A 121,896-nucleotide genomic window follows, 5' to 3' on the forward strand; every position below is an offset into this window, starting at 1 on the left:
CAGTGCATTAACAGTCTTTTTAACAATAAAAATACTATAAACATGCCTCCAAACGATTTTTCCATTCTGAAGGTTGTGCTAATGCATCTAAGAACCAGTTCTGTTGACCTATAAGCACTTCATTTGCTGTTTATAGCAACAGAACATATAAAGGACTGGGTGATATTACTACAAAGACCAGTATCATGGGGAATCTTCTGTTATAAAGTCTTCAGTAAGATTTAAAAATCACAGCTCTCAGATGGAGACGCCATGTTTGTTAGGCATGCTCTTAGACCATTTGTCACAAGGTGGGAGTGAGAAGTTCTACTTCACAATGACAATGGTGGCTGTCATTCAATGACACAGAATGAGGTTTCTGAACTTTGGTGTTTCATGGTATACCTGATATAGTACCTCTCATGTGCAAGAGGCTCATGTGCACCTCCTCTTCCCAACTCTACTTCAATGATGTCATTTTATTAGCTTGCAACTGGCCATGGTGGTGGTATTTACATCACAGAAATCGGCAAATGCTACAAATCAGACACCTGCTTACCACCCTCCACTTCCACTCCTCCACCCCCAACAACACACAGCCCTTGCCTGGAACACCAGATATTAAAACATTTACCAGCAAACCACCGCATTGAACCAAATCTTCTTGAACATATTATTCTTACAGTGAATCTATGATTTTACAGATACAAGAGAATGTGGCTTTTAACAGGCTGTTTGAATGAAGTTGAAAAATTCCAATCTAAAATGCTATCGATATCTTCCTGTATCTATACCAGCATAAACAGACAGTTCAATCTCAGTCAGACATCCTAGTTCTCAGAATTCTAGTTCCCCAGGATCCAAGCCCACAGTGTAATATACCGGGCATTCATCTAATACCCTAGCGTTCTCAGAGCCTTTAAGACAGCCTGAATCTTCTGGAAGTCAAACTCTGTACTATGAAAAACACTGACAGTGTGTAAAAAATATTCCACTGATGCCAAATGTTTGTTTGAAAATTTGTCCAGGAAACGGCTGTTCCAGAAACTGTATACCAATGAGAATCGGACTCAATTCAAAACTATGTCAACTGACAATGCTACAGATGAAGACTTCTTTGCTTTCCAAAAGCAGAACATTTCCAGAGAGTTTAATTAGCTAAATGCTGTCATTATGTTGATCTATACATGTGTCTCTCAGAGTTTTTTTTAATTTAAAAAAGTTTTTAAAAAATATTTTATTTATTTATTTGACAGAGAGCGCGAGCGAGAGTGCATAAGCAGGGGAAGTGGCAGGCAGAGGGAGAGGGAGAAGCATGCTCCCTACTGAGCAGAGAGCCCAATGGGGGACTTGATCCCAGGACCCTGGGATTGTGACTTGAGCCGAAGGCACTTGCTTAACCAACTGAGCCACCCAGGTACCCTCTCTCTCTCATTTTTGTGGTTCTATATTTCCACGCTTCTTTCTTGTGTTATTGGGTGTTTGGGCTAATTACTCCCCAACTCAAAGACCTTCTAATTCTTGTGTAATTATTCACATCTCTTATTGCAGGGCTACCTATGTAAGTCACAGACAGACTCAAGTGTCTTGAGTGATAGTAATGACTTCCTAAAAGACATCCATAGAATAAAATTCACTCAGTAATGCACTTCAATCCACAATATTCTTTCTCATTCTTTGTCCAAATCCTTCACACTAAAGAGTATGCCCATTTCTTATTGTTTGGAACTCAGGGGAGAAAGAGAACAGCTGGTCCTCATCTTCCATATAATGACCCTTAATTTTCAGGTGGAGCATACATTCAAGACAGAAGCTTAGGGCCTGGTATTAGACTGGCTGAATAGGTTCTATTCTTAAAAAATGTTAAAACTGCTATTATCCAGCCTACTGCTTTAATTTTTAAATGAGTTTATAAATTAAGATATCTTCCCCCTATACTAGCTTCAGCAGTTTTGCAGGTTGGCAGGTCCACTTGACTGGACATCTGACAATCTCAGCATTACGATGCTCTCTTGCAGTCTTCATTCATTTCACTACCCTACATCATAGTGACTCCATTATCAAGTCTCCATAATAATTCAAGTTAATTCTTGAAACTTGAGAAAATGTTATCAATGCTATAAGCCCTAAAGTAGTCCAGGTTAACCAGGCTTTCCCAAGAATTTCGTATCATTTCTTACCTTATTAGTCAGTGACATGCTCCATTTTTACTTTTTTAAAATTTTCTTTCTTTATTTTAGGGGGGCAGGAAGAGAGGGAGAGAGAATCCTGAGCAGACTCCATGCTGAGCCTGGAGCCTGACATGGGCTTGATCCCATGATCCTGAGATCACAACCTGAGCAACCCAGAGTCAGCTGCTTAACTGACTGCACCACCCAGGCACCTTTTACTCTACTTTCTCATTAACAGTTCACATGAAATTTAGCATTAGCATTTATGAATATTTCTTCCATCTTGTATCATTTTAAACTTTTAAAAAAGTTTTTATTTAAATTCCAGTTAATTGGGGCACCTGGGTGCTTCAGTTGGTTAAGCGTCTGCCTTTGACTTGGGTCATGATCCCGGGGTCCTGGGATCGAGCCCCAAGTCAGGCTTCCTGCTCAGCGGGGAGCCTGCTTCTTCCTCTCCCTCTGCCCCTCCCCCTGTTCATGCTCTCTCTTGCTATCTCTCTCTCTCAAATAAATAAAATCTTTAAAAAAATAAATTCTAGTTAATTACTATACAGTGTAGTATTAGTTTCAGGTGTACAATATAGGGATTCAACACTTCCATACTTGTTCTTCTCATTTATAAAGAGACTATTTCCTTCCTCTTTGAGTTTTCTGTGTCTAAAGAATGATATTTCCGTTTCCTTTTACTTCTATTAATTGCGGCTCAGTTCTTGCCTAAGGTTTTCCAACAAAGCATTATAGTTTTATATAACTTGAAGAAAAATGGTTATTTTAAATTTTATCCCTATTTCCACAAACTTCTTTAGCATTTATCTTTATCAGATTACCACAGACCATCAAAATTCTTCAGTATTAACTTGGGGTGCTTTTCAAACAGAGAAGAGGCTACAAAATAGTATCCTTCCCTCCTAAAAGCCAATAAAATATTTAACACTCTGAGGAATGCCAAAAATGTACTAAAAGGAAAAACACTTTCCATTTAGGCACATCATACTGTTCCTTCTGAAGTGTAAAATAATTCTTAAGTACTACAGAGTAAAAGAAGCCGAGCAGCCTCTATCTTAGAGATAGGAAATACTGGATATGATTGTCTTTACCCTGGAACATGCCTGAAATCACAGTTCAAGGTATAAACTAAAAAATCAGAACCTCAGAAATGTCTCTTGAGTACAGCTCATCTGGCACACTGCCCTGAAGGTTGTAACAGAGAACAGAAACTCTGATTTCTGGAACTCTGCTCAAACTCTTCTGTTTGGAAGGTCAGACTGTCTAGTCACAAACAGTTTAGTTCTTTTTTACTTCTATATTTTAACCACATAAAGAATGAATTTTTAAATTTAAAGCACATCTAATTCGCTTCTCAATTTAAGCTGAAATTTACATTATTTCTTGAAGTTGTGGTTGTGACAATGAAAACAAAACCAGTAAATGTTTATAGGCCTCCCCTGAAGACTGTTGTTTTAATAATTTCTACAACACAGTTTATAGAATATAAAATTAGGGTCATATTCAGCCTTTGTTATGAGAAGAGGATGTGCTCATGTTTAAGCAAATTTGGTGCATCCCACTGGGTTATGTGTCATTCAGTGAGATGTGCTCCCTGAGTCAGGGGCCAGATGGCGGATGCAGAAGTCTTTTGCTAGGATACATCTCTATAGAGGATGATGTCGCATTGGACTTGGTGACCAGGCTGACACTGAATGCAACTCAGTCACGGTATTTAAATCACATTAAGACACTCTTTTATTTATGGCTCTCCTTGTGATTTTGTCTGGCTTTATGTTTGATTGTTAGCCTCCATGTGGCAATATGATATGATATCAGTTCTGCCTTTTCTTTGCCAAAATGAACTGTACAACCTTCTCTAAGGTACAGAGGTTCTGGAAAAAAATTTGTTACATAAACCCATTTTAATTAAGCATAAACTTAATTATAAAAGGACACCTCATTCTATATACTGTTTTTCATATTCTTGATACTGTTCAGTCTATTTTATTAGTATGAGTACTGACACTTGCTGTTGTAATTACAGAATTTTAGAGGTAGAAGGACGAGAGATCATATAGTCCACTTCCTACTGATAAGGAAACTAAAGTCAATATGAATTCAGTCTTATGTTTGGCTGAAGTACGGAACAACCAAGACCTAAAAATCAAGTTACAATACTTGCTTTAGTATTCTTTCCATTACTCCCAACTTTCTTCCCCTAATAGCCACTAAACTTCAAAATGCTTTTATCATCAGCATCCTCATCCTTGTCCACCTCCTCCTCATCATTTCACCGTCATAACTGACCACAATGAGAAATACTACCCATTTCCTTTCTTCTTTTTTTTTAAAATATTTTATTTTTATTTATTCGACAGAGATAGAGACAGCCAGCGAGAGAGGGAACACAAGCAGGGGGAGTGGGAGAGGAAGAAGCAGGCTCCCAGCGGAGGAGCCTGATGTGGGGCTCGATCCCAGAACGCAGGGATCACGCCCTGAGCCGAAGGCAGATGCTTAACTGCTGTGCCACCCAGGCGCCCCTTCTTTTTTTAACCATAGAAAAAGGTCTTCTATCTGCAGAATTTTCTTCTTTCTTACGGTCAAGGAAAAAAAAGTTGTATTTATTCAATTAAAAAAAAAATCAACTGAAGTTGTATTTGTCTTTTGGGTATTTCTGACAGTTAGTACCAGAGAAAGAAGCTGTGTGAAAATCGGTGGCAAAGATGGAGAAAACAGAGGTACTCTTGAATCAGAAGTCCTCTTCCTTCCTGTATGAGTTTTAACACATTTTTTTCCTGGAACACCTCCCTAAGTCCATATAAAGAAACAAAGATTTTCATTTTTGTTTTTCTCCTGGTTGGCTCTTTAATAAGCATACCCACTGGGTTGAATCTGAAACAGCTCTAAACCAAAATCTGTTTCCTAATACTCTCTAGTGCTAGTTCTACTCTCTGATCTCTACTTTCAGAAATTAGACTCTCTGACCTGCTCAGCCTTGTCACACCTCTCATGTTCTCTACAGCTCCCGCTCAATACATAATCCCTTTGGAGTATTACATATTATAAATATGATTTTGTCCTCAGGCACACTATTGGCATTAACCTGAAGGACCTGATATAAGGACTAGTGTTTATATTGAACACACATAAAAGGTCTTTTCCAGCAGTAGGAAGTGGCAACATCCAACACAGGTACAACTGGATATATTGCAGTAAAACCTTGGGTTTTTAGATTGTTAAATTATATTCCTCGTCTTCACAATCCTTGATAATATTGCTTTTCTTTAAACCATTTATATGAAAATAGTTTATTTACTAAAAGTAATTAGACCAAATCCCTAAGGCAGATAGATGTCGAGTAAAAGCGATCAACTCACCCAAAAGCATATAGGATTTAAAACTCTTAAGCCCATGGAGCACTGCGTGTTATACACAAACAATGTAATCATGGAACACACTACATCAAAAACTAAGGATGTACTGTATGGTGACTAACATAATAAAAAATTTAAAAAAACCAAATAAAACTCAAGCCAAATCTCTATCAAGTTATATACATTTTTTAGAACTGAAGAGATAACTGGTTCAGATATTAGTCTTAAAGGGCCAATGGAGTTTGTTCATCAAGTTTAGGCTAGTTTGGCAAAATTATTCAGCTTTATGTTTTCTGAGAAATAAAACTTCCACAGTGAAAAGTTACATGAGAGAAAGAGTCTTTCGCTCATAATCACTTGGGAAATGTTTAGAACTTCATTTTGCCATGGTTGTTTATAGGTCAATTCTTTTTTATTCTCTTTTAGTGATTCCATATTAACATCAGTTCCTTTGAACAGATTAGATCATTCACTGTGAATAAAATTTTAGCATTTTTGCAAGCTAAATGTAACTAAAACATGTGGCTACAGGAAGGCAGAACTATATACTACATACATTACAATGGAGTAGAGAGGGTAGGTGTGAGGGGCAACAACATAGCTGGGAAAAGTTTGCCTGTTCTTTACAGTGAGAGATTTAAACTATTTCTGACATGAGGATAACTTTCAAAAGGGAACCAAAAAAACCAACCAAAGAAAAATGAAATAAGAAACATCACTCTTCTTTGGGATGGTGGTTGACTCAACAACCTCCTTCAACCAGAAAACGGAAAAGCCAATCACAGAAATTCCTTCTCTTTGCCAGCAATTGTTTAGGAAAGGGCACATGACCCCTGCCAATGAGAATGACATTAGGAGTTAGTCAGCTGATGTTTCCTTGTTCTTAAAACTTAAAAACTGATTTTGGGGATTTACTATTTGAAATTTTCTAAATCAGTAGTTATTTTAAAAATACACTAAATGTTCAAGTGAATTCCTCTCTTCCTAAAGATGATATAAAAAAGAAGTGACAAATTAATAATGGATTAATTCTTTGAGTAAGAAGTTCTCTAGGAATGTCGGATTGGGTTTAAAAAAAAAAAAAACTCCAATTGATGAGTTTAACATCATGTCATTAGATTTCTTCCTCCTCTTTGATAAATAGTGAAAAGTCCCTGATTTTTTTTTTCCATTTGCCATCTATTAACACCACAGATGCCAAAGTAGCAACTGCAGAGGGGGCAATGCAGACAAAGAAACTGTGTTTATTACTAATCTGATTCAGCTCAGGGATTTTTGTCTCTTAACTAGAGATCAGGATTAGAAAAGTCTTTCCATAACTCCTTTTCCCTGGCCCCAGTCTGGTTCCTGTTTGGCACACTATGAGCATGACCTTGTACCAAAGAGAGAGGCAGCCTTGAGACCCTTACCAAGAACTCACAGAAAAGGAGGCAAATGCAAAGCACAAGGAAGCCAAGAAAACTAACGTCAAAAGGTTAGATGAGAGAAAGAGTCTTTCGCTTATAAGAAATCACTTTTTTTAATTAAAGATTTTTATTTATTTGACAGAGAGAGAGCGCGCGCACAAGTAGGCAGAGCAGCAGGCAGAGGGAGAGGGAGAAGCAGACTCCCTGCTGAGCAGAGAGCCCGATGTGGAGCTCCACTCCAAGTGTCCTGGGATCATGACCTAAGCCGAAGGCAGACACTTAAGCGACTGAGCCACCTGGGTGCCCCAGAAGAAATCACTTTTAAGCTTCTGGTTACATGAAAAGCTCCACTTTACGATACCATGGCTTTGCAAACAGAACCTATTACACTACTGCTCATGAGGAATGAGGCTTGGGGTAGGGTATACTCACTTTTGGAAATTGGGAGTGTGCTGCTAAACTGAGACTTAGAACATTTTGCTTTGGGCTACTACAGGCTCTGACGACAGACTGCCTGGATTTTAATTCCAGCTTCACTATTTGCCAGTGAGTAGTTGGGAAAATAAGTTCTTCATGCCTTTTTCTCATTGTAAAAATTGGTATTTACTTCATTGGATTGCTATGAGAACAAAATAAGATTAATATATGTAAAATATTTGGAACTGTGCCTGGCACATAGGAAGTGCTTAATAAATATTTACTGTTATCATGATCATTATATATAGCTTTGATAGGAGTTTTTCTTTAAAAAGGAAAAAGCAATGGATCGTAGCTGGAGAGGATAGTGGAGGCCAAATATGGGAGGAAAAAAGCATAAGCATGGACAGCTGGTTTAGCTGGAGTTGAGATTTTGTCAAGAGAGTACACAAAGTGGGAGAGGGACAAGGGATGAGTGATTACAACAGTGTGATCTTGATGAAGGACCAATGGATATAATTTTCATAAGAGAGCAAGGGAGAAAGGAGGCTTGGAGAGGCTAAGATAATAAAAAATGATATAAGGTCACTGGATTGTAGGCCCTGGTGGGGTTGAAGAATTACTGAAATCAGGGTATAAAAGAGAATAAAACTGGAATACCAGAAATGTTAATTCTGAGTAGGAATACTAAAACTGAGAAAAAAGATGGAGCTGTAATTATGGATACACACAAGGTTTAGGACATGATTATCAGAGAACTAAAATAGAGTGAAGAATAAATTTGCTAGAAAAATCTTATCATTTTGTATGCCTTACAATGGCATAGAAGCCCAATATGATCCAGCTCTGTTATTTCTGACTTTTTCTCCTCCTTTGTTCCTGGCTTTTCTCCAGCCATAATGAAGGTCTTGCTGTTCCTTCAGCACACCAAGCATGCTCTTTCAGTCTCTGTACTTGTTCCCTCATTATACTTTCCTCCAAGATAATTACATAACTAGCCCCCTCACCTTCTTTGGCAATTTTCTCTAATGTTGCTTTCTCATGGACACTGAAATCTTCAAGATTTAGAACATGGGTAGTGTTGCAGAGACAGACCAGGAGCTAAAAATCTTCGAGGCTGTGGCATCCGGGGGAACTGTTAGATGGCTGCAATGAGCATGAGGAGTGAGTAGTCTAATAGTACGAGCTTCAAAGCTGAGGATTTTAGGGAGGACAGAGGGAGGAGTCTAGAAGAAGCAATGAAGAACAAATAGGATCAGACCTTTCTTTCCTTTGAAAAGTTAAGTAAAATATGGAATTTATTAAGGATACTGGTAGATCTTACATAAAGTTAGCCCTAACTGAATCTGTTTGCCGCTAACTGCACATACTACATTTTGGCATGTGTTTTTAGGCAATTCAGAGCATCGTCATGAAAATAAAATAAAATTTACTGTTGTGCCAGTATTACTGTTTAGAACCCTGTGATTTTAGCAGTAATTACATAAGGAATTAACTTCCTTTTAAACTGTGTGGGCCCAAAACCACATAGCAGACTACCTACTCTACTAGAGTTCCTAATCATCAATTCAAACAGCCATGTTAGCTTTAGATTTAAGGACATTTGCCTCCTGTATCAAAATAGGAAATACAGCAGTAGCAGATATCTAATAGAGAAAATGGACCTTTAAAGTTATATATAAGAGAACATACGTTTTTCTGTCTTCTCAGTGAATTGCCTTAAGTCCTTATTGTATTGGCCTTCTGGGTGAGAAGAGGTCTCATAAGCTATGATCTATAATATTTGGACCTCAAAGGGCTTAAATATACTATGTAAAATGATAGCAGGGGTTTTGGGAAACCACATTCACATAATATTTTTCACCTTTGGTAAATGTTTTGGTTCTGAAACGGCACCAAAATACACATTTCAAATTAGTAGCTCGGTCACTTTGAGGAAAGAAAAATGAGCAACAATAAATGTCATCTTCTAAAAACAAAAAATTAAAAAGCAGAATATAATATTTAAATCACAGGGTAATTTACTCGTTTTAATCATCTGTTGGGGTGCCTGGCTGGTTTAATGGTAGAGCATGCGACTCCTGATCTCAGGGGGTTGTGGGTTTGTGCCGCATGCTGGGCATAGAGATTACTTAAAAAAATAAAATCTTAAAAAAAACCTGTGTTTTAGACTAATTTCTAAAAAAATTTTTTTTCTTAACTTTTTCTATGCATCTTTATAAAATATAAATCTAGTGACTGCAGTGAATAGGAAGCACTGTTCTGATATTCTGAAAGGACTGACTTATAAGTTATATGCAGAAAAAAAAGATTTGAGGCAGCTAAAAAGAACACTGTTTTGAATATAACTACCATGTGCTATAACATGATTTCGTAAGGGTTTAAGAAAATAATATACCACCCCAATTATAGAACTTTTCTATTAGTCAAAAAAGGGCTTTCATGTTAAATATATGTCTTATAGACTGTGCAACACACTGAGGTTTACCAGTGACTAAGAAATCACTGGAGAAGTTATTTGGGTGAATTAGGAAGGTTATACATTTCACAATAATTTATGCATTAGTTTCTGAAGTTTGGATCAAGATCCCGAAAAACTGACACAAAGAAAAAATGTGAAAGTCTTTAACAGTGCTGGGAAAGAAGAGAGTGTATTTTGATTAATCAGAAACTATGAGTAATCCCTTCAGAAAACAGATGATAAATGGAATCTGCCTGAAAGAGAAAATCTTAACCCAACCACTGCACTTCAATACAAGTGTATTCTTCACATAGACTATAAAAAGATGTGTACTAAGGACAGAGATTTGGAGCACCTGAGTGGCTCAGTCATTTGAGTGTCTGACTCTTGGTTTCAGCTCAGGTCATGATCTCAAGGTTGTGAGATCAAGCCCTGCATCAAGCTCTGCACGCAGAGTGAAGTCTGCTTGAAATTCTCTCCCCCCCGCCCCTCCCCCACTGCTCACATACTCTCTAAATAAACAAAGAAATTCTTTTTTTAAAAAAAGTATAGAGATTTGATATAATTAATAAAATTTAATAAATATGGACGCCAAACTTCAGAAGATAAAGAAGATATAGACTGCTGAATAGGAGCGAAGTAAAGAACGCTAAGGTTCTTGTGGTGGAGGAAAAGACACAGATATTGATTATAGTAGATGCTAATTAAAAATTAATAATTGTTAAAAGTTTTAAGGGTGAGGAAATTATGGGAATAGGTGTAATTTTAACAGAATTTCCTTTTCCTCCACTCTCAACACTATTATTAACCTTTTAGTTTTTTCTAAGCCAGATGACTGCTAAGACTTACAGGTAACTGGTGTAAATGTGAGACATGAGGCTCTCTTGGGGTACTATCTGAGGGAAAAGGGAACTGATATAGGACTTTCTTCTCCATTTGTTGAAGCTCAAGGGTGAGGACTAGAAGATGGTGGATCCTAGGAAGAGCTTGGTGATCAGAGATATCTGTTCCCTATGTAAGCATATTATATCTTTTTCAAGCCCAAAAGGAACTGAATGGGTAGACTGAATCCTCCCTGCCCTGGAGATGGAGAGATTAGAGAGCACTGAAAGACATCAGGGATATCCCTCAGGTACCTCAGCAAGGGATTGCCACTTCACTTTTCACTACTTGGAGGACTATTAATATAAAGGATATCCCCATATCCCAACAAACAGATCTGAACCCACTGAGCTGGAAAAGAAAAACAACCCATTTAAGGCAACCCAGCAACCAGAGAGGAAATCAGCAAAATAATCAAAACATGTACTCAGGGGCGCCTGGGTGGCACAGCGGTTGAGCGTCTGCCTTCGGCTCAGGGCGTGATCCCGGCGTTATGGGATCGAGCCCCACATCAGGCTCCTCTGCTATGAGCCTGCTTCTTCCTCTCCCACTCCCCCTGCTTGTGTTCCCTCTTTCGCTGGCTGTCTCTATCTCTGTCGAATAAATAAATAAAATCCTTAAAAAAAAAAACAAAAAAACCATGTACTCAGTAAAACAGAAATACTAGAGAAGATGAAAACATAAATGAAAATAAATCACAGCCTTTAAGGAGAATCAAGTGCAGTGTGCACACACACATACGTGTACACGCACACACACGCACATTTCTGAAAGCTTAGTAACGTTATTTTTGAAACAAAATTTTATTTTGAAACAAAATTTTAAATGAATTTAAGAGGAGGTCTTTCACTGTAAGTGCAAGAAATATTTCAAAGTATGGCAAACATACATAAATGGAAATCATGAGGGTGAAGATTTGAAAAACAGGCCAAGGAAATACAAAATGCAGATAACAGGAATTCTGGAAAGAGAACAAAAAAACAAATGGAAAAGATAAAACTATTCAACAGATAATAGAAAATTTTAAGTTCCAGCTTACACTGATGAGAAAAGCACACATTTAGGTATGCTTGGCAAAGTTCTAGAACTCTAAGGATAAAAAGACAATCTTATAAACATCCAGGTAGAAAGAGCAAGTTACTTAAAGGAAAAAACTCAGACTGGCAATGAGACAGCCCATCTATTCACCCTGAGACAAACAGCATCTACCCATCCTGAGAGAAGAGGACTGCCTCCGAGGAGTCTTTACTCAATAAATTTATTATTCACCTTTCAGAGCAAAAGTAAAAAACAAACTAAAAAGAGACCTCAAGATGGAATGAGAGAAATGGAAACATTAGTAGCCATGTGAAATCAGACTTCTCAGTGTTATGAAAATAGGGAATTAAAACTTTTGAAGCAGAAGAGAAAGGCAGTAAAATCACTCTAAATATCTCACTGTGAAGGAAGAGTAAAGAAGGTAAGTATATTCTAAGGAAGGACAGGGATTCTGCTCTGTCAGTTATCAGAATATGGCCTAAAAAAAACCCCTGTAATCAAATAAATATGGTGTTTGTTTAGTATAGACTTAGAAAAAAGACAAAAACAAAACAAAACAAAAAACCAGCTGAACAGAACAGAGATTCCAGATGCAGATCCTAGGTTATTTGAGATCTGATATGTGACAAAAGTAGTAGTTCAATTCTACTGGACAAAGAACAGTATAAAAAATTGGTGTTGGTATAGCTATCTATTCATTTTGGAAGAAGAGAGAAACAGACTCCTACACCACGCCATAAGCAAAAACAAATTTCAAATGGATTAAAGACTTAGTTTAATTTAGTCTTAGTCCATTCCGGTTGCTATAAAAAAAAAATACCACAGACTGGGTAGCTTATAAACAAACAAGGAACATTTATTGCTCATAGGTCTGGAGGCTAGAAATCCAAGATCAGGATGCCAGCATGGTCAGACTGTAGTGAGGGCCCTCTTACAAGTCACGGATATCTCATGTGGTGGAAGGGGCTGGAAATCTTTTTATAAAAGCACTAATCTTGTTCATGAGGGCTCTAACCTCATGACCTAATCAGCCCCAAAGGCCCTACCTACTCATAACATCACCTTTGGTGGTTAGGATTTCAACAGAAGAATTTGGCAGTGGGGGTGGGTGAGGTGGGGGAAATGAAACAAAATACAGACCATAGCAAAGACTTAATTTGAAAAATACAATATTCTAAGAAAATCTAGAAACTGTATTAAACGGAAGAGATATTTTTATACACATATACCTATATATATACACACACACACATATATATAATTAACAAAGAATACTCAAATTCAATAAAAGATAGGAAAGGAAAAGAAGCACTAAGAAAATACAATACATAGAAAGTATAAGTTAATATGGGCAGAATAAATATAAACCTATACATAAGCACAAAAATATGAATGGTTATATTCACCTATTCATCTCAAACTGGGTGAAATAATAAGAAAATCAAACTATATGTCATTGACAAAAGGCAAACCTAAAATAAAATGACACTAGGAAGGAGGGGGAAAAGCATAACAGGTAAATAATAAAAATTAAAAATAGGGCTTTTTTGGGTGCTTCTACTGTATTCAAGTAGATCCAATAGTCATACTCAAGAACAGCGATGGAAATATAGAAAGCAAAAGGTGAAGATGAGGAGAAATAGACACAGCAGCAATCATACTGGGATCCTAACATACCTTTCACAGAATCTGGCAGGTGAAGTACATGACAGAGGAGTACGATATAATTTAAATGGCATCATTAATCCTGAATATACATATATACATATATATACACACACACGTGTGTGTGTGTATATATATACACACATCCTGTGTACGTGTATATACATATAACATTTATGTACATAGCATGTTTTTAATATATGATTTGTATCACAAATATATCTGTATATTTACATAATTCCGTACCCCAAAACTCAGGAGTTTATACATTGTTTTCTCAGACAAGATATTGCCAACAAGTAACTATAATCTTAGGTCACATAGAAAATTTCAACGAAGGCTAAAAAGGAAATTGAAATTGAAACATAGGTAATAAACAAACAATGATGACAGCTCTATATATCTAAATTCATGGGATACGGTCAAATTTGATATGCGTGTGAAAACATATAGTCTTACGTATGGTTAACAGAAATCAGAAGGCTGAATGAAAATAAGCCTTGAGTTGTGGTAGGTAGAAAAACAGAGATGACGAAAAAAATACCAAGTAGAAGTTCTTGGAAAGACTAATTAACAAAAACAGATAAAACCTTCAGTAAGTTTAATTAAGGAAAAAAAGCTAAGCTTGAAGTAAACATTAGTAATGTGAGGAAACAATGACAGATATGGAGATTAAACAACTTGTAGAATACTGTGTATAAGTTATTCCAAAATTTTAGAAAATCTAGAAGAAATGGGTACTCTTCTAGGAAAATATAACTAAACTTGCCTCAGAGAGGGGAAAAAAAATCTAACCTATGATTATAAAAGAAATGGTAAAAGTAATCAAAAGATATCTCTCTCAAAGGTAAGTAACAGGCTCATGAGTTTATGGATGAGTACTATCAAATCTTGAAGAAAGCAAAATTGTCTATGTTAAGAAAATTCTTTCAGAGCATAGGCAAATTTAAACTTCCCGACTCATTTTATGAGGTTAGGATAACTTGGGTACCAAATCCAGACAACTACAGCAGAAGAAAAGTAAAGTCTAATATCACTAATAGATAGACATCAAAAAATTCTTTAATGAAATAGAAGCAAATTAAGTTCACAGATGAAGCAAAGCATCAAGACTAAGAAGACATATAAGGATGGTTCAATGTTTAAAAGTCTATTAATGTTTTTTTACTAACATCAACAGATTAAACAAGAAAAATCACAAGCAAATCTCAACAGAGGCTGAAGAAATGTGTTAACATTGACAGTCCATTTTTTAGTTAAAAGAAAATAAAAAAACCTTATCCAATAAGAAATAAACTCTTTTTAATCAATAAACTGTGTCTACAAGTAACTCACAGGAAATTATATTTAATGATGAAATAAAAGTATCTCCATTACATTCAGAAGCAAGATAGGAATGCAAGCTATCACCACTAATACTCAATACTGTACTGAAGATCCTTGATAATGTAAAAACCCAAGAAAAAGACTAAGGACAAATATTGGAAAGTAAGAGAAAATATCACATTTTGCAGATGATATGATTGGCTACAGAAATGTCAAAAAGATTAAGTGAAAAAATATTAGAATAAAAGAGTTCAGCAATGTGAAAGGATATAAATGACTGCCACACCTAGAATCAGTACTTTCTCTTTATATCAGCGATATTCAACTAAAAATTTTGAGAAAAATCCATTCACAATAGCAGCAAAAACTAAAATATATAGAAACAAACTTTAAATGTGCAATTCTTTATAAATAAAACTATAAGACTTCCCTGTAAGACATGAAGATAAATGGAAAAATATGCCATATTCCTAAAAATACCAAATTCCTAAAAAAAGAGCCATATTTCCCCATTTTCCACAAATTACTTCATAAATTCAGTACAGTTCTAAGCAAGATCTCAGAGTTCAAATGGAATTTGACAAACTAATTCTTTTTTTGACAAACTAATTCTAAAATATATCTGGAAGAGCAAAACACTTAATACTATATGACTTCACTCATATGTGGAATTTAAGAAACAAAACAAATGAGGAAAAGGAAAAAAAAGAAGTAAACCAAGAAACAGACTCGTAACTATAGAGAACAAACTGATGGTTATCAGAAGGGAGAGGAGTGGGTGGATGGATTACATAGGTGATGGGGATTAAGGAGGGCACTTGTGAAGAGTCCTGAATGTTGTATGGAAGTGCTAAATCACTGTATTGTACACCTGTAACTAATATAACACTGTATGTTAACTAACTGGAATTTAAATAAAAACTTAAAAAAATAACCAAAATTTATTTTTAAGAAGAAAAACAAGGGGAACGTATCCCATAAAGTATTTACATTTTCTTTAAAATAATACCTTATTCACTTAATCATTCAGTGAATATTGACTGGATGCACACTATATATCAGAATTCTTTTTTTAAAAGATTTTATTTGAGAGAGCGAGAAAGAGCGCTCACAAGCAGGGGGAGGAGCAGAGGGAGAGGGACAATCAGACTCCATGCTGAGCACAGAGCCCAACTCCAGGCTTGATCCCACAACCCTAAGGTCATGACCTGAGCCAAAACCGAGAGTTGGACACTTTAATCCACTGAGCCACCCAGGTGGCGTATAGGAAAACAGAATTTAAAAAACACACACAAAAATTCCCTCTCCCAGAAATTTATATAAGGGCTTCCGATTCTGATAATGGTAGACTACATAATCTTAATAATTTCTCTCAATGAGGTCAACTAAAAAGGTTGGATTAATAAAAATAAAAACATCATATAAGCAACAAAGAAATAACACCGAGAATAAAGAATTATTCAATCACCCTCTAAGAGAAGACAAGAAACCCTGTGGGACTACCCAGTAATAAAACCTTTTATTTTTGCCCAGAGGGCATATTCTATCTGGAAGAAATAGCTATGAAACTAAGTTGCAATTTTGATGGCTGCTTGGAGCTAGTAGAACAAACTATATTCACAGGGTAAAAGGTGAACCAGAGATATATGAACTTTCCCATGATCTAGCTCTTATAGATAGTCTGACTTTGGGTCATCTGGTAGGCCAGGAAAATACAAATCTTGAATTTGGGTTTAAGGTGTTCTAAAGTGGTAGAACCCCTACTCATCTGGCTGAAGTAAATGAAAATCCTATGGGAAAAGGTACTATCCTAGGCTTTAAAATAGATCTAGAATAGCTTCCAAATATAATGTCTAAAAATAATGTATTGTTAAACATTTAGGCACATAAGAAAACAAGATACCATAAAAAGAAGCAGGAAAAGCAATTATCAATAACCCCAGACCCACAATTATTTGGAATTATCAGTAGGAGAATATATAAATACCTATGCAGACCATATTTAAGGAGATAACAGCCACACAGGCTACTAGAAACAATAAAAAGCGCATCTGAAAAAGAACCAACAGAAATTCTAGATCTGAAAAATATTACAACCAAAATTAAGACTTCAGTAAATGGGGTTTAGCAGTAGCTGAGAAAATGAGTAAACTGGAAGATGGGTCAAAAGAAATTATCTGAAATGTAGTACCAACAGACAGAAAACTGAGAAGAAATGGTAAAAAACCTAGAGGACACAGTGAAAAGGATTTAACATACATTTAGTCCCAAAAGAAAGAGAGACAACGAGGCAGAAGAAATAGCTGGGAGACAATGACTAGGAAATTTCCAATGCCCAGCAGAGATCCCAAACTTGAGTATATAATAATAAAAAAAGAAATTCCCATCCATACAGTAAAACTTTAGAAAACTAGAGATAAAATTGAGTAAATATACTAAAAGTAATCAGGAAATACAGAACAGCTTATTTTAAAATGAGTAACAGCTGAACTTGCAAGAATAATGAGATTACTGGTGGCTGGGGGCCCTTAAATAGCTTCAGGATGGGGGCTGGTTACCCGAAAAACCAAGGCATGGTTAGAGAATTGCAACTTTCAGCACCCCTCCCCACCACCCCTACCTTGGCCCCACCAAGACCTCCAGGGAGGGGGAAAAGAGCTTGAGATTGAGTTAACCACCAATGTCCAATGATTTAATCAATCATGCCTATGTAACAAAACTTCCATAATAACTTCTAAGCAACGGAGTTCAAAGAGCTTCCAGGTTGGTAAACACACCAAGATGCTGGGAGGGTGGTGCACTCAGAGAGGGCAGGGAAGCTCCATGCCACCCTCTTCCCTGCATACCTTGCATCTCTCTCCATTTGTCTGTTCCTGAGTTATGTCTTTATTTATTTTAAAGATTTTATTTATTTATCCATTTGAGAGAGAAGCTGGGGGGCGGAGGGGAGGAGCAAAGGGAAAGAGCGACAAGCAGTCTGTGCTTAGCACAGAGCCTGGAGTGGGGCTCGATCACATGACCCTGAGATTATGACCTGAGCCAAAATCAAGAGTTGGACGTTCAACTGACTGAGCCATCCAGGCGCCCCCGAGTTACAGCCTTTATAGTGAATTGGCAAAGTCAAGTGTTTTCCTGAGTTCTGTAGGCTCTTCCAACAAATTACTGAATTTGAAAAGGGTGTTGTGGGAACCCCCAATTTATAGCCAGTTGGTCAGAAGTACAAGTGACCCAATACTTGTAACTGGCATCTGAAGTGTGGGGACTGAGCTCTTCAGCCCAAGGAGTCTGCTGCTGCTAACTCTAGGTAGTTAATGTCAGAATTGAATCCAATTCCTGGATACCTAGTTGGTACCTGGAGAATCAGAGAATTTGTTGTTGGTATTGGAAAATTTTTCAGATCTAGTATTCAAAGGTTAATCTATATAATGCACCACTCAAATTTAAAACTGGGAAAACAGTATACATTATAATATATACAATCACAAGTACATTGAAACAATAAAACGAGAAAGAAATATAACAGGCTGTTACAAGTAAATGTCTTTGAGGGATTATACCAAGGCAATGTCCCCCATTTTCTACTTTTTCATTTTCATAGTATTTCCAAAATGAGCATATATTCAACTTTCTTAGGAAATAAAAATCAAAGCTATCTTTAGACTCATAGGTTTTAATTGTACAGTTCTTGACAGGTTATATGTATGTCCATAAGAAAAGTCTATTAAATTACTACTGAAAAACTATCATCTCCTTAACCCAAATTAAATGTGAACTCCAAAACAGAGATATTAGCTATACCAAGGTTCTAATATATTCTAAAGAATCAGAGTAGAAAATATTACTTTTAGAGAAGTTAACTTTTTTGTTTTGATGCTGTTAAATAAATCAACACTTTTAACCAGATTTAAAAAAAAAAGAAAAAAGTTCTAATATTGAAGAAGCTCAAATATTTTAAGTAATGATTAAAAAAAAGAATTAGAAGAAAATTAGGCAATACTCAATATTGAATCATGCCATATTTTGATACCATGTAACCTGAGACAATATAATTTCTTTCCTAGTGGAAGCCAAATGAAAATAAGTCTTAACTCTCCAGTTGTCAAATAAAAGATCAACTTTGCTTCCAAAAGAATCTTTAAAATTTTGAAACCCAAATATCTTTACCATGAAAAATGTTTTTTGTTTAATTTACTTTCCAGGAATACCTCTAGTTTACTGTTTTTAATTTGAATTATTCTATTTAATTCTTCTCACATGAAGAAAAAGAAATTCTTGTTTTAAATAGCTTAACATAAAAAATTTAATCTAGATTTGCTTATAAAATCTGTGGTCAAACTACCTATTCTACTTGTATTCTTTTTTTTTTTCTTAAAGATTTTATTTATTTATTTGACAGAGAGAGAGACAGCCAGCGAGAGAGGGAACACAAGCAGGGGGAGTGGGAGAGGAAGAGGCAGGCTCCCAGCAGAGGAGCCTGATGTGGGGCTCGATCCCAGGACCCTGGGATCACGCCCTGAGCCGAAGGCAGACACTTAACGACTGAGCCACCCAGGCGCCCCTCTACTTGTATTCTTACATCTGGATAGTTTGCTTAATAAAATCACAGCATTATAAAAAATAAAGCTGAAAGGGGCTGTAGTGACTGCCAGTCTTTCCTCCCCAAAACTGTAATTTTTAAAAAATTCCTGACCTCTACTTGGTATGTAAGTAAGTCTTCCAATTTAAAAAAATATAAATTATCACTTATAACTATCAATGAAACATGCTCAGTAAGAGACAGCTAGTATATACAGACTTGGTATAATTTCAGTCGGAAGTAAAGAAATTTGAAATTTTAGTCTCATCTTTACAGAAAATAGTTTATATTAGGCATTTCAAAAAACAAAAATAACGTAGAAGTACTTTTCTCTTATCTAGTACCCCAGAGATCAGGAGACCCTTGGTTGAGAATGATCCATCTAATTCAGCTTCCTAATTTCATATAGAAGGTATATGAATAGAGTAACCTGCTAAGTATAAACAATTTAAATAAAATAAAACACAACCTCAAGTGGACTATTTCCACCAGTGATAGAAATAAGAAATGCTTCACAATATAGACATTATAATTTTCTTTAAGTCTTTTTTTATTTAGAGATTTTTCTGGTAAGGAGATATACCATAGGAAAGCAATTTCACTGGCAGTGAGGTATGTATATACTCTACCAAAATACTCCTTATTTTAACTGTTTTTAACTTTATTTACATACGAAGAAAGTTATCAATGCATATCCTTGTTTCAACTATAGTATTAGCCATACTACATGAAATAAAATGAAATGGTGCTTGCATACAAAAACTGTTATTTGTAAAGGAATCTGATTGCAAGTTAAAAGAAATAATTTGTTTTTGGAAAGAGTTTAAAAGAATCACAATTTATCATGACCAAGACATCTGCACCATATTTTCCATTCCTCACAGCACATTTATTTCAGTAATTCCGTTATGTCGGTTCTTAGCATGAGCATAGTGTTACACGATTTTCGTACATATAATCACATCCAAAACAAGTTCTAAAATTTAAATTGTAAACATTCTCATCATATGTAGAAATATTTCAATTGGTGTATTAAGTTTTGCTAACTGATCAAATTTGGAATATAAATGAGAAAGCCTATTCTAAGTTGTGTAGTGAGCGTTGTTTATTAATTACATTTCTACAATGTTAAATAAAGTAAGAGGCAAACCTGTCCTGTAAGCATGTCAAAATTTAGGTAAAACATTAAAAAGAAACAAATCTGTTAACAAAAGGATGTCTTGCAATAAAGATCATTAGATTTTTTAAATCTATTATGATACAAAAATGTCAAGGGTAAATAGCATCTTTGTTGACAAAGTAGGAGGTAGCATGGATGCACCACTTTATTGTCTGAGAAATGCAACTGGAGTAAAGAATATTTCCTTACCACAAATAATTTCCAGGACTATGTACATATTTCTTTTAGAAATACTTGTTTAAACAAATCTCCCTCCACTTTTTAGTATAAAAAAAACCGTTCCATGTGATTTTAAAAAAACACTTACACATCTAGATAGAATAGTACTCTGCCCTATTTGAGTGAACAGTCTCAAACTATGAAGTACATGATATTTAATGCCCTAAGTTGAGTAAATTTAGTTTAGCGGTTCCTGGTATTATACAAAACACTAAATACATACAAACAAAATATAATATCTTATTCTTCAATGCAAGTCTTGTGGGGAATAAACAGAACCTTGATTCCGGTAACACTGCAGAAAATGTAATTTTCCAATAGGTCTGTCTTTAAGTTATCCATGTGCAACAGTTAATTAATGACTGCTTACATGTACTGATCTTTCATTGAGTGAACACAGTTAACTGACAAAACTTAGTAAATCTTAAAAACACATCTTCCATCCTATATAAAATATATAGACTACTTACTGTTTGAAGTACTCAGTTTGCTCTGATGTCACTGTAATTCATTTTTCCCCATTTTCCTGCTTTAGTATTTATAAACGGATAATTTAACGTGGCTTTAAAAAAAAAAGACAAAGAATTTCAAATTTACATCCAATTTAAATCTGCTATTTAAAAGGTTTCCTTGTTCTATGAAGCTGCTTCTGCCATTAGTAGAGAAAATGAAGTTTCTGTAATGGAGGCAGGCTTTTTAAGTAGTGACGTGACTTCCACCATGCCAGCTCCAGTCCGTGGAAGATTAGCGTTTACAATGTGTCGTTGTAAGTGCTTAATCCAGTCTTCCTGAACAGACAACGGTCCACGAAAGACTAGGCCACAAAACCTATAGAAGAAGTTGATAACAGTTCTCTTAACATGACCAATTCCCTTTATTTAAAACCAATTCACATAAAATCCATAAACATAAGAAGCAGACTTTATTATATCTTGGAGATACTATCCTATACTGGAGTACTTGACAACAGTTTTTAAATACATATAAAGTCAAAATGATTTAATACAATATAAAACTGTCAATTCATATGCTCAACAGCTATATTACCTGTAGTAGTATTTGTAGAGGTGGAAACATTATTAAATTAAAATTAATTAATTAACCTCAATAACATTTAAATTAAATTTAATTAATCTCAATAACATTTAAAAACAAAACTATAATTCTAAAATGTACCATTCTTTTTGAAAGACCCTTCCCCAATTCAGAATTCCTTAAACTGCATGGGGATGAGTACAGAAGGAGGTGGGAATAAGTCTGTATAGCTATATTCAGAAGTATGAGTGGAAAGAAATGTATTCCTAAGAAGCAGAAACTTAAGACAAATAAAAAAACAATTCAAACCAAATCAAAGTAAACCAAACAAAGCAAATAAATAAAACACCACAACAAAAAAAGCTACTTTCATAAATCACAGTATCATTGAAGTTCTGAGATAATATAAAATCTTTATTCATCAGTTGTGAAATAGTGTATTATGAGCTAAGTTAAGATTTTAAGCCTATCTCCAAAAGTTCATTTATAACTTGATAGATGAGAATGAACCTTCTGCCACAAATTAAAAATCCCTAATATGTCTCAAAACAAAATCTGAAGAAACTGAGCAAATATGGCAAAATAAGCATATACCTGCATCGGAGAATGTAAACCTCGTCAGCACCATGAGGTAATGTTAGCATTTTCTTCTTGCTTCCAGATCTTGACCTTGATTTCTTTTGCTTACAATCTAAGGCTAAAAAAGGGATGAGAAAGACTTAACATTTTATATATATTCTGAAATATAAATACATACTTCTAGAGAGGTCAGACCATCTAAACCAAGTTAGAAAAAGTCTACATTCATTTGTAGTCCCTGACTACATGCATGCACTAACTTGCAGCTGGGTCTTTAACAACAGTAATATTATCTGTATACATTCTTCCTGTACTACTTTTCAAATAATGCTTTATCATATACCAAACTAGAACTGAGAGAATGTAACTAAACTTGAAATTACTAAAGTGGCCAATTATTACAATGGTAATCTTTCCTCTTACAATCACAGGTACATTATTTTCATATCTAGTTAATCTTCCTTATTTCCAGGAAATTATAACCTTTTATTTAAGATCATTAAATTAAGTTTCCATCTGATTACTATTCCATTAAGTAGGTCTCACATGCTTTGAAAACTTAGTAAAGAATCATCAACAACATAATAAAAAGTCAATGAGAAATCAATTTTATAGCAAATACATAATAAATAGCTCTTAAAATTATATGCTGGCCCTACATTTGGAAGGGCAAAAAAAGCTCAACTCTCATTTTTTAACTCAACCTGTATTGCATGTATAATAATGTTTTATTTTACTAAGAAATAAATGTAAATCCAGATTATCTCAAATAAGTTTACAATGGACCGGAAACGTAATGCTATTCTTTACATTTTTTAAAAAAATTTTTACATTTTCTCCTACAACTTATTTTTAAAATGTGATTAAAGAGGGAAAAGAGATTTTTATATTAAAAGTGGATCACAATTTTAGTGCTGTTCTTGACAATTTTCAATTTCTTGACTTCTTCAATCACTTATTCTAAAAAATCTAATTTAATAGAGGGAAAAAAGGTATTTTTTTATAGGTAGGAATGACAGGACATAACATTTTTTTTGGTCTTTGAATACAACTACACCATTCCTTCGGACAAAGGGATGACAATATTCCAGGGTGCTGCTGGTCAATTAGCAGGAAGAGAAGGTAAGAGTTTATCTCTAGGGATCCAAGGGGGAGGGAAACAAATGTAACAGAAGAGTTACACAAATGGCTTTTCTTCTGTTAACTTGTCATGTGAAATCCCCTGGAAAAATCTAGGTAAGAGAGAATAGGAACTGGTATTCAAGGATTCTTTGAAATGAGTTGTTCAAAGTCCAGATTCCAAAAAGAATAGATGCTATTACAAAATCAGTACACACAGCTCCTTACAGTAGTCAAGTGGCAATGCTAACAGAAATGTCATATAGAAAATTAAAAACCATGAGAAGCCTAGATAAATCTCATTCAAGCCACTGGTTTCTGCTTCTAGTCACCTGCCTCTTTAAAAGTAAAATCCTGCTTGGGCCCAGAGTATTCCTTTGCTTATGTTCAGAAGAAGAATCTAATAAGTAAAGAACTGCAGAAAATCAAGTTAAGAATGGCTAATTCAAAGCTAAACCACCAAAATCTGGAATAGAAAAATCTTATAAATTATTAGTTATCTCAGTCAAGAGCCTGGCACACAGTAGAAACTCAAAAACTTCTGGTGTAAAACACAAAGGAAAACCCAATAATTTAACCTTTGACATTTAGACAGCATATGAATGGAAATTTGTTCTATCACTATGCAATACAGGTAGCATTCCTGTAGAACACCTGTGCGTCATTTGTTCAAATGAGTATGTTGCTAACAGTCACACTGAAATTCTTCATTGATCAGTCTAGCTTAAATGTAGAAACTAAGTTCTTCACAACCAGTAGGAAGAGTGAGGTATCAAGTGCTTTCTAATTAGCACCTTCTTTTTCCTAGTTGCACTGATGAGCATCTGAATTTAAGTGGATTTTAAAGCATAAAGCAATTCATACACTAGAAGTAAAGTTTAGGGAACTCAAAGGGCTAAGTGCTACTAGATGGCAGCTATTCTTTCCCTATATAAAAGGTAAAACCACACACAATCCCTGTCTTTGTTATGTGGAACAGAGTAAGCATTTGGTTCATTATGAGATTATAGGGAGAATCTTACTTTGATGAACTTGCTGGTTGTCAAAATTGCCACACTGTATTCAAATTCCTTTTTAAATGTAAATAAATTACTGTAGGATACAAACAGAATGCATTATAACAGTTCTTTAAAAATTTGTTCACAGAATGCTAATGTTAAGTGTGTAAAGCAAATTGAGAGAGACGGGCAGAGGGTGATGGGCATGTATGCAATAGAATGTTTTTATCCGTTGTATTTGGATGCCATAATTCTTAAAAATGGAACTGGACATGTTTACTTTGAGATATAGAAATGTTTTCTATTTTAATACAGGAAAAAGATTTTTTCTGACTTTTGATGTTGTATGGACTCAAGAAACTGAGGTCTAAGCTGTTTTATGAATGATCAGATTTAAATTTTAAATGACAATGCCATAAACTTTTGTAGTAATTAATATTTGAAGGTATCATGACTTTGGAAAGTAGGACAACTTTCCCAGCGTATGATCGAGAATCTCTATTACCCAGGATTCTAAGTAAATTTATAGAACCACATGCATTGGGCATCCTTGGAAATGTGTCCATAAAGTAAGGATATTAAAAGCTTGGGATCTCTGGTAATTATACCTAAATACCTTTGTGTCTTAATATCTCCATGATCACTTTTAAATTTCTTATCCCCTGAAATGTCACTTATTTATTTTAGATGGTAAAACATGAATACATTTTACAGGAATAGTATTTTTCTAATACCAACAACCAAACTTCACCCCTTCATTATTGCCCAAACATTTTAGAAAAATCTGCAAAAAAAATGAGTATTTAATATATTATTAATACACACACAAAGGGGACATCCATATGGTATTCTCTACATGAAAAAGATGATTTACACAAAATGTTCCGCTGATTGAAAAAGATGATGTACAAACGTATCTATTACACAAATCTTCTCATTCAACAGTTTTTATTATATCTAAAGGGAAAAGCAGTTTTATTCTGGACTGTACCAGGAAGTCACTAGAACATTAAAAGCAGATCACTAACACATTCAGTTTTAGTATAATGGGGCTTATCAATATTTGCGATAAATAGCCAAAGGTTTAACAAAAGTTGTTTACATTAATAATCTGCCAAATACATAACTTTATACAAAGCCTTTCTTTGTTACAGGATTTTATTTGCACTTATTTGTTAGTGTCAAAAAATAAAAACACACACACTTTTTATCTCTTCCAAAGCATTGTAATCTAACACTGTTTCTATACTTAAAATTTACACTATATATTAGACTGGTTTTTAGAATCTTAATTTTCTTCTCCTTGAGTGTAACTACATTTTAGAAAGGAACAAACTCAGTCATTCAAACCTTCCTAAGGTACCTATTCAGAGGGGCAGAAAATGTCTAAGTGATCAATTTTAACCAGAAGACTGTTAAAAACATCTTTGCAGTTATCTGATTTATAAAGGATCTAATTTGCTACCGGGAGTATTTTACTTATAAGGAGAATAAATAACGCTGTAAGGTTTAGAATATACCTTTCCTTTCAGTAAAACAGCTGTTTGATCAAATAGCAATGAAAGAGAAATACAGTAGACTTATGAACCCTCAAAAAGAACACCATACTGCTATGCTACAAAATACAACAACAGCAGCAACAACAATAGCAACAACAACAAATGCATCTAAAGCACTAAACCAGATCAGTTAAAAGCAAATCAATGGGTAACACAAGAGATACAAATTCGAGTTTGCTTTCTGAGCCTTATTTAGTTTTACACCTAGAAGAAAAAGAATTTACTTTGGGCTCCAACATTATTAAATAAGTCCTTTTGACCTTTCCACCTTTCTGCCCATTACATATAACTGTTTCAATGAATGTCATTTTCTTTTTAGTTCACTACACAAATGACCTCCAAAAATGAGTGTTTACTTTTTAGAAACACCTGAACCTTCAGTGTGGTAAAGAAGCACATCATAACTAAATTAACATTCACCTTCAAAATATTTTTATTTGCAATCATTCTCCCCCACCCATTTAACCGAAAGTTCCATTTCATCTGTTTTGTTCCTAACTGGTTTTTGGCATCTCTGGAGTAAAGTGAAACTTAATACAATGGCCAAATTATACACATCCAAAATAAGAAGTATGGTATAGCTCTACTAGAGAGAAGAAAATTTCTTCTCCACCTAGTTAGCCTGTGGAAGATGGGTAGGCAGCAATAGCAGCTATGAACTCATTCAGGAAGACAGTAGGAATAAAAAAAGATGGAAACAGGTTAAGTCATCATTCCACCACCATTAACACACTGGTGGTGGAGGTAAGTAGTGGCAGTGGAGAGGTGGGAGGAGAATGCATATGTCCCAAGGGGTACACAAATGTAAGATGATAAACTCAATTCTAGTTGCTGTCATTAATCCTTCAAAGTTCGTAACTCCCAATCACATAAAAGACTGTGCAAAGAGCATTTTCTTTCCCTTAGCCCCAACTAAAAAGGGAACATCGCTTTTTGGCGGGGGGGTAGGAATGGGAGGAGAAACATGTTACCTTGTATAAAATAGGGATGGGGGATAGAGGAAGCCAAATTCTTATTTCTTCAGTGTACACTCTTCTCTTTGCATAAAGTGCCTACGAGACAGACTTCATGGGTATATGACTTGTGCAGTCACATAGGATCCCATACTTGGTTCAACACTGTTGTCGTACGCAGTCTTGAAATTCTTAATAGTTTTTTAACACAAGACGTTACATCTTCATTTTGCACTGGATCCTGCAAATTATGTAGCCAGTTCTGGGTCCTGAGTACCTACCACTCTAAATGAGAAAGGCAGCCCTCAGCTCTACCTCTTAATCTCTTGGCTCATAAAAAAAAAATAGCTATTAAGAGAAAAATCGTTAAATCCCACTCTCTATAGCCCATTAAAATGGAAAGGACTTCCCTACTCCCAATACCAATTTTTTGTGTCTAGGTATACTGCCATAATCAAACCAGTCATTATTCCCAAGATACACATAAAGCAGTTTAAGGGGTTTATTGTCATGAAAAGCAATGTTCCCCTTCCAATCAGAATTAAGCATATAGATACACAATTAGCAACCTCAGAAGTATATTTTCACCATTATTTTCTCTTGATATTTTCATTCCAAAATTAGATATTTTTTCAGTATCCTAAGTTACTTTCATCAATTTTTAGAGTTTTCATTCTCAGTGACTAAAAGTAATAACGAACCCAGAATCACAGAGCAATCATGGCAAAGTTAATTAGATCCTGCATGATTTAACACTTTACCTAGAAGAGGATGGAATGCAAAATACTTGAAAAGCAGATCTCCTTTGCTTTAAGTATGAGGTTTCCTGCTTAAAGTATTAGTCTAGAAGAGGCAGGTAGCTTGAGTTTGCCCTAGAAGTTAAGGATTATATTAAGGGTAGGAATAGCCTTCTATCCTTGGTTCAGAGAATGAGTCCAAGCCTTTATTTAAACTTAGGTCTAATTGGGAGAAAAAAAAGGTACATTCAATTTGTAGAAGTTTCTGCTTTTTCAAAGTAGAGGGGATATTTGTAAAAGAATATTCTGAGCAATATTACCCTAAGATGTGAAGAGAAAAGCTAAACGAAAGTATACTTTATCACAGATTTTTATAAACAAAGAAATTGGAAGCAGACCAGTTTTTCCAGCTTGTCAAAAGCTAAAAGCTGGCGCGCCTGGGTGGCACAGCGGTTAAGCGCCTGCCTTCGGCTCAGGGCGTGATCCCGGCGTTACGGGATCGAGCCCCACATCAGGCTCCTCCGCTGTGAGCCTGCTTCTTCCTCTCCCGCTCCTCCTGCTTGTGTTCCCTCTCCCGCTGGCTGTCTCTATCTCTGTCAAATAAATAAAATCTTAAAAAAAAAAAAAAAAAAAAAAGCTAAAAGCTAACAATACCCTGGCTACAAATTGTTTACTGATTAGTTAAGAGTTAATAAGGATAGCAAATGTATTATTTCTCTGTGGTAACAGGCTAGGAAAAAAACATTTAAAATTTCTTAAGATGGGTTGGCCCTGCATGCTGTTTTACTAAAGCAAAATATGCACTTACCAATATCAACCACTTTTCCAAAACTAAGACACACCGAAAACTGGAATAAACATTAAAATACATAACTAGTCTGCTACAAAACACTTTTGTTTATAATTATTTGCATACAATCACTCCCTGACCCCTAAAAAACCTCAGTATTTTCAAAATATCATTTCATATTTAGTAGGAGTAATTAAATGTTCCTGATTATAAAATTGCTTAGGTAAGGAAACCACCTTACTTTAATATTGCCATAAATTATCTTTAATATAGTCATGTTGAAGTTACATAGGGCGCACAATAATTATAATGGTATATCTAAAGGTCACAAATGCACAAATCCCCATTGATCTGATTTTTTTTTAATAATTTTGAAGTGCTTACACATTCCAGCCAAAATCCAAACTATAATCAAAATGGTGTTGACCACGTACCTTCTGCTCTGAGTTAACTACAAGCTAAGGCCACAATTAAATATATGTTCTAAACACTGCACAGCAAAAATTAACCTTATTCCTCAAATTCCAGAAACAACAAAGAAACAGTGAATACTATTTTTCCACTTCTTAGATACATGAGGGATCAACAGTCTCCATCAAGTCATACTCTCACCCTAACCTCTAAAAGAGAAAGTCTGTGTATTGTTTTATTATTTCCATAAAGTCATTTAATGCAGATTACTCACAAGTTAGCTCTGGCCAGAACATGCTTTGTTACTTGGAAGGTCTAACTATATCTTAATACAGATTATAAACAGCATTAAAAAATTCATGTTAGAATAGAAATCACAGCAAACACAAAACATTACAACAAAGGATATAAAGATTTTAGACATGTTACAAAGTCCAAACATAAAAAATCTAGGTTAATACAATTGTTAAAAAGATCAAACAAGATATAAAAAGCAAAACTCAGAAAATTAGTAACAGAACCAACAAGAATGGTAGGAGACTAGTTAAGATTTTTATGAAAAACAAGTGGCTGGTCAAAAAAGATTATCAACCAAATAGAACTCCTAAATTTTATAACTAATGACATCAAAAACAGGCAACATAAAACGTAAGTATTTTGTGCTACAATGGTACAAAACTCTTCGGGGGTTCCACTCTCAACACAAATTTACTGATCCAATAAATTTGCTTTGTTACAGTGAATAACTAGATGACAATGTCTTGCTGGATAAGTAATGAAGCCTACCCTTTGCTCAGGAACACCATGGTAGTAGATTCATTAACTATATTGACTGGTATAACCATCCTCCTGGTAACAAGATTTAAAACCTGAGTCATCTCTATCTCTGTCCTCTTATTCTTCTACCTCTAATTAATATGCCAAGTTCTACTTATTTTACTTCCTTAGTATTACCTGTACATCTATTATCTTTCCTTTATATTCATATTGTTATTGTCCTGGTTCAGTCCTCCTAAAATGTCTCACCTACAATTTCTCCACCTCCCCAGCAAATCCTTTAACTTTTCTCAAATTCTTAAAAAAACAAACAAAATTTCATTTGCTGCTCACTACGAAGTTAATTCTATCATCATAGATTAGCATTCCACATCCTTTACCTGTCCACCTCTACCTCCTACTTCCTTGTATTTTCAATAAACTTCCCACTGTCCCAAGTTGCTCCATCCTACAGATATGTTTCTTCCCTACCCCAGATACCTATTTCCACTTCAATTAGCTATCTTCAGGGTCCAAATCAAATGTTACTTCCAAAAGCCTTGCTGGGTCCTGGTCCAGCTGAAGCACCTTCCTCTTCCTCTGAACTTCCACAGTATTTCATGAGGAGAGGCGTACCTCTCCAATGGCACTTACAATTTGTCTGGTATTACAGTTATGTACTATATGCTTCTACTATAAGATCCAATTTATCTCTGTAGTACTTAGCACAATGCATAAACCAAGCAGGAACTGAAAAAAAAACTGCTTGTTGAATAGATCAGCCAATCAATTTTTAATATTGTGGGCAAACAGCCCATTTCTTGCTGACATAATAAAACACTTAGTATCCATAAAGGTGACTCTTAATTAACAAATGATTAAAGGGTGACTCTTATTTCACAAGGCAGAAATAAGAACAATATCTTAGAAACATTATCATCAAAATGGTTAGGATAAAATCGGGTGTGACACTAGTCTTCGATTACCTGGAAAATTTATTCAATTTGAACAATTTATTGTTGTGCTAATGCTGAATGATGATACATTATTGTGCAGATAAATACATACAGATATGCACTTTTAATGAAGAACAATACTACAGAGATAAGTTATAGCCAAGAAAATACAGAAAGACATCTTTCATTTTATCAGGAATAGCTTTTTAAAATACAAGTCTGACCACATTATTCCCTTATTTTAAAAAATTCTTCCATGATTTCCTAAATTTTTAAGCAAGCATTCAAAGCCTCAACCCCACCTTTCTGGCATTACTGTCTTCCCAAATACCTGCAATTCAATCTTCCAGTACCTCCTGAACTCAAAATTTCATCCTTTTGTGCCTAAACTATGTCCTTCTCTCTACCTAGAATGTTCTACTTCATCTCTTCTTCCTAAAACTACTCATCCTTCAGGTTTAGGGTTTAGCTTAAACTTTTCCATATTAACACACTTGTACTTATCCCACAGAATCATGAGTATGTTTATGCAGCGGAAGTGCAGGGTCTTTGTGGCCTCAGAGCTAGCACTGTCCTGGTACACGATAGAATAACTAAAACTTTTGTTGAATCAATGAAAATTTTGACTACCAGTTTTATTTTTCCCTCTTATTTTAAACATAATGACAAGAAACACAGGAACATGAACTACCCTTACTTTTCCTTTTTCCTTCTTTTTGAGGCTCTATTTAATAATGAGACAAATTGTAAGAGCAACAGGAAAAAAGAACCCAACTTAATTCCCAACTCCCCTCAAAAGGCCTAGACTAAAATAAACACACCTTTAGCTCCTACAACACTTATACTTTACTTCCATTTACTCGTATACTATCTTGCACAGTTCTCTAATTTTGATAGTATTATATGTGTTGCCAATAATGCTTTCCTAAGTTCTTTGATGACAGGGACATATTTCATACTTCTCATGCATCCTCCATATAGCCTAGTCTAGAGTAATTATCAAGGTATCTGCTTTAACTAAAAGCTAGTTTGCTCCTTTAAAGTTTAATCATAATAATAAGGTAAAAATGTTCTGTTTGTACTCTTTCAGGCTGAATGAATCACTATAAAAGCATACAATTTCCTCAAGATGCAATATTATAATAGTGTTTTAAAAGACACTGCAGAGACACTCATGAAAAGACAAATAATTTAATTCATCTTGAGAAGCTTTCACAATACTACTCTTTCTTTCCACCACAGGAGAAAAGTGCTCCTATAGCACTTTCCACAATGTAAGAATTACTTTTCTGGTGGCTTATCCACGCGCTCAGCACCTGGTACTGTGTTACGCATTCATTAGCGCTTGTTGTTGCAGGCCTCTATGGCCAATTATATCATTAAAGCTGAAAACAGGCAAAAGACCCTATTAAATAATAACACACAATCTACTATTCCATTTAAAATTAGATGGTATGAAAAATAAAACACTGACTTTCCTAAAAAAGGAAAGCAGATATATTGCACTGGTGGTATTGACTGAAAGACTCTCTAATACCAATTTTTAAGTTCTCTTTATCTCATTGGAAGTTATTTATTAATTATGATGGTGGTGAGTCTGCTGGTGTAGAATACCAATAATCCTGCTTTACTTCTAAGAAATGTTGTCATGGAAGTGTTCTGAAGGTAATGAAATGAAGCCCTTCCCCCAAATATATTTGCATATAAAAATGTTTTTGGGGGCACCTGGGTGGCTGAGTCAGTTAAGCTTCCCACTCTTGATTTCGGCTCTGGTCATGATCTCAGGTTTGTGAGATCAATCCCTGTGTTGGGCTCTACGCTTGTCGTGTGGAGTATGCTTCAGATTCTCTCTCTCCCTTTCCCTCTGCCCCACCCCTTCTTAAAAAAAAAAAAAAAAAGCTTTTCTTGCATTAATTTTAAGTAACTAGAAATCTCCAATTTATTTTAAATATTGGAGGCCAGCATTTTATTAAAAAAATATGATCTACAGATAAACATTTGAATACAATGAGTAAAGAAAATTTACTTGCTGCCAGAGAGGAAGTACTATGATTTCTGAAACATTACTATTGTTAATTCTGGTCAGTATTAGTCCTTAAGAGAAAAAGTCACTTAAGGGGAGTGTTTTCAATCTGTGGGTACTAACTTCTTAGTAGGTAGTAAATCGATTTACTGGGTTATGACTAACATTATTTTTAATGAAAAAGAATAAAATAGAAATATTAGAGTACATCACATTCAATTCAGGTGAGTAATGAGCAAACAAAAGTGAGTTTGTGTATTAATGTGAGTTTGTATACAGGTCAAGATGTAAAATGGAGCTCCAATAAAAATGCTGAACACCACTGCTACTCTTTCTTCTTTCCAAGAGAAAACATGGCTCTGTACCGCAGGGAAGCATAGTGCAAACATGCATTCATCTGACTGATGTATTTCCTTTCACAACAACCTACTCAGACCTTAATTATTTCCTTTTCTTTACCTGCTGGAATTCACTCTTATTTTGACCTCAGAATATTTTTCTTTTTCAGTTCCTTACTGCAGATTAAGTTAATAGAATATACTCTGCCTTAAATAATTTTAAATATTTTAGAAACTTTAATAACCAAGGTGACCATATAATTTATTGTCCAATACAGGACACTTATGAAAGAGGCACTTTTCTATTACTCGGTTGGGACAACAGGGCTACCCAGTGTGTACACTCTATTAATAACTTGGTAATGCTGTGTTTTTAATACTGCCAGTATAAAAAGGGTATCATATAATTTAAATATTAAACATAAAAAAGTCAATAGTAAAATTAAAAGTCCAAAAGCATTTAATATGAACTACATAAGATTTCTGATTTTTAATGAAAATTATATAATGTTCTCATTAGATTGTATAAAGAATTAATCAGGAAAAAATTTGTGTGAGCAGTTAATCTAAAGAGAACAAAACCTGAAAAAGAAGTCCACCAATAGTGTGGTCTATGTTAACTGTAATAAATTCCTATTTAGAAGTATGCCTTGAATTTACGATATATGATATAAAGTAAACCTTTGGCACTAGTCTCTTTAGAAAAAAAATGCATTTTTAAAAAAGGTAAAAAAACAAACAAAACACTTCATAAATTATTATCCACAACGGAAGGCACATGGAAATTATTAAACAATTATTTGAACCTGCCCAATGGATTATAAATTGGGTCAGTTCTGGGCAAAATGAAGTCTATTCTTTTTTGACAATTTAACTCTGTCCCAAGTATGGCTACCCTTCCAGGTTATTAATTCCAAGCTTTCCTACTTCATTATTCATCATGTCCTTTCACTAAAATAATGAAGCATATTAGATTTTAATTTATATTTGTGACCACATAAATTAGTTTTGATGTTACAAATTCTGGTATTTTAAGCATTTTCTAACTCTTACCAAAAAAAAAAAAAAAAAGATTTCTTAGGGCTCCTGATTCCTAGTTCTGTGTTCTTTCTACTTCATTTTTATTTTGTCATCTCCACTTTCTCAGCTTCCTGACAGAGGGAGAAGGGTCTATAGATGATAACCTTCAAGGGATATAAAACCTATATATAGAAAACTTTTTATCTGTGGATGAATAAGTGCATGTTTCTGGTATGGGGCCCACAGCTTTCATAAAATTCTCAAAGAGGTCAAAGACCCAAAAAAGACTGAGAACTATCACATTAGAATTATGTGAGTCATCAAGTAAATAGTTATTTAGGGAAGCAGAGAAGCATTCTTTTTGGTCTACTGAGGCTAGCTAGAATATTTACCTCCCTCAAAAGACTGTTAATTCCCACAGAAGAGGCCAGGAGCTGGTGTCTTCTAAGAGAAGGCTTGGGGGTTTATTCTATCCTAGGTAGCCATGCAGACTTTTAGCATTTACTCTAGGGATACCTAAGCTTCTTCTTCAAGAGGAGGCCACATAAATAAAATCCACATTAATGAAGACTACTTGAATTGGGTACCAGACATTCTTATGGAGGCTTTAGTCCTACCTATTTTCCCCTTATATTGTTCCAGTTTTGTGATCTACTTCAATTAAGATAAGGTTTTTTAAAAACGATTTTTTATTTCTTTCATCAAAACAGCATCTATATATTCTTGAAAAATAATTCTTGTTACTCATACACATTGATGACTCCCTTATAATAATCCAGTGGAACCCTCCAGAAACTACAGGTTGGGACCACTGACTTACACCACTGAAACTGATATGGGGGAAGAAAATAGGCAACTGGAGTTTATAAATATAATACAAAATGTTCCATTTGGAAAATGAAAAATATTAATAAAGCTGATAAAAAAAACCTTTATAGTTGGCATAAGTAAGCAGCAAAGACATCTTCTGTGTAGCTCTACTGGTCAAAAAGTTTCAAAAACCAGGGGAGAAGTTTCAGAATTTCTAAGAAAAAGGTGCATGAATTTTTTATTTTTCTTAAAAGTGGGTATGGGCTGTGGAAAACACCACCTTAGACTTTCTTCAGCTTTTCATTTCCCTTCTCTTTGCCTTAGGACTGCCAAACACACAACTTATATTTTCTAACACTTCTGACATTTCGGTTAGTATCGAAGGTATTTAAAAAGTAATACCCTCTTTTTTTTTTAATGCCGTAAGATATGTATCCCCATTCATCCTATATTACTTTTTTCTTTAATAATGACATTTTTTAGATAATAAAGTATTCATTAGAATGCACCCTTGGTCAGTGGAGGGTTACTAACGATCAGTTATTTTTAAATAATTAATCCTATGTTTTGAAAGATTTTCAGATGAAGCAAAACCATTTTTTAATGGCCTACAAAATCGGTACTGGAGAGATGTGCCTCATTGAGTATTTGCAATTATCTGTCTGATATGTCAGACTGAAATATTTTTTAAAGTCCTCTAAAATCTAATCCAGGCCTCTTTCTTGGGTCCCTGTTCTTTGTAAGACTCTTATTTATTCAGTCTTCACCAGAATGCTCCCCAACTTAAAGTGAACTTCATTTTAGGATTTCCAATTGCTTGTGTTCTGTATGTGGCAGAAAATAGTGATTACAAACATAGGTCTAGGATAAGACAGGCTTATTTTTCAACTTTGCTATTAATAACTACAGAAGTTTGGGTAACTTGATTAAGTTCTCTAAGCCCCAGTGTCCTGTGAAATTGAGAGATTTATTGTACCTATAACTTATACAGTGGTTGTGAAGTTAAATGATATGCACAGCACAGTGCCTGACACAGTGTTTAATAAAAGTTAGTGATTATGATAACAATGATGAATTTCTGTTTCTATATTCTTTTATTTTCACTGTCTCCCTGATTATAATGTCAGCAATCACCTTCCAAGCCTGAAGAAGGTAGGAATAACAACATAAAAACTAAACCTCGCAGTAAGAGGTTACTAATTCAGTAAAGTAAAACTCACTCTATTCTTTTAATACAGTCAACGGTCATCCCTGGTCATTTGTGTATCAAGTCAAAGGATAAAGCAAAGAAGCAGAAGAAAGAAAGACATTAGTATGAATACAAGTGTTTCTTTGGTAGCAAGAACATATTGGATGTAAGCCATAGGAAGACATGAGGAAGAACAAAAAAGTTGGGAAAACAACAACTAGAAGAAAGCAGAAGGCAGTGATCTAAAAGAGCAAGAGAAATAAAAAGATTGGAAGGAGAATTTTAGGCAAAAGGATTTATGTGGATAGATTTAGAAAAGAGGGTATACTTTAAGACGTGAGAGAAATGGGATTTGCTAAAGCAGGGTAGCTTGAAAGGCTACAAATGAAAAGAGCAAGGCATTTAGTAGGGGTAAGAAGCAGTATTACATGTGAGTAAACTAAAAAATTTTTCACAGGCTAGCAATATGAAGAGGTATCTGCAAGGCTGGGCTAACCAACCAAAAATAACACAGAAATGTGCATGCTAACATTTATGTGCTTGGCTGTATTTATTAATCCTAAACATAGTTTAGGAGCATTAAAAGAAAAATCTATTCAGTTGTCAACATGGGCCATTATTAAGGCTTGTCCCTTTAAAGATCTAATATATAAACTAATGAAAATTCCTTAGTTTTGCTTAGTTTTCTAATCAAGCTACATATTTAAAATTTCACAATAATTTCCTTTCCTAATAAAGCACTTCCTTAAGCTAGAACTACAATCTTTTTTTACCAAAGAGAGGTGCCTTACTGGAATCCACTAACAAAAATAAATTTAAGAATCAAAAATAGTATAATTTAAAAATCAATGGGAATTATGTAGACTCAAAAGTTCCACACCTCTATTGGTTTTTTTCCCCCAAATCAAGTCAGTAAGAGCCAAATGAAAAAGAATAACTTGCTTAAAATTATATCTAACAGTTTACAAGTTGCTGAAATTTAATGTATATTCAGTCTCAACTGTGCTTACCAAAGAAAGCTATAAATATCATCTGAACTAGCACCAGTCTGGTGAGAAAAAAAGTGTACTGTACCAAGCAGACTTGCTGTGTTATCTGTTCAAACATACCTGTACCAGTCAAAAGTCCAGCACTCTTCTTTCGTGCATAAGCGCGTAAGTGGTTGGACAGGCTAACAGCACTTGTAAACGTCGTATTGCAATGCACACATGTTCTAAGCTTCACAGGCATACCTATCATTCAAAAGAAAACTATAATCCAGTTCTCACTTCAAAAAGTGAAATTTTCTTAGCTAAAAGCGTGAAGAAAAGTACCACAATAAGGATGGTTTAAAAAACGTTCATTGAATTAGCTTAACTTAAAATAAGGAGGGGGAATTAAGTTAACTATTATTAGTTTGTTGTTAGTATTTAGAGCCAACCCATGCTCTTTGGAAATGTGGAAGACGAGTGCCTTGAACCTCTGAGCTCCTCTGGATTTAACACCTATTATCACTTTCTTGCAGATTTCTGTGTTACGCAGATCATTTCCTAAACCTAAAATACAATCCTGTGGTTTGAAGAGCACAGTTCAGTTGAGAAGTTTCAATGCTTACAACATTACCAATAAAAAGAATTAAAAAGTCTAGTTGACAAAGTGGTAATTAAAGTGTTTTACCCACAAAACCGTAAAAGTCTCAATACTAAATTAGGCTTTCTGATGAAGGCTGGGAGAAAGGTGGTAAAACACACCATTGAGCAGCTGTTAGACACAACATTTTATTTAGGGCATTTTATGTTCATTACTCTGAATGCGCAATCAATAATGAAAGTTAATTATTTGAAGTTTTTTGCTAAAATCTTTGTGCTAAATAAATGATCAACAAGCTAACATCTTAGTCATCACAGGAAAGAAAACACGATGGAACAATAAGAAACTCCTAACTTCCAAAAGACAATCCTCACTCCCCCAACTCCTTTCAGTTGGTCTCTTCAACTATGAAAATCAGCCACAAATACACTTTCCATCTCTCAAGTGTACTATACCTTAGTCAACACAGCTAACACACCTTTCTTATTACATTTTATCCTTCTCAAAAAGGTTGAAGATTTGACTTTGAAAGACTCTCTTAATACAAACAAAAGAACCCTATTAACCAGAAACCCATCAAGATAGTTTTTCAGACCATTTACAACACAAGGTAATCTTTCCTTAAGTCAGAACTGCATACAAATATCTCTGCTTTCCCAATGTCGACCAAAGTAAACAAATCAACATTACCGTAATTTCATTCATTATTAATCCACTGACCAGTTACTTTTACCTTAGACACATTCAACTCGGAGCTAAATTATGAGACCATCTAAGTTCATCTTCAACATTCTTAACCACCAAAAGAAACCTATGAAGACACTTAAAATTTCTAGTGTAAAAGTATAAGCCAGACTTAGCAATAACAAATATAGTTTGGCTATTTTATGTGCTATATCATTTGCTGGCACACACAAACTATTCTTTTGAAAAGGAAAAACTATTGGTGCAGAAGCACTAACCTAAACCATCTGTTCTGTTCCTTTAGACCACCATTATAAAATCTAAAACCCCAAACAAAGGTTTTATACTCACAACAGTTCTCCAAAACCAAACTATCCCACAATACAATGAGGAATTGGAGAGGGAGAAGTTTCTTTGGGTTAATCACAACACACAACAGACACCAATCCATTCAGTTTAAAGAGTCTATTTTTTGTTTGTTTGTTTATTCGTTTGACCTAAGCAGAAGGAAAACCAACAGCTGTATCTTGAAAACATCACCTTGGAGCACTGGCAAATATAGGACAGGTACGCCATTTCAGTAATGCTACGCTTTTGAACAATGTCAACCTCCCATCCATAGGACCATCCCCCAGCCATAGCATATTTTATTTTTACAGATCAGCTTTTTGTTTGTTTTTTTTCTCACCTTACATTCTGACCAAGAAATGAGGCACAGAGAATTCAGTGTTGATGAGCATCTACTGATGATTTATATAGAAATGACAGTATAACCAATCTCTGCTCTGCAAAAAAAGCAGCTTAAGTAAAAAGATTCTAAGAAATTATTTTCTACAAATATTCCATACAGGTAAGCATAATTAAATTGTGTTTAAATTTTATACGACAGTCATAGACATCCTCTTACCTGAGTGCATAGTCAGATCCATCCTTTGTGGTTGATACATCAACGGACTGTCTTCACTTAATGGAAGAACACATTTCTGAACAAATCTCTTCCTTGCAGTTTGATTATGAATTTTTTGAGGAGAAATAGGAGAATTTCGTTCTTCTCCCATCCTTTTATTTTTAAGCAGTTCTATCAGTGTAAGAGACTGATTCTTTTTTCCACTGGGCAGTTCTGGTTTTGTTTCATCATATTCATTTAAGAAACTCAGCCCTTCTTCTTCTGATGCAGACACTGATAAAGCTTCGGTCTTTAGGCCATTACGGTATGCTTCAAGAGGTATAACATTTTGAGATAGAAAGTCATCACTTGATGCAAGTTTTTGAGCTACAAATGGTCTGGGAATAATACGACGACTGTTCAATGCTTTCAAGATTTTTTCATATTTTTCTTCATTTTGCATCATCTCATTTAAAACACAGATTGGAGATTTGTGAGCATCCCATTTGGTCTTTCCAAGTCTTTTCAGATGGCCTCTAACATGATTCGATAATCCAATTTTAGTATCAAACCAACCACCACAGAGCTGACAAGTGTGTTCAGAAGTGGTTTCAGACTTCTCTATAGCTAAAAAAAATTTTTTAAGAGTAACATCAGAATTTTTTATAAAGTGATCTTAAAGCCAATTAACGCTGAAATACAAAATCATGTGTTTCTAATAAAGACCAAATTTGAGCAAAACCTTTGAATCCTTTGAGTTTGAATAGAGACATATTAACCCAAATTATCTACACGGAAACTTACCTTTTCTAACTCGCTTAACAGGTGTCCCTGTGCCAGTTCTTTTGAAATGTTGCATTTTGTCACTTGTGGCTATTTGTTCTGGTGATACAACATGACGGGCTTCATAGCTTAATCCAGCTCTGTGAAGATGTCCTCGGACATGATTTGACAACCCAACACCTGTTTCAAATGTTGCTGGGCAGTAAGGACATGATTTCTTCTCAAGAGATAAATCAGTCCAGTGAAAAACAGAACTATGCTTTGACAATGAAGTTTCTGCATTTTCTAAATGCTGAGGATCATGTATGTCATGCAAAAAGTTATTAGTTCCAGCATCTTCATAATATTCAAAATAAAAGCCATCGTTTTGATCATAACTGAGGGTAGCATTTTCTCCAGGCTCTTGACCTTCCACCTTGCTTTTAAACAGCGGAAATAAGTTTACATGTTCTTGATTAATATCATTATAGGTTTCATCTTCTATAGCCTGTGTAGTGTAGTCACCTAGCTCAACATTATCCCAGGAACTTTCATCTTCTGTTTCATAGCTATCTTTCTTTTCAGCGGAATTAAGCTTTTGTAAAACAACAACAGTCATTTTATGCAAGAAATCTGGATAGCTATCCAAGTCTTCTCCTCCAACAGAACTTTCCTTCTTAGATTCCTTAACTACTCTCTTTACAGCTACACGCCTGTGTTCTTTGAAGCTTTCTGGCCTTTTGGTGTCAGAGTTTTGAGGGTCTGAAATGAAACTATTGTTGTGGGAATTACTTGATGACGAAAACAGATGTAAAGAATTTAATGAACTGGCTGCTTCTTTTTTGAAATGTAGAGGATATGATTCACCTGATTTTTTGATCATCCTGTAGTTTTCATATTTGTGTCTATATAAATAGTTGCTATTTGCCTTGGCATTAGATTTTTCTTTTGCTGCTTGATGGAAATACTTAGGTTTTTGGTCAGTGCTGCTTTTAATCATAACAGTCTTGTGAGAATTGTTTTGATTGCACACATTTACACCTGACTGGGCAATGCTTTTCCGAGCTTTTTGTATTCTGTGTGGCCGCTTATGGAATTTAGAAAAATTACTTGATTGTGAAGATGATCCAAATGTTCGCTTTACATCTTGTTTTAAAGCAGAGTTCTTTGGAAATGTGGTTGACTGCTGTTTAATTAATGGTTTAGTGCTATCAATATCTATAGGTTCTTCGAGAATGTCACTTTTTCTTTTATCAAGTCCAAGAGGACTACCAAATGAATCGATGCATGATGATGAATGCAAGTACTCCATGTGTTTTTTTAAAATACTTCTGGCTGAAGTAGTAAAAGGACACATCTTACATATGTAGGTGGCTGATTTTTTGGATGATCCTATAACAGAATCTTTCATGAAAGTCTTTTTTTGCGTTTTTCTCTGGGCTACATCAGAACTGACGATAGGGCATTTTACCACTGCTCCATGGGCAATGCCTCGATGGCATTCTAATTCATTTTCTGTCACTGCCATGAAGTTACACTCCTCACAACAGTAGTACCTTTTATCTTTTTCATGGGTTTTAGCGTGTTGCACAAATGTTTTAGGGCAATTGGTACCAAACACACACTGAGGGCACTGCAATCGTGCACTTCTTCCTTCATCCTGAAGTTCTTTCAATTCACGAATTTCCTCCATCAACTTCTGTCTTCTTTCTTGGTGAATAATCATATGCTTTAGAAGTGAGTTACGATCTCGAAATGTCCGTCCACATTCTCTACAAGCATATGGCCTTGGGACATTAAGATGGCGAAAGTGGCTATTCCCATCTAAATGATACATCATATGCCTGTGGAGGTGCTTTTTCTCCCTAAAATTCACATTGCACTTTGTACAGGGGTAGAATGATGGTTCTTCGGTGCTGAAAGTAGCAGGTGACTCGGAATCACTTTCTTCACATTTCTTTTTTAAGGTATTTGAAAGAAAAGTGCTAGTATGAACGGGTGAGCTGTCTTCTCCACACTTATCTGGGTTATAAATTAGATGCTGAAAAGCATCCACAGATTCCAAGTCTTCATCAGTTGATTCAGGCTTCACTTTTGATAATGCATATTTCTGTGAGTCTATTGCTTGTAGTTCTTCATTCTGTTCCAGAAAGTCTACCTCTAGCATTTTTGACTTATTGGGTATACAATTAGAATCACTAAAGCAATCTTCAGTATAACGAGTAATCTTGCTTACATCCATTTTTCGCTTTCTCTTTTTCTCTAGACCTACTTTAGAGTGAACTGGGGCTTTATCCACTGTGTCTTCATTAGTCATAAGAAACTGAATGAACTCTTTTTGGGGATCCCAGTTTGTATCATTTTCTGACCTAAATTCATCTGTACCTGAGGAAATTCCTGTCAATGTATCAACACAATCATCTTTTACCAATAAATCATCACTATCCTCTCCCACCTCTACTTGATTTATTAAAGTGCTATCTGACTTTATACTACTCCCTACTGAATTCTGAATGTCACAACCAACAGAAGCAGAGGTAGGTAGTTTTTTAATGGAATGGGTTGGATTTTTAGCATGTGCTACATCTGATAATAAAAATAAAACTTGATGTTGACTTGCTTTCTGCGGTGTAGATAGTTGAAGATCAGGTGCCACCTTCAAAGTTGAACAAGATTCTGTTGTTGGCTGATCCACAGGTTGTCCAGTGGTTAATGAAACACTGCCTTTATTCATACTGGAAGTCTTAGCTAAGGAGGAGTGTAAAACTGGTCCATTAACAGCAGCTCCTTTAGGCAAGATGAAGTTTTCACTAGAAACAGTAGGAGCACCAGCATGTATAAATAGAGTAGACTGGCCTCCACTTAAGGCTTTTTCAGATTTGTCCTTTGACAGTTCTTCAGGCAGAGTGACCGTATTATTTTTCTGAAATGATGTTTGACAATCTTTTGGTTTATGAACTCCACTCTCTTTGTCTGAGATAAAACTGTTGTTATCTAGGAGTTCTTCTTTAGCACCAGTAATATCGGTGTTTATCTTCAAATCATCCATATTGTTGGCAAGCCCATTTAACACATTTAGTCTAGAAAATGGAAGAAAAAAAATTTAGATTTGCATGAAAGAAAAAATTCTATTAGAATGTATGGAGAGTTCAAAGCACACATTTTTGTTAGTGTAACTCCACTGTTTATACCAAGATCCTAATAATTTTCCAAGAAGGAAGAAACACTTTAAAAAATGTGAAAGACTTTAAAAGTATCTCGAAGGTTAATTTTTTTCTTTGTGCTAAGCAACAACAACTCCATATTGCATATCTACAAAACATCTAGGGAACAGCAACATTAGAAATGGCCACATTACACTGGGAATTGCCCGTCTCCTTGGAAGAATGTAAGCTCTTTGAGGGCAGGTACTGTACCTTGTCACTCTCTTATCTCTAGAACCTAACACAGTGCTTGGCATAGGTACTTAGGCAGTATTTGGTGAAGAAAGCACTAACATGTTGAATGAATAAAAACACAAGTGCAAAATCAAAGCCCAAGTATGTAAGAGGAAAAACAGTTTTTTTCTTATGAAACGTAGACACCCCATTCAAATAATGCAAATTCCATCATGGTTCTGACTTCTTGACTCAGCAGTTACAGCAAAGCCTTCAATACATTCAATAGTCCTCAAGTACAATTTAAAGAATCTGGTATTTGGCAACCCTAAGTATGAACTATCTGAAGTGCTGGCATAAAGTTCCATATTTCTTTTCCTTTTGTACATGGTAGCAAGTACAGTTTATTCATTCTCCAAATATTTACTGAGCCCTTACCATGTGCCAGGCACTGCTTTATTAGGAATACCAGCAGTAAACAAGATAGACTAGGTTCCTGCTCTCTACTAAAGAATAAAGTCTTCCATTTTTCCTTCATAGTATTTTTAATTTGTATAACAAGTAATGCTATTTTAGGACAGGAAGAACTTAATCTGATATTTAGAAATTAGAACATTTTCAATACAGTTCATTATTTCTAATATCTTTTATGGTACCAAATACATGCTCTGTGAAACATTTAGTTAAAGAATAAAAGAACTGTTTCTAATTACTTTATTTCACAATTTAGAACAAGCACTTGTAAGTATGAGCTTATTCTTTCCACAAGATGTGTTCTTTAATACAACAAATATTACAAATAAATACTACAAATATCTGTCTTTGGCATTATTATTTACACCAACAATTTTTCTGCCTCTTGTAGGCCTCAGAATTGTTTTGAGATTGACAAACTTCCACAGTAATAAAAATAGACATCCAATAAGATCATATTCAATGATATCACCCCAAAATGGTGCTAATGCAGCACCCAGCAGGAGTCTCTACATCACATACACAGAAGTTAAAAATGGGCAGCACATAAACATGTGTTAGGGAAGAGTGTGCAAATGTCAATGAAAAGAAAAGCAAACCTTGATGCTATACTATTCCCCATTCCTGACATTTCTCATTAAATTACATAGAAAAAGTAAAATGTCCAAATAGGAACAATCTCATAAATCTGAAATGGACAATAGAATTTTTAAAAAAACTAGCCTGAAAGACACTTACTTTGTGTTCCTATTTATTATAATCACAGAGGTAGACAAATATATGCTCAGTCAATTTGAAAGCCTATATTAGCTTTTCTCAACAGGAAGCAATGTTGCTAACGAAGTGGTAAATTCAGTGTTAATGAGTGGCTTCACTGTTACCACCTCAGAGGTAAAACCTTCTATGTTCCATGTTCCACCCATCTGTTCTGGTGTTAGAGGTTCAGAGATGGAACAGACGCTTCCCATTTAAAGCAACTTCATTGGTACCCCCTGAACAGCAGGGTGACAAACTATGAGAATATCATGTCTGCTTGGAGACTGCATTCTCATTACCAGAATGGCTTTATATGAGCCTTCCAAAAGTTCACATTCTAAAGATACCAAACTGTTTTGCTCAAAAACACATAAAGAATATATGTATATGACTTATCTTCTATGTAAATGACATACCTTCTATCTATAAAACACATCTAGCTGAAGGAAAAACACAAAATCAAATTAAACATTGTTAATATAAAATGAAGTCTTTAACAAAGTTTTCCTTCACACCTAAGGAAATATACCTTACTTGCCCTCAAATTAATGATTAACTCTACTCAAAAATAGAGGTTATTCCTTTTTAGAATATTTATTAGCACATTAATATTAAAAATGTACTCCATAAGCTAGTGTTTTAGCAACAATAAAATTTTTTTTCCTAGTTTAATTTTCAGAGTATATCTTAACAAAAAAATGTTAAAAATACATTTTTTTTTTCTTAACAGTATTCAAAACTGATAGCTGTTACACTGAGATACAATGCAGAACAATGAACCTTCAAAATTGGTTGCAGTGAATAGTGGATCTAAAACTTTAACATCAAAATTATTCCCCTACATTCATGGATGGTTATGTAGCATATAGGCAAGAAAGCATTTAACCCATAAGCTAATTTCACACTGTTTCAAATAGATTTTCCAACTATCTTTATGTAGTCAAATATATGTAACAGAGCCATCAACACCAGTTTATGTTAATATAACTAAGTAGGGGACATATTTGAAGGTAGACATTATTAAATTCAAAAAAGGGAAACTAAAAAATTAAAATAATAAAAAACTAATGCTATATTGCTTGGACTCCTTAAATTTCAGTGAATTTGCTATACCAATTAGGATATTTTAATAAAATGCTTAGATACTATTACTATGTCCTCCTCCATGTAATCATATAACCACAGAATTTTTCTTTTAAATGAATTTTAAAATGTTCTTTAAAAAAATTCACACACTTTATAAAAAGCTGCAAACAGAACTTTAAATCTACATAAAACATATTTCAGTTTCTTGAAAATCATAATGAGTTCTACAGCTATAACTGCCTGTAGTTATATACTGTGAGCATTAAAAAAAATAGTACAAAGGTCAGATCTGTCTTCAAGATGACAGATCATCACTTTAATGCCTCAAGCTAGACTTATTGTCTTAGAAATTTCAAACATCAGTATTTTTGCAAACTATCAGCACTTGCTATAACACCCTCACTACACTACATCTTGAGGTTACTACAGAAGAAATGAGGTGATAATTGCATATTAACATAATTATTCTGTAATCCCTCTGAGCAAGCTTCCTAGGTCACTCAGTAATTCAGATTAGATACAACCTTTCTGTCATCGAATCTGTGCTGTCCACTTTCTGTTCATGAATAATTTTTTTTTATAGAAAACTAGCTTAATTTCATTCTTTTATGTACATTATTAATTGTATTTATTGTGAGTAGGTTAATATTTTGTGGGCGCTTATTACATAATACCAACCTTTGTCATGTAGTATAATTTCATACAAAAATATAATACAATTTGCCCTCATTCCACATTAGCTCATTAATAGCTATATTACACAGCTATAAATAAATTATAATGTTGCCCACTAGCTGAGTTACAGTTAATATCTGTCAGATTTTCACAAACCCCATGTTCATTTAAATTATCCTTGAGAACACATGACAACTTCTGTTAGTAATATATGAGACTGGGTCAAGAAGAGAAAAACATTCACAACTGTCATTCTAATTGCAAAACAAATCTTAATTAACTGAAATACTACATCTACAATTACTGTGATATTTAAGTCTATATAAACTATACACAATGTACAAATATATACCCAAGACTCACCTAGTATATAAAGCAAGTGAAGACGGAGTATACTATATAACCATATCATTCAGGCAGTAACCTATTCTGGATATCATTGAGAGGAAATACTAAAAAAATACAGAAATTCATATGGGTATCCAGCATGCCACATGATGAAATAAAGAGAAAACTTAGTATGCTTACTTTAGCAATTAGCCAATACAGTTAACAATCTTCAAATGTTTGAAGGTGTGGCATATAAAAGAACATACGATCAATGTGTCTGAATTGTAATGATAGATTTCATCTCAAGATTAAATAAACTAAAAAGAGGAACCACTCAACATTGCAAAGGGCTGTCTTACACAACAGTGAACTGAATGGCTCAGCAGGTTGCACTACTGTCAGGAACACTGTAGAAGGTAATATGGTACTGGAGATTAGATAAGATGATTTCTAACATCTGTTCTGATATGTACTATATATGTTAAATTTTTGGTTATTACATTAGTAACATTTAACATTATTTGAAATAATGAGCTAAAAATGGAAGTGAAAATTATACTATTGGACTTTAAAATGACCCTGTAAATTCATAATTACTTGAAATAATTCTTTAGTTAAAATATAATATGTTGGTAAGCTGATTCTTGAACAATGATATGGCACTAAATGACTAACACACTGAGGCCACAGAACTATCTGCAATCATGAAAACTACATACGAAGAGGTTTTTCTCTAGTGGTAATACCGAAAAAAAAATGTTCAGTGAGTTTTCAAATAAATAGTTTTTTTGGTAATACTAAAAAAAAAATGGTCAATGAGTTTTCAAATAATGAACAGAAAAATAAAGCAAGAATACACTGGGCACATAATGCTTTCTTCCCAGCAGCATGCAGCACTGCCATTACAAACTAATGATCTTTATGTAATTTTACCACCTACCACCAAATTACACTGAACTTGTTGAATAGTTTTGTTCCTGATGCCATGAATTATCCTCATTATTTAATAGGAAAATGTTACAAATAGTAAGATACTAGATCATAAATACCTAATAACACAAAGTGATTCTTACTGCCAAGTATACTAAATACTTAACATAATCTGACACATCTCAAGAAGCAGGTAACTACAAGAAGGACAAAAGGTGGTAGGGAAGCTACAAAGGCCTAACTTTAGCAACCTGACAAAATTATACAATAATGAGAAGAGTAGTCGAAAAACAAACGGATATTCACTAATCAAAGGCTAATTTCCTAATGAAGAGCTTTGTAATTTTAAGAGGCCAGGCAATAAATTATAGTTGCAACCAAAGGAGAATGCTAAATCATATTCATCATGGAATGACAGCTTATCACATTGTTTATGCTTTCATAAAGTCAGAACAAGATAAGTGATCATCAGGGCACCTGGGTGGCTTAGTTAGTTAAGCATCTGACTTCAGCTCAGGTCATGATCTCAGGGTCCTGGGACCGAGCCTTGCGGTGGGCTCCCCAACTCAGCAGGTGGCCTGTTTCTCCCTCTGTGCTCCCCCTCGCCCCTCTCTCAAATAAATAAAAAATCTTAAAGAAAAAAAGGTAAATGATCATCATGGCTTTGATAGGGTAAATAATGTACATACGCACATGACTCCAACAAGAACAATTTACGTGGTTTAAAAAAAATGAGTGATAACCTCTTTATATGTTTTTCAAACAGAGCAAACTTTTGACCACAATTGTATAATTAACATGAATCATAAATATGTCAGTTTCACACTCCAGAGGTAGTGTGTCAACTCTGCCCTCCGCCAACAGAGTATTAACTGTCATTAATTGTTATTTTACTTTGGGTCTTCTAGTGTTCTCCAGTCTATGATGAGTTTGCTCTTTGTGCTTATTTTTGAGATATTTTATAAACATTAACCCATCGTGTCCAATAAATGCAAAAGAAATATAAGTGTTAAAGTCCTAGGAAGACCAAACATAATTATATTAGAAGTGAAAACAGAGATAATAAAAAACACCTAAAGTGGTAATATAAATATTATATATGCATATGGAATGAACTGCTTGAGAGATGAAAGAATTGTGAAGAACGGAGAGATGTCACCATTAAGAAATTACTGTGCCTATACATCTGACAATAATCAGCAAGAGAAAAGGAAATATGACAAAAGAGGTTTTTTTTTTTTTTAAAGATTTTATTTATTTATGTGACAGAGAGACAGCCAGCGAGAGAGGGAACATAGCAGGGGAGTGGAAGAGAAAGAAGCAGGCTCCCAGCGGAGAAGCCCAATGTGGGACTCGATCCCGGAACGCCAGGATCATGCCCTGAGCCGAAGGCAGACGCTTAACAACTGCGCTACCCAGGCGCCCCAAAAGAGGTTCTTAAGTACAAAATCAGCATCGGTGTTAGATGTCTATTTGCCTAATGGTTTTCAGGAAAGGCTAGGAACTTGTTTAAGAACTTAAAAGCTAATAATATTCAAAGTGCCGCAGATGAAACTTCTGCCCCAACCACGTCTTATTCCACAGGACCAAGGTCCATTACAGTATGCACATTGAAGTTAGTGACACTACTGCAAATGCAAACAACTGGGCTTTGAAGAAATTCCTTAAAACAGTGGCAGAGATAATCTGGCCTCAAAAGACTGCCTGAAACATAACAAATGTTCCCTTCTAATACTCAATAATTTTGCTCTTTCAAATTCGAAACCTCACATATTCAACTGTATGTACATTAAAAAAAAAAACTTTTGTAGATTTTATAGTTAAAGTAAAACTCTTATTATAAAAATTCCATTAATTCATTTAATAATCACATATTAGTCACATTTATGAAGTACAAAACTGTTTATGGTCTGAGAAGTAAACTTGAACACTATAAAGTCAAGAGAATAAATTCTTTCACTGAATTATAATTTAATTTTATTGAAAGGGGCTAAGATTGTAAAAAGAAAAATTCTGCAACTTGGTAATAATCTGTAATGAGTACTTAGCCTTTTTTCTGTATTATGTACTTTTAACTCAGGTAGGTAAATTCTAACTTATATACAGATGGGAAAGTTTGACACTCTCACTGAGAACTAGAAAAATGAAATACAACCAGAAGTTTTACTTTCTATAAAGTATTTTCATTAAATGTGAACTCTGTTACTGATACCATTTACTCAACTTACCTTTTTTCCTTTCTCTAAAATCAGCCACCCAAATACAATTATCTTCTAAGAAAAATATTCCAAAGTAATCATTATTCTATAATTATCTTCATTCAGGATGGTAAAAATTCAAATACAAGAAATCTGCTTTCCTTAAAACAAAATATGCAAGAAGATACACCTTTTTGCACCAATGTCTTTTAAAAAAAGAACATATTTTTGTGATGGCAAATCACAAACCAGCCATGACTTTTTTCTGATTTAACAAGTTTTCCTTATTACATGTTTGATTCGGGAGTTCATTTATAAAACCAAAGGCATTTATTTATTGTGAATATAAATCATTACAAAATTTCTCCAAAATGTTAAAGAAAACACTAATATTTAGAAAATGCAAGTACTTATTAATAATCAAATGTACATAGCTCTATTCAAACAAGTGTGATTTAAAAGAATTTCCTTCTAATTTATTCATACGAAGAGAGAAAGATGGCAAGGTCAAGAGTAGCAATTTTGAACCATAAGAAACTTACAGAACCCATGATTTCCAATTTATCCAAAATCCATAGCACCAAAATATCATGAATAGTATATTGTTTTATAAAAGGTGACTAAAGCATATTAAAATTGAGATTATTTCAGGGAAAATTTTAATTATTTTTAAGATTAATCAAATGGTATTGCTGGCAGTTTTTTTTTTTTTCTTACTGTATTGCTAACTAAGGAAGACTATATATAGGACACATATGTATAAAAAACTAGCAGTAAAAGGCAATAAATTATGTCCCCAGTGAGTAATATGGATTATACTCTCTATGGTTCAGAGGAAGTAGAAGGTCCTATAAAATACCACGGATAAAAAAAGCCTCAGAAAAATGAGGTTTTAGCTAAATTTTATATTGTACTGAGCCAAAAGAATCATTCTTCGGTGGCAGACATGCCTGAGTTTGAAAAATGGCTCCACAACTTCCACCCTGGGGCAAAGTTACTCCAACTTTTCTTAAATTTCAGTTGCTTCATCCATAAAGTATGAAACCTATAAGAGGACTGTGAGGATTAAATAAGACAATATAATACATGCAGCATAGGGCCTGGCATTTAGTAATTACTTATTAAATGTTAATTCCCTATGACCCTTGCCATTAACTTGTTTCATTTATGTTATGATGACACTGAATTTGTATACTGCTCCTACTGATGAAAGAGACCCTTATAAGCAGAAATTTATTCTAGGAGGAGAAACCTGGTACCTTAAAACCACTACTAAGGATAAATGGGCAGAAGCTCAGAAGAAACATCTTAGGAGTTGCTGGGGCTATAGGAATAACACTCTTGTAAGGATAAAGCAGGGCTTCAGTAAAAGAATATTCAATAAGCAATAAAGAGGGGAATTATGTGCTTGACCGAGTGCCCCAAGGAAAAAGGGCATGAAGTGGCCACTCAGGATTTAAGAGTTTCTGATTCCATAGGGTCGGTCTATCAGAACATGAATTTAATTTTTGTCTCTCATAAAATGCCAATGAAATGAAAGCAGATGAACCAGAACAGAGAGACATACCAAGGTGGATAAAACCGTCACCTAGAACAGTCATAGACGAGGACTACTGGAAAGAATGGAGATGGCAATTCCAAATAAAACAAACAAAAAAATTAAAAATGGGTTTTATACCAAAAAATATGAATCAGAAAAGCAACAGATTTTTCACTGTCGAGAGTGTTAAGTCAAAGGTGCAATAACATCAAAGTTTGGTGTTAAAATTATTTTATATAGAGACAGAATATATAATATTCAAGTGTCATGGCACAGGGTCTCTAAGTTCACCACTCACCTACCATCTCAGAAAAGTTTTTCCAAAAGGCGGAATGTGGGGGAGAGGTGTGTCCTGAAAATGGCTAAAATTATTGTGTTAAGTGTTTTTTTATTATTTCATACAAGTGACTGAAATATATAAATTTAAGTGTTTATCAAAATTATAAGGTCACTAGAAGAATAATAAGTAAATATACTTAAGATCCTCAAATTCTATAACCTACTGTGTTTTAAGAAAAGAAGTACAATATACTCTGAGCAAAGCGTGACAATTTTGAAATAAAAAATTACTACACAGCAACAATAATAACAACAAAACAACTCTCACTAGGTGAGGTGAAAAACAGAGTGAATATAGCTGATGAAATGAGGTACTCTTACAGAACAAAGACTTCTTAAAAAGGGAGTAAAAAAACCCCATAAAGTTAAATCCACAGATTATAGCAAGTAGGAATTACAGGGGGAAAAAAAAATCCAGGGGAATAAAGAAGAGGATACAATAGAAAAAATTCCAGAGCTCAAGAAATATAGAAGTCTTTAGATTAATAGAGCCCAATCAGTGCTCAGTGGCTAAAGAAAAAAACATGCCTCTTGACAAGTCCTGGGGAAATTTTGTAATTCTAAGAATAAAAGGTAGAATTCTACTCATTTCCAGAAAACAAAATAAAAATAAAAACTAGACTACCTAAAAAAAAAAAATACACAATTCTTCATCAGCAGTATCTCAGACTTTTGAGGAAAAATGATATTTTAAAATCAAATCTGTCTGAATAAATTATCTCATCTAAGTTTTCCACTCTCTCCCACTTCAGTTACCAATGTAATAATAGTCTGGTGTATCCTTCTACTCCTTTTTCTTATTCATACAAACATATGACATGTATGTGTTTTATGATTATCTTTATAGAAATAGGATTAGATAATATACATGCTATAATAAATAACCTTATATAGATAGCCATATAGTGTTATTTCAATGACACATTTTTCAAAGTTGCTTGTGTATTTTCGTTTAATACACATTTCCAAATCATTCCTCAAATTTCTAACAATATGCATATCTACCTTCAATGTGTAAGAATGCCTATTTTCCCACAGTATTACAATTTTTTGCCAGCATCATGGTGAAAAATGTGAAAATACTTTTCAACCCAGAATTCTATAACTAGCTAAAGTACCACTCAAGCATAACAACAAAATATAGACATTTTGGACAAGCAAGGATTCCAAAAGTTTATCATTCACTCATAGAGTAATTCTTCAGCACAGAGACAAGAATATACAAAAAGAAAGACATAAGAATCAATAAACAGGGGTGCCTGGGTGGCTCAGTCTGTTAAGTGACTGCCTCTGGCTGAGGTCATGATCCCAGGGTCCTGGGATCAAGCCCCGCTTCTGGCTCCCTACCCTGTGGGGAGCCTGCTTCCTCCTCTCCCTCTGCCGGCTGCTCCCTCTGCTTGTGCTCTCTCTGTCAAATAAATAAAATCTTAAAAAAAAGCATCAGTAAACATTAGTAAGCAATTAAACCACTGAAAAAGGCAACTAAACGTATTAACAATTGATAATTGTTAAAAAAGGATTATTATATTATTATATACCATTATATGGTATGTAATAATATGGAAACTAAAAGCCCAAAAGATTTCAACATGGGAAGTTAGACTAGTGGACACTGATTCAAAGAAAATCTCTTAAAAAATGTATTAAAATGTTAAGGATGACCAAATAAAATAGAGAAATAACATATAAATTTCAAACCTATAGAATTAAAAAGTAAAGAAAATTTGATTGATTAAATTAAAATAAAAAGTAACAGAAGACAGTAAAGAGAAAATAAGCAGAAAGAAGTCCAAACACATCAGTCTTCTCAATAAATATTAAAAGCTTATAAATTAAGAAAAAGGTATTCATTCTTGTTTTGAAATATACTATATGTTGTTTATAAAGGGAAAGGAAATGTTGAGGTTAAAAATAAGATGATAAAGATAAACTAAGCAAATGTTAGTATAATAATAACTACCATCAGAACAATCTAATGGAATTTAAGGCAAAAAGCACTACACCTGCTAAAAATGAATATTACATAAAATAAAGTATACAATTCACCAAGAAGATATAGTATTCATGAACCCCTCTGTACACAACAAAATGGCTACAAAATACATAAATTGTAAACAGCTACAAGTGTTAAGCAAAACTGACAGTCACAGTGGGAGGCTTTAAACATTTCTCCCCAAAAGTCTACAGATCAAGGACAATATTCCAGTTTTATCTCCTCTTTCAAGATCACTCTTCTCTCACTTTAAAAAGGATCCCAAACACAAATCTGCAACCTTCCCTTTCTCCATTAGTTGTTCAGCTCAATAACCTTGGAGCAATCTTCTTTATTCATTTATTCACACTTCATATCAAAGCCATCAAGAAATCCTATTGCCACCGTCTTTAAATTATATCCAGAATCCAATCACTTCTCGCTACTGCTACATCCAGATCCACTCTTATCTCTCCCCTGTACTATTTTAATAGCTTCCTAAATGGTCTTAGTGCATCTACCCTTACCAACCTACTGTCTATTCTCAACACTGCAACCACGTGACTGTTTTAAAACCTAAGAAAGATAATGTTCCTCAAAATCCTTCAACAGCTCTTGGTCTTATCCTCTTAGAGAAAAAAAATAACAACTTTATAATAACCTGTAATGTCCTACAAAGATCCTTTCCAGCAACATTTTGACCCCACTTCCTACTCCTCCCCCCAACTCACTTACTCAGTTCAAGTCACACCAGCTTTCTTACTATTCCTTGAACACATTCTTTACCATATTGAGGTCTTAGTATTATTGATTATTCCCAAGCTAGATCACTCTTGCTCCCAGATACTCATGGCAAATTCCTTCATTGCCTTTCATCAACCATTTTCTTTTGAATAATGCCTACCTGGACCACGTTGATTAAAATTATATCCCAAACTCCCTTACCTTCTCTACTTTGTGGGCATTCTCAAATAAACTTACACTGGTTTACCCTTTTTTTACCCCAGAACACTTATCACTTTTTAATATACTGTGTAATATTTATTATGGTTATTGTTTGTGTAACCCTCCTATAGAACTAAATTTCAAGGGCATAGATCTTTGTATTCGTTAACAGAATCTCTCAAGGGTCTAGAAAAGTGCCACCATTCAGAACCTTGGTATTGTGCACTGCTTTGATAATGCTCTATATAAAAACCTCTGGGTACCAAATAAAAGGAGGTTTGAGAAATACTTCCTTGCCATGGCAGCAAAGAAAACAATATGGAAAGGCTATATAGTTTTAGTTCACTGAAAAACTCAAGGCAAGATTCCAGTGTCTTGTCTCTCACTTTGCCTTCTATCCCTCCATACCTACTTTCCCTTCTTTCATACCCCCTCATTCCATTTCCCAGTTTTAGAATTAAAATTCAGAAATGAAAAGGTTGTCAACAGTGCCAGGTATGATCCTTGAATTTAGAAAGTAAAGCCACATATTTACTGACAAAGGGTTACTTTGATTTAGTAAGACTGGCTTTGTTAAGTATGTTACATGGCCAACATTTTCAGTGAGCTGAATGAATTAAATCTACAGTGCAAAGATTTTGAAAAAATTAGATTTACAGCATATACACAATATATAAACACTGATAATTATTTTCACTCATGATAAGAAATCCAAATGCCAACTTAAAGATGCCAGTTTTTCAAAATTCTCTTAGGAAATATACAAAGAAAAAAGTCTAAAAGCCATGACCAAATATATAGAGAGCACTATACAACAAGAAACTGACATTCTTACTTTAAATATAAATAGGTTTTCTTATTTCAAAACATAAATAGAACATTTATAAAATCTGACTATATATTGTAATAGCCACAGAGAAATTTCCAATAGAGACAGAAATCATGTAGACCACATTCTCTGGTCACCATGCAACAAAACTAAAAATTAGGTACAATTAAAGAGTTTATTAACATGTCAATTACATCTCAATAAAACTGGGGGGAAAGAGTATCTACTAAAACAAAACAAACAGAGTTAGTGAGCTAGAAGAAGGTCAGAATAAAGTGTCTAAGAATGAAGAAAGGAGACACAAAAAGAAAACAGAGAAAGGAATAGAGCCAAAAGATGATACAATAAAAAAGATCTACCATATACTTAATGGGAATCCCAGAAGTAAAGGAGAGAAAATTGGACACACACAATCCTTGAAAAGATAATGGCTGAGAATATTCTAAAACTTCGGGTGCCTGGGTGCCTCAGTCGTTAAGCATCTGCCTTCAGCTCAGGTCTTGATCCCAGCGTTCTGGGATCGAGCCCCGCATCAGGCTCCCTGCTCAGTGGGGAAGCTTGCTTCTCCCTTTCCCACTCCCCCTGCTTGTGTTCCCTTTCTCGCTGCCTCTGTCAAATAAATAAATAAAATCTTAAAAAAAAAAAAAAAAAAGAATTTTCTAAAACTTGACCAAACACATCAAGCCACAGCTTCTGGAAGCACCAGGAACTCTAAGATGGATATATAAAAGAAAAATATACCTAAATACATCACAGTAAAAGTGATAACATTGCAAAACAATGAGAAAATCTTAAAAGTTGCTGCAGAAAAAAACAACAACAACATATAAAGAGATAATAATTAGCCTGGGGTGGGGGGAGGGGGAAGCAGCTAGCTCCTAAAGTCTAAGCACTAATCTGATGCCTTCAGCTAAATCATACTGTTTTCCTGTTGAACATAAAATATCTCACAGAATAATCACTTCAGACAAGGTCACTGTGTAACACAAAGTACCAAACATGCTTTTCTCTCACTGAGCTAACTGCTACCTCCTTTACCAATTATAAGCTGGGATACCAGTTTCAGTCTACCCTCCCTATTAGTTAAAATTCATTTATTAAAATGGTAAACCTAAGATGAATGAAAACAAAACACAACATACCAAGACATGAATGTAGCAAAAGCAGTACGCAGAAGAAAATTTATAGCTATAAATGCCTACATTTAAAAAAGATTACAAGGGGTGGCTCAGTCAGTTAAGCATGTGACTCTTGATTTCAGCTCAAGTCATGATCTCAGGGTTGTGAAATCAAGCCCCGTGTTGGGCTCCACGCCCAGCATGGAGCCTGCTTAAGATTCTCTCTCTCTCTCTCTGCCCCTCATCCCATGTTCGTGTGCTCTCTCTAAAAAAAAAAAGAGATATTAAATCTATAACCTAATTTTATACCTTAAGGGACAAGAAAAAAAAAAAAAAACTAAACCCAAAACCAGAAGGAAGGAATTAATAAATATTAGGGGACAGGTAAAATATAAAAATAGAATAAAACAAATCAAAAGTTGGTTCTTTTAAAAGATCAACAAAACTGACAAAGAAATTAAGAAAAAAAAGAGAAGATGCAAATAATTAAAATCAGAAACAAAGGGAGGGACTGCTACAGACCTTAGAGAAATTAAAAGGACTGTAATGGAATACCATGAACAATTAGACACCAACAAATTAGATAATCTAGATGAAAAGGACAAATTCCTGGAAACACAAATCTGATTCAAGAATAAATAGAAAATTTGAACAGATCTATAACAGGTAAAGAGACTGAATCAGTAATCAAAAACCTCCCCAAAAGTTAAAGTCCAGGATCAGATTGTTTCACTAATAAATTCTATCATTTAGAGAATTAACACCATTCCTTCACAAACTTCTAAAAATGGAAGAGGAAACACAACACATTTTATAAAGCCAACATTACCCTAAAACCAAAGCCAGACAAAGATACTTTAAAGAAAATTACAGCCCCTTACGAACACAAATGTAAAAATCTCAACAAAATACTACCCAACTAAATCCAACATTAAAGGGGTTACCTATTATAGCCAAGTGGGATTTATTCCAGGAATGCAAAGATGGTTCAAAAGAAGAAAAGCAATCAATGTAATACATCATATTAATAGAACAAAGGGAAAAAAATACATGATCACTTCAGCAGACACAGAAAGAATACCTGATAATCCAACACTGTTTTCATGACAAAACACTGAGCAAACCGGGAAAAGAAGGGAATTTAAGTAAAAGGCATCCATGAAAAACCCAGAGCTAACATCCTCATCAATGGTTAAAACTTGGTTAAAAACCAAGCTTTCACACTCTAAGATCAGTAAAAGACTGCCTGCTTTTCACCACTGCTATTCAACACTGTAACTGGAAGTTCTAGCCACAGCAATTACACAAGAAAAATAAATAAAAAGCATCCAAATTAGAAAAGAAGAAATAGAACTATCTCGACATGATTTTATGTATTTTGAAAACATCATAGACTACACACACATACACACAAATCCTATAAAGATAATATACGAACTCAGCATAATTGCAAGTATAAGATCAAAACACAAAAATCAGTTGTGTTTCTCTATGCCAGCAATGAATGATCCAAAAGAAAATTAAGAAAATTTCATCTATAAAAGCATCCAAAATAAAATACCTAATAAAAATGTAACCAAGGAGGTAAAAGGCTTATACACTTAAAATGACAAAACACTGATGAAAGAAATTAAAGAAGGTATAAATAAATGGAAAAGACAACCCATGTTCATGGATTTGAAGATGAAATATTGTTAAGATGACAAAACTTCCCAAAGTGAAGTAATCTATAGTGTAATTTCTATGAAAATTCTAAGAACCTTTGTTTACAGAAACGGATAAGCTAATCCTCAAATTCATATGGAACTGCAAGGGCTCTGAAGAACAAAAGCAATATTGAAAAGAAATAAAGTAGGAATACTCACCCTGATTTAAAAACTTACTAGAAAGCTATAGTAATCAGGTGTGGTACTGGCATAATGGGAGACCTAGAGACCACTGGAAAAGATTTGGGACTCTTTGAGAAATTTATTGAGAAATATTGAGAAATAAACCCAAACATCTGTGGCCAAATGATTTTTAACAAAGGTGCCAAGACCATTCAATGGGGGAAAGAATAGTCTTTTCAACAAATGGTGCTATGACAAATGAACAACATAGGCAAAATAATGAAGCTGGACCCCTGCCTCATATCACATACAGAAACTAAATCAAAATGGATCAACACTATATATATATAATAGCTGAAACAGTAAAGCTCTTTGAAGAAGGCGTATGGATGAATCTTTACGATGTTGTATTTGGCAATAAGTTCTTAGATTTGACACCAAAAGCATGATGAACAAAAGAAAAAATAGATAATTTGGACTTATCAAAGTAAAAAAGTTTCTTCATCAAAGAGCATTATGGACATGTATCTGATAAGGGTTTAGTATCCAGAATGTATTAACAGTTGGACAACAAAAACATAACCCAATTTAAAAAATGGACAAAGGCTCAGCTGAGAACATGGAAGATGACAAAGGAGGACCCTAAGCTCCCCTTGTCCCATGGACACAACCAGATAATACCCACATCAGTGTAAATAACTCAGAAAATGACCCAAAGACTGGTAGAGCAGAATGTCCACAGCTAAATGTAGAGAAGAGGGTAGGAAGGGTGGAGACATAGTAGGGGCCAAAATGACCAATGGGACTGTCTGCAGGACAGAGGGATGCTGTAGGCACAAAGAAGGGAGATGAACAGACCGCCTGCCAGGCACCCCAGGCATAGGGGACCTGCACTGGGAAGATGAATCCCCATAACATTTGGCTTTGAAAACCAGAGGGACTGGAACTTTAAAAATCAGCAGGCTGGGTGAGAGGAAACTGAGTCCTTGCCCTTCAAGAGACAGCACTACAAACAGCCCTGATGAGATACAACATAGAAGCAGCAGTCTGAAAAACACCTGGGGTATATACAGGAGGGAGATTGGTTTACTAATCCCAGAGCATGCACTGGAGGGGTCAGGATCTTTGGAAGACTTCAACAACAGAAGAGCTAGCAGGTATCACTTCCCTCCCATACCCTCCAGCCTAGATACAAGGATACCTGTGGGAACCAGTACAGCACAAACACTCTCTATCTAGCTTTCTAACAGGGTTCCCCACCCCCACGCTCTTCTGCAGATTCGGTCCCCCCATCCCAGCCTGGACAAAAGTTTTCCTGGGCAGCTACAGGTCCCCTCTTGCAACAGACTGGCAGAGACCTTGCTGGCACCCTGTACCCTGTCCCCATGCTCTACTGCAGATCCAGAGGAGTCCATCCAAAGCAGTGCCACAAGGGTGGCAGTGTGCAAGCAGCCCTGACAAGGACAAGCACAACTCCAAAATGACTCATGCCCCAGGTAGAGGGAATAATTTACCACACACACCTGTCCAACTATGGCCCTAGTAGTGGGATGGGGCACACATTTGGTCTGACTGCAGGCCCTGCCCAGCAACAAAAGCTTCTCAGGGGCGACAAAGAGAAAGTGTCCTGCAGATCAGTGCTACCACAGCTCTGGCAAACACCTGATCTGACTCAACTCAAGCCCAAGGAGGCTCAGACTGGCCCACTAACACCACAGGGACCAAACCCCAGCCACAACAGGCAAAGAGCCATTGCAGATGACTGGACTGAAGGCAAATGTGGTTCAGCCACAACAGTAGGAAAAAAGCAACACACACACAAGACACTCCTGAAATGCCAAGTTCTGGTGAACTGGGGACATTGCACTGCAGGGCACTACAGGACCTCTTCTTCATAAGGCCACTATTTTTAAGAGCAGGAGAAATAGATGATTTTCCTAACACACAGAAACAGAGAGTTAGCCAAAATGAGAAGAAAGAGGACTATGTCCAAAATGAAAAAACAGGACAAAATCACAGCAAGAGAGCTAAATGAAATGGAGATAAGTAATAAGCATGATAGAGAATTTAAAGTAATGGTCATAAAGATACTCATTGGACTTGAGAAATGAGTGGAGGGCCTCAGTGAGATCCTCAACAAAAAGACAGAAAACACAAAACCAATCAGAGATGAAGAACTCAATAACTGAAATTAAAAACACACTAGAGGGAATAGTAGACTAAAAGAAGTGGAAGAATGGATCAGCAATCTGAAGGATGGAATAATGGAAAGTAATCAGGCTGAAAAGGAGAAAAAATAATAAAAAATTAAAAAAAATAAAAAATGAGAATAGATTGAGGGAACTCAGTAACACCAAGTGTAGTAATAGTCACATTATAGGGATCCCAGAAGGAGAAAGAGAGAAAAGGGGGCAGAAAAATATTTGAAGAAATATATTTCCCTGAATCTGGGGAAGGAAACAGAAATCCATATCCAGGAGGCACAGAAAGCCCCCAATAAAAGCAACTCAAGGAGGCGCACACAAAGGCACATAGTAATTAAAATGGCAAAAAGTGATAAAAGAGAATTTAAAAAATAGCAAGAGAAAGGAAAACAGTTATACACAAGGGAAACCACATAAAGCTATCAGTGGATTTTTCAGCAGAAACTTTGCAGGCCAGAAGGGAGTGCTCTATCTCAAATAAATAAAATCTTTTCTAAAAAATTTTTAAAAATGAAAATGAAAACAATGAGATACCACTTCACACCCATCAGAATAGTTTTAATTAAAAAAAAAAAAAGAAAAGCATGAAAAATAACAAGTGTTGATGAGAATATGGAGAAACAGAGACCCTCGTCCACTGCTGGTGAGAACGTAAAATGGTGCATCCACTGTGGAAAACCAGTTTGGTGTGTCTTAAAAATAGGTAACAGAAAATTACCTTTCGACCCAGCTACTCAACTCCTAGATACATATAAGGAGAAATGAAAACTTATGTACACACAGTAACTGGTACATGAATGTTTACAGAATCATTATTCATAATAGCCAAAAAAGGAAACAAAGTACATGCTACAACCTGGATGAACCTTGAAAACATTATGCTAAATGAAAGAAGTCAGACATGAAGGTCACATATTAACATGATTCCTTTTGTGTGAAATATCCAGATTAGACAAATCCAAAGAGACAAAAAGTAAAGTGTATCAGGTGATAGTGGAAGGAGGAAATAGGAAATAATTACATAGCTGTAAGAGTGTCAAAACAGTTTGAAACAAGAGAGCTGGTGGTTCCATAATATTATGAATATACTAAATAACAATGAGTTGTACATCTAAAATGATTAATTGTATGCTACATGAATTTTACCTCAATTAAACAAAAGATGGCAATATTAAAATGCTCCCATGTTCTGACAGCAACCAATTTGCAGCAAACTTCTACTTCCTTATATCCTCTAAAACTACTCGACCAAAGTCCAAATCCTGTAATAGGATTTTTCTAATACCCTCTTAAAAAAACACCTGAAGGGGGGCGCCTGGGTGGCTCAGTCGTTAAGCGTCTGCCTTCCGCTCAGGGCGTGATCCTGGTGTTCTGGGATCGAGCCCCACATCAGGCTCCTCTGCTGGGAGCCTGCTTCTTCCTCTCCTGCTCCCCCTGCTTGTGGTCCCTCTCTCGCTGGCTGTCTCTCTCTCTATGTCAAATAAATAAATAGAATCTTAAAAAAAAAAACAAAACAAAACACCTGAAGTTTCCGTATAAATACACGCAGACTCCCTCACTGCAACAAGTATAAAAAAAATTGTAAGTGTTCTTGCTGGTCTTTTTGGCTGGAAGGCATTGACAAAACTAACAACTAATCTCTCAAGAGAAATAACAGAAGCTAGGGGCACCTGGGTGGCTCAGTACATTAAGCGTCTGCCTTCAGCTCAGGTCACGATCCCGGGGTCCAAGATTGAGCCCTACATCAGGCTCCCGGCTCAGCAGGGAGTCTGCTTCTCCCTCTTCCCCCTGCTCATGTCTCTCTTTGTCTTTGTCTCTCTCTCAAATAAATAAAGTCTTAAAAAAAAAAAAGAAAAGAAAGAACAAGACGCCAGAAATTAAGGGAAAACATCATAGTTAGAAGAAAACAACTGCTTACCCAGAATTCTAACCAGTAAAAACTATCATTCAAAAATGAAGGTGAAATACAGAACATGATGAGACAACAAATATGGACAATTTCTCAGCACAGGTACTCTTCAAAAAAAGGAAGTGATCACAGATGGAGAACTGAAGATGCAAGAAAGAATAAAAAGTGATAAAATCTGAACTATATGGGGTGCCTGGGTGGCTTCAATTAGGCGTCCAACTCTTGATTTTGGCTCAGGTCATGACCTTAGGGTCCTGGGATCGAGGTCCAATGTTGGGATCCCCGCTCAGTGGGGAGTCTGCTTGTCTCCCTCTCTCTCTGCCCCTCCCCACACTCCTATTCTCTCTCTAAAATAAATAAATAAATATTTTTTTCTTTTAAAGGTAACTATGTGGGTAAATCTAAAATAATGAGATAAAACAATGATGATGTCTTATGGGGCTTAAAATACACATGGAGTTAAAAATAAGTGATGAGTATTACAGAAAATAGGGCAAAGGGGAGAGAATTAATGGAATTAAAAGTGTTTTAATTGTCTGGAAAATATAAAATAACTTAATTAGACTCTTATAGGTCAAAGATGCATGTTGTAATCTCTATGGCAGCAGTTCCCAAAAGTGTGATCTGCAGACCTCTGGGCTGGGGGGGGGGGGGGATCCCTGAGACCCTACCAGGGGATCTTTAGAATTGTAACTATTTTCATAATAACACAAAGACCTGATCTGCCTTTTTCACTCCCATTCTCTCAAAACTATACAATGGAGTTGTTCATAGTCTACGTGACTCATGATATTCCAACAGATTAAAGCAGAAGCAGGTTTAAGAATCCAGCTGTTTTCTACTAAGCTAGATATTACAGAGATCTGCAAAAATGTGAAACTACTCTTTCCACTAAGTTTTGTTTTAGAAAGTATATTCTTCACAAAATATTTATGTTAACATTTACTGGGAAACTCTTCCCACAAACAATAAATTATCTAACCCAAAATGTCAACTATCCAAGGATGAGAAACACTGATATAACCAAATAAACAAAGTTCTTTTTAAGAATTTAAATGGGTCTTGAGAATGCAGAAGTTGAGATTCCTGACCTAAATAAATGAAAGGTTAATATGACATTCATGGACTGGAAGACAATACCATAAAGATGTCAACTCTATCTCAAATTAATGAATAAATTCAATTTTTGTAAAACTGACAATGTGGCTACAAAATTTATATGGAAGTACAAAGAATCAAAAAGAACAAGGCAGGGGTGCCTGGGTGGCTCAGTCGTTAAACATCTGCCTTCGTCTCAGGGCGTGATCCCCGGGGTCCTGTGATCGAGCCACATCGGGCTCCCTGCTCCGCTGGGAGCCTGCTTCTTCCTCTCCCACTCCCCCTGCCTGTGTTCCCTCTCTCGCTGGCTGTGTCTCTCTCTGTCAAATAAATAAATAAAATCTTGAGAAAAAAAAAAAAGAACAAGGTAGAAAGTTTTGCCTTATTGAATGTAAAGAACTGCTATAATGACATATAAATTAAAACAGCATGGTTTAAAAAAAAAAAACCCAGCATGGTTTTGGTGTAAGGGTAGATAAAGTAAACCAATGGAAAAAAAACAGAGTCTAAAAGCAGACCCACGTATATATGGTCACTTGATTTATATGCAAAGGTGATCCTGTCGACCAGGGGGGAGACAATCTTTTCAATAAATGGTGCTTCATACCATACATATCCCTAAGGAACAAAAAAAAAAAAAAAAAAGAAAAAGAAAAAGAAAAAGTGACCACTACACTTTACATTAATACAGTTGACCCTTGAACAACATGGGTTTGAACTACTCAGGTCCACTTACACATGGATTTTTTTCAGTAAAACAGTACAGTACTATAAATATTATTTTTCTTATGTTCTTCTTAACATTTTTTCTCTAGCTTAATTTACCGTAAGAATACAGTATATAGTACATATAACATGGAAAATATGCGTTAATTGACTGTTTATGTTGTCAGTAAGGCTTCCAATCAACAGTAGACTATCAGTAGCTAAATTTTTGGGAGTCGAAAGTTATATATTGATTTTCGACTACGCAGGGGTCAGTGCCCCAACCCCCATGCTGTTCAAGGGTCAAGTGTATACACAATCAGTTCTAGGTAGAAAGTAAAACTAAACGAATAAACAATATGCAAAAATAATATAAATAATCAGTTCTAGGCAGAAAGTAAAAAGCAGAATAATAAAGTCTCTTGGACAGAGTCTTAAAACTCAGCACTAGTGACACTCTGGGTTAGGCAGCTGTTTTGTGCGTTATAGAATGTTTAGCATTCCGGGCACTGTAGGATGTTTACAAGAATCCCTAGCCAACCCACTAGATTCTGCCAGGAGTACTCCACTCACTTAGTTGTGAAAACTAAAAATGTCTCTGAACATTACCAAATTTCCTGCACAGGGATGGAAGGTGTGGGGTGAGGGAAGGGAGAACTGCCTCTAGGTAAGAACCATTGTTCTAGAAGATAACATAAGAGAGATATTCATCTCCTTGGAGCAGGGAAAGACCGCTTAAACAGGATACAAGCAGCATTGACTATAAAGGAAAACAATGATAAACTGAACCACATTAAAATTATGACCTTCATTTCATCAAAAATAGTAATAGTAGTGTAAAAATCAAGCCAAAGTGGGATATATTTTTATAACAAATTTAACTCAACAAAGGTTTTGTATCTTGCACATATAAAAACTCCTAAAAACAAAAAGCCATAAACACCAATAGGAAAAAAGGGGCTCATATCCATAAAGTATGTAACTCCTATAAATTAGGAATACAGAAAGTTCAATAATAATAATTAATAAAAGTGGGGGGAAAGAAGAGACTTCGCAAAAGAGGATATATGAACAGCTGAAGTATTTATGAAAAGGTACACTCTTATTTGGAATCAGGGAAATACATCTTCCAGAAGGACTAAAATAAAGAGGCTATTAATACCAAGTGCTGGTGAAAATACAGAGTAACACGAACCCTCATATTCTATTGATGGGATAGGTACAATCGTATTGAAAACAATTCTTGTATTATCTTCTAAATTTGAACACATATACACCAACGACCCAGCAATTCTACTCCTGGTATCTACACAACATAAATATTGTACATGTGCCTCGAGAAACACATACAAGAATGTTATGACAGTATTATTCAATCCAAATGTCCAAAAATAAAGACAGTGATAAAATACTACAAGTGAGCTACGACTACATCTGAAAACATCCATGAACCTCCCAAACCTAATGTTAAGCAAAATAAGCAGAGACAAAATAATGCTACTATATAATTCCATTTATATAAAAGTACAAAAGTAGGTCTTAAAAAACATATTCTTTGAAGTGGCCTCAATGGCTGCTCCAAGGAAATAAGAAAGAGAGAGTGACTGGGAAAGGAAACATAGGGGGTTTCTGGGTTGCTGACAGTATTCTATTTCTTGATCTGTGGTAGTCATGGGGTGTTTACTTTGTGGTGATTCACTGAGCTGTATACTTACACTTTGTGCACTTTCCTGTATGTATTACATCTGAATTTTAAAGACATGGATCGCGATCTTTTATATGCTGTACATGCAACCTAGAATACAATAATTACAAATGCTTTAGCTATTATGATATTAGATATCAACTTTTTAGGAGTAAAATTCATGTCTGGGACATAATAACTTCCCATATTTTACACTTCTGGATCCTTTCTCTATTTAAATGAAACAAATAAAATGTCTTAAAAAGGACTGCCTGAGTTTTCAGTATGCTGCAGAAAGACATAAACACATTTATATATTCTATTTTCCTATATGTTTAATTTGCCTTGATCACCCAAAAAGAAAAATCCAATTTCTTAGCTTTATATACACATCTTGGAAAATTGTAACATTAAAGAAAAGTTGAAGATGTTTGTTTCTAATATTAAAAATATTGTTTCTGACACTTAGAGACAAAGAAGATTAAGGCAGAATATAAATGATGCCTGAACTAAAAAGATATTTCTATCAAAAATTGGAATGCTTCCCTCCCTACCAAACTAAGCTTTGGTTTAATATTTTTATATTCCATATAGCATTTAATACAACTCAAGTTTACAACACCAATTATTATTTTGTTTACAAAATAAGAATCAAATATTTATAATACTAAATTGCTTAATATCAAATTGATCCCCTCTGAATTTAATCATTTATGTAGAACAGCAGTTAACAGCAGACAATCTGATTCATTTTTAAGCCAAGCAGTGCCACCAAGTGGTGGCAAATTTTTTCCTTAACACACCACTCTGAAGCAACAGAAAAAGTTTTACGGAAATATAATATTGAAATGGAATAAAAACCAATCTGACAATAAATTTTAAGTAGCTAAGTTTGTGAAATATTTGGTACAGAAGTTTAAAAACAAAACTAAACAAAAAGGTCAATCTTTTTGGAAAACATCTGTATTACCCTGAAGAACCTATAGTTTCAAAGTTAATCTTTCTTAGAAAGCAAACAACTATGAATATAATGCTGCAGTGTTTACTTTTTGTTGCTTGTCTTTTAATTTCAGGTTTTCTTAAAAGACTTAAATTGCTTTAGAAATTAGTAAAACACACACAGTTAAAGACCTGAAGGGGTTTTTAAAATTTTATTTATTTATTTGAGGGGGGAGGGGCAAAGGGAGAGAGAATTCCAAGCAGACTCTCTACTGAGCACAGACCCTGACCTGTGGCTCAATCCCACACGACCCCAAGACCATGACCTAAGCTGAAACCAAGACTCAGAGGCTTAATGAGCCATACCCTCAATGAGGCACCCCTCAACCTGAAGGCTTTATAACAGTATTACCCTCATTAAGTATAGGGAAACAGTGAGAAGAGTTGTAAAGGATCTGTTCCAGGCCTCTCCTTGGCTTATTGATCATCTTCCTATGTCTCTTCTGTCTTCCCTCCATATGCATGTCTGTGTCCAAACATCCCTTTTTTTAATAAGGACATCAGTTAGTTATAAGTGGATCTGCCCCATCCTCCCTAATGACCTACCTTTAACTTGATTACCTTTGTTAAATACTCTATCTCCAAATAAGGTTTACTCTAAGGTACTCCGAGGTACCTACTTCAGGTCCTACTCTGGGCAGCGGGGGTGAATTCAGGGTTGGGGAAGGTGGTACAACAATTCAAGCAGTAACACTAATCTTCTGTATTATTGATGACTGTATTTTCTTATTTAAAAAGACAAAATATCGGGCGCCTGAGGGGGTGCGTGGGTGGTTCAATCAGTTAAGCATCTGCTTAAGGCTCAGGTCATGATCCCAAGGTCCTGGGATTGAGCTCCACATCATCAGGCTCTCTGCTCAGTGGGGAGCCTGCTTCTCCCTCTCCCTCTGCCTGCCACTCCTCCTGCTTGTGCGTGCGTGTTCTGTCAAATAAATAAATAAAATCTTAAAAAAAAAGGGGGGGGGGTGCCTGAGTGGCTCAGTCGGTTGAGCAAATGCCTTTAGCTCAGGTCATGATCTCAAGAGCCTGGGATCAAACCCCACATCAGTCTCTCTGCCCGGTGGGGAGTCTGCCTCTATCTCTGCCCCTCCCCCCACTCATGCTCTCTCCCTCATTCTCTCAAATAAATAAAGTCTTTAAAAAAATAAAAAATAAAAAGAAGACAAAACAGCTCTTAGAAAACTGAGGGGCACCTGGGTGGCACAGTCAGTTGAACATCCAACTCTTGGTTTCAGCTTAGGTGGTGACCTCAGGGTCGTGGGCTCGAGCCTCACGTCAGGCTCCCAGCTCAGCATGGAGTCTGCTTGAGACGCTCTCTCCCTCTCCCTCTGCCCCTAATACCCCCCATGCTTTCTTTCTCTTTCTCTATCTAAAATAAATAAATCTTTTTAAAAAATTATTAAATGATAAATACTTGTGATATTGAGATTTATAAGAAACATATTTGGTCTTCCTCCCTGTTTCTGACACGGTGCTCATAAAAGCCTTAGGAATTTCCTAAGAGTAGAGAGTTATAAAGATGTCTTTTGTTATATGAGTGGGATGACTTTTGGAAATCACCTAAGGTTGGGGACTGCTAGCCAGAAGGTGCAGTGCTATGTGTCCCACCCACCTGATCTCTGGAGGGGAGATGGGCTAGAGGTTGGGTCAACTGACATCTGCTAATGCTTTAATGGATCCTGCAAATATAATGAAGCTGCCATAAAACCCCAAAAGGATGGGGTTTGGAGAATTTCTGGATTGGTAAACACAGGGATGTGCTAAGAGAGTTGTGTGCCTAGAGAAGACAGTGTAAAGAAGACAAGGGAAGCTCCACAATTCCTCCCACATATCTTGCCCTATGACTTTCTTCTGTTCCTGAGTTATATCCTTCTACAACAAACTGGAAATCTAGTAAGTAAACTGGTTTCCTGAGTTCTGTGAGCTGCTCTAGCAAATTAATCAAACCCAAGGAGGGGGTCATGGGAACCCCTGATTTACAGCCAGTGGGTCTGAAGTACAGGTAACAAGGTAACAACCTGGACTTGCAACTGGTATCGTAAGTCTAAGGACAGGGCTGTGGGAACCTCTAATTGGTAGCCAGTTCTGAAGCGCAGATGACAACCTGAGCTTACAATTAGCACCCGAAGTCGAGGGGAGGGAGGAGTCTTGAAGGACTGTAACATTAACCTGTGAAATAGTATCAGAATTGAGCTGAATTGTAGGACACGAGGTTGGTATGTGGAGAACTGCCTGGTGGTGTCTGGAAACCACTCCTCCATACACTGGAATTGGTCTAACCTAATAATACTATTTTACTTTCATGAACTATATTGCCAACAAAATAAATGACTAAATTTTAGTATAAAGCTATATATATAAAATATCAAAGTAGTAAATGCCATATAGTTCATGTCCAACCCAAATATAATGCACTAAGTCCTAGACCTCATCTCCTAACACTTCTTATCACTGCATCCCAGCCATGCTGGCCTCCTTGCTGTTCCTTGACCAGGCCCCACGTACTTTGCATTTAACGTTCTCTGCTTGGAGTTCTTCCTCCAAGTATATGCATAGATCAGTTCCTTCAGTTCCAATGATCTCAGTTCTTAGATCAACCTAAATAAAACAGCACCCTTAGTCACTCTTCACCCCCCTCTCCAGTTTTATTCTTCTTCACAGTACTTAATAATAACTGACAGATTATATACTTATTTGATTATCTATTTTCTCTCCCCCACTACAAAATAAGCTTGAGGGCAAAGACTAATGTTTTGTTCACTGATGTACCCCTGACATCTAAAACAGTACCTAGGGTGACTCCCGTATATTTCTGTAGTGTCACAAGCAGAAAGAATTTTTAAAACTTAATGCATCTGCTTTCTAACTGGATCTATTGGTTCCTTTCTAATCAGTTCTTCACATCTATAAGCAGATTGACCTTTTCAAGCTGACCACTCCTCTATGGAACCCAACATTTTCCTCTCTCATAGGACATAGTCCCAAATCTTTATCACAGCGGAAAAGGCTTTACTGGGTCCTGCCTACCTTTCCATCTGGTCTCACAGTTCTCAGGGATTCAACCACTCTGGCCCTCTCTCAGATTCCCCAATGTGTCCCTTCTCATCACAGGGCCCCTGCACAAGAAGTTCCTCTAATCTGGAATCCTCTGCTCTCCTCTGCCCACCCTCCATCACATAAATTTAGTTAACCTTAACTCCTAAACTTCCTTCAGATCACAGTTCTAAATGTCACTTACTCTGGGAAGCCTTCCTCAAGCACTCTATGTCAAGTTCCTTTGTCAGAGGCTTTTGAAGAACTGTTCCTTTCAGAGCTCTAATGTCTTTAGAATATTTAATTTATATCATTTTTGATTAATGTATTTCTCCCAATGAACCCAAGTTCCAACAGAATAGGAACCACATTTTTGTTGTATGTACTATATTTTGAGCAACTAGAAGGTACTTGAATACCTAAATGAAGGGACACAGAAAAAGCAGGCTAACTATAAGTGAATAAGAAAGCCTGCGATCAGTCAATTATGGGAATCAACAAAGCAAACTTTCTTTTTTATTAACTTTAATTGTTTTATCCAGACACATTGCCTGTTTCTGGGTAACTGCCTCTCCCTAGCCATCAGTGTATGCACAAGAGAAAAACTTACTTAATATTTCTATTAATTGGCAAGTAAGAGTAATATAAATCTTTACAACATTTGTCATTCTATCATTAGCTTTCAGGTTGCTTTAAACAGCAATAGAACAAACTTTTATTGTTTCTTTATGACAATATCATAAAAATTAAAATGGGTCATAATGAATTTTTAAAATAAATTCATTCCATAAAGCTATAATACCCTCCCAGATCTATGACATTTTTTCCAAATACTTTAAAATACCTTCAGATGGCAAAGGTATTTACCACAGTAAACCAAAAGTTACATATTGGACTTGATGTATTACATCTTGCTATTGCACTCAAATGGTATGGTAAAATGTTTCTTAGAAAAAAACAATTCCACATAATTTCATTCAACTCAATTCATTCAGCTATATAGAACATCTTGAACTCAATGTTACAGACTGAATTGTGCTCCCCCCCAAATCATATAATGAAGCCCCAACCCCCAGTACTGAGATTGCGGCTCTTTTTAGAGACAAGGTCTTTAAACAGGTAACTAAAATGAGGCCATTAGGGTAAGCCCCAAACCAGTCTAACTGGTGTCCTTAAAAGGACGGATTATGACATACAAAGAGACACCAAGATGCACATACACAAATAAAAGGCCATGTAAGGACATAGCAAGAAAACGGCCATCTAAAACCAAGAAGAGAGGCCTTAGGAGAAACCAAACCTGCCTTGGATTTCCAGCCTTCAGAACTGTAAGAAAATAAATTTCTGTTGTTCAAGCCAACCCAGTCCATGGTATTTTCTTGCAGCAGCCCTAGTAGACTAATACACTTATCTCATACTGCTATGAAGGTCCTGGTCTTTTGTAATATATGTGAATGACGAGTAATTATTGCCCTATGAATATACCAAACTAAGATCACCTCCACCATGCTTAATGCTAAATGTAGGGACTTAAAAAAGAATATGTGTTTGGGCATATGAGCAGATTTGTCTAAAAAAAAATTTAGTCCTGCCTACTTGTATTACTGCACACTATGCAGCAATGAGCTGGATCTCTATTTGGATAGATATGGACATCAATTTCCTTAATGGTCAGAAGAAAACAACTTAGCTATCCTATACCTGAAAATATTAAACATGTGGATCTCCTCTGAACCCATAAAATAAAAAACTTTACATTCAAGGTCCTTGCAAATGACCTTAAGATAGTTTGCTAAATGTCCTTTTCTATGGCTGAGGAAACTGTGAACTAGTGGTCAAAACCCTAACTGTGAAAAATTAAGTCTTTTCAAAAAAACACAGATTGCCAGATCTTCTTCCCTAGAGTTTCTGATTCAAATTTGCTATAGTTTTTCAGTTTCCACAGTTTTTTTTTAAGTACCCCCAGTCAACTCTAATATGTAGAATCATCTAAAACAGGTTCCTCAACCACGTCTACAAATGGAGAACTTTTGAAAAATACTGATGCTCAGTCTCCCTCTGAAGAATTTAGGAATGTGGCTCTGGTATTGTTAATTTGAAATATATTTAAAGAGTTAAAAGGATTCATTGTTAAAAGAATATATACACACACACACACATTAAAAGAAACTCCTAGGGAGCTAAATGTACAGCCATGATTGAAAACCATAGTGCAGAATACAGGTTATCACAAGGCTATTACATGTTGTGATTAATGTGAGGTATGTACAACCAAATATTGGTATATATGAATAATTATTGAAAAATATATTATCACACTCCACTGAACATATTTTCCTTAGTAACAAAGACAGAGTAAAGAATACTATATACTACAGTATGGCTTCATTATGAAAGGTATCGGTGAACCTTCAATTATCTAAGTAGAAAAGGGAATAAGAACATTAACAAAATATAGCAAAAAGAATTCAACAGTACATTAAAAAGTATGAACACTATGACTATGGAGGGGGTTACTGGAATGCAAGGATAGTTCAATGTAAGACAATCAATCAATGTAACATTAACAAAATAAAGGACAAGAACAACACAACCATCTCTGTTGATGCAGAAAAAAATTGACAAAATTCAACATTGTTTCATGATAAAAACTCAACAAACTAGGAATAGGAGTAAACCACCTCAACATAATAAAGACAATATATGGAAAGTCCACAATTTACACTGCACTCAAGGGCAATAGACAGAAACTTTTCCTCAAAGATCAGAAATAAAACAAAGATGCCCACTTTTACTGTTTCTATTTAACATAGTACTAGAATTCCTATGCAGAGCAACTAGGCAAGATACAGAAATAAAAGGCATTCAATTTGGAAAGAAAGAAAAAAAGTTGTCTTGGTGGATGACATGATCTTACAGGTAGAAAATTCTAAAGATTCCACAAAAACACTGTCAGAAATAAATGAATTCAGCAAAACTGCAGCATATAAAAATCAACACACACCCTATCTTACACCACTTACAAAAATTAACTCAAAATGGATTAAAGACTTAACTGTAAGACCTGAAACCGTGAAACTCCTAGAAGTAAAACACGGTATTGACATAGGTATTGGCAATGACTTTTTGGATAAGACATCTTAAGAACAAGCAACAAAATAAAATACAAGTGGGACTACAAGAAACTAAAAAAACTTCCACAAGGCAAAAGAAATAACCAACAAAATGAAAAGACAACCTACAGAATGGGGGAAGATATTTTCAGACCATATATCTAATAAGGGGTCAATACCTCAAATACATAAAGAACCCATACAACTCCATAGCTAAAAGCCAAATAACCCAATTAAAAATGGGCATTGGATACACAACTAATGAATCATCGAGCCTTACATCGAAAACCGGGGATGTACTGTATGGTGACTAACATAATATAATAAAAAATCATTATAAAAAAAATGGGCATCGGATCTGAATAGACATTTTTTCAAAGAAGATATATAAATGGCCAACAGGTACATGAAAAGATACTCAATATCACTAGTGATTAGGGAAATGCAAATTAAAACCACAATGAGATATCACCTCATGCCTGTTAGAATGGCCATGATCAAAAAGACAAGAAATAACAAATGCTGATAAAGACACAGAGAAAAGGAAACCTTCTGTACTACTGGTGGGAATGTAAACTGGTTTAGCCGCTATGAAAAACAGTATGGAGGTTCCTCAAAAAATAGAACTACCCTATGATCCAGCAATTCCACTTCTGGGTATTTATCCAAAGAAAACAAAAACACTAACTTGAAAAGACATCTCTCACCCTATGTTCATAGCAGATTATTTACAAACAGCTAAGATATGGAAACTACGGAAGTGTCTATCGATGGATGAATAAAGAAGTTATGGTATATATATAGAATATTCTTTAGCTATTAAAAAATGAGGAAACCTTGACACTTACAACAACCTAGATGGACCTTAAAGGCATTATGCTAAGTGAAATAAGTCAGAGAAAAACAAATAATGTATGACCTCATCTACATGTGGAATCTAAAAGGAAAAAAAAAATCACAAATAAATCAAATTTATGGTTACCAGAGGTGGGGTGGTAGTGGGGGGGGGGATTTGGAGAAAGGTGACCAAGAAGTACAACTTCAAGTTATAAGACAATTAAGTACTAGAGATGTACAGTACAACATGATGACTACAGTTAACACTGCTATAGGATACACAGGAGAGTTGTTAAGAGTATAAATCCTAAGAGTTCTCATCACAAGGAAAAAATTCTTTTTCTCTTTTTTTGCTTTTTCTATTTTATCTATGTGATGATGAATGCTAACTAAACTAATGGCAGTAATCATTTCACAATGCAGCTGACCCTTGAACAACACAGGTTTGAACTGTGTGGGTCCAGTTTTAAGCAGATATCTCACAGTACAGTATTGTAAATATATTTTCTCTTATGAATTTCCTAATAACATTTTTTTCTGTAGCTTATTTTAAGAACAGTATCTAACACATATCACACAAAGGATGGCTAATCAACTCTTCATGTTATTGGTAAGTCTTCTGATCAAGAGTTGGCTATTAGTAGTTAAGTTGCTGGGGAGTCAAAAGTTATACATGGATTTTCTCTTGCAGGGGCCAAACCTCGTATCATTCAAGGATCAGCTGGATGTGAAAGTCAACTACACCATACACCTTAAACTTATATAGTGATGTATGTGAATTATATCTCAATAAAACTAGAAAAAATTAAAAATAACAATAGAAGGAAAAAATCAACATGCAAACGTCAACTGCATTTCCATAAATAGATACTGGCCACCCTGAAAAAACATTAAGAAAAGGATACCATTTACTAAAGCATCAGAAAGAATACAATATCAGGGCTCCTCAGTGGCACAGTCAGTTAAGTGTCCAACTCTTGATTTAGCTCAGGTCTCAATCTCAGGGCCATGAATCTGAGCCCCACCTTGGGCTCCACACTGGGTGGGGAGCCTATTTAAAAATTAATTATTTATTTGAAAAAAAATTTAGTAATAAACTTAACCAAAGAGGCTAAAGACTTGTATACTGCAAATATTGCCACAAGAAATTAAAGACGACAAAAAAAAATGAAAAGACATCCAGCGTTCATGGATTAGGAGACTTAATAACATTAAAATGTTAATAGTATTCAAAGCAGATTTAATGAAATCCTTATGAATATCCCAGTAGCATTTTTGCAGACAGAGAAAATTTCATTCTAAAACTTACATGGAATTTCAAGACACCCTAAATAGCCAAAACAACCTTGAAAATGAAGAACAAAGTTACAGGTCTCACACTTCCCGATTTTAAAACTTACCACAAAGCTACGGTAATCAGAACAGTGTGGTAGTGGCATAAAGACAAACATACTGATGAATGGACTGTAACAGATAGCCCAGAAATATACTCTCATATATAAGGTCAAATGATTCTTGACAAGGATGCCAAGAACATTCAAAAGGCATAGATAGTCTTCTCAACAATCGATGCTGAGAAACCTGAATAAACAAGCAAAAGAATGAAATTGGACTCTTACTTTCAAATGTTGAATTCACTTCACATACCTTGAATAAATCCCACCTGTTTATAGTGTATAATTGTTTTTATACATTGTTTGGTTCAATTTGCCAATATTTTATTGAGAATTTTTGCATCTAAGTCCATCAGTTCTTTAACTATGTTAATCTGTAGTTTTCTTGTGTGTGTGTGTTTTTTTTAAGATTTATTTTATTTATTTGACAGAGAGAGAGAGAGCCAGCCAGCGAGAGAAGGAACACAAGCAGGGGGAGTGGGCGAGTAAGAAGCAGGCTCCCAGCAGAAGAGTCTGACACGGGGCTCGATCCCAGAACTCCAGGATCACGCCCTGAGCCGAAGGCAGACGCTTAATGACTGAGCCACCCAGGCGCCCCTGTAGTTTTCTTGTTTTTGTACTGTCTCTATCTAGTTTCAATATCAGTGTAATATTAGCTTCATAAAATTAAATGGAAAGGGTTCCCTCTTCCATTTTTTGGAAAGGATTAGATAGAATTGAGGTGTTAATTCTTCTTAAGATTGTTTAAAATAATTCTCCAGCTTGGAACTTTCCAGTGAAACTTCAATCTTGGAAAAGTTTCCCATGAAACTTTCCATCTTGGCCTAAAGATTTCTTTTTTTGGGAGTTTCACAATTCTAAATTCAATGCCCTTAACAGTTACTGGGCTATGAAATATAAATTCATATTGAGTGAGTTGTGGTTGGTTGTATTTTTCAAGATACTGGGCCATTTCATCCAAATTGTTAAATTTTGTCTGTAAGTTGTTCATAGTAAGCTCTTAGTATCCCTATAATGTCTATAAGGGTCTATAGTGATACCCCATTACATTATTAAATTGGTAATTTTTATTCACTTTCTTTTGGTCAGTCCTGCTAGAAGTTCATTAGTTTTATTGATTTTTTGTATAAATAGCTTTTTGTTTCAGTGATTTTTCTCTTTTTAGTTTCATTTATTTCTACTCTTAAATTTATTATTTTATTTTTCTGCTTGCTTTGGGTTTATTTTGCTTTTCATTTTTTTTAATGTTTTTTTATTATATTATGTTAGTCACCATACAGTACATCCCTGGTTTCCGATGTAAAGTTCGATGAGTCATTAGTTGCGTATAACACCCAGTGCACCATGCAATACGTGCCCTCCTTACTACCCATCACTGGTCTACCCATTCCCCCACCCCACCCCCCGAGGCCCTCAGTTTGTTTCTCTAGTCCATAGTCTCCCATGTTTCATTCTCCCTTCTGATTACCCCCCCCTTTCTTTATCCCTTTCTTCCCCTACCAATCTTCCTAGTTCTTATGTTCCATAGATGAAAGAAATCATATGATAATTGTCTTTCTCTGCTTGACTTATTTCACTTAGCATTATCTCCTCCAGTGCTGTCCATGTTGCAGCAAATGTTGAGAATTCATTCTTTCTGAGAGCTGAGTAATATTCCATTGTATATATGGACCACAACTTCTTAATCCAGTCATCTGTTGAAGGGCATCTCGGCTCCTTCCACGATTTAGCTATTGTGGACAATGCTGCTATGAACATTGGGGTGCATATGGCCCTTCTCTTCACTACGTCTGTATCTTTGGGGTAAATACCCAGTAGTGCAATGGCTGGGTCATAGGGTAGCTCAATTTTTAACTTTTTAAGGGACCTCCACACTGTTTTCCAGAGTGGCTGTACCAACTTGCATTCCCACCAACAATGTAGGAGGGATTCCCTTTCTCCACATCCTCTCCAACAATTGTTGTTTCTTGCCTTGTCTATTTTTGCCATTCTAACTGGCGTAAGGTGGTATCTCAGTGTGGTTTTGATTTGAATTTCCCTGATGGCTAATGGTTTTGAACATTTTTTCATGTGTCTGTTAGCCATTTGTATGTCTTCATTGGAAAAGTGTCTGTTCATATCTTCTGCCCATTTTTTGATTTATTTGTTCCTTGTGTATTGAGTTTGAGAAGTTCTTTGTAGATCTTGGATACCAGTCCTTTATCTGTAGTGTCATTTGCAAATATATTCTCCCATTCCGTGGGCTGCCTCTTAGTTTTTTTGACTGTTTCCTTGGCTGTGCAGAAGCTTTTTATCTTGATGAAGTCCCATAAGTTCATTTTATCTTTTGTTTCTCTTGCGTTTGGAGATGTGTCATGAAAAAGGTTGCTTTGGCCGATGTCGTAGAGGTTGCTGCCTATGTTCTCCTCTAGAACTTTTCATGCTTTTCATTTTCTATTACATGAACACTTTCTCTTTTCAAACGTAACATTTAATGGTATAAATTTCTCAGCACTGCTTTAGCTGTATTCCACATATTTTGATGTTGTATTTTCATTTTCATTAAGTTCCTTTTTTTTATTTTCAGAATTTTTAAGCCATGGATTATTGAGAAGCATGTTGTTTAATTTTCAATTGACAGAGATTTTCCTGTTATTGATCTTCTAATTTGATTCCATTATGGTCAGACAATATACTTTGTATAATAACCATTCTAATTTGTTCAGGTTTGTTTTATTTTTGAAGATGTTGTCTATCTTCATGAGTATTTCATGGGCACTTGAATAAAATATGTATTCCATGTTGCTAGGTGGAATGTTCTATACAGGTAATTTAGATCCTGTTGGTTTACTGTGTTCAGATTTTTTGTATTCTTACTGATTTTATGCTTAATAGTTGTATCAGTTGTTGAGAAGAGTATTAAAGTCTTCAATTATAATTGTGGATTCGTCTCTTCCTTTCTCAACTTTATCAGTTTTTTGTTGAGTTTTGTTTTGTTTTGTTTTTAGTTTAGATTATGGCTCTATTGTCTGGTACGTACACATTTTGGGTCATTACGTCTTCCTGACAGACTGATGCTTTTATCATTATTTAATCTCCTCTTGGTCCCTAGTAATTTTCTTTGTTCTGAAGTCTACTTTACCAGAATTTAATGTAACCATCCTTGCTTCTTTTTTAGGTTAATGTTGCATGGTATAGTCTTTCATATCTTTTTCAGCCCACTTATGTCATTGAATTTGAAGTAAATTTCTTGTAAGCTACATATAGTATGGTTGTGGGTCTTTAATCCACTCTGTCATTTTCTTTCTTTTGACTGATATATTTATATCATTTACATTTAAAGTAATTTCCAACTTGCAGATTAAATGTTCCTATTTACCTGTGGCAGGTATGACTATCTTAGAAGAGCCAACTGAAAACCACAAGAATAATGACTCAGTAAGAGAACATCAATAAAGAGATAAAAAAGGAATCAAAAATTTATAAAACAGAAACAGAAATCCTAGAGATCAACAATAATTAAAATGAAAAATTCACTAGTGAATCTCAAAAGATTTGAGCAAGCAGGAGAGATCATCAGTGGATATGAAAGTAAGTCAACTGAAATTCCAGTCTGAGAAGTAGAAAGAAAAAAGAATGAAGGAAAATGCAGAGCCTAAGAGACCTGTGGACACTATCAAGTGTACCAACCTATTGATAATGAGACAAGGAGAGAAAGAGGTAGAAAGAATATTTCAAAAAATAATGGTGATAAATATCCAAAATTAGACATGAAATTAAACAGCCAACAAACTAAACAAACACCAAGTAGGAAAACTCAAAATAGATCCAGACTAAGTCACATTAATATAAAATGGTCAAAACCCAAACAAAAAAGATGAATAATAAAAGCAGCAGGAGAGAAGCAATTAGTCACGTACACTGGGCCCTGAGAAGATAAAAAGCTAATTTCTCATCAGATACCATGGAGACTACAAAGCACCGACATAATAAAGTGCTAAAAGAAAAAAAAAATTTTTTTTTAAAGATTTTATTTATTTATTCGACAGAGATAGAGACAGCCAGCGAGAGAGGGAACACAAGCAGGGGGAGTGGGAGAGGAAGAAGCAGGCTCATAGCGGAGGAGTCTGATGTGGGGCTCGATCCCAGAACGCCGGGATCATGCCCTGAGCCGAAGGCAGACACTTAACCGCTGTGCCACCCAGGCGCCCCAGAAAAAACTTTTTAACCAAAAATTCTATACCCAGCAAAATTATCCTTCAAAAAAAAAAAGTGGGGGGGATTAAGACAGTCTCAGAAAAACAGAAGCTGAAGAGAGTTAGCCACTAGTAGACTTGCCCCTCAAGAAATGTTAAAGGAAGTCCTTCAGGCTACAATGAAAAAACACATTATATAACTGAAGCTGTAAAAAGAAATAAAGAACAACAATAAAGACAACTACAGTAGGTAAGCATAAAAGCCAGTACTACTGTATAAAGTAATTTGGGACAGTAACACCAAAACAGGAGAAGAGGGATAGAGCTGTATAGATAAGTCTTTACACTACTGATACAAAGCTGGCATTAATTCAAACTAGATTATTATAATCTTAAAATGTTAACTGTAATTGCCAAGGTAAACACAGTACCTAAAATATACACATAAAAAGAAATAAGAAGGAAGTCAAAATGATGCATAACACAAAGATCAATTAACATACGCAAAAAAGCAGTAATGGATAGAACAATCACACAGATTATGAATAAGGAAATAGAGAATTTGAATAACACTACAGACCAAGTGGACCTAACAGACATACAAATAATCTACCCAACAAAAGGAGGATATACTTTCTTTTCAAAGTACACATGGGACATTTTTTAGGATAGACCACAAGACAAGTCATAAAAATTCAAGACTGAAATGATACAAATATCTTTTCTGACCAGAATAGAACAAAACTAGAAATCAACAGCACAAAGAAAACTGGAAATCCACAAATCTGTAAAAATTTAACAACATTCTTAAACAGCCAAAGGGTCAAAACAAAGAAAAAAAGGAAAATTAGAAAATACCTTGAGACAAATGAAAACACAACATACCAAAACTTGAGGAACACAAAGAAAGGAATGCTAACAGGGAATCATACAGCTGTAAAAACTTACATTAAAAAAGAAAAAAAGATCTCAAATCAACAACCTAACTTTACAACTCCAGAAATTCGAAAAGGAAAACATTAACCCAAAGCTAGAAGAAGCAAAAAATAAATATTAGAGCAGAGATAAATGGCAAAGAGGACATAAAAATAGAAAGAAAAAAAAATGAAACAAAGGGTTGGCTTTATGAAAAGATCAACAAAATTGACAAGTCCTCTGCTAGGGATTAATTAAGAAAAAAAGAAAGAAGATTCAATTAAATCAGAAATAAAGGGATGTTATAAACGATGTTACAGAAATAAAGGATTATTTAAAAAAATACTATGAACTGTACACCAATTAATTGGATAACCAAAAAGAAAAGGATAAATTCCTAGGAACATGCAACCTACAAAGACTGAACCATGAAGCAATAAAAAAGTATGAACAGACCTATAACTAGTAAGGAGACTGAAGTGGTAATCAAACCCCATTCCCCCAAAAAGGAAAGTCCAATACTAAGTGGCTTCGCTGAAGAGTTCCACCAAATATTTAAAGAATTAACACCAATTCTCTTGAAACTCTTCCCAAATAACTGAAGAGGAGGAAACATTTCCAAGCTCATTCAATGAGGCCAGCATTACCTTGGTACCAAAGTTAGACAAAGACACAAGAAAACTATAGACCAGTATCTCTGATGAATATTGATACCAAAAAATTCTGAACAAACTAAAAGCAAACTGATATCAACAGCACATTGAAAAGATTATTACACCATGAGTAAGTGGGTTTTATTGTTGGAATGCAAAGATGATTGAACATATGAAAATCAATCAGTGTAATACACCACACATTAACAGAATGAACAAACACAACATAAATCATCTCAATTGATGCAGAAAAAACATTTAACAAAATGCAACACCATTTCATGCTAAACAAAACTTGCAATAGGGGCGCCTGGGTGGCACAGCGGTTAAGCGTCTGCCTTCGGCTCAGGGCGTGATCCCGGCGTTATGGGATCGAGCCCCACATCAGGCTCCTCTGCTATGAGCCTGCTTCTCCTTCTCCCATTCCCCCTGCTTGTGTTCCCTCTCTCGCTGGCTGTCTCTATCTCTGTCGAATAAATAAATAAAATCTTAAAAAAAAAAAATTGCAATAAACTAGGAAGAGAAGAAATCTACCTCAACATAATGAAGTCCATTTACGAAAAAACACATACCTACAATCATAGTCAGTGGTGAAACACTGAAAGCTTTTCCTCCAACACCAAGAATAAGACAAGGCCATCTGCTCTTGCTACTCCTATCAGACATAGTACTGGAAGTCCTAGCAAGAGCAGTCAGGCAAGAAAAGAAATAAAAGCATTCAAATTGGAAAGGAAAAAATAAAATCATCTCTCTTCATAGACAACATGACCTTGTGTAGAAAACCCAAAAATACCACCAAAAAACTATTATAACTAATAAACAAATTCACCAATGTAGGATATAAAATTAACACACAAAAATCAGTTTTGTCTATACATTAACAATAAACAACCTCAAAAAAAATTAACAATCTCATTTACAAAAGCATCAGAAAGAATAAAAAACTTAGGAATAAAATTAACCGAGGAGATGAAAGACTTGTGTGCTGAAAACCACAACACAATCCTGAAAAAACTTAAAGAAAAACACAAACGGAAAAATATCTAGTGCTCAAGTACTGGGAGACTTAATATTAAGATGTTCATTTATCCAAAGCAATCAAAAGATTCAACATAATCACTATCAAATTCCCCGTGGCATTTTTTTTCGCAGAAGTAGATAAATTCACCCGAAAATTCAAATATCAAGAGCTCTCAAAAGGCAAAGCAATTTTGAAAAAAGAATAAAGTTGCATGTCTCATTATTTCTTAATTTAAAAATAAATTTACAATGCTACAGTAATCAAAACAATGGTGTAAAGACAAATAGACCAAAGGAACAGAAGACAGACCCTGGAAATACACTCACAAAATGGACAAATGATCTCTGCCAAGGATGCCAAGACCACTCAGCGAAAAACGGATAGTGTCTTCAACAAATGGTCTGGGTAAACTGGATAAACACATACAAAAGGATGAAGTTGGACCCTTCTTTTACACCATAAATAAAACTTAACACAAAATGAATCAAAGACCTAAACATAAGACCTAAAACTATAAAACTCCTAGGAGAAAACAGGAAAAAGCCTTGTGACATCATCAAACTTGACAATAATTTCTTGGATATGAAAAGCAGAACAACAAAAAGAGACAAATGGAAGTACATCAAACTTAAAAACTTCTGTGTATCAAAACACACAATCAACAGAGTCAATAGGCAGGTGATCTACAGAATGGGAAAAAGTATCACCAAACTGTAGATATGATAAGGAATTAATGTCTAGAATATATTAAAAAATTCTTACAAAACAAAAAACCCCCAAATAACCCAATTAAAATATGACTTGAACAGATGTTTCCCTACATATGATCTACAAATGGCCAACAAACATGAAAAAATGCCCAATATTGTTCATCATCAGTGAAATGTAAATTGAAACCATGAGGTATCACTGCACATCCATTAGGATGGTTGTGTTTTCAAAATAACAGAAAATGACAAATGTTGGTGAAGATGTGTGCTCTGTTGGTAGGATTGTAAAGTGGTGAAAAAACAGTATGGACGTTCCTGGAAAACTTAGAAATAGAACTATCTTATGATCCAGCAATAACACTTTGAAGTGTATATTCAAAAAAATTTAAAAAGTCTTGAAGAATATTTGCAGACCCATGTTCATAACAGCACTATTCACAATAGCCAAGAGGTGGAAGCAACCCAAACATCTACTGATGGATGAATCAATAGAGGAAATGTGGTATATGAAAACAATGAAATATTATTCAGCTTTAAACATGAAAAAAATCCTGTCATATGCTACCAAATGGATGAACCTTAAGAACATTACACTAAGTGAAATAAGCCAGTCACAAAAAGACAAATATTGTATGATTCCACCTATCATACTTTCCTGGTCCCTCCCTCAGGAAAGTGGTGAAGAAGAGCGAAATAAGTCAGCGTGCCAAATACACCTTCTCCTTCCATGGCAAAACCAAGAGGAAAAGACAAGCTGTGAGGATCAGGCGTTGTGGTTCCTACATGAAAACGGTAGCCGGTTGCGCCTGGACCTACAACTACAACACCACTCCTGCCGTCACAGTGAAGTCATCAGAGGACTGAAGGAGACGAAAGACCAGTAGAAGCTCCACCATTTGAAACATTGCTGGCCCATAAGAAATGGGCTAATTCTGTTAATAAAATTACTCTGGCTTGTTGTTATATTTATTAATTGGATGTTCTGATTTGCAGTGCATTAATTTTGCTTTCTCAAAAGACTTGGAAATTTAAAATCCTTCTAATTAAAAAAAATGTACCAATAAATACCACTTTTCACTGATTAGACTGGCATGGATTAAAACATGAGTTAAGGGGCGCCTGGGTGGCACAGCGGTTAAAGCGTCTGCCTTCGGCTCAGGGCGTGATCCCGGCGTTCCGGGATCGAGCCCCACATCAGGCTCCTCCGCTAGGAGCCTGCTTCTTCCTCTCCCACTCCCCCTGCTTGTGTTCCCTCTCTCGCTGGCTGTCTCCATCTCTGTCAAATAAATAAATAAAATCTTTAAAAAAAAAAAAAAACATGAGTTAATATTTAGCGGGGTGTGGGGAAAGAGATATTCTCAAACACTGCTAACAAAAATATTAAGTGATATAACCTCATTGTAATTTTGCAGTATCAGAATTAAAGTGCACATATACACTGACCCAGTAACCCACTGCTACATTATCCTACATTCTCACATAATTCCAATAATGTGAAGAATATTTATTGCTGTACTGCATATACAAGCAAAAAACCCTGAGATTTACAGAACTATCTCTATCAACAAGGAAACAAATTAAATATAATCCATATATGGAAAAACGACTAAGATATACTGGCAAATGGAAAGAGAAAGATGCAGAATACATATCAGCTATTTCTGATAATTTATGGGGAGTACAATGGTAGGTGAGAGAGGAGAGTTTTACTTATTCTAAACATCTCTATGCTATTTGCTCATATGTAAAAAAGTGTATGTCACCTCCATAAAAAAATAAAATTTCAAAAATACTATATGTTACTTGGCAATATAATTGAAAAAGGTCAAATGTACATTGTGCAATCTCATCTAGAATGAAGAACAAATATTTTTATTAATTTAAAAGTCTTTTTTTCACATTACAACAAAGAGCAGCACACATCTACATTGCTACTAAGGACAGTGACGCACAGAGAACTTAATTTGAAAATAAAGGAAATTAGCTAATATAAGGTAAGTATTCATAAAGAACCTCAAATCCTTGGATTCAGGGACTCTGCAAAATGAAAAAAGCAGTGGCTGACCATATAAAATATTGAAGCACAGAATGAAGACGAAGAGTCTGAAATGAGGTATACCCATCAACCTCTGAGAAACTAGCCTAAAATCTTTAAATACACAGAAGTCAAACAACCTCAAGGTTGTATTTCTCTGAATACTCAAACTTTATCAACAAGAAAACTAAACATACTTCACACCCATGATGAAATAAAACAAATAACTGAAGTTCTAACTTTTGATAAGAATCTATGCCTAAGAAAATCCTTGTAGGGATCAGAAGAAACAGCATGAGATGGGGTCAATGTCCAACTCTGTATTCAACCTTTATGGCAGAAGCTGTAGAGAAGAAAAGCAACAAATTGATCCCAGTGGGGAAGAACCTCTCCTTGCTTTGGACTTGCTAGAAGGCACAAAAATCCCCTAGGTGACTACAATGGCCAACCCAACCAGCCTAATTTCAAATATGGAAGAAAAAACTAGTGTAAAATACATTACAATATTTTTAAAGTTTCTTAAGTAAGCATATTATTTATATGTTACATACCTACAATGATAAAAACAAAATTTTTAAAAATACTTTTCATCAAACAGCAAGCTTAAGCTATAAAAATAAAAAATGTTACCACAATTCCAGACCATCATTCAATTTCCTTCTCTACTCCAGTGTTTTTTTACCCTCAGGAAAACAAGAAAAAGGTTTCTTTACAGATGTGACCAGTCTTCCTAATCTTCTACTTGTATTAATCTAATACATCCTTTAAAATCTTTAAAAAAATAACTACTACAAACTCACAAAAAGAATACCATTAGTAGCAAACACTCCAATTTCTATAACACGGATTAATGCCCTCATTCAAAAAGAGTAATCAAAATCAACACAGTTTTCCTTAAGGTCTCAACTAAGAACATTACTAGCCATTTTTTTCAACTGGATTCAAAAAAGACTGGTGGGATATTTTATGGCAACTGAAGTGCCAGTGTCTTCATCCCATTCCAGCCAGTATTCTGAATCCCTAGTTGACTGAGAGAGAATTCTGTTCACCATTCCATGTTTTACAAAATTCACTAAGTACATACAGTACTCTTGCACTGTGCTTCTAAGAGAAGTAAGACATTGATGGTGTCTACCTTCAAAGAACTCACAGCCCAGTAAAGAAAACACTCTATAGCAGTAGGGCCAGGTCTGGCAGTAGGGCCAGGTCTGGCTCAAAGGATAAGATAATGCTTGAGATGCGCTATCTTAGGAGATAAGCTGATGAGCAGGAGGAAGGACAATGACAGCTGGGGAGGTGAGAGGCTGGGGGAGAGTGACAACATATAATTAGGACTAAAACTAAATATATGAAACATCACAGTTAGTTATTCAGATAATTCTAGGCATTCTGGAATAGCTGCAGTGAGACCATTGTATGCCACATTATGGAGCTTACATTTTATTGTGCAGGTGATAGGGGAACAATAAAGGGGACACCTAGAGGAAGGAAAAGCAGTGTAGAATGCTGGAAAGTGAGGTCAGAGACTTGGAGAATCCAATAAACAAAATTACAGAAAGAATACATAAAAAATTTGTAGCACGGTCATGCAGTGGAATAGTACTCAGCAATAAAAAGCAATGAACTACTGATACACAACAAAATGTATGTTGATTGAAAAAAGCCACATATAAATGAGTGCATATTATATAATTCTATGTACATAAAATTCAAGAACAGGCAAAACTAAGCTATGCTGATAAAATTCAGAAAGATGCTTATCTCAGGAGGAAAAGGCTATTGGACTGGAAAGGGAAGAGTATGAGGAACTTCCTGGTCAATGAAAATGTTCTACACCTTGATCCCTATGGTAGTTACATGTGTGAACATATATCTAAAAACCTCATTCAGCTCTATACTCCAAATTTTACCATACATAAATTACAACTCAATTTATATAAAATGTAAATTATATCTTATTAAAAAAAGAAAAAATGCATAATTGTGGTAGAACAGGGTCAAAATAAGTTAAACCAGTGTCATCCCTTAAGCAATATGGGACTTACAAGAAATCAGAATAAAGGTTCTAACACATGGCATATTCAATTAGCAAACAAAATTCCTATAAGACCTTAAGTACAAAAGTCTAGCTTCTTCTTCCCCACAAGAAGATATATAGACAAGTGTTCTTTATAATAAATGCTGTGAAGACCATGTACTCTTACTAAAGAAAAGAAATAGCTCACTATAAACCAAAAAAATAAAAATCTTCTACACAGCAGTACCTACCTTACAGAAAGTATTATAAAGATTAACAAGGCATGAGAAGCAGTTAACACAATATAGAGCACAATAAGTACTCTTCACACTACCACTACAATTATTATTATATAATAGTAATAAAAGGGAAACGCCCCTTCAAATTATGCCTAAACCACTTATTGAGAATACACTGTTTAACTGCGTATTACTCAACTACAGCACTTCTCATTCTATATTTTTTATTTTCTTTTTTTAACTTGGAGATCAGCAAGTTTCTGACAGCTGAAACATCTGGTTAGATTAGAAAAAGACCAAGTTAACTACAATTTAAGTATTCTTTTAACCTGTTTATATCCTGAAACCATGTTCACTTGCCAAAAGATAGTAAGTCTATCTTTTTAACATCTCTACAGTTTATATTATTAAAAACCCTTCTTTCACATATCAAACCCAAAACGTACATGATCATAATTCAATTTCCTGAGAGTCAACAGTCTTAGAAAAATTAAAGCAAATCAGAATGCTAAATTAGAAAAGTCATTCAGTAGAGACACTCATAAGAAAAACAGTGAAACAATCATTTATAATTCTGAACATTAACATAAAGAAGTCACAATTTGGCAAATTTAATCAATTTATAGACGTGCTTCATTAATAGAAATAAGAAAGTAAAATTCGCAAAGGCAAAAACTACTCAAGCACTATAATCGACTAAGAGAACATTGAAGCATCCAGCAAATCTCTTACTGAACTGGTTTCTGAATAGCTAAACCAAACACCAACTCCATTTTCTAACATGTTTAATAGTCACGGGAAACTACATACCTAAGTTAAACTCAACATAAAAAAAGGAAAACTAAAAATTTAGTTCCACAATTTGATGACTCTACTGTTACTCCCACCAAATCAACTGGAGCAAGTACATCAAAGTCAATTCTTCATATTTCAAAATTTTATTGAAAAACTCATTAATTCTGAACTTGAAGGCACATTTTTAAAACATAAGTTTTTTGTATTATTCCTACTTTGATATGTAACATTTAACAAAGTAGTCTTCTACTTACCTAGATTTTGTCTTATTAACAGCTCGTTGCAAAAACAATCTCATTCGAAATTAACTCAAACCTGAAAGAATACATGTAAAGACCATCATTTAGTTTTTGTGTCCTGTATGAATAAGTACATCTACGATTCACTTATTCTTTGAAATTAAAAACTGCAAATCAAATTATTTTGACATAACATGTATCCAAAAAAGTGGTTCTACTAAAACATGACCATTTTAAACTTTTAGGAAACTTGCTAAGTACCATTTTTTTTTATGAACAATAATCTATTCAAATGACAAACTTAAACTTTCTAGTTCTCTTTCAAAAAATTTACAATAACTTGTTTTTATTAATTTTAATAGTATAGCAATTAAAATCGGTACTTGTTAATAAAACACATACTTCTATCTAGATGTTTATCTAATACTATTAAATATATACCAAACAGTACACCAAAAAGCTGAAGAAAAAAAATACAGTATGAGATGGCATAAAAGTATACACTAATAGTAAATATAATAATGGCTAACAATGATTAAATACTTACTAAATGCCAGGGACAATTATTCTAGAGGACAGTATGAATTGATACTCTCCTGCTTCCTCAATTTAATTCACAATCTAGTATAATGTAACAGCTACCCCAACATTCCATTGAAAATTGACCTGAAAAATTACCTACCCCTAAATTTTATCACATTCCACGAAATCTGAAAACTTAGTATGTCTTATCCTGTACTCTACACATCTCCTTCCCCAACCTGAAACTTGCTTGTTATTCTTCTGAATTCTTATTCACAAAAAATGGTACCACCATCCCTACTGCCATTCTCACCTAGATTCCTGCAACTATTCTATTTCCAGACTATCATCTCAAACTTCCCAGAATCATGTAAATTATCATTTTGCAATGGTTATCCTCAGGATGTCACATCTATGCTTCAAGTCCTTTAACAGTACTCATCAATGATCTTATCCTTACCATTATCCCCAATCTTTATTCTCCCATTCACTCAAGGTTTCTAGTACTAAACCCCTTCAACTCCCAGAACAGCCCCCATGCCTTCTCAGCTTTCCCACTGCTTCACATGGTGACCTATACCTAGCTTCTATCTCTCTTTAACTTTGCTAACACCTTTTTTTTTTAATTAGTTTTGCAATATTTAGCTTAGTCACCCTGAAAGATCCTTCTTCAATTTCTTCAGCTATGGTGTTTCTCAATTGCTATAGCAACTGGTGATAGCTCTATATCAACTGTTTACTTATGTGTTTTCTGAACTACAGTATGGACACATGGAGGACAAGAATTCATTCATCTCATTTCAGCATTTTCACTGGGTGGCACATAGTAAAAGTAAAACAATATAGGCTGACTCGAAGATTAGAAATTTTGTGTTGTATCCAAAATGTACATAGGGATATAGAAGACAAGTAAGTAAAATTCAGGCTAATGAGTTTAATTCACATTTCCAAACTAGAGAAAAAGAATTCACATCATTTCTGAATCCAGTAACGTTACTTCATGAAACAACTACATCTAAGTAAAAAGACAACTGATAAAAATCACCCCGGTACAAACTTTTATTGAGTGATTTAATTAATTTCATTGATCATCAATACCAAGATTTTGGTATTCAATGTTTGCATCCCTACAGAAAACAAAGTTTGTGGACTATAAATCCTAGACTCATTGAAGTATTAGACTTAAGCAGAAAAGAGCTAGGGAAGAAGGTGAATATAGTCTTAATACTAATAATGTCAACGACCTAGCAAAGTGTTTCTCAAACTTTAGCACACATCAGCATCACCTGGAGGGCTTGTTATACGGACTGCTAGCCCACACCCTCAGAGTTCCTGATTCAGTAATTCTAAGTTAGAGCCCAATGATTTGCATTTCTAATAAGTTCCTAGGGTGATGCTATTTCCAGGACCACACACTAAGAACCACAGACCTGGTGTTTTCTACATAATGTCTAGAAGAGATGAGAATATTCTCGGCCACCCACTGCCACCAATCTTTACCTACCCAGAACTGGATACTGTGACCTATTACAAACTAAACTATAAATCAAAGTGAGAACGTTAAAAGTCTACTATGAATTGCTGAGTGTGAAGGGATGAAAAAAATGGCCCTGCAAGAGAATCCACATCCTAATCCCCAGAACCTGTGAATATTACCTTATATGACCCCTCTCCCCAAAAGAAAAGTCTTTACAAATGTGATTAAGTTAAAAATTGTGAGATGGAGAGATTATCCTGGATTATCTGGGTGGGCCCTAAGTACAATCACATGTATTCTTATAAAGAGGGAGATGGGGAAATTTGACTATACACAGAGAATGTGAAGACAGAGTAGAGAGATTTGAAAACACTGGCCTTGAGGATTGTAGCCATAGTCAGGAATGTCAGTAGCCACCAGAATTGAGAGAGGCAAGGGATGGATCCTACCCTAGAATTTCTGGAGAGGATAACCCTGCTAACACCTTGATTTCTGTCCAGTGATACTGATTTCAGACTCCTGGCTTTCAGAACTGTCAGACAGTAAGTTTGTTTTTTAAAGCCACCTAGTTTGTGATAATTTGTAAGAACAACAAGAAATGAATAAACTGACACTAGCAGGTTCTCTAGGAAATAAACCAGAGGCACTACATAAAAGGTGTTATGAACTGATTTGTTCATATGTTGAAGCCCTAGTTCCCAATGTGACTGCATTTGGAGAAAGGGCCTTCAAAAAGGTTAACTGAGGTTAAAAAAGGACATAAGGATGGGGCCCTAATCCCATATGAATGGTGTCCTTATAAGAAAAAAAAGACACAAGGGATACATGCACAGAGGAAATGCCATGAAAGAAAATAGCCATCTTGAGGAGAGAAGCCTCAAATAAACCGAACACCCTAATCTTGGCCTTCTATCCTCCTAATTATATTATACTTTTTAGGCATGGATTTAAAAAGTACTTTCTACCAAACTTCATTATAAATTCCCCTTTTAAAAATATAGTGTTTACAGTGACCTGGTTTGACTCTCTGGGGATCAAATGCAATTATACCCCAAGAATACAGACTCTTGCTACTTCTATTCAACATGTTACTGAAGTACTAGTCAGGGTAAACAGATAGGAAAAAAGAAATAAATGATCTCCAAATTGGAAAGGAAGAAGTAAAATTATCTGTTTGCAGATAACATGATTTTTTTAGGTAGAAAGTCTTAAAGATTCTTAAAAAAAAACAGAAACTCTAATAAATGATTTAAGCAAAATTTCAGAGTATCAGCATGTGAAGATCATTTGCATTTCTGTATAATAACAATGACGAAACCAGAAAACAAAATTATAAAAATCTCATTTACAGGGGTTTCTGGGTGGCTCAGTTGGTTGTGTCTGACTTTTGGTTTCAGCTTAGGTCAGAATCTCAGGGTGGTGAGATCAAGCCCCGTGTGAGGCTCCCCACTCAGCAGGGAGTCTGCTTCCCCTCTTCCTCTCCCTCTGCCCCTCCCCCAGTTTGCACACATGCACTCTCTCTCTCTCAAATGAATAAATAAATCTTTAAAAAAATTAAAAATAGAATTGCCCTAGGATCCAGCAATCCAAGTCTTGGTATATATCCAAAAGACCTTTAAGTAGGATCTCAAAGACAGATTTACATACCCATGCCCATTGCAGCATTATTCACAATAGCCAAGTGGCAGAGAAAGTTCATCAACAGAGGAATAGATAAAGGAAATGCGGTATATACACGGAACACTGGAATGGAATACTGTGCAGCCTTTAAAAATAAGGAAATCCAATCACAAGCCACATTAAGGATGAACCTTGAGAACATTATGCTAAGTAAAATAAGCCAATCACAAAGGACAAACACTGTATGATTCCACTCATATGAAGTATTTATAGTAGTCAAAATCACAGAAAAAAAAGTAAAAAGGTTGTTACCCAAGGGCCAGAAGTGAGGGGGTGATAAAATTAGAGTTTAATGGGTACAGTTTCAGTTTTGCAAAATAAAAAGTTTTACATATCTGCTGCACAACAATGTGAATATCCTTAACGCTACTGAACTGTACACTAAAAATCGTTAAGACAGTAAATTTAACGTTTTTTTTTAACATTGTTTAAAAAATAAATAAGTACTAAGAAAAAATACATACAAGGGCCAAGATGGATTAACAGGGATTGCGTTTGCCCTCCAACTGAAAAGCCTAAAAAATCAGTACTATCTATGAAATGACAGTTTTGGGGTATTAAACAGGCAAATACAGAGGGTGAACCCTAAGAGAAGGGAAACAGATGAGGTAAACCCTCCAACAATCCCAACTTACTACAGCCTCTCACCTGGGGATGGGATACCCAGGCAGAATCTGGTGGTTTCCCTGAGTTAAAGGAGACTGAATTGGAAGTCCAACGCTAAGACAGCTAGGGACTGCAGGGCAGAGTACTAGAAAGAAGACAACTGCACAGAGCGAGAACATCCATTAAGTATTATTAAAACAAGTCCAAGACTGAGGAAAGAGCCACTCAAAAGGATGACAAGGATTATTGCCCTAGTCTCACACAAAGCCAAAAATAAGACCTGTTTTCTTCAGAGTGGAAAACCTCTTAATTCAGGTAGCACTGACTAGAGTAACCCTCGACTAAATGCTTTTGAAAGAGAGACCCAAAAGGGGAATGTGGCTCAGAAGGGAAGAATCAAAATGGCATGAGGAAACTTTCAGGTGTGATAAATGTACTCAGTATCTTGTTTGTGTGGTGATAGCTTCCTAAGTGTATACATACCTCAAAATTTATTCTGTACACCTTAAATGTGTATTTCACTACATGTCAATTATTTGTCAATAAATCCATTTTTATAACTTCGATTAAAACAAAACCACCCAATCACAAAATGGGCAGAAGATCTGAAGCAACAAATCTTTTGGTGGAATCTTTCACCAAAGATACATGAATGGTAAGTACATGAAAATACACTCACTATTACTTGTACAAGAAAAGTACAAACTTGAGCCACAATGAGTTATCACTATACGACTATAAGAATGGCTCAAATTAATAAGACCAACCATACCACATGTTGGTAAATGTGTGAAGGAACTGAAACTCTCATACAACCATACAGGAAGATAAATGGTACAACTACTTTGTAAAAAGTTTCACCATTTCTTAAAGTGTCAAATATATACCTACTACATGTATGATCCAGTCATTTCCACCCTCCTACGTATTTACCCAAAGAAATTAAAGCATATGTTCATATAAAAACTTATATACAAATGTTCACCTTTATTTGTAATAGCCAAAAGCAGAAGGAAAAAACATCCACAAACATGTGAACCCTTACATTATAGCTTTATAATGGAATAAGAAAGAGTGAACTAATGACACATGCAATGTGGATGAACCTGAAAATAACTATGTTGAGTGAAAAAAATGTAGACAAAAAGATTATATACTGCATAAGGGGAGAAGCAATAAGTATGAAAAGAATTAAAAAGGGGCACAAGGAAAGTTTTGAGGGTAAAGGATATGTTTATTATCTTGATTGTGGTGATGGTTTCATGGGTGTATACAAGATATCGAATGTATTCAAATTATACGCATAAAATATAAGATTTATTATATGCCAATTATACTTCAACAAATCTGCTTAAGATCACAATATGAAAATATTAATAAACTTGGGAAAATAACGAAATCTCAAATGAAAGAAGTTAAAGTAATAATAATGAGCACAAAAAGAATACTGTCATTTATAACCAAAAAAGAACAAACACAGAAATGAATCATCTTTCAACACCTACCACTGGTACTACAATTACTCTACAATTGGTAATCCAACGCATGAGCGATGCTTCCAAAATGTCATCAGATATATCCTACAAAACAAGTATAACTAGAGTCATCTGGACCTTCACACAGATTGATGTATTCAATTTATACTTGCCTCAACTTCTATACTCACACACAATTCCTACTGAAATATAAATATATAATAAAATAAACCTAGAACAAATTAATTTTACAGCATGAATCAAAAATCTGTCTGCAAAAATAGCCCCAATTCATTCATTCTTTTTCTTTTTCTTTCTTTCCTTTTCTTTTCTTTTTCTTTCTTCCTTCCTTTTTCTTTCCTTCCTTCCTTTTCTTTTCTTCCCTTCCCCTTCCTCCCTCCCTCCCTCCCTCCCTTCCTTCCTTCCTTCCTTCCTTCCTTCCTTCCTTCCTTCGACAGAGATAGCCAGCCAGCAAGAGAGGGAACACAAGCAGGGGGAGTGGGAAAGGAAGAAGCAGGCTCCCAGCGGAGAAGCCTGACGTGGGGCTCGATCCCAGAACGCTAGGATCACGCCCTGAGCTGAAGACAGACGCTTAACGACTGAGCCACCTAGGCGCCCCAAAAATAGCCCCAATTCTATACTCCATTATCCATGCACTTGGCAATGAGGCTTTGCAGTTTTGCCCATCAAGAGGCAGAGTGTTTTTCCCTACCCTTTAACTCTAGGCTTCCTTATAAGAAAGACCAATAGAATGCAACGCATGTCAGTTTGTCAATTCTGAGTTAGACCTTGTATGCTTCTGCTCTTAGAATACTGCCACCACCATAAGAACAAGCCCAGTCTAATCTGCTGGAGGAAACAAGATAGGCCATCCTAGAGAATCCAGCCAAGAGCAGCAAAGCCACCCTCCTGAACTGCTGCTAAATGCAGACTCATAAATGAGACCAGCCAAGACCAGAAATACTGCCTAGCTGACTCACAGACTTGTTTTCATAATAAATGTGTTTTAAGCCACCAAGTTTTAGAGTAGTTTGTTGCACAGTAATAGCTAAATGATACAACTCTATCCTAAAGATACCATATTAAATTATTCTTATCCCTGTAAGAGTTATTTTAGATTAACAGTTGGTCTAGATCTTAATTTTTGAAGGCAAGGGAAAAAAGAGATATGCTTATTTTACTGTTTTATTAGCAGTGACTCTACAAAACATCCAATCTCAAAAGACATATAAACTGAGCAAAATCATCTTTATAAGTAATGTTACCACTCAACTATTATTGTGTGAAATTCTGTTGCTAGACAGCTTTACTAGATTCAACCATATAATGAAAATTTTCAAGATCTTCCAAAAATCTAAGAAAACTATTATAAAGTAATCTGCTATCTTACCTAACATTCCTTTTCCTATCTATGTTAAGAGCACTCTGACTGCCAACTAATAAAACACTCTTACTCAACTGTTAAAGTGATACCAATCATAGGGCCTTGAACTGAGGGATGAACAAGTGACACCCAGGCTGATGAGAAGTCTTCAGGTAGCCACAGTAATTTGTTCATGGATGAGAACGAAGGCGAGAGCGGGAAATTAAAAATCCTCCTCAGGATGTCTGCAAGTACTAGGAAAGGTATACTCTATAGCAGAAATAACAGCTATAAGAATTATGTATGTCAGAGCAGCCAGTAGCCATCTCTGCCACCTCCTAACATACTTAGGAATGAAGCCACCACAGAAAAAACCATGAGATATAAACATTATTACAATAATATCATATGTACCTATCAATCCAAACATGCCTCAAATAATTGCAGTTAACAGCAGAACAGTAAATACTTATCAATTCTCGTACTGAAACCTACTAGAGAAACTGAAAAAAATATTAAAACAATCAATCTAAAGGCACCAAAAAGCTAACACAACAGTAAAGAATGACCAGGCCAGGATCTAAGACAGGATAGAAACCTACAGATACAAACTCAGCACCCTGGGGTGCCTGGGTGGCTCAGTTGGTTAAGTGGCTGCCTTCGGCTCAGGTCACGATCCCGGGATCCTAGGACTGAGCCCCGCATCGGGCCCCTTGCTCAGCAGAGAGTCTGCTTCTCCCCCTCTCTGTCCTTCCACCCTTGCTCTCTCTCTCTCTCTCTCTCTCTCTCAAATAAATAAAATCTTAAAAACAAAAAACCAAAAAACAACCCAGCACCCAAGGATGATTTGCCTTGGGGGTTTTTGCCAATCCAGATGAGGCAGCTGAGAAACTGATCAGTATTTCTGACATTATTACAGAGCTAACAGAATCAAAAGGAGAATGCAAGGTTTAGAAATAGTGGGGACCATATTAAATGGTCCACTATTTGAGCTGAGACCCAAAGGACTAAACTCTAGTGAGCCAGAAGTAAACAAGTCTTTGCATGTACTGCAGCCCTACCTAAAGGCATTTAGCTGAGCAAATAAAAAAAATTCAATCCCTAAAATTTAATTAAAGTAATCCCAGACTGCTGGAGACCCCAGGTGTGGCACAAGCAAATAAAAATCATCTCTGGAAAAAGATATTACCATAGGGCTCAGAATTTAAGCCTGGAGAGGCAGCTGAAAATTTAAACGGAAATTTAAATGAAAGAACATGGCAGTAAGAGAACCAGAGAAGCAGTCAAACAAAATTTCTCTGTATAAACTTTGCACAAATCACTGGATGACTGATAAACTATGTATGCACAGAGAACAACTGAAGGGGTCAAGGGGAAAGTTAGCAGAAGTCAGTATTTTTACACTTGAAAAACAGAGCTGTATGATTATTGATTCCTTTTCAACCGGGTGCATTTCTCAAGTGTGCAGAGTTTGGGCAACAGGAAGCTGAAGCCTTATAAGACTGAAGTGCCAGAGGACAGAACGCAAGCCCAGGAGAACAGATGGATATTACTGGGATCCCTAGAAGCAAGAAAATCACAGGGCAGGCGTCAAAATCAGACTATAAATTTCAATCAACAATTCCCAGAAGAACATTAGTAGAAACCAGAGTCACTAAAACAATTCATAATGTCCAGTTTTCAAGCAAAACTATATCATACACAAAGAAACAGTACACTGTGATCCATACTCAGGAAAAAAGGGGGGGTTAATCAATACTGATCCTGAGTACCCTCAATGTTAGGGTTAGCATATAAAGAATTCAAAGCAGCAATTCTAACTACATTACCAACATTAAAAGAAAACACATTCAAAGAATTGATAGAAATCATGAAAAAGCTGAAAGGTAAAATAACTGAAATAAAAAATTCAACTGAAGGGGGTGATTAGAGGTGGCAAAGAATTAGTGAGCTTGATATATGGCAATAAAACTGTCCAGAGAACAGAAAGCAAAATGAATGAAGAAAAATTAATAGTCTCAGAGACCAGTAGGACAATATCAGGCAGTCCAACACAAATATAACCCAACTCAACACTGATATACAAGATGCAATAGAAGAGAAGAATAAAAAAGGTTCAAAATGTTTGCTGAAGAAATAATAACCAAAAACATTTCAGATGATAGACATTAATTTACAGATCCAAGAATCTCAACAAACCCAAGTAGGATAAACACAAAGAACCATTTCTACACACATATCATACTTAGGCTGTTAAAGGCTGAAGCGAGAGTGGCCAGAGAAAAATGGCTACACACAGGAAATGACAATACAAGTAATGGCTGACATCATCAGAAAAAATGGGACATACCAGAGCAACACCTTCTATATCCAGTGATACTATCCTTCAAAATGAAGGTGAATTAAAAAAAGATATTTTCAGATAAAAATGAGATTTTAGCTAGCAGACAAAATAGAGTTAAAAAAAAAAGATGGGGGAAGGAGAGAATAAAAATACTTAATCCAAAAAGACAGCAAGAAAGGTGAGAAAAAGAACATAACAGAATAAATAGAAAGCACATTAGACTGTACATTTAAGCCCCAATGCATCAATAATTACATGAAATTCTAAATAAACTTTATAATGAAAAGATGCAGTGTTAGATCAGATTGAAAGACAAACAATGATATGGTGGATACATAAAGCAATTCTGAAACAAAAGGGCACAGAAAAACTTAAAATAAAGGTTGGGGGGAGAAAATGAACCACCCAAACACTAATTATAAGGCCCATGTAGCTACACTGTTGTTAAGATAGACTGCAAAGCAAAGAGCATTACCACAGACGAGAAATGATGATAAAATGTTCAACTCATCAGAAACCTTGAACAATTCTAAATCTGCAAAAATGGGCAGCAACACAAGAAAGATAAATCCACAATAACAGGAGAAGATTTTAACACATCTCTAATTGAACCAACATGCTGCAATTAAATTGTGGGGGGATGCAGAAGTTTTAAACAACATGCTTAACAAAACTGACTTGACACATATAAATACGGTACCCCAAAACCTGCAGAACACACATTCTTTTCAAATATACACAAAGTATTTATAAAGTTTGGCAAATAAATATATAAAAAGGTACAATCACATTTGGAATCAGGGAAATGCGAAATAAAACCACTACACATCCACTAAAATTGCTAAAATTAAAAATTAACAATACAAAATGTTGGTGAAGATGTTAAAGATGAAGTGCAAAAGTGCTGATGAGATTATAAATTATTACAAAACACTCAGAAAAAAGTTTTCAATATCTTCTTAAACATAAATAAACTCTAAAACTAAGCTATTAAACTAGATATTTACTAAACATAAATGTGTGCATGTGTGCACTAGGAGACATGTACAAGGAAATACACAGCAACATTATTCATGAAAGCCTAAAAAGTAGAAACAATCCAAATTTCCATCAGTAACAGAATGAATAAATTGTGGGCTATTCATATAATGTACCATACTATATAGGCACATCTCAGAGATAGTGTGGGTTCAGTTCCAGACTGCTGCAATAAAGCACAATTGTAATAAAGCAAGTCAAATGAATTTTCTGGTTTCCCAGTGCATATAAAAGTTGTGTTTAGGGGCGCCTGGGTAGCGCAGTCGTTAAAGCGTCTGCCTTCGGCTCAGGGCGTGATCCCGGCGTACCGGGATCGGATCGAGTCCCACATCGGGCTCCTCCACTATGAGCCTGCTTCTTCCTCTCCCACTCCCCCTGCTGTGTTCCCTCTCTCGCTGGCTGTCTCTCTGTCACATAAATAAATAAAATCTTTAAAAAAAAAAAAAGTTGTGTTTATACTATACCATAGTCTATTAAGTGTACAATAGCAGTATGTCTTTTAAAAAGTACATACCTTAATTTTAAAATATTTTATTGCTAAAAAATGCTAACCACTTTCTGGGTTATCAGCAAGTCATAATCTTTTTGCTGGTCTTGCCTCAATGCTGATGGCTGATGACTAATCAGGGTGGTGATTCGTGAAGATTAGGGTGGTTGTGGCAATTTCTTAAAATAAGACCCCAATGAAGTCTGCCGTATCTATTGACTCTTCCTTTCATGAAGATTTCTCTGTAGCATGTGATGCTATTTGGTAACACTACCCAGAGTAGAACTTCTTTGAAAATTGGAGCCAAATCCTCTCAAACCCTGCTGCTGCTCTATCAACTGGGTACGTAATATGTACATCCTTTGTTGTCATTTCAACAGTCTTCACAGCAACACCACCAGGAGTAGATTCCATCTGAAGAAAGCACTTTCTTAGCTCATCCCAATGAAGCAACTCTTCATCGGTTCAAGCTTTATCTTGAGATTGCAGCCATTCAGTCACATCTTCAAGCTCCACTTCTAGTTCTAGTTCTCTCGCTGTTTCCACATCTACAGTTACTGCCTCCACTGAAGTCCTGAACCCCTCCAAATCATCTATGAGGGTTGAATTCAACTTCTTCCAAATTCCTGTTCATGTTTTTATTTTGACTGCTTCTCATGACTTACGAACGCTCTTAATGGCATCTAGAATGGCGAATTCAGGTTTTCGATTTACTTGGTCCAGATCTATTAGAGGAGTCACTATCTATTGCAGCTACAGTCTTACAAAATGTACTTCTTAAATCAGAAGACTTGAAAGCTGAATTTACTCCTTGATCCATGGGCTGCAGAATGGATGCTGGGTTAGCAGGTATGAAACCAACATTCACCTCACTGTACATTTTTGTCAGAGCTCTTGATCAAGTGCATTGTAGTAACATTTACAAGGGAATCTTTTTATCCAAGTAAGTTTTAACAATAGGTTTAAAATAATCAGTGAGACATGTTATAAAAAGATATGCTATCAACCAGGCTTTGTTATTCCTTTTATACAGCACAGGCAGAGTAGATTTAGTGCAATTCTTAAGGTCCCTAAGATTTTTAGAATGGTAAATGAGCACTGGCTTCAACAACTTAAAGTCACCAGCTGCATTAGCCCCCAACAAGAGTTGGCCAGCCCTTTGAAGTTTGAAGCCAGGCACTGGCTTTTCCTAACTACGATAGTCCTAGGTGGCATCTTCTAATATAGGGCTGCTTTGTCCACACTGAAAATCTGTTTAGTGTAGCCACCTTTGTTAATTACCTTAGCTAGCTATCTTCTGAGTAACGCTGCAGCGTCTACATCATCACTTGCTGCTTCATCTTGCCCTTTTATGTTCTAAAAAAGGTTTCTTTCCTTAAACCTTGTAAACCAAACTCTGCTAGCTTCAAACAGTTCTTCTGCAGCCTTCTCACCTCTCTTAGCCTTCACAGAATTGAAGAGAGTTAGGGCCTATTGCTCTGGATTAGGCTATGGCTTAAGGGAATGTTCTGGCTGGTTTGATCTTCTATTCAGACCACTGAAACTTTCTCCACATCAGCAATAAGGCTGTTTTACTTTCTCGTCATTCATGTGTTCAGTGGTGTAGCACTTTTAATTTCCTTCAAGAACTTCTCCTTTGCATTCACACCTTGACTAACTGATGCAAGAGGCCTAGCCTTTGGCCTTATCTCAGCCTTTGACATGCCTTCCTTACTAAACTTAATCATTTCTAGCTTCTGATTTAAAGTGAGAGACATACATCTCCTCCTTTCATTTAAAAACTTAGAAGCCATTATAGGGTTATTAACTGGCCTAATTTCAATATTGTGTCTCAGAGAATAGGGAGGCCCAAGTCAAAGGAGAGAGAAAGGGGAACAGCCAGTCAGTGGAGCAGTCAGAACACACACAACATCTATTAAGTTTGCCATCTTATATGGCTATGGTTTGTGGCACCCCAAAACAATTATAATAGTAGCATCAACAATCACTGATCACAGATCACCACCAGAAATATAATTAAAAAGTTTGAAATGTTGCAAGAATTACCAAAATGTGACAAACAAGACATGAAGTGAGCAAATGCTGTTGGAAAAATGGCGCCAATAGACTTTCTAGATACAAGGTTGCCACAAACCTTAAATCTGTAAAAACAAAACAAAAACAAACAAAAACCACTATTTGCAAAGCTCAACAAAGCAAAGTGCAATAAAATGAGGTATGCCTGCACAGCCATGAAGTTGAATGAATTATAGTTACATGCAAAAATAGGTATGAATCTCACAAACAATGCTGGAAAAGCCAAGATCCATTTACATAAATTTCATTAATAGGAAAAAATATATAGTTCAAAAAGTAGTAAAAATATAAAACAAAAACAAAAAGGTGACTACTATAAAAGGTTAGATGGTGGCTTCCCAAGGACAGAGGGGTAGGTTTGACTGGAAGGAAAAAGAGTGGAGGAACTGGCAATGTTTTAATTCTTGACTAGGGGTTGGTTAAGCAAGTATGAGCTTTTGAATTCTGAAGTTGTACATTATTTTTTTACCATATATTATTCTGAGTATTTTTTTCACATTAAATACATTTCAAAACTAAAAATATAGACATTGAAGGTTTTAAATTTTCCCCTAAGTAAAGCACTGGCATTACCCTACAGTATTTCGTTTTTAACTAAAATTATACAAATGTCTACTTTAAGAATCAACTAAAGCTTGTTACGAAAACCAGCACTACCCACCACCTCCTCTCTAACCATCCTCCCCCACCCGATTTCTAAACAATTTGGTTATACCAGTCTTTCATTTTGGATCTAATTGCCTCCTACATAAGAAAATGAATTAACTCTCTAGTATTTGTTCTATATTTTCTATAACCTCCTCAAAGCCCTATATGAGGATGGCTAGCTGACTTTTTCACAAAAGTGTAAAAGCAATTCAATGGAGAAAAAAAGGTCTTTTCAACAACTGGTGCTGGAGCAACTGAATATAGAGAGAAAAAAAAGAATACCAACATAAATCTCACACTCTATACCAATATTAATTTTAAATGGATTATAGATTTAAATGTTAAATGTAAAATTATTAGTCCTGCAAAAGATAGGAAAAAAAAATCATTGGGATCTAGACCTAGAAAAAGAATTCTTAGAAAAAACACCAAAAGCATGATCCATAAAAGAAAAAAACTGATAAAGTGGACTTCATCAAAACAAAAATCTTTTATTTACTTTGTGATAGATCCTGTTAAGAGGATTAAAAAACAAGTGACAGAGTGGAGAAAACATTTGCAAACTACATAACAAGACTCTAAAATACAACTCTCAAAACTCAACAGTAAGACATAGCAAAAATATCAAAATAAGGACATTTGAAAAACATCATCTCCATTAAACCAACAGGAACAATGGAAAAAAAAAAAAAGGTCAACATTTTCCAAGTGAGAAATTAGCCAGAATCTTGCTGCAATCTGGGGAGAACTTATTCAAGAAAGATGGCTAAATCTTGATTAAGACCAGCAAACTTTGTGGCATTTTATTTTGCCCTATTCCCATCCTTCCACTCCAGCTCTATAGTAGCCGTAAAACTCAACAGTCCACAAACCTGGTGAAAACTAATAGCCTGGCAGCTATATTGGGGGTGGGGTGTGTAGAAGATGATGAGATCACCTCTACTACATTCCCAGAAGACTGTCATTATTTGACGTGTTTGGTGGCTTCTTGGAAGACCCCACTCCCAAAGTTATCTTAATTTGACCTCAGAACTCACCCAATGCAAAAACAAAACAAGCAAAACTTTTCCCCAAGGGTGTCTGTAAAAAACTATCAGAGGCAATTGTTTCATACTGCAGCTGACCAAGGCAGTGGATAAGAGCTGAGGCAAACAACAGGCTAACCGAAAGAGCTTAAAAAGAAAAACTGGGTGTTAAGAAAAGCTGCAATATATTTCTGAGAATCTACATGGTCACATGTAAGCAAAGGGATGTGCATATATGCTCAGGAAAGGCCTGAGAAGGCCCTAAGCACTCACCTCTCGCTAACCAGAGGCTCTGCACAAGCAGGAAGTGAGGAGTAAGGCAAAATTATAAAATTCCCTTCTGAATGTTGAGACTGGGGGATTTCAGACATTTAAGGACATCTCTGTCAAATTATTAGACCACTAAGCTAATTGAATAGAAACTTCAGAGGCCACCCATGATAAAGAATACAGATTTTACAGAATTCGTTTAAAAAACTGTTTATTAGATCAATGAACAAACAACAAACAGTAACAACAAGCACTGGGAAGGGGAGAATCTGATTATCAAAGCTGCCACCTTATTTAAAATGTAGTTTTCAACAAAAAAATGAAAAGACTTATAAATATATGAGGAAGAATGGCTCATACACATGGGAAAACGAACAAAAAGCAGTCAATAGAAACTGTCTGAGGAAACACAGAAATCAGACTTACTAGGCAATATTCAAAAATCACTTACTTTAAACATGTTCAAAGACCTAAAGGAAATCTAACTAAATAAAGGAAAGTATGAGATGGATGTCCCATGAACAGAAAACAAATAGAGAAAGAAATTATGAAAAAGAATGAAATAGAAATGGAGTTGAAAAGTAAAAAACTTTAAATAAAATTAGAAATTCACTAGAATTTTCAGCAGCAGATATGAGCAGGCAGAAGAAAGAAATCAGTGGATCTGAAGATCGAGATTATCTACTCTGAAAACAGAAAGAAAAACAAATGTAGAAAGGAAAAAAAAGAGGAGTCTAAGATACCTGAGGGACACCATTAAACATGCCAACATACACATAATGGGAGTCCCAGAAAGAAAGGAGGGAAAGGCGCAGAAACAATATCTGAATAATCATTGAAAATTCCCCTAAATCTAATGAAAAATATTACTCTAACACCCAAAAAGCTCAAGAACTACTATAAACTCAAAAAACAGGGGCGCCTGGGTGGCACAGAGGTTAAGCGTCTGCCTTCAGCTCAGGGCGTGATCCCGGCGTTATGGGATCGAGCCCCACGTCAGGCTCCTCCGCTATGAGCCTGCTTCTTCCTCTCCCACTCCCCCTGCTTGTGTTCCCTCTCTCGCTGGCTGTCTCTATCTCTGTCTAATAAATAAATAAAATCTTAAAAAAAAAAAAAAAAAACAGAGAATCCTGAAAGAAGCCAACAGATAAGTGCCTTGTCACATATAGAGATCCTCCATAAAATTAATATTAATTTCTCATCAGAAACCATGGGAGCCAAAAGGCAATAGAAAGACATATTCAAAGTACGGAAAAAGTAATACCGTCAACCAAGAATTCGTTACTTTTCAAAAACGAAAGTGAAGTTAAAACATTCACAGATAAGCAAAAACTGACAGAACTGGTTGCCAGAAGACCTGCTATACAAGAAATACTAAAGGCTGAAATGAAAGGACACTAGACAGTAACTTGAATCCACCTGAAGAATAAAGAGCACAGTAAAGGTAACTAGATAGGTAAATATAAAAGACAGTATAATTTTTAATTTTGTAACTTCTTTTTTCTATCTGATTTAAGACATATAGAGACAATTTGCATGACAATAGCACAAAGGAAGGAGAAGGAATGGAGCTATACAGAGGCAAAATTATTGTATATTGTTGAAATTGATATCAATCTGAACTAGGCTGAAATAAGTTATTAACTGCAAGCCCCAGGACAACCACAATGAAAAAAATATATACAGTGAAAAACAACAACAACAAGGGATTTAAATGGTACAAGAAAATAATCTATTTAGTACAAAGGAAAGCAATAGTGTAGGAATAAAGGAACATCAGAAAAAAATCTTAAGACACAGAAAACAACAAAATAGCAGACATACATCCTCCCTTATCAGTAACTATATTAAATACAAATTAATTGGGCATCCCAACAAAAAAAACCAGTGACTACAGAATGGGTAAAAAAACACAATCCAATTAGATGTTACCTAAAAGAGATACACTGTAGGTTCAAAGACACTGAAATAAACTGAAAGTAAAAGGATGGAAAAAGATATACCAAGCAATCTGTAACCAAAAGAGAGCTGGAGTAACTATAATCTTATCAGACACAATAGACATTAAAGAAAAAAAGTGTTACTGGGACAAAGAAGGACATTTTATAATAATAAAAGGATCAATTCATCAAAAATTATAGATCAACTATAAACATATATACTCCTAAAATAAAGACTCAAAAAATATATGAAACAGAAACATATAAAGTTGAAAGGAAAAATAGACAACAGATAAAAACAAATAAATAAAAATAGTTGGAGACATAAACCTTACTTTCAATAATGGATAGAACCAGACAAAAAAACGCAAGGAAATGCAACACTTTAACTCTATAAATTAACTAGACTTGACATACAACTATAGAATACTCCACTCAAAACAGCAGAACACTTTCTTCTTAAGTGTACATGGAACATTCTCCAATACAGAGCATATATTACACTTTATACAAGTTTCAAAAATTTTAAGGGAATAAAATCATAGAAAGCATGTTCTCCAAACACAAGGGAATCAAACTAGAAAGCAGTTACAGAAGAAGTATGGGAAATCAGTATGTGGAAATTAAGCAACCAACTCCCAAATAACCAATAGATCAAAGAAATCACACAGGAAAATTATAAAATATTTTAAAATGATAACAAAAGCATAATACACAAAAATTTAAATGAAGTGAAAGCAATGTTTAAATGGAAATTTATAGCTATATATGCCTACATTTAAAAAGATCTCAATTCAATAACCTAACCTTTGACCTTAAAAACCAGAAAAAGAGAAAACTAAACCCAACACAGGCAGATAAAGAAAATAATTACGATTACAGCTTAAATGAATGAAACTGAGAACAGAAAAATCAATGAAATCAAAATTTACAAACCTTCAGCTAGGGTGGGCCAAGAAAAAAAGACAAATTATTACAATCAAGAATGATAAAAGGATCATTACTACTGGCGTTATAGTAAGAAATAAAAAGGATTATATGGGAACACTAGGAACAACTGTATAGTAACAAATTAAATAACCTAAAATGGACAAATTTCTAGAAAAAAACTACTGAAATTCAATCAAGAAGAGGCAGAAATTCTAAACAGACCTTTAAAGAGATTAAGTAATGAAAATTACTTTGAGATTTAGTAATTAAAGAGATTAAGTAATGAAATTAAAGAGATTAGGTAATGGAAAAATTTACCAAAATAAAACCGGATTAGATGGATTCTCTGGTGCAATCTACCTTTACATCAAATGTTTGTTCTTTTTTAAATTTGAGAGCGAATGAGCAAGAGGCAGAGAGGAAGCAGACTCCCTGCTAAGCACGGACCCTGACATGGGGCTTGATCCCAGAACCCTGGGATCATGATCTGAGCCAAAGGCAGACACTTAACCAAGTGAGCCACCCAGGCGCCCCTAAACCAAATGTTTAAAGAATTGACACCAATCCTTCTCAAACCTTCCCCAAAATAGAACAGGAACGGACATTTCCTAATTCATTTTATGAAGTCATTATTACTTTCATACCAAAACCAAGACATCACAGGAAAACTATAGATAAATGTCCCTTTTGAATAAAATCACAAAACTCCCACTTCATGTGCGCATGCACACAAGTCTTTCTAAAGACATACCATCTAGATCCTCTTTTCTTCTTCTCCCAACCTGAACTGATCATTCTTCAGACCTGCTGCACAGCCACCCTCCTTGGATGTCCCTTCACCATCTTTTTAGATATGTATTTACTTCTCTCCTATACTAAATTCTATTTCCTGGAGAATTCCTCTTTTTTACTTAACTCATCATTTTGATAAAGTCCATGTCCTCTAGTAACTTCCTGAGATACAGTGCAGTTGAAGGAAATATTCTAACAACCTCAAATGCTTCATAATTTTAACCTACTCCCACACTTGACAGCTTGGCAAGGTACAGAATTAGTAGTTTGTAAATACCTTTCCTTCAAGAGTTTTGAAGGTATTATTCCATTAATAATTCCTTTCCATTGTTACTGACTCCTAATCTCTTTTATATGCTCCATATAGGAAAGCTATTGGGATCTTCCTTTTATTTCTGGTGTCTGAATATTCATCATGATGTACTTCGATGTGTTGTTTTTTTCAATCATTATCCTGAGCATTCTGTAAGGCCTTTCAATGTGAAAACTGAAGTTTTTTGTTTAATTATTATTAATTTCCTCCACACATTTTCTCCCATCCTCTAATTTTTATCTTTCATGTTGACCTCACCAAGTATGATCCTCTAATTTCCTTATCTTTAACATCTTTTCGTCCTACTTTCTAGAAGATTTCCTCAACTTTATCTTCCAACCTTCTACAAGAATTTAATATTCTAAACTTCTCTTCTATTAAGTACCTCATATTCTATATTTCCAATCCTCCTCTTATTTCATATTCTAAATGTCTAAGAGCTTTTGTTTTCTGAGGGTTGCCTTTTTATAGCAAACATCCTTTCTTGTTTCAAAGATACAATTATCTTACTTTCAAACGTATTTCACTAACTTTTTAAGTTTTTTTGTTTTGTTGTTTTGAATTGCTGCTATCTCCTCCTCTTTCATAGTGGGGTTATCCTCAAATGTTTAATGATCCTTAATGTCATATCTTAAAATGAAACACATAAAAGCTGTCTGGAAATCCTGTGTTAATGGGTAGGTGTCACTGCAGGATGATCAATCTGGGCCATTTCCCTGGGTGGATCTACATCTGTTATTATCTGTTGGGTTTTCCTGATCATTAGTTTGCTATAACAGGATTAATCTTCCAGTCTCACATCTGGGGTTATGAGCCTGACACCCAGTATTCTCAGAACTAATAGAGAAAAAAAGGCTGGAGATGATTCCTGGTTCAACATGTAGATTTCTATGTAATTCTGTTTTTTTAGTATGTCATCCTTAACCCAAGCTGTGTGTAGAGTTCTCAGATACAGAAATCCTCCATTTGAATATCAGAGAAGAAACCTCAAAGTAAGAAACCCCCTCCTAGTACCACAAGCATTGCTTACTTATTATATGCTTTGGGGCAATTCTTTCAAAGTACCTGAAGCCACCAATTTCTGAAGCATCCCAGGGTCTACAGTACCAATTCTAGGCCTCCCCCACTAATTGCAGAAAATTCAGTTTTCTCAGATCTACAAAATTAGTTACCACTTCTGCTTTCAAGCTTCCAAAGTTTTACTTCTGTGATCAATTTTCCAGTTTTCTTTGTCCTTGACAATCAATGCCTTTTTAACAAAACCACTATTGTAATTCTATTAGGGCTCTGATAGCAAAGTAAAGGTCTCTAACTCGTGTTTAAATGAATATTAACCTCATCTGTTTTTTCGGCCACATACTCATTGTTGTTAAGTTCTAATCAGTATTAAATTTAAGCTTAAATCACAGTAGGACACAGAGTTTTCATCATCCAAGTAGTTATAATCATTTGGCTTGAACACCAGTTTTATTATTTTAGTCAAAAAACATTGGCCTATACAATTCAATTTCTCTAATTTAAAACTTCAAATTCTCCTTAAAGCCCAAGACACAATTTTTTAAAAATTCACAGGAATTTGAAAAGAATGTCTATTCTCTATTTGGAACAAAGTTCGACATACATCTAGTAAATAAAACATACTGCTATTCAAACAAAGCCTCAATTGTTGTTTATTTGCTCTATTAAATTCTAAGATAAATGAAAGTTGGTGTTACTAATTTCTCTAAAGAAAGCCTACTTACTCTACACTTCACATTTCAATGCTGTTTATCACACAAAAGTTCAAGCCTAATAGTGTTTAGTAGCTCTAACTTTTTATTAATTAAAAATGTTTTTTTCATCCATTTTACCCTAGAAAGGTTTTTTCCTTTGCTTGACATTGATTAACTTGTAAGTTTTCATATTTTTGCTATTTTTTTATTTTTAAGGTTCATTATTATGTCTTAGATAAAACTCCAAACCACACACCAAGAATTTTTAATCCAGTACGTAAAGGCAGGGAGCGAGGAAGACCAATTCCTGTTACATGAAGAAAAAGCTGTTAGAAGGGTATCAGGGAACCAAACTTGACAGGAAGTTGGTGAATAAGTCTTAGAAAATAAGATGAACCAGGAGGAAGTTAGACAAAGAATATCACACTAAAGGATACCTATGGAGGATGCTATTTGTATCACTCTAAATGGCACTGCCACCATTAAGATCTAGCACAAGATTTTTGGTTCCATCACAGCCACTGGAAATTACCTCTATCTTCTCCACCTCTTTCCTGTATGAACTTCTCGGTAGGATCAATGTGTATGGGACAGTCAATTTTGTTTCCTAGTCCCCTTCCCTCTCAAACTGTGGCCTCTCCTCATGCACACGGTGATTTTTCATTGCTTTTCACCTTGCATAGACCCAAGCAGCGTAAACAGGTGGGGATGGATCTATTTCCAAGAAGTTTACAGGCAAACAGGGAAGAGGAAAGACGTCCAGGGGAGAGCTTTCAGGGAAGCTTCCTATTCCCATACCAATAGTTTATCAGGATAATCAGAGAATAGACAGTTCTGCTATTATCCCTTCTCACCCATACTATTTATACTAAAATGCCAAACTTCAGAGTGATCAATGAATTCTCTTATTTCCAGTGACAGTAGGGAACAGCGTATTCTCTTTTGCTTTAACTGATATCTCAACAAGTAACTTGGACACAAATGTTACCTCCCTATTTTACCAGGTTGCCAGAAACCTAACTTCTTTACTAGCTGAAGTTCACCCTATATTAACTGTGAGAATGGTTAAAATGTAAATTTGTTAAAGTAAGACTAACATACTACCTTAAATTCCTAGACTCTATTCACTCCCAAATTCTGTTCTATTTACTAACTCTAAAACGGGCAGAAAACAATTTTTAATTTTATTACTTGTGTAACTTTTTCATACTCTTCTAATTCTTCTATTTTAAGGGGCACCTAGTGGTACAGTCAGTTAAGTGTCCAACTCTTGGTTTTGGATCAGGTCGTGATCTCAGGGTTGTGGGATCAAGCCCTGCATCAGGCCCTGTGCTCAGCACAGAGTCCGCTTGAGACACTCTCTTCCTCTGCCCCTCCCCACAGCAAGTGTTCTCTTGCTCTCTGTCAAATAAATAAATCTTTTTAAAAATTCTTCTAAGAATAATCTACTAATTATAAGTCATGGTACACATTCAAGAACTCTTAAAAACTCCAGTGAAGACAAACAACTTACATCTTAAATATCAAAAAATACTATTGCTCCAAGGAAACTATAGGGATCTTTTCCTCCAATAAAAGCAGTGTGTTTCCAACTATTCTAAATTTTAAAATAAGCATTTATTTTAAAACAAATTTAAACACCAAAGTCCAGACCACTAATTTTCATTATCTATTTTCCCACCAACTCCTATACCAATTAGAATGTCTCTTAAACCATGGCTAAAATGTACTATTATAACAAAATACAACAATTACAAGCTCTTCTTACTATCCATCTCAAGTATTTTTTCCTCAAAGTACTAGCAATTCAGAAAATACCACTAGAGCATAACTCTGAGTTTTACTTAGTTTTGATTTGAAAAAAAATCTAACTTAAAAGCTCATCAGTTTTTTTTATGGAACAAGGCAGATGTATCCCAATTAGTGTTAATAATTTATTTGCAAATTGTGTGTCCAAGTAAATTTATTTTCAATAGCTGGAGATAATAAAACTGTTTCATTCTAATTTTAACTTTGCATAACAAACTTAGGACCCACACATTTTACCTGCCTGATTTTAAAACTACCCACCCTTATTTACGCTTAATATATCCTCCCTCCCACCCACCAAGGTAATAACCTCTAACTGGCCTTCCTCACTTCAATCTCTTCTCCAATCATGTTATATCTGGCTACTAATCCTTTTTTGTTTTTCTTCATTTATTTCTGTTCAGTGTACTTTAGTTGAATCCCTTATTTCTAATTTCTAATCCAAATTTCTTTAGATTCCTCCAGCTCAGGCCACAATCTTAGCAAATTTATTTTTCATTACATTCATTTAAAATAGAGGCTACTCTGAGTAAGGAAAATGCTTGCACTCCACAATTCCTATCTCTGTGCTTTTTAACATGCCTTTCTCCCTAGTTGATATTCCCTTCCCTCTCCACTAATCTATTCATACCACTTCTTCAAAACCTAGATTATAAAAATATTTTTGCCAAGAAGCTTAATTAGTCCAATCTTACTAGATACCACTCATTTTATTTTGTGTCAACTCAGTAATTCAAATGTTTCTTTAAGTACTCCTCAAGTTGTGTGCTCATGAGTTCTTCAGAAGAGGAACCATATCCTTTGCTCTGTATTTCAGCATTCTTACCCCCAGTGAGGTACTACATGAATTCTCTATAATAACTAACCCAATGAAAACAAGCAAAGGTTGGAGAAAATACAACCATACAAATAAGGTTTTTCTGCATACGAAAAAATCCAATCTCCCAAAACTAAATTCAAATACAAAATCCATTTTTGTCAAAACAACACAAAAACACAGAACATACCCTTAAGTGTGTTTTTTCTACCCACAGAAGTCAGCACTTAAGGCTGTTAATTAGTAACATTCTAATTGTTTTGACTGTGGTTTTCTAAATCTTACCCAAAAGGTATTACATAAAGTCTTCATATTTTGTAGCTTATAACCGTATGTTTTCAAGGTCTAATCTAACTGATTTTGCGTTAGCCTTCTACACTTCACAAATACAAAACCTACGTAAGTTGATAGATGAGCTTTTATTTCTTCAAGACAACTATTAAATTCTTAGAACAAGAGTATATTAAGCAAAGTTACGATACATTTTAAAAAACCAAAACTTCATATAAATATTTTCATTTGTAAGTTCAAAAGCATTCATAATCCAAATGTTAACGAGAAAGTATTTTTATGTCCACTTCTGCACAATTTACAAAACATATCTATTCCTCAAAACTAGGCATACTAGAATGTAGATACATATTTTCATTGTTACGTACTTTTTACAACTTTACTATAATACATATTTCAGAAATAAAAATCCCTCTGCCAAAAACACCAACTGTTACACTAGTAAACAAGCCTTCCACTGCTCATTATTTATGAAACACAATGTTGTGACCGTTAATTCCATTTGAAAAATAAAACCAATGCAAGTGCTAGAAGTAAAAATCATTATCAATAATTCCATTTCAGTTCTCGTTTTGTAAAGTGTACCTCATGGATTTTAACCATTCGATTTTTTGTGTAACTGTCCTGAAGGTAACATTTTAGTTCTTTACACATAAATGTCAAAATCTTTCAGGTAGAGAATGGATACTGAGCTGTAAACAGAAGTATACCACTTTATTCTTACCCCTACAATCACAATCAGAAATACTCAAATACCTTATTAAGTAACCTGCAATGCCTGAAAGCTAACTCACATAATGCTTAGAAGCTATTAAAGAGGTTCCAAAAGGCCTCTATAGAAGGAGGCAATCCAAGACCTCCTCTACCTACTTCTTGACTATATGCCTAGAGAATACTGTAATGAAAGCAAGCCAGATAACTATGTTATCTGTACAAGCAACTCCAATCTCTGCATTCTAAACAAATTCTCTAGTCATAAAACTTCTAAAGGGTCAATATTAATGAAAACTAAGAAACACCTCTCTGATCCTGGCATAAACCACACTGGAAAAAAACAAAACAGAAGAGCCATGGTACCAACTACTTATCATCTCATTACCTCCAAATTCACTTTATGCCAAACAGGAATAGAAAAGAAAGAGATTTAAGCCATCAATTCTTACTACCCTTGGAAAGGAGGACAAATATGCCATAAACAAGTTTTAAAATAAGTCAAATTTATTCATGGTGACAGAGATCAAAATAGTGGTTACTTCTGGAGGGGGAATTATAGGAAGGGACACAAGGCACCTTTCTCAGTGTTCCATATCTTGATCTGAGTAGAAGTTATGTGTACTTACACGTAAAATTTCACTGAGCTGTATTCATGATTTGTGCACTTCACTGTATGTAAGTTATATCTAAACAAAATACATAGGGGCGCCTTGGGGGCTCAGTTGGTTAAACATCTGACTTTTGATTTCAGCTCAAGTCATGATCTTGGGGTCATGAGATCAAGCCCCATGTTGGGCTCTGTGCTTAGCAGGGAGTCAGCTTAAGATTCTCAACCTCTCCTTCTGCCCCTCCCCTCCTGCTCTCAAATAACTAAATACATCTTTAAAAATAAATAAATAAAACATTTAAAAATAACTCACCAACAATGGTCAAATATAAAAACCTTTTCTCAAATCTCATCCGTTTTGATCATTCTCCATTATACTGCTAATCACAGAACACCAATATACTCTGAGTACAACTCTTTCCCCTTAGGAGACCTATGAGACTTTATTAGTATTCTTTCAGCATTTTTCTTGTTCTGCCTCATATTAATTCACTTAAATATTAATTCAATAGTCATTAAATGCTCATGTACAAGCCATGGATTAAGCACCCTCCAACATATATTTCACATACACACCCTCCATACAAAACAAATTCCCTAAACTAGATTCAAGCCACTCTGATTTCAAATTACATCTCCTACTTTAATTCCTATCACTTTACAGATTTGTTCTCCAGCATACTCTTTTCTTAGCTATTCTTTAAGGCTCAGTTCAATTCCTATTTTATCTTTTCTCCATACTTGTACAGAACTTACTATCTATATCTGCACCGTCCAGTATGAAAACCATGTCGCTACTAAGCACTTGAGGTTTGGCTAATCTGAATTGAGATGTGCTTTAAGTGTGGAACACACACTTTTGATTTTGAAGAATTGGCATGAAAAAAAGAATGTAAAATATCTCAATTGTATTTCCATACTGAAAGACTGTTTTGATTATACTGGGTTAAATAAACACATCAATAAAATTAATTTTACCTATTTCATTTTTTAACATGGCTATGGAAAATTTTAAATCACATTTGTGGCTCAACATATTTCTTTTGGGCAGTGTGCCCTCTATAATCTATTTATAAAAGTCCCACAAATGTTTTTTAATACATCTCATCCACCCAATGAGAGTATAAGAACTCAGCATTTTTCCCTTCTATAGCAATTATTATATTAGGAATTACAGACAGTAACGTTTTAAACAGAATTAAGTACCTGTTTAATTTTAATATCACTTTTAAAGTATTTCTAACAAGGAAGCTTACAGCATTTCAAAGTATAAAAATATTTAAAAAGTTGTTCTCTGATGGCTATAAACTGGAAATGTCATCTACATTTTATGTATATCCAATTTTGAGTTAAATATCTCATCAGATAGTATCATTAAACCTGCAGCTTTTCTAATACCAGAGAGTATTAGTTTTGATTAACCTACACTATTTTTCTTCTTGGTCACTCAGTAAAGAAAAAGGCAGCTTCCACTTTAACCAATATCATTGTACCAATATCCAGTAGCCAAGACAAAGAGTATTTATATGATGGTATGAATAAACAATGTGGTCAATAAGATACCGCTTGAAATAAGGGTAGGCAGAAAAATGCTTTTATAATGTTGTTTTATAAGTAGGAAATAAAACTTATAGATTGTAATAATTAGGTTAAAGTATAGACAGATAGAAAGGAGAGGAAGGTAGAATAGAAAGAACTTATCTATATAATCAAGATACGCCTATAATTCAAACTTGACTGCTGTACTGTTTACTATCTATGTGACCTGAGTCTGAGTTTGTTTCCTTGCACATAAAATGGGAATATATATATCAAGCATTACTGTAAGGAATACACAGGAGATGTTTAAGTATGTCAGTCTCATCTCCCTTTCCTTTAATACTAATGACTACATAACGGTGATAAGATTATGGGTGACTTTTCCCCCCTTCATTTTCCAAACTGCTGAAAAATATTTTTAAGCATATACGAAACTTCTAATTTTTCATACTCACACCCCTCTGCATGTGAACTTAAATTTTACTAGCTTCCTTTTACATTTTTTTTTTAAAAAGCTTAAAATTTGTGTTGGTGGTGGGAGAAGTAGGTAGTAGAAGAAAAATTAAAGAGAGAAATAAGTTTAAGGCTATATCAGCACAGACAAATACAAAACAAAGTATAGAGAGGAAAACAGCAAAAGGAAATGCTGTTTGAGGAAATTCCCCTGACTCAGACTAAGCAATGAAAAGATAACATGCTTCTCCTCAATCTAGCTGCTGTTGAAGCTCCTCTTCACTCCTATCTGGGGTTTATACGTATATTACGTACAAATACACACAGCCGCTCATCCTCTTCTCTCTACTAATGATCACTACCATCCTCATGGTCAGAAATTTAAAGGAGAGTGAAGAAATTCAGGATGTTTTAACAAAGATAAACCAACATATTGGTTGGGAAATAACTTCACTAAAATGTACTCATTCCCAAGTGCATTTATTCATCAGCTGACAGTAACAAAAGGGAATGTGTTCCTGAAATACTGAACCTGGTTAATAGCTTTTGCTGCTTGAAGGCAAACTTTGATGCCTGCTGACTTCCTTTATAACAACCTTACCTTTGTAGACATGGGTCTAAAAAAGGAACAACAGTAAAAGTATACAATTCCAAATCACTTGCAGGTGAAAATTTCAAGTTACTATAAAAAAAATTAAACAATGGTAATAGTAATAACTATTATAGTAGTAATAACTACTATAGTTAATAGTAATAACTATAAATACTATATAATAGTAATAACTATTATAAAAGGTAACATTTGTGTACCCATTGTGTGCCAGAAAGCTAAGGACTTTACGTGAATTATGCAATGTAAACCTTAAGCCTCTATGAAGATGATATTGTTAAATCCTCTTGCTTAGTGCTCACACAGCTTGATTTTTTTAAGTACTCTCTATGCCCAATGTAGAGAGTGGGGCGTGAACTCACAACTCTGACTCAAGAGTCACATGCTCTACCAACTGAGCCAGCCAGGTGCCCCCACACAGCTAGATTTTAACCCCATCAGTTTTACTTCAAGGCTTACACTTTTAAACCTTATCTCATCCTGCCTCTTTATTCCTATATAATTACAAATGCAACTATGATTGCCTGTGTGTGTGTACATATACATGTTTATGTGTGTATGTATTATTCAGTAAATCAATGGTAAGCAGTAGGCAATTCCCACTTTGGCAAGGTTTTGTCCACCTTCACAAACCATTCAACAACTGGCAATCATTCCCTCCCCAATAAATGGTGTTTTGAAAATAACAGTTACATTTAACATCTTCTTCAAGAAACTGATGAAAAAGAACTGCATTAAGCTTTCAGTTAAAAGAATAAATGCCACAGAAGAAAGGATAAAAATGTTAATCTTTTATAAAAGTTAGATAAATAACTGATACAATACAGATATATATATGTTTTGTAATCTGTAAAGTACTTTAATCCTAACACTTTATTAGGATTTTAAATTATCCATTTGGCTCCTAACATATTTAAATTGGACTTTGTACAAAAAGTCTTTTAAAAACTTTTAAAAGCTATATATTCAGCTTCAATGAATGATATACATACTAAAAGGTTTAATATCTAAAAATCATATTTATCACTCTAAGCAACTTCAACTATACCACAATCTAGGCTAATAGAATTGAATTGCAAGGAACAAATTACTCATCTATACTTTTCACAAAGTTACTTACAAGATCACAGTTCCAAGAATCCCAAATGGAATGGGAAGGCTACAGCTTGCAAACAGAAGAGGTAAAGCAAAGATTAGTAGAGGGAGAGTATAAAGGAAATATCTTAGAAACACTAGTCTTAATCCAGCCTCACTTCCCTCCATTCCAGAGAAGTATGCACTGCTGCTTCTGTCCTGGCATGCTTCTTTTCTTCCCCCTGAAATCCTCTGCTTTTCTCCTCCTGGAAAGTTATCTCACAGGACTTTTTGTTTTCTTTGCTATCATCTCTCAAATTGTCGAAGGATGTCCTATCTTGAATTTAAAAGGGCAAAAACATAGTAACTCCTCATAATTACTTAAGAGTTCCTAGTAAATTCAAAGAGGATAGTAACTCAAAATTTGGCAGATCTTAGAAAAAATTTAACAGTAGAGCAAAGACCCTAGAGATGAGAAAATACCTTTTTCATGGAGACTCCCCATCTTCCTGAAGAAAGACTATGAATTGAATTTGCCATTCTACCTTCTAGGTCTCCGGTGATCTTTATATTTGTTTTTAAGAAAAATATAGAAATACTTCAGCCAACCAGCAGGGTGAGCTAGTGCTAGAATCAGATTATTATTGTCAATTTTCTGAAAATTCAAAGATGTAAATGGCTTGTAATAGTAAAAGCAACAATTTCCTTGCAATAAACCTGAATTAAAAGACAACACTTCTAAAACTGCTTCAGTCATTGCTACATCTCATAACTTTGTAAATATTTACAAATTCCAACTACAAAATAGACTCTATAGGGATTAATGGTAATAAATGTAAAAAGTTAGAGCTCATTTGAATACCTATCCAAAAGATCATAGTAGCTATCCTTTATTCTCATGTTTTATTGTATAGGGCTATCACTAAAAAAGTTAAAAACACTTTTTTAAAAGGACTGCTAAAAACGGACTGTTCTAAAAATTAGGAATGGAAACTCATCATACCTATTTCTGAATTCAGGGCAAACTGCTGCCTTAAGATTGCCTGAAAAGCAATCATGAGAAAAGTATTCCTACAAGAATAATAATAAGAATAAGATCCACTCTTTTCCTTCGGAATCACACCCTGAGAAGAATCTAAATAAGTAACCCTAACAGTGTATCTCTGACAAACCTAATCTTGTCTATCAATTTCTCTAAATTGCAGGTATCCCCACCACTTCTAGTGACTGTCCTTGACTCTCTTTTCCCCCTGCTACCCAATACGGTCTCAATTCAACCACACCAAAACTCTCCCTTTTATGACTTGAATAGCAAATTAAAACTGCAAAATGTTTAAAGTTTGCAGGTAACAGACTCTGTAATTACAAATCATCTGAGAGTTATCCTAATTATCGTAAGACTAAACTGTAAGTAAATCCACTCACACAGTGTTGAAAATTAATAGCTTATCAACTTTCTTAAAAAATCAATAATTTAAATGCAGTTTAAATGACCCATAACGGCTTTAAAACCTCAATGCAATTTAACAAGTTTTTGTTACATATATCAAAGAAGTTAAGGAACTGTGGGATCCTACCATAAATGATTTTGCTACTTGTTGGATTTCCTAACTGATCTTACTTCAGTGGTAGTAGTAATCTTAACAAGTTGTTTTTAACAAGGGCCAATCTAAGTGGCATGTCCATTTACCCCAAAAAAAAGCTATTACAAAATGAAGGCACTACATCACTGTTCTAGGCATCTCATTTCTTATGTAATAACTGGTAATAATGGCAGTTATTTCAAACTTTCCAAGAAATTCATCAAGCTGTTTGTTTCTTTAAATTTTTTGGGTCAAGACTGATTTTTTAAAAACTCGAAATTCAAAAGCAATATTGCTCCAAAATTACCTGAAATGTCTGGATTTTGTTATCTGGAATTATTTCACCGGAAGTCACTTTAAAAACTACATCACGGTATCATGTTAAATAACAGTTTTTAACTTATTGTCACAGAAGTTCTCATTAAAATAATAGTATCTCACAGATACTTTCAAACATACTCTTAGTTTTCAACCACTATTAGTTACAGAGTCACCTTCTCATCCTAGCAATGTGACCGATGAAAAGAGCAACGGGGTAGAAGTTGAAAAGACAATCTTCCATTATGCACTAACATAATCATATCTAGCCCTAAATATATCATAAAACAGTGGGTATAACTAGCTGTTCCCTGAGATTCCTTCCACTCTAACACTGCATGACTCAGTAATACGTTTTGCCTATGTATCTCCTATTCATTAATACAATAAGATTGTTCTCGATTTAGAAGAAAAGCTAAAAGGGGGAAAATATGTATCTGAAAGAAGCAAGGAAAATGAAAGTTTTAAGTTACATTAAAAAATTGTATTTTAATTTGAACAGAGATCTAAAGTTAACGATCTAAATGTGTTTATCCCTTCAATCACATTATTTACTCTGTTAATGTGACCGGGCCAAAACATTAGTTGTTTCCAAGTTCTGTACTTCAAACATTAGTTAATACAATATACAAAGTACGATGTAGCCATAAGTGCAGTATAACGTTGTGTTAGAATTCTAAAATTTACACTGCCATGGTTTTAACATGAATATACTTATCACTGCACCAACAGTGGTCAAGCCTTCATGTTTTACCCATTAAAATGTCTAAACTAAATTATAACTTCCTCATAAAAACTAATTTTTTCTCACCAAAGCTACCAAGGCAGGATTACTGCCATCAAGTTCCCTGGATACTTACACACGACACTGAAGGCAAAGAGCGGGTTTCCTTTGAGTAACTTGAGTTGTCTATTTTTGAAATGCTTTCCTTCTTCTTGGACCAAAGAAATGTAACTAAACTACTGCAGAGGAGCAATATACTATTAAGGCAAATCTAATCTATCATCCAGATGCAACAAGACTGGCATTAGTCGGAACTGGCCAGAAGAGATGATGGTGTTTTGATATTTCTGTTGTAATTATTGACTTGTATACAAAACAGGACCATCATTTAGGCCCTCATTGTGTTTACCCCTTTGTTGAGTAGTTCTTAATGACCACACAAAATCTGAAGTCTAAACATGAAAGTTTTATAACAACTAAATTTATGTCAATATTACTCAGACAGTTCAAGAAAAGTTTTCCACTAATGTTGCTAAACCATGGATGGATCCCAACACGAGAGTCGTCTGTGGAAGTCTCGTAACAAGAAACCTTTAGCTCCACCACCTAAGTTTCCAATCACTGAGAAGGGTCTGGGACAACTCATCTTCAGGTTCACGGGAGAAGTGGAGCACACCTGCTTTCCTCTGGCAGAGATTAAGCTCCCAGGGACACAAAGGCCAGGGAATCAGACCTGGAGAAGCAAAAAGCTTTAGCTGGTCACCCACCAAGCCCCTGGCAACCCAAACACTTTGGGCGATTTACCTCTTGCTGTTACTTCCCAGGCACCTATCGGCATAAGATCTTCCAGAACAGGGGGAGGGGACGGCTATGCGGTCCTGGTCCCACGTTAGGGGAGGGGTGTGTACAGTTAATGCCAGAGCAGGCGCTTCTGGCCAAAACCGAGCAGCCCCGGAGAGGGGTTGGTGACTGCTCTCGGACCGCCCCGTTACTCAGTGCGTTGCAATGGCGACCGCCAGGCTCCCCAAGCCGCCTGATCTCGGCCCCTTCCCCCTACTGCTCACTGGCTGCTCGGCTTCATGTGACTAAACAAAACCCCCAAGTCTAGTGCCCAGCTCAGCCCCTTTGTGTCCGCTACCGGATCCTCCGACGCCGCCGTGGAAAGGTTCCCCCCCCCACCCACTCTCCGCCGAGTCCCGCCCCGCGGCGGCGGCCGCCGCTCACCTCAGGCTCCGCCGCCCCCCGCGGCCGCCGCGGCCGCCGCCTCCCCGAACCCGGGGCCCGGGCTCCTTGTGTAGCACCAACTCCGCCTCCTCGGCCGCCGCCGCCATCTTAGCCTGTGCGGCAAAACGCGTCCTTTTGGATGGTTGGGACCCAGCCTAGGGCGTAACTCCCCGGGCCCGAGCGCCGAAGGTCGGGTCCCCCAAGTTCTTCCGCCACCCTCAATCCCGCCGCCGCCACAGCCCAGAGGCCCGAAACCCACTCGAGTCCCGGAGAATCCGACCAAATAACCCCTGAAACTCACAGTTTGGTGCCGTGTGCGTCAAACCGGGGCGACGTTGGGAGCGCGCGGCGTCCCCGCGTCACACGCCGCTCTGTACGCTACTCGGCTCCAACGGCCCCCCTCCGCTCCCCGCTTTTCGCCTCCGGCCCCGGTTCCCACGGCGCAGGCGCGCTGCTTTCCCGCCTCTACCGAGCTGCGGGCCGCGGGGGCGTCCAGCGAGAAGCTCTTGGGCGGCTTTGCTCTGATGGAGCGCCTGGGCCAATTAGGCAAACGGGGGCAGCAGAAACAGTGCACCACTGTTCTCGGATGCCAGAAACCAAACAAGGTCACCTCCCCCAGCGCTGACCTAATCACTCTCAAGGAGGTTCCCGCCCCAAAGTAGGCACTCTCCAAATATGGTGGTGCCCAAACTCTGCAAGACCCAAGCACTTAGGCAAGCCTAGGCCCTTTAAGGTGGAACAGGCCCATATTTGATTTCCATAATCACTAGCGTGCCAGAATTCCTTTTCCTACTGTTGATGAAAACAGCTAAGGAACTCAAGATTGCCAGTCACAACTGTAATGGCAGAGGAAGGTTTGGATCTTAACAGAACCAATTGTTGGGAGATGCTTGATGACCAGCCGAAGCATCAAATGTGGCAACTCAATTAGCAGAGCAGCCTACCCTAAAAGGTGCCCAGGGTTTGGCCCAATTTGATTTCTTTCAAATTTCAAGTGCAGGGAGGATATTCTCTCCCTGCATTACTCAATATGCCAGGAGTCTCCAAATTAAGGTTATATAAGAAACACTTGAGATACCGGTTAACCCTTCAATGAATCGGTAGGTCCCAAGAGAGTTCTGGAAAGCTCCCTTTTTAAGAAGCATCCACCCCAAGAGTCTGAGGACAGAGTTTCACACACTGTACTTTGAGAAACACTGACTTGGGCTGTTCTCTTTGCTTTTGAACTGAGCAAACAAGAAGTTGCTAATACGTTTGACATGAACCAAAAGCTGCCAAGAAATCTACAAGTCCTGTCTTAACAAATTCTTCAGCTTTTCTGAATCTCTGTTTTCAATTTAAAAGGAAAAAAAGTTTCATTAGTTTAGCAACTATTATAAACTGTGCTCCTCCAAACCCTCATGATG

At 35.4% G+C, this 121,896-nt stretch overlaps 1 protein-coding gene across 14 annotated transcripts; it reads right to left on the bottom strand.

Moving 5' to 3' along the window:
- Nucleotides 1-21,245: 21,245 nt before the first annotated feature.
- Nucleotides 21,246-121,106, bottom strand: ZNF644 (zinc finger protein 644). Of its 14 annotated transcripts, none has more exons than XM_045801804.2 (9): nucleotides 120,792-121,106; nucleotides 116,688-119,999; nucleotides 88,045-88,105; nucleotides 65,886-65,965; nucleotides 39,899-42,936; nucleotides 39,116-39,721; nucleotides 37,065-37,187; nucleotides 22,312-22,414; nucleotides 21,246-21,510 (listed from the first exon to the last, which is right to left on the bottom strand). In XM_045801804.2, the coding sequence occupies exons 4-9, from the start codon at nucleotides 65,930-65,932 to the stop codon at nucleotides 21,318-21,320; spliced, it is 4,110 nt and encodes a 1,369-aa protein (XP_045657760.2). In that variant the 5' UTR covers nucleotides 65,933-65,965; nucleotides 88,045-88,105; nucleotides 116,688-119,999; nucleotides 120,792-121,106; the 3' UTR covers nucleotides 21,246-21,317. The 14 variants fall into 14 exon arrangements, with proteins under 14 accessions (XP_045657760.2, XP_087722221.1, XP_087722222.1 ...); XM_087866095.1 differs by lacking the exon at nucleotides 120,792-121,106 and adding an exon at nucleotides 120,491-120,779; XM_087866096.1 differs by lacking the exon at nucleotides 120,792-121,106 and having other exon boundaries at nucleotides 116,688-116,732; nucleotides 119,403-120,444.
- Nucleotides 121,107-121,896: the final 790 nt, after the last annotated feature.

The sequence above is a fragment of the Ursus americanus genome, chromosome 12, assembly GCF_024610735.1.
Source record: "Ursus americanus isolate L20-20 chromosome 12, mUrsAme1.1.p, whole genome shotgun sequence".
NCBI classification, from domain to species: Eukaryota; Metazoa; Chordata; class Mammalia; order Carnivora; family Ursidae; genus Ursus; species Ursus americanus.

Coding starts and splice junctions, on each gene's coding strand:
- ZNF644 (XM_045801807.2), bottom strand. CDS start 65,932: ATGTCTTTAAAATTCAGATGTAATACATACAGGAAAGTGCACAAAGT. Junction 39,722..39,898: donor TGTTAAGCGAGTTAGAAAAG/GTAAGTTTCCGT, acceptor AATTTTTTTTAG/CTATAGAGAAGTCTGAAACC. Junction 37,188..39,115: donor GGATCTGACTATGCACTCAG/GTAAGAGGATGT, acceptor TTTGAATGATAG/GTATGCCTGTGAAGCTTAGA.